Genomic DNA, 144,179 nt, shown 5'->3' on the forward strand with positions numbered 1-144,179 from the left:
TTAAATGGTAGAGGAACTGAAAATAAAAGACATTTGGAGAGAAAGAAATCAGGGCATAAACCAATGCACATAGTACTCAAATAGACACCAATCATTGTCCAGAATTGACCTGGTCTGGACATCAATAGAATTGCAATCAGGAAATTAAAATTGACACGAACCTCTGGCCGGACCATAACCCAATGATAATTAGTTTGATAGGGAAAAAAAGGATGACAAGATGGACATTGAAAAGATCAATTTTAAAAGATGAAGAATTTAAATTAATGATGGCTAAGCAACTACATCTCTTCTTTAAAGAAGACAAAAAAGAGGATACATCTCTAAAAAATTTATGGGATATGGCGAAGGCGTATATGAGGGGAGTTGCCATATTTTATATAGCGAAATAAAAGAAATTTAAAAAGCAAAGATGGAACTCTCTGGAAAAGGAATACAAAAGACTGGAGGAGAAACTACAAGATAAGCCACAAGAGAGAAATATAAAACAACAAATGGACTTAATTAAACATAAATTGAGTCTACTCGAAAAAAAGGACTTGGCACAACAGATAAAAAAGATTAACCAAAACACTTTTGAGAATGCTAATAAGGTGGGGAGATGGCTAGCATATAAACTGAAAAAAGAGACAGAGAAGAGATGGATCAACAAATTACAAGATGATATACACTATCGAAATGAGGAGAAGAAAAATATAGCCCAGGAATTTTATGAGGAATTATATAAAGAGACTGACTACCACGTAGAAGAGAAAATATTACAATGTCTTGAGAAAGTGGAATTGCCCAAAATCCCAGAAGAAATAAAAAATATGTTAAATGAAGAAATAAGGATGTTGGAATTAATACATGCAATCCAAAAACAACAACAAAAAAGACCCCAGGCCCTGACAGTTTACCAATAGAATTATATAAAGAATTGCAAGATAGTGTAGGACAAATTCTACTTGAAGTATATAATGCAGTGTTGGCAGAAGTGAAGATACTTTGTGCTCTGAACCAAAGTAATGCCGGTAGCAACCTACCCCTGTTATTATAAATCAAGTCCTATAAAAAGAGGGTATCTGAAAAGAATACAATTCCAGAATTGGAAATAACAGAATGGAAGTTAGCAGATCAATGTTGATGTCTTACATCCTGCAACAATACCTTAGCACATCATTAAACAATCTCTCCTATCTATCCCAAGTCCTTGGGAAGTACTCAACGGGGTGGATAAAAATGTTCAAACTCAGTACAAACATCTGGTTGATTGTGCAATGAACCATAATAATAAAGGCAACAAGGCACAAAGAACTGGAGCTATGTTTTAAAATCTTCTAATTGATGAAGTATCTCCCTCGAGCTTTCTGGCAAGGAGCTAAACCATAGACTGTCAGCTTTACATCTCGGATCCTATTCACTTAGATCCATATTCCAAATAAACTGAAGATTAGTTACCAACTTCAGCAAGGCAGGTCGCAGCCTGTTGCAAACCAGCTAAGCGGGAACATCCTTCTGCTGAAATCTGTTATTTCTTTTTCTGACTCAACCCATTAGACCTCTACTTCTAGCAATCCAGTTTCTTTCCCCCTAATTTGCTGAGCTTGCGCTGGACCGCTTAAAAAAACTGCAATTTCTTTCAGTTGACAGACCTAAGCAGCGAGAGAACGTGCACCGTGGACCTGAAAGGAAGCACGTAAAAATCCCGCCGGCTCTGCCTTCTCTCCAGCTCCCACTCCCCGGCCTTTCCAGTTGGAGGGCACGAAGGCCCGTCCTCATTTCGGCAGGAGCCTCCGAGTGAATAGGAGGGGGCGGAGGAGGAAAGCCCTGCCTTTGGAGAAGGCGCTACCCCAATTTCGACACAAGGAGCTGCTTTCACTTCCCCGATTTAGCGCGGTTTAGCCCGAAAAGGAAGGGAGGCGCCGCGAGTGGAAGGGGAGCACCGTTGTCTCCAGTTCAGCTGCCCGGTTTCCCAGAAGGAAGATGCGGCTCTTCATGGAAGTTGTTCCCGCTACCCGGAGGAGCTCTTGGCTGTTCCCCGTCCTCCCTTTCATTTGGGGCTTTGTGGTCGCTTCGTCGCTTGTTAACGCTGGGTAGGAAAAATAAAAGGGGGGTGGGTAGTGGACGAGAAGGGACCGAGAAGGGAAATTATGGAGGGAGGGGAGAAAATTGGGGAAGAGCATGTTTTGGGGGAATTATGTTCTCCACGGGAGGCCTAAGTTTGCATTTTGCTAATCTGGTGCTAAAATGCAGGCTATTAGGCACTGAGTTTAAATTGCCCAAACAACTACTTTCTGGATACAGATGATGCAGGCATGACTTGAAGCCTGGGGAAACTTCTTTAACGGAGGCATTATTTTTCTTTTAATTATAGGAGGAAAATTTCCTTCCTTATGGTTCTGTATCTTTATCTCAGTATATCTCAGAGATTCAGGTCTCTGTTGCTTAAGTTTTAATCATTTCCTAGTCTAGAACTATATAAGGATACAAACAAGTTTTTTTCCTATACATCTTCCTCTGCTTTCACACCCCCCCAAAAAAAAACACTTTAAGAATTTAAAATGGCATAAGAGATGAGAGCAAGACACAATTTTTGATGAGTTGCCTTAGTTCCCTCAAAGTTGTTGTAGTTCATATAGGCAGCAATAGTAACATAATATTACGCATTTTAATAACAATTATCAGTAAGCATCAAGACTATTTATTTTTGTGATTTATAGACCCACATACCTATTGGCAGTTCCTAAAATAATCCGACCTGGAGCAAATCTAACTATTGGAGTTGGGCTGTTGAAGGAAAGTCCCTCAAGCATTAGAATACAAGCGCAAGTACTCTTGACAAATATATCCGTATTACAAGGAGAAGCAGTCTTTCAAAGAGGTAAGATGGTTGCCTTGGCCTGTAATGAATGCAATGAGATCTATTTATTTAATTTATTTATTAAATTTACATGTCACCTATCTCACTATTCAAGGTGACTCAGTTTCTTTGTGTCAGTAATTAGCTTCTATGATTACAGTACAGTCCTAAACATATTCATTCAATTCTCACTGTATTCCAAGTGTTTTACTCATGCTTAGGATGGCAGACAAAGATGGCACTTGGATGGGGTCTTGTTGAAATAACTGGATATAAATTTGAGTTTGAAATGGTCCCAATTGCCCTAAGGTATGTGGTGTAATCTGTATGGGATTACAAATATAATTATTTGCTGAGGTACTAGCAGTTTATACATATTAGATCTTGAATTCCGAAGGAAGAAAAAACTATACATGATCTTCGCCTGCTTCCTTGACTTAGTTGAATAAGGAATCATTGCTATTAATATAACATCTACCTGTGATTCTTTGAGCCTAATACCACAAAACACCTAAAATAAAGTCAAAATATGTTTTTGATCGTTCAATAAGTCCCCATTCAAACTAATTTATATAGGGTCGTCATCTCTCCCGTGAGGTCAAGGCAGTGTGCCCACGGTTCAGTTTTTATCCTAATGAAAATTCCTCTTGCCCAACTGATTATTCTTAAAACAAGTCAAGAATAAATGTGCATATGTAGTTAAGTAGAGATGTATGAACACAGTTTCTTCTCTGTTGTTGCTGCTATCGACGTAATAAACGGCTAATGGTAGAAGTGGCTTTATATGTCCTTCCCTCCCTTCCTCTTCTCCCGCATGCATTTCAGTGAGAGCAGATCAGATATTATATTTTCTGATAATACCTCTTTTAAAAGAAATACGGCTTGATTAGTATGCAGTTGATACTTTCAAAGAATTAAATGGAGGAGTGAGTGTTATTAAAAATAAAGCTGTTCTTCTACTGATTGATTTACACAAAGGAAGAGTGCTAACTTTCAAAAGCATTGGCAGCAAAATCTTTTGCTAATAATCTGTGCCTCTTATATCAACATATTGCTTTTCACAAATTAAGTATGTGGGGGGTTGTATTGCATTTCCTCAATAGAAGAAGAAATGTAATGTTTTTACAACAAGAACACAACTTTAGAGGCAAGTTTTATGACTTCTTGGCAACAAATGAATAGCAGCTCTGTGAGCTATTTTCAAATAAGTCAGTCATTCAAACACATTTTGAAAATAGTATTAATAGCAGCTTCTTTTCCAAAACCATAGCAAAGATTGACAGCTTTACACATACTGTATGGGACTTTCCATATACAAAGGAAATTCCTTGGAACAGATCAAATTGAAAAAAAAAATTGTATATCCAATTGGGGTATAAAAATGGTCTTAGGGTCTTTCCTATTTGTTTCTAACACACCTTGGCAACTTCCTTTTTGTGTTGGGTCTCCCTTGTTAAAGATGAAGTTGTACTGTGTGCCTTTTGAGAAATTGAAATCTGACCTGACCAATGATTAGTGAAGGACATTTTATAATGAAAAGGAGTTTGGTTTAAAAACAATCACAGGTTGTTAATAACATTACAAGTTGTCCCCAATTAACAATGGAAATTGGGACTGGAATTTCGATCGGTATGCAATACGGTTATAAAGTGCAGCATCATATGATAGCATCACTAGTAATTGCAATTAAGAAGTCCCTGTTGCTGTCGTTGAGGTTCACAGGTCTTTAAGTGACGACTTCTGTACAATTTCTGATTTCCAATAAGTAAAGTCAGTGGGGAAGCCAGCAGGAAGTTGCATGTCCCAGGCAGCTCGCAAGTAGGCTAGTCAACAATAAGTGACTGCTGTCTGGTGCGGGAGGGTATGTGAAGGCGCATGAGTTGTTGGTGTGATGCAAGTGTACTGGCATTGAGGTGGCTGGTGTAGGGTTTAGGAGGGTGCATAAGGGGCTGGTGTAAATGTGGCAGGGTGTGTGCGTGACTGTTGAAGGGTGTGGAAGACTTATCAGTGACTTACAACTTTTCTTACTGTTCCTCATTGATTTTCCTTGTGCTGCAATTTTGAGAACTGGTCGTAAGTGGCCTTGAATGGTGGCTGAACAAGTAACCATTAATCTGTATAGAAATAGCCACTCTTTGCATGTAGCTACCTACACCCTGCAAAGAAGAGAGAGAACATGTACTGTGTGCAGCTTTACCTGGGAGAAAAGACAGAAGGAAATGAACTGAGATTAGCAATTTCCTAAACAAACACCAGGTAGAGTGATAGATAAAGAGGGGATACATTAAGTCGTTAATTCTTTATTGCACTCTACTCTCACTTTTGGTCTGTATGCAGTAATGTAGCTGAAGAATCAGTTAGCAGTATCCAGATGCAAATTATGCAAGAGGGGTGTGTTGTTACAGAAGTCCTGCACCTTTGCAGCCTGTTAACATCACATGCATTTAAAAAGGAATGGGGGCTTCAGTTCCCATCTTGCAAATTTTGAATCATTGCATGGAAGCATGGGCTATAGGTCCCCAAATTAACACTTTAAATATAAGTACTGAGAAGTAAGATAGTATTTGGAAGCTACTCAGGCAGGATCCTCTCTGATTCACTGACATATAAGGAGGAATAAAGTACAATCATCCTTGCAAGATTCTGTTATTACAGCCTATCTCAGTAGAGTTCTAGCCCTCCTTTGAAGTTGATATTTTGGGGCTGGTCTACTTAGTGGGCTAACATCTACCGGTAGCCACTGGGTTTTGTATCAGCAGTAGTCCAGCCAAGCAGTGATTAAGGCTATTACTATTTCCAGGGCACTCTGAAAGTAAGTATGGCTGTAATAGACACTAGTGCATCGGTCAAAATTGGGAAAAGACCTTTCTAGCTTACACAAAATTACCAGTGAATCCTGATTGGCCCTTTGCTGTTCTCCTCCAGGCTTGATTCTTGCTACAAGGGTGTTACAGGGAAAAAAAAGAGAAGATAATGTCTTGCATAGCACCTTGTGCTCATAGAGGAAAGACAAGATATAAATTTAATTAACAGTTATCATATTGTATATACAAGAAAGCCATGGATTCTTATTGAGCTATCAAATGGCAAATTAGATCTCATAGAATTTTCAGATGATAAAAGAGGATTAATATTTAAAAAAACATTTTTAATAAAACTCTATTTTTGCACAGCAAATAATTCAAGAGGAAAAAAACCCTATGATATAATTCTATTCCATTCCCTGTTGGCAATGCACTCAGTGATTGATTTATGGGTGCGTTATACATCCCAGATATATTAAATATGTTATTTATTTGAATCCTAAAACTGGTATGCAGGTGTTTATTAGTGAATTGCTAAACTATTTTGTCATTTCTCTTCACATAGGTTAAATTTCATTTCTCTTCATTTTTTAATGACTAGGATACAGCCTCAATTTTTTATATGGTTTGTTCTGCAACAATGAAAATTGGCTGCTACAGATATAATGGTTGGATTCATACACCACACTAAATCATAATCTCCTTAATAACAATCTTAGCTTATTAGTGACTAAATCACAATACAGTAAGAAGTGTCACAATCGGTAAACCAAAGTTAAGCAAAATATGGCCCAGCCAGGTATAAGAACCAGGTACTGGATGCATCAACTCATTTAGGAAGAAAAACATTTCTATATTCTGTAACACATTCAAAAAATGAAAGTAAATGTCAAGTGGTAAGAATGATTTGCATCATCCAACAAAGAAGGGATATAATTGCTTCTTGCCTCAGTGAAGGAAGAAATAATCATGCTGAACAAGGAAGTTAGGAAAAAATTCAAGCAAATCCCTAAAAAATTGAGACAAGCAATGATAATAAAATATTGGAAAAAATATCTGTGCAAGCTTGTTTGTGTAAGAATATAAAGTGGCTGAAACTGTACATCAGGTTAGAATTTGCTGATGAATGCTAAGTTATAAACGCAGTGCAGCAAAGATTATATTTAGTCATCTGAACCTCCAATTATAATATAAACATTGCTTTAAAACTCACTTGTTGTACCCTGCCAGATGACACATTAATTTCCAGGGCTGGTGCTACAAAAATTTAAAAACATCCTGGAAGAATGATTCTTGAGTAAAATTTTGCATTAGCTAATCAGTATAAATGAAACAGTTCCAATGCTTCTGTGTTGTTGATTAAAACAAAAGCTAACAAATAATGCACTTTCTCAAATCAAGTTTTGTAATACAGTCAAACAAATACTGGCATCCAATACACGAGCTCTTATTCACATTTCTCAGATTCAAACGGTATCATCCAGATAATAAAAGTTTTCTGATATATTGAACCCAATTTCTCCTTTAGATGACATAAGTGCAATGCCAATTTTTTTTTCCAAAAATTTTTATTGGTTTTTTAAACATAGGGAAAAGGGTAAATGGAATGGTGTACAAATTTTGGCAGTTGCAAGTGTGGCAGACGCCCCCTCCCTCCAGACTCATAAAATACATCTAAGTATAAAACATTAATACATAATCATATAAAATCAGCATGTTAATTCTAGGAAAATTTTCAATCAGTTTATATATTATAATATATAGTCTACATATAATTTCATTACTACTTTCGGTCTGTTTATAACAATGTGGTTTTCTTATTCATTTTTGTGATCTGAGCTTTCTTGGTATTGCCCCTTCTCCCCCCGCTGGCAGAGCTCCGGCCCCTCCCGTGTCCTGCATAGCCGTTGTAGAGTCTTCTGTTTTTTCTAGGTTTGCTTTGTTTTTTTCCATAAAGGCCTGTGCCTCTATGGGTGTATTGATTCTAATTCTTGTCTCCTCCCAGAATATCAGCATACCTTCAGGCATCAACCATCTAAACCACACCCCCTTCTGGTATAATTTATTCGCCAATTGCGAATAATTTTTCCTTTTTTCCCTAATTTTTTGGGGGATCTGCTTCAAGATGGTTATCTCCCTGTCGTGATATGTCAATGCTTGCCCCCTTTGTACACCCAGAATTTCGTCTCTTGTGCTTTTTCTAAGAAACTTGATATGGACCTCCCTAGGTACATTGTGTGTTCTGGCATAAGCTGAATTGACTCTGTAAACCAGATCTATCTCCCACTCCATCTGTTGTTTTTCTTTATGTATGTATTCAGCTAGAATGTTAGTCATGATGTCCCTTATATTTTCCCCATCTGCTTCTATAACATTTTGAAATCTAAGATAAAAGGACATTCTCTCAAATTCTGTTTTCATTTGCTGGATATCAAGTTCTTTGTTTCCCTTCTGCATTGCTTCTACCCCCCCTCTCACCTCCGCCACCCCACCCTCCACAAGGTCCAGTCTCTGTGAGTTCTTATAAATTTGGACTTGATTCTCTTTAATTTCTTCCTTCATTTCCTTTAATTGTTTCTTAATTTCTTCCTGGCCCTGTATGAGTTGCTGAAGCATTTGTTGTAAACCCATCTCAGTGCTCTTAGGTTGCATCAGTTCTGTGATCTTTGACTGTGTGGCAGGACTGGATGTTGCAGATGTCGGGGCAGAAGTAGCAAAGCCAGGTTTTCCAGGGGGTGGTCTTTTTGGAGACATAGTTTATAAAGTAGAGAAATCAGTCAGTATGGAGAATGAACAGCTGGAGAAGTAGGGCAGACAGATGAGTCCAGGAGGCAGAAAAACCAAGCAGAGGGGAGATTCTTTAGTCAGTCTGGCAATAGAGAGGAATTTTTCCCCCAGGGAGTTAAAAAAAAAATAGCAATCCACAAGAGATTCTTCTGGGTGACACGGAGACAAAGACCGGAAGCCTGAGTTTTAAAGGTGGAGTCAGGTTTCAGAGTTCATAAAGACAACGGAAGTGTGCCATCTTGCCCTGCCAGCTTAGAGCTCAGAGGCATATTAAAGTTTTAAAAGTTGTCAAAGTTCTCAGGTCATCAATAAGCTATGGAGTTAAGTCCAGTGAAAATCACTTTTACAGGGGTGAGGCATCATTGGTTGGCTCTCCCCCCTCCTCCTTCCCCTGAGGGCAAAAGCAGAATTTTTCCAAGCCGCTTGTCCAAGGGGGGGGGAAATCCCCCTCCCTCCAGCCGCACCTCCAAAGAAATCCGAGAGTTTAACGATTTAAATAGCTGAAAAGTCCATCAAGTCAAAAGAAAGGGAATGAAGAGAGGAAGCGCCTCACCACACCGCCGCTGCTTCCTTCCGTCGGCGGCTGACAGTGACGGGCAAGTCCTTTGCCCGCTCCCGCTCCCCTGTGGGCTTCCCCGCTTCTGGGGGGGCACAGGACGCCCCGGAGAGGCATCCTGCCGAAGGAGCGGCTTCGCGGAGGACCCTAGCATCGGCGGTGGCTGGTGGGGGTCTCTCCGCTTCGCTCCAGGCATCGGGGAGCAGTCTCGGAGGGCGCGCGTGCGTCTCGCTTAAGGCTGATCGGACAATGCAAATTGAAGGAAGCAATGCCAAATTTTGATTGTGAATTCAGTAGCATCTGACCAGTTTTGAGATTTAAATTGTATCATAGTCTCCTCAGTTAAGGACTTCATAGGCCAATTGTTGGGTTCAGATATTATCCAAACTCTAGAAGATGATAGAGTTGCAGTGATAGAATCTAGTTATCTAATGAGCTTCTGTGACTGACTTGGGTCTCTATCTCTATCTTGCCAGTCCAACATCTTAACTGCACCACTTTAGCTTCTATAAAATATGGAATAGGATGCTGTTGAGGGAATACATGGGGCAGGAATTTATTTTTACTACCAGAAACAGAGCTTTCACATAATTGGCATCCCCCCTCCCCAAACAGAAATCAGCTGAATTTCAAAAGCCCTTTTTTTCAGGGGAAAATATCTTCGTTGCTGTATTGTTGGTGTTTAGTCATCTGGACCAGGCGTATTAGTTCTTTTTCACACCATTAGTTAAAAAGAAAACCCAGAAGCACCTGATCAAGAGGCAAACCTCTAGTGACAGAAAATTGGCCATGTTTCAGGGTTTTTTCAGTCTCTCACAGAAACCCATTAAGTTCTTATGCAGCCCTAAAGTTTCATGGAACAGGGCTTACTCCTTAGGCTGACATACTGTAACTTGCACAAAGATCTATCAGTGAATCATGATTGACCCTTTGTTGACGTCTGATCCAAACTATTAAAAATGATTAAACACTTTGTCTAATTAATATAAGGTACCAGGAGTTTTTCAAAAACCTATGGTATGATTTTTTTTCATTCTGAAAACTCTGTAGTACTTTATATAATGATTTTATACAATAAACACATTAAAAATACAGTATGGATGTTTAAATGTATGTATGTCTGTATTTGAATATAATTACACTTCTGAGATCCATTTTGTAAAAAACAATTCAAGTTCATTAATTTGGCTTAATTTATTTCCCTTCTATTCCCTATTAATGTTAGTTAATACAATTCATGTATATTTTCATGTATAGTTATCTGATTGCCCTATTTTTTTAATTCCTTTTAAAAAAAAGGTGTGACATGCTGAAAAGTATTACTTATCAGAACGATTCTACTTCTCTCTGTGTAGCATTCATACACTTCTGTGTGTGCGCGATTAACCTCACCCAAACGTGGTTGCTTATTCATTGACATACATTTTGCTTTCGGATCTTTATTTATCTGATACTACCACAAATGGAACATGGTATTTTTAATTTTTCCTTTAGACTTGAATAATATTTTGTGAGTAGAACAAACACGTGAACATGAATTATTCTTTCAGTGTATGGTAGTAAGCTGAGACTAGCATAATTACATGATGTTAAGAAAGAACCAGAAACTTAGCACAACTTTCTTGTAATAGAAAGGACTCTAGTTATATGAGTAATGTCTAGGTAATCCCTTCCTGCAGGCTGAATAGAAAATTGCTTCCTTAGATTATTTTTTTCATGGTAGATCAAATAAGAGAGAGCCTGTTGTTAAAGTCTGTTCCCTTATTTTTTATAAGTGGTCCTTGACTTACGATTGAGCCTGGCAATTATGGTCATAAGTCATGGTGGTTGTAAAGCGAGTCACCACATGACCAGACCTATTTTTACTATCTTTTTTGAAGTGTTGTTAAGTGAATTCAGCAGTTGTAAATTGAATGCTGCGGTTGTTAAGCAAACACGACAGTTTTTAAGCGAGCCCACTATTAACTGGGTTAGATTTTTTTCCATAAACTAGAAGTAAACTCTGATTTTCAGCAGTGCCACCATGAATTGTACTCATGTGATCATGGGACACTGCAAACGGCCATATATGCAGGCTGGGTGCCAAGCACCCGTGACTGTGGGAGGGAGTGATATCAGAACTTTTGACAGTGGATTGTAAGTCTCTTGGGGGTCCTTTGTTAGTTGAAAATGGCTGGTGGCAATTAGTTGAAAGTTGAGAGGTATCCGTATCTTCCTGCTTTGTAAAACCTGTTAATTCCTCCCATCTTAAACAGTTCTATTGTCTGGATATCTCATTGTCCAATATTTTTTAAAAAGAATGTTGCTGAATAAGCAATATAAAGAAGTCATGCTTGAATAGGGAGAATATCTGGCATATGGATGAGTGAAATCTTTTAATTTTTTTCCTCTTCTTCTTCTTTTTTTCAAATATAGATTCCTTTGGGACACTAGTCCTTCCATCTGTAAGTATTCTTAAAATATTAGAAATATAAACCATATGTTTCCAGCTTGGATTTCATTTACTTTTTCATTTGACTAATTTGATTATATTTTATAGCTCCAAATTAGTGATCCGTATGTAGGAGTTATTTTGTTTCTTTAGATGAATAAATTTGAGTCCCCACTCAGAAGAACCTGGGATTTCAATCTGAATGTCTTAAATGCAAACTCATTTTTATGGGCAAACAGCAATATGTAAATGTAACACATGTGTGCAGCAGTGGAGGGATTCAATTTTTTTTACTACCGGTTCTGGGGTGTGGCTTGGTGGGCATGGCTTGGTGGGTGTGGCAGGGGAAGGATACTGTTAAATCACAATTTCCTCCCAATCAGCTGGGACTTGGGAGGCAGAGAATAGATGGGGGTGGGGCCAGTCAGAGGTGGTATTTATCAGTTCTCCAAACTACTCAAAATTTCTGCTACCGGATCTGGTCAGAACCTGCTGAATATCACCTCTGGTGTGCATTAATAAAATATGGGAAATATATGCAACAATTTTAAATTGTACTTATATCCAAAATATTTTATTTCCTCCTAGCCTGGATGATTAAAGTCTGTCTTCAGGCATTGCTCTTATTTAATCTCAAACTGCAGACAGTTCCTTGCCTGATCTACAAACATGGAGAAATTCACACAACCTGAAATCTATCTAGTGAAATATAGCCAGAACTTTGGTGTATTGTAAAGTAGCTTATTCGATCCATGAATCACAATCTGACATCACCAAAATATAAACTCTTTACATGTTAAAAACAGGGTACAACTTATGTTAATATGTTATATTAACATAACTTATATAACTTACATAAAAAATTATATTGATTGAGAACTCAAAATAGTAATCTTTTAGAACATCAAAAGATTTTTGGTTTCAGTAATACATTGAATCTACTAATAATTCATAATTCCTGTTGGCTTGGAATTGCAAATAGCAAGAGCTCCCTTCAGTGCCTTTTTTTCTTGGTCCTTGTTAAAATATTTCAGAAGTTACTAATGAAAGGAGATGCTTGAAAACTTGATAAAAAAAACAACTGGGAGGACAAGGACAATTAAAAGGGACTGAGATAAATTTTGGTTGTAGGTCATTAAGGTCATAATTTGAGTCAGTATATGAGTAGGCTTAATGTTATGAAAGCTTTTACAACAGTCTTTTAAGCAAGTCACCACAGTAGTTAAGCAAATCACATGATTGTTAAGTGAATCATATGGTCGTAAGTCTAAATCCAGTTAGTGTTTTTTGCCAGAAAATGGGCTGTATCATATATATCAGGCCATATTGGGATGTTTTTTGTCTTTGCGGAGCTGGGGGGTGCGGCCCACACGGGCCGTATCTGGCCTGTGGGCCACCAATTTGACAGGCCTGCTCTAGAACATTCTATCAACGTGTGAAATGACTCCAATATTGTGGTCCTTGGGGTAATGAACAAGTCCTCCTACAACTCTCATAACTATTAGAATTGACATCCCTGCCTTAAAGACTAATAACTTTATTATTGCGTAAGCTTTTGTGAATTATAATGCCTTTCCTCGGGCACTTCTTGTAAGAGGAATGCTATATGTTAGCTAGACTCAATTATTTGGGGGAATGGGGAAGGTTGTGAAAATTAGCGATAGTGGCAGTAAAGCACTGAGCAGCTAGTTAAGAAAATTTGGATATGTTCAATTCCCAAGAAATGATATTCAAACTTCAAATCAATTCTAACTCTTTGGTTTTGCAAAATGAGGGAAAATGAAGGAAAACACAAGAGGGAAATGTACTTCAAAAGCAGAGCAGACAAGCGGGACTTGAGGTTGATTGGAAGGTAAATAAGAAATTAATAGAGAGTGATTTCATTTCTTTCTGCCCTTCAGAAGAAAATGCCTCTTGGTTCTGATGCCAGGACAACTAGGCAGTGCTTTTAGAACCATAATGTTAATGTATATGATCTTTATGCATTTTGACTTCCAGTCATCTGTTTCCCCATGTCTCTAAGGACATGTAAGAATGACTAGAACCAGTTCTGCCTAATGGTTAAGATGCCTGGCTTAGGAACCAGGAGACTGTGAGTTCTAGTACCTCCCTAGGCTTGAAAGCCCGCTGGATGATTTTGGCCAGTCACTCTCTCAGCCCAACCTACATTCCAAGGTTGTTATTGTGGGAAAAATAGGAGAGGAAGGAGCATTAGGTAGGATTGCCATTATTTAAAAATAAGAATAAATCTGGGATTAAAAAGAAATCAAATAAATGCAACAGCAGCAATGGTAATGGTAATGAAATGAGTTTTCTTCCTCAGCTCCCATTGGGCAGTTCTGATGCCCATTATGAGTTATTATTGAATGGATATTCCAAAGAAAAACTGATGTTTTCTAATCGCACATCACTGCCATTTGCAAGCAAAAGTTTTTCAGTCTTCATCCAGACTGACAAGCCAATGTATAAACCAGGACAAGATGTGAAAATACGGGTTGTTACTCTGCTTTCTGACCTCAAGCCATATAATACTCCTGTAAATATATACATTCAGGTAAGCATAGATTTAAAATTATTGGGCAAAGAAGGGATTTCATGTGGAATATGTGAAAATTACTCTTGTGCCTTCACATCAAGGTACAGCAGAAGGAAGGTGATTTCTTGTAAAAGACACCCTAAATGAATATGTATTTGTACAGAGTATAGATCAGTATTGGCAAATCTTTTTGTCACCAAGTGCCGAAACGGGAGCACGGGCATGCCAGAAACTGGAAGAGCAGCCATCCAGCGCGCACATGCACACCTGGTGGCTGCTCATCCAGTTTTCTCAATTGTGAAGACCAACTGGCACGCTGGAAGAGCAACAGGCGACGGCTTGCGTGCCTGGAGGGATGGCTCTGTGTGGTGATGGCCATAGGTTTGCCATCACGGGTATAGATGTTCCCACAATGGTCCAAATTACATGTTCTTCCAAACTAAATTTATGTTTTAGAACACAATTGATGTAAATTCAGGGTAAAATTTATTGCTCTTTAGAAAAGAGCTATAGTAAGGGAATGATGAGCTAGAGATTCTTGGAAAGTGTTATATTTATTTAAAGCATTTACATGGCCACGCAATTCAAACAGAATGACTCTGGGTAACATAAAAGAATAATTCTAAAATTATTGACATTTTATTAGATATATTCATGTGTAGAAAATACTTTATCACCAGAAAATGTGCCTCAATGGCTTAATATGCAGTGTACAGCAAGCCATAATGTAGTTATTGGTTTCAGTCAGTTGTGGTTAAACAAACCATAGCTAAGTAAGACATGAGAGCTTGGTAACAACTGAGATTTTTCTGCAGGAATGAAGTCTGCCAAAAACAAACAATTGTATTGAGGGTCTGTAACAAATGATGAAATTCATTGTGATATAATGATAAAGTGAAAGCATTTCAGAAAATTGACTCCTGTTGCCACAGGAACTTCTAATCTTAACATCTGCAACCTTTTTGATAGTGCAATTGATGGTGAAGTTTTCTAGGTGAATATTTTCTGCTGAAGCATACTTTGTTTCCATGATCCTATTTTAGCAGTCATATATTGCACTTCTGAATTAACATATATTTTTGTAAGGATCCTCAGCGAAATTTGATTCAGCAGTGGTTGACACAGAATGGAAAAATGGGCAAGATTGCTAAGCAGTTCAAATTATCCAAATATCCTCTCTTGGGTGATTGGTCTATAGAGGTTCAAGTAAATGTGAGTATAATTAAGACATCTTTGTATTTAAGGTAGAAGTGGGCAACCTTTTGATGACAGCTTTAAGGAGGAGTAAAGGTTGTATAGTGGGTGGGGCTAGATTACACTTAGATTAAGCTCCAAGGACTCCAAAAGTTGATTCGTGGTCACTGACTACCTGTTTCTGATTTAATAAATGATGGTATGCCTTTCACATTTTAATAGTCTGAATGATTCATTGGATAGTAAATTTAAGGAACTTGGTTCTTGACTATTGAAAATGAGAATATCATGAAAAAAGTTTCATTTAAATATATATATATATATCTCAGCATGCATTTATTCTTAAATGGTTAAGATAAATTTGAACAAGGTTGTTGTGGTCCTCCAACAGCTGGCGGAGCTGGCAGCAGAGTCAGACAGGGAGGAGGGTGGGGAGGAACATGGGCCAGTCCTGGAGTCTGGGGAATGCTTGGATGAGGGTTCTGCGTCGGATGTAGAGAGGGGGCCAGGGCCATCTGGGAGTTATGTGCTGCCTCCAGAGCCTCCAGAGTCGGACAGCAGCAAGGCAGAGGAACAGGCTCCCCTTGTTCCCAGTGCACACATGCGCAGAGCTGCCAGAAGACAAGAACAGTTAAGACAGAAGGGACGACTTGGAAGTAAGACTTGGGGGTGATTGGCCCCTCCCATAGGACATAAAGGAGGAGCAAAGGCACATGAGCCTTTGCAGGAAGCAACTTGGTTCATGCTGGTCAGTTTACCTTCTGAAGCTCCGTTTGGACTCGTTGCTCTGTGTGGCTTTGCCATGCTTTTCTATTATATAACTTCTATTTTTGCTTGTGTTTCCATAGGATCAATCCTATTATCAATCATTTGCAGTAATGGAATATGGTAAGTGATAACCCTCTGCTCTTTAAAAATAGGTGCTTATAAATTTTTTTAAGGCAGAAGGTGAATAAATTTTACATTTAGGAAGGCAATGATTCTTCCACAAAACTGAAATCAAAAATATTACTTACCATTTAAAAAAAACATGGAAATTATAATACTCCGATTGCAAGACTGTTTAGCATAAAGTTTAATAACTTGAATCCTGATAGTAATTCTTAAACAAAGTGAAATCACTGGGTGGGACTTAAGTAATCATGATGAGCTTCTAGTATGAGCAAGGTCAGATCTAGCTTTGAGTATCCAGTTGTTTGTAATGTTAAATTTATCCTTTACAGCTTGCCAAACCAAAAATCATTCTGAGGTCTATCCATTCATTCAGTGAGGTCTTCCTTGAATTAAAAATATACAGTAGAAGAGCACTCAAGCTTAATCTTTTAGTTGCTTCAGTTTCTCCATTAGGTAACTTTAATTGTTAGCGCTTCTCAGCCTTTTGGCTAAGATCAAGTGTAATTGATGCTTTTGGGTTTTTTCAGTGGCACCAAAGTTTGAAGTTTCTTTAACAACACCTACGTATTATTCTATGCAAAGTAGGTTGAATGGCACTATCACAGCAAAGTAAGTAAAAAGTAAATATTATGGCATTGAGAGCTATATCTTAAGTTTCAGTATGTATGTATGTATGTGTATTGTATTTGTGCTGATAAATAAATAAAGAGAGACTAGTATAGATCTATTTCAAGCTATTTAGCTCTCATCAGGTAGCCATACCCTTACTGGGATTTGAACCTGGGCTGTATTACATATTAGGCAGATGTGTTAGCCACTAAGCCACAGGCTCTCCTCCTTTATAGCTGTGACACAATACTTATACACACACACACACACACACACACACACACACACATGCTGATGGTTTATTTAAATTAAATTGGAATATCAGTAAGGTTGCATGATCTCTGTGAAATAAACAAACAAACAAATAAACTCTTTCTTAATGGAATATGGGCAATAATATACTGGCTGACACAGTATCTTATAAAGATTCTGACTTGTGCACAATGGCATTGCCTGATGAGTATTATTCAGATTATGAAAAGAGAGAATCACCTATGACACAGGTATGATAACCTAGTTTATGCCTTCTGTATTTTACAACTGCAACTTATATAGATGATTGTGGTTGTACTGTAATAGGAATAAATGTTAAAGGGAATTAATGAACCAATTAATTAAAAATCGTTCTATATTTGTGAAACTAAGAGGAAGAAGAAAGGGAATAATGTAATACAGGTAATCTGAATGGAAATGAACTGATCGCATGGAGTGAAATTGATGAATTCGGGAAGGGAAGGTATGGGTTTAACAATGAATGAAAAGTATGTGTATATCAGAAATTACTATGTTTCAGTTTTTTACTACATATGAAAATAGGAATCCATATGTTGATGATGGTTTCATATTATTATTCAGTGAATCGAATGTTAGAAAAGCCAGACATTAAGGTTTTTTTGTGAAAAAATGATGTAATTCTCTGAATGAATGTCTCCAAGGGGAGAATATTATTCTGATAGACAATATGAATGGATGGCTAAGGCAAGATGAGTGAGTTACAGAAGATGTGATTGAGAAGCAAGAATGATGAGAATGGTGGCTGCTTGGTGATTATTATCTGCTTAATAGGTATGTAGGAATGTGCAGTGAAAAAAAATGTTTCATTTAACTATCACATTTATATAGCTATTCATCTCATAGTAAAGTCGCTCTAGGTTGCTTACAATGAAAACAATTATAACCTCAAAATATTGAAACAACTAAGTTAAAAATCATCAACAATATTAATAACAAGACAGTGGAGAAAATTTACGTTAAAAATAATGCAGCAATCTCATTAAACCTCCGCCTTGAAACCCCCAGATCTGCTGTCAGAGCTGTGTTTTAAGGGAATTCCGGAAGGATGTCATGGATGGGAGTCAGTCTTACCTCAGGGGGAACAATGTTCCACATGGCAGGTGGCTTTACAGAAAAGGCCGGTCTTCTGGATTCCTCCAGATGAATCCCTTTTGCAGATAGCACCTGCAACATACATCTTTTGCTGGACCTAATGGGAAAGGCAGATGTAATTGGGCAGAGGCGGTCCCTCAGGTATCCTAGCCCCATGTGATGTCTGTTAGGAAAATAGAGTGAATGATTGTAAGTTAACCATCAATGGCGAAAAATTAGAGCAGGTATTTCAAGCCGTGCATCTTTTAAGTTCAAATGCTAGCAGCAAGGTACTATGTTGTTTGGTAATATGTGGTCTATTTTGAGGGATTAATGTTTGTCAAAATAAGTGAAAACAGATGTACGTCCTCCTGTACAGATTTGGGTATGATAGGAAAAAAAATAAAAACTGACTGCTGTGAGAGGTCATAGTTAAAAAAATGAAAGGGCATAGTTTAAAAATGAAGCTGTTTGGTCATATGGAAAGGAAAGCGTGATAATCAAATTGCAAAACAAATATATAGGCAAAGACTGCATTGATTGAAAAGACGGTGATAAAAAGTTGTGATTGGATGCTAGTTGAAGAGATGTTCAGATGGAAACAGATGAGAGAGAAAAAAACTAAATCACTGTTTGCAAAATAAACTGTCCAGGTTAATAAGTACACGATGGTTTATCATATGTCTATTGAAACTAACAATTTCCAACTGATACTTTTTTGTGGTGCTTTGGGTATTCATTTCAGGTACGTATATGGAAAACCAATGAAAGGAACGGTCACTATTGAGTTCTTCTCATTGTTTCGGACACAGAACACAAAGATAATTAAAAAAATGGAGGTGAGCCATGCTCCGTTCTTGACAATATACTTACGTTTCAGGAAAATTGTGCATCATGGCCCACCCTCACTCAACATATTCTAGTTATTTCTCCTGTGGTCTTTCTATTTTCCTTGCTGTTTTCTGATCCAGAATAGATTTCTTTCTCTGCCTCATGCTACCATTTTAAACCCTTATCAGAACAACTTTTACAAAGCTTTTTGCATTGTTTACTATTTCTTGCATTTTTGTCTCAAAATTGACATATATCTAGATGCGGTGGCATGTCAAGAGTTTTGGAATGAAGTTGGGTCATAGGCCCTATGCGACAGCTTATTGGCAGGAAAAAGCTTATATGAAGGATTAGGATTCTCTTTTCTTTATCAATTTTAGAAATATGATATTTTATATTTATTTGCCTTGTGAAATCTGAGTACTTTTAAAACAAGATTTAAATTGTACTTGCTAAACCAAGTGCCTAGCCATTACTGCCATGGGTTAAGCAAGCCAGTTCAAAATCTCGAAGATTTCTTACCCACTTGAGCCCTCTTAAAACAAGTGTTAAAAGGAGATTATTCTCCCCCCCCCCCCCCAAGAGTAATGTCTGTAGTAAATGTGGAGATTAACTACAACAAAATATTATGACTGGGAAAAATTGAAGTATTTTCTTCCAAGTTAAATTCATCACTGAAAATAATCCCCTAATTTTAATTTTGTATCAGGTTTATAACATTTCAGCTATCGTGGCTATTCTTTCCACAAATATCTTGTAAAACTGTAGCTAAGCCAAAAGAGGAATGTAGTGTTTAATAGATCTCTGGGTCTTTTTTTTTTTTTGCCTTTTTCCACTTAGTTTTAGCGAGGAAGACTAGCAGTTAGATACATTGTGGTGCAGATATATCTCAGTTCATATAAATTTGTGTATGGAAAAAGTATTAAAAATAAAATGTAATATATCATTACATTTTAGACCATTTTAAAACATTTTTATATTCTATGGTCAAGAACAGATCTTGTAAATGTTTTGACTAATGAGAGAATCAGATCTGCCTGCCTGCCTGCCTGCCTGTCTGTCTATCTATTTATTTATCTCCATCCATCCATAGCTTTGGGATACCTCATCTTTATAATACATAAAAAGGAGAGCCGGAAACAACTAGCACGCATATGCAGGGGAACCTTTACCTTTTTAATAGTGCTTAGAATGCATTTCAACCTAAAATGTACCCAGGTTAAGATTCTGTGAAGTACTTGGTGGTCTCTGAGCTTGGTTGTTTGCTTGCGGACATTTTGTTACCAGTATCAAGGACTCCACAGTTCAGCCCTGAGCTACATGTATTCTCTTCTACTGAGACTCGGATTCAGATGTTGGCATGGTATTTTATTGCTTTGATTTCACAGTGAAGTGCAGTAACAAAAATATTATATCTTAATATTATTTCTGGTTATATTGCTTCCAATATAACATAGGATTAATCAATATTTTTTTTCCTGATCTCAGATTAATGGTTCTTTGAATTTTACACTGGAGAGTCCAGAGATAAAATATATAGCTGTCAGAGATGAGGATATATTGCACCCAGGACCTATAGAAATTATAGCTGTTGTTACAGAATCTCTTACAGGTATGTGGTTTAATGTGGCTTTTATAGAACATTGGAAGAGATCAAATCAAAGGTCTATTTAATCCAGCTGTATCTTTTTACAGTGGACAGTCATAATTCCACAAGCATACAATGAGTACAGTCACTAAATCACATTCATATTTCTTAGCAATTGATATTTGGAGGCATGGTGGTTCAAATGCAGGTACCATAGCTTATTGCTATAGACAGGGTCTTTTTGTTATTTGTTGGAGAAGGACATTTGATGGGCTTTGCAAAAGCTTATTCTACCTATTTTACTCAACAAATAAAAGTGAAACTCCATCACCTAAAACTGGTCATTTGAAGCTAAATTTCATAATTTAAAAGGTTCTGGAAACTGAGATAAAGACATACCATCTACTACTATGCAAAACTATAAACTATCTACAAAACACAAAGCTTAGGATATTACACTAAGACATTAAGTGACTTGTTTTTTTGTCTTAGTATGTTGTATGAATCTAATCATAGAGTGTTGTCACTTAGAATAATAAGTGCAAATTATTTTACTTCAATTAAAAACAAATAAATCTGTGTCTATCATTTTTAAAAAAACCTCTGATTGTTATCATAGGAATCTCCCAAAATGCAACTGCTACAGTATTTTCACAGCTACATGATTATGCATTAGACTTTTTTGAGTATCCAAGATATTTGAAGCCTTCTCTGAACTTCATTGCTATGGTGAGTAGTGTTGTGTAACTGTTTGCTTCTTTCAGTATCATTTCAGAAATTGACTGAATGAATGATGGATCAGAAAGATGGAATTACGTTCTTAAAAAGCTACAAGTCTTAAGGCATCCATTTTGTTTCTCAAAATCTTCAATTCCAAATCAAAACTAAAGGCCAAAAATCTACATCCCGATCAGACACGTTCACTTGGAGTCTATATGTATACTGTGGGCTATAATATATTTAGTATATTTAGTATTTTTATTAGATATCCACATATCCAAGGTTGCCCATAAATATTTCTTTATTTTGATAATTATTAGATTTATATCCTGCCTTTATTTTCCACAACTCAAGGTAGGAAGTTAGAGCAACATTGAAGACACCGGGTACACCAATTGTTCTCTGCTGCCAAAGTAGTATTACCATTTCAGATAAATGCTGTATATAACAGTTATTATTGTTTTAAAGAATTTTGTAACTAAATTTTAATTTGTTTTCAGCTGAAAGTAAGAAGAACTGATAATCATCCACTAACGTCTGTTGAACAAAAGAATAATGTCACAATCATGGTCACACAGTCAAAAAATTCTTATCACATACATGAGTATGAAAATGAATTACAGACAAACAACACAGATTATGAGCTAAATTATCCTGTTCCAGAAGATGGGATTATTCAGATTGAGCTTCCAGTTGAAGCTAATACAAGAGTTTTGCGTATTAAGGTATATTCCTTTCCTGTCATTTTGTCTAAAGGAAAACTTTAACTGGCCAGTGAAAATAATTTCAATATGGAAACTTGTTTAATGCCTGTCTTCTTCCTCAAATGTATCTTGCTACTTATCAGATATGTATGTTTTGTAATAATTGCAATGGAATATAAGAAAGAAAGAAGGAAAGTTTTTTCTATTGCTGTTGTTACGAAACCCGTTTCCCGTTAGATAAAAACTCTTTAAGAATTGTGGTTTGGGTTTGGACTTTCCCAAAGTTGATGAGGCAAATATGTGGGGAGGGGAGTGCCATGGTTTGCTATGGCTCATTTGTAATCTAAACTGCATTAAAGACTACCTCAATTTACAAGTCCATTTAGTGACCATTCAAAGTTACAACAGCACCGAAAAAAGTGACTTATAACCATTTTTTGCACTTAACGGCTGTTGCAATCACCTTTTGCGACCTTCTGACAAGCAAAGTCAGTGGGGAAACCAGATTCACTTAACCGTGTTACTAACTTAACTGTGCTGGTTCACTTAACAACTGTGGCAAGAAAGGTCATAAAATGGAGCAAAACTCTCTTAACAAATGTCTCACTGAACAACAGAAATTTTGAGCTCAATTGTGGTCGTAAGTCGAGGACTACATATAATTTGAACAGGGCAAAGGCTTGTACTCTAGGTATGCTGTTAGCGAAATCCATCTCCTTTTTTTGCCTTTCTTTCTTTCTTTTTTTTAATAGGCTGAATTTCTGGAGAGTCAGACTTCCATAAAGATACACGATGTGTTCTACTCACCCAGTTTGTCTTACCTTCAGATTAGAAAAACAAGCAAGGATTTAAAAGTAATTGCTTCTATCAATAGTTTTTAAAGTAGACAACTCTTGTTACATTATGATTGGTGTTTTCACTCAGGGCCTCTTTATTTCTCCTAGGTTGGGATACCTTTGGAACTCAGTGTTCAGAGCAGCATACCATTGAATGAGATCAACTATATGGTAGATCCTAATTATTTTTTATTTTTGCAAAATATTTCAGAGCGTATCCTTCCTTAGCTGAGGACCATGTTCTTTTTTGCTTGGTGTGTAGATAAGGTATAGTCGAGGAGAAAAATGGGGCAAAGGAATAAATAGGTAAACAAAGGCAAAAAAGCGCTAAGCTGTTCTTCGAAGGGACTGATTTTCAGCTGCCCTTGTGCCCTCTAATAATTGAACCACATCATTAGACTTCAGTTACCTTAGAACCATGATGGCGAACCTAATGGAGCCATGTCGCCTGGCATGTGCGGCATCACCCGTTCTCTTCTGGGTTTCTGGTGTGCATGCACACGTGACGATCAGCTGGCCTTCATGCATGCGGCAATGTTGAAAACTAAGAGCTGGTCTTCCATGTTCCAGTGTGAACATGTACGCTGGCACCCTGATTGTCGCAAGCGCATGCACACGAGAAACCAGAAGACTAGCTGGCTGGCACATATGTGCGCGCTAGAAACCGGAAGTTCATTTTCCGGTGCGCACGTGTCCCCTGAGAAGCTCCTCTTCTGCGTTGCCTTAGAATATCTTAGAACACTGCCTTAAAACACTGCCTTAGAACATCACTTCGCCGCCATTGCCTTAGAACAACAAGGAAAGGCTAAAGTAGAAGAGCTGAATGTCTACTTTTTCTCAAAAGAGCAGAAAAATTAAGTAAAGAATTATAGCTGCAACCTGTGTTGTTATTTGGATTGTTGATATAATGATCATCGGTTTACTCGCACAAATACTTTTAGGGAGATTGGGAATTGAGAAATTGGCATACAGAGGATGTGTTTGAAAGAGTAGAATAGTCTAGAAATCTTTACAAAATTGATTACCTGTCAATATCCAATGTAAAAATAGCAATAATTAAATAAAGAATTAAAAATAAAGAATTTTTGTAACTAATGTTAAAAAAGGGAACTTTAAAATAAAATATTGATTGTTCAATTTTTTACATATTATCATTCAACTAGGGATGATTTTTATTTATTTATTCATTCATTCGTTCTTTCATTCATTCATTCATTCATTTGAAGCCCATCTTGCCAAAGAGTAGTCAAATAATAGTAATTATGCTGCAGTTAAAGACTTAGATTAATTCATCTGACATAGTTAACAAATACATACAAAATACATTTTGTGAAAGTATAGTTATTTTCTTTGGAAAAAATATGATTGTTTCAGATCAGTTTTAGATCCTGAAACTTAGATTGCATATTTATGCTTTTTACTTCTCAACAATTCTGCTTAGGCCTTCATTGTTAATACCTGAATGTAATCGACTAGTAGATACATTTTATAACCTTTTAATATAATTTAAAGAATTGGTAAATAGATTAATGCAGTACTTACAGCTAGGAATAGAATGATCCATTGTTAAACATACAGTTCTTTACAATCAGAAGTTGATCTGATTAGGTGGAAAATATAGTTCTAATATATAAAAACTATACATTAAAACTTTTTTTTAAAAAAAATAAAATATTTAATACTCCCTTGTATCTCTGATTAAAGATACTTCCTTAAACTAAACTTGTATCACTGATTAAAGAAACATTTTGGACTATAATTTTGTATAGTTTGAGAAAAAGTTTCATAAACTCAAGTTTATATCAGAGTTGACATTATTAACCAATGAAAGCTTTAATTTCAAATTAAATATTATATCTGATCCTGTCCTTTCCCAGACAGAGTAACCTTGTATATATTTCTTTTTTAAAAGTGATGTTTGGATTAGAAACCATTAGGTGCCTATTCACATTATTTTATAAGGTTTTCATATGTTTTAGGTGTGGTAATTTTATTTTAACTCATAGGTGATGTCCAGAGGTCAAATTGTGGATGCAGGGAAAAAGAAGATCACAAAATTACGTTTAATTCCAGAAAATTCTTGGGCTCCTATGGCTTGCATAATTGTCTTCTATGTGCATGATAACGGGGAAATAATAAATGATGTTCTACATATTCCTGTTCAACTGACCTTAAAAAACCAGGTAAATGTACCAGCCTTCCTTTCATAATAAATGGAGAGGTGGAATTTTACAAACCAGCTGTTTTAATAGACCATAGGGTTATATCAGTGCTCCAGAGATGGACTTCGGTATCTTACAAGATGCATACCAGTAGAAAAGCACAGAAGGAGGGTAGTTAGATTAAGACAATACTGAAAGCTATTTCCCTTGTTAAAAAAAGTATTTTCTTCTAAATCTGTAGCTAGCATAAACCTTTAAACCAAGTTCCCCTGACATAATAGATAATTAACTAAGTGCCTGAACAACTAGACGTCGTCTCCTTGATAGTGTTTCCCATCAGTTTAGTTACATTTCCTTTGGGAATTATAGCCTATATCAGCGATGGCGAACCTTTTTTGGCTCGCGTGCCACAAGTGGGGGGAGCGCAGGGGGGTCGTGTGCAGATGTGCCGCACCCATAATGCAATGCGTGACCCGCCGTGTGCATGCGCGCACAACAGGCGCGACCCCCTCATTTTTACATGCTTTTTTCATCCTCCCCAGGCTCCAGAGGCTTTATAGGAGCCTGGGGAGGGCGAAAAGAGCCTCCCCCGCCCCCCCGGAGGCCCTCCAGAGGCTTCAGGGACCATCCGGAGGCTTCCCTGAAGCCTTCGGAGCGTTTAAAACGACCCTCCGAGCAAACCAGAGACTTCCGGTTTGCTCGGAGGGTCATTTTAAACGCTCCGAAGACTTCAGGGAAGCCTCCGGACTGTCCCTGAAGCCTTCGGAACGCTTAAAACGACCCTCTGAGCAAACCGGAATTCGGAGGGTCATTTTAAGCGTTCCGAAGGCTTCAGGGACGGGCTCTGGATGGGTGCCCTCCCCAGGCTCCTATAAAGCCTCTGGAGCCTGGGGAGGGAGAAAAAAAGGCTTTTAAAAACAGTGAACTCAGCTGACAGGGCAGTGCCTCGCGTGCCCTCACAAATGGCTCCGTGTGCCACCTGTGGCACGCGTGCCATAGGTTCGCCATCACTGGCCTATATGTTTATTTTGAAAAACCAAAGGGAAAAAAGGAAAGAAAAGGAAGGTATTATCATATAAATTGTGCATGTTGCATTTCATAATTGCATCTTACTATATGCAGCACTTTCTAAGAAAGTGAAATAACACATATTAAAATTATATTTTATTAAAATGAAGGTTAGAACATGTAGACAATATAGCTATAAAATAAAGTATCTTTAAAAACCAAACAAAAGAAAAAAAAATAATAGCAATATTATTGCCTTGTTAGTACTATTTTTCCAATTTCAATCCCACTGTTGTGGTATAGAATTATTACAAAAACAATAATTACAGCCACAAGGAGGAAAAAGTAAAAATTAATTGTAAACCACAGAGTACTACTGTGTTTCTCTGAAAACACAGTAGGGTCTTACTTTCTTTTGACACCCCCCCCCCCGAAATACGCACTTGGCCTTATTTTCGCGGAGGTCTTATTATTTTTGAGGTGCAGGAGGTAGCAAGCATGGTCGCCTCATGGCTGCTTCTGTGTTGCAATATTTATGGGGAGGGCTTATTTTCGGGGGAGGGCTTATTTTAGCGCATGTGCTCAAAATACTGATTGGGCTTATTATCCAGGGGATCTTGTTTTTGGGGAAACAGCGTAGTATCTGAGGGAGTACCTGATAATCATAAAAAGTATATAAAGATTGGTATATGGGAGAAGGCTAGTCGTATAAAATCTTGTAAGTGACAGCAACTTCAAGAAGTACTTTAACCAGTGAACTTAAAACATTGATAAGGATAGATGGAAAGATCTAGTCCTTCACGTACAGTCTTAGCAAACCACCCAACCTTTGTAAAGCTGGTAGTTTGAATGGACTGAGATCTACTGCATTCAGAGTTAGGACTGTAATATTCAAACAGCCACCAGATGGCAGCAAACACATGGCATTTCCTGTGTCTTTGTGGCTGTTCAACTGTCGTCCAACTTTTTGTAGCCCAGAACTTGTAACCACACAGTGTGCTTACAAGTTTGTGAATCTGTTTGTATTTCCAATATTTATGCATAAATATGCCCTAAAACCTAATCTGTTCTCTGTGTAATTCCTAAAACTAGATAAAGAGAACTCAATTAAGCAGATGATTCAAAAGTATACAGTTCATGTTCATTTACTTACTGGAAAAAATGATTGAAAGTTACACCATAATTGCTTTACGTATTGCAAACCTGTGCATAATACAATGAAATTTATTCCAGCTTTATAAGAACTGATTTACCAAATTCAGCTTCCCCATATGCAGCAAAGTATTGTATTCTTTCCTCCCCGACTTACGACCGGGGAATTCCCCCTGTTGTCAGCCAGCAACAGCCATGCTGCGCCTTAGCCAATCAGGCGCGGCATGGCTGAAGGCGGGCTGATCTGATCTACTGATTGGTTCCTCGGCCTGACAGCTCTCCCTTAAATAGCTGTCAGGCTAAGGAACGGGCGATTCTCTCCTGTATGACTCCTTGCTGTTATTACAAATAAAATAGTGTTGGACGTTCCTCAGTTTGTCAAGCCTCATCTTTCCCCACACTTCTTCACTGGCGACGAAGGTGGGATCCTCCTGAGGCGACGACCCTGACGGAACCCGACCTCTTTACACAGCCGCTTGAGTTTAGCTCCCCGAGCCGCACAACTTCAAGCCGCAATGTCTTCGCTTCCCCCGTTCGCTCCCTTCGGAACCGAGGGAGAGGGATGGACGGGATTTTTGGAGCGATTTGAGTGCTTCCTACGAGCCAACGGGAAACGGGGTATCCCGATGGAGGAGAAGTGCAGCTTCTTCCTCAGTAGCTGCGGAACCCCGATGTTCAACGCCGCCCGGGCGTTGGCAGCCCCAGTGCCAGTCCACGACCTCGACTGGGACACGCTGATGGCCAAGCTGAAGGGGCATTACGCCCCGACCCCATCGAAAATCACCAGGCGGTACGCTTTCCGCCAGTGCGTTCAGAAGCCGCACGAAGACGTCAGCCAGTTCCTCCAGTCCTTGCGGACCACAGCCATACCCTGCGAGTTCCCAGACTTGGAGGACAACCTGGTGGAACAATTCGTGAGCGGCATCAGGGACCGCCGGCTGAGGAGGCGTCTCCTGGCTCGGCCAGAAATCACCCTGTCAGAGGCGGTCGCTGAGGCACGGGCGGCGGAGTTGTCGGAGCAATCCGTCGCTGAGATGGACCGCCACCCGTTTCAATCTTCCCCAGCGCAGACCTGCCTCATTGATCAGCTGGTGCCCATTCCGAGCCCGGCTGAGGAAGAGGAAGAACTCGTGGCTCGCCTGGCAGAGCTGCGGAGCCGCCGCAATCCGCGACCTCCACGCCAGACTGTGACAGCCTGCCTTGGCTGCGGAGGCAGCCACGACCGGTCCGCCTGCCCATTCCGGGCATCCATCTGCCGCCGGTGTTCGAAGAAAGGGCACCTGGCCCAAGTTTGCCGAGCTGTGCTACCACCACCGCCATCCCAGGGAGCCACAGGCCAGCAGATGACAGCCGGACCGCAGCAGCAGCCCCGTCGCCAGCCGCGATCGAAAGCCAGCTGTTACACCGTGGAGCCAGGCCCAGCAGCCGCCTCTGCTGAGGCGATCTACCAGGCCTCCGCAGGTGCGGACAGAATCAAGGCGTCAGTCCTCATTGAGGGCGCGCCTTGCGTAATGGAGGTGGACTCCGGCTCGTCCCGCTCCTTGATTGCCTGGGCAGACTTTCAGAAACTTTGCCCTGGCGTCCTTAAGCGCCAGTTGTCTGCTAGCCCCGTGGCTTTAAGAGACTATCAGGGGTCACTTATCCCAACCCTGGGCTGTCACACAGTCAGGGTTGAATACGGGGGGTTTTCGGGGTGCCTGCCAATCCTAGTGGTTGAGAAGTCCCTCCCCGCATTACTGGGGCTAGATTGGTTCCCCGCCCTTGGTCTCTCCGTGCAGGGGGTGCACTCCATCTCAGACACGCCCCCTGACGTAGCTGCTGTCATCTCCGCCTACGCGGACGTCTTTGACGGCCAGCTGGGACTATACAAGGGCACCCCCATCTCTCTTAATTTAGATCCCCAGGTTGCTCCCATTAGGCTGAAGGCCCGCAGGGTGCCTTTTGCCTTAAGGGCCAAAGTTGATGAGGAGATTGACCGCTTGTTGGCGCAGGGCGTATTGGAGCCTGTTGACTACTCGCGTTGGGAGACCCCAATAGTGGTCCCTGTGAAGGCCGACGGTTCCATACGCCTCTGCGCCGATTTTAAGTCAACCATCAATTTGGCCCTTCAGGCAAACCCCTATCCAGTCCCTGTCGTACAGCACCTGCTCCACTCCCTGGGGCAGGGCTGTATTTTTGCGAAACTGGATATGGCGCAGGCCTACCAGCAGCTCCCGGTGGATGACGAAGCGGCGGCTGCACAGACTATCGTCACCCACCGTGGGGCTTTCCGTTGCCGCCGCCTCCAATTTGGCGTTTCCGTGGCCCCGGGGATCTTCCAGAGCCTCATGGAGCGTTTGCTCCATGGGCTCCCTGGCGTTGTACCCTATTTCGACGATGTCCTGATCGCTGCATCCAGCCGCTCAGGACTCCTCGAGGTACTGGGGAAGGTCCTCGACCGTTTTAGGGGCGCGGGTCTCAAATTAAAGCGCAGCAAATGTTCATTTGCTGTGCCTAAAGTGGATTTCCTCGGCTTCTCCATTGATGCCCACGGAATCCACCCCACCCCTACTAAAGTCGCAGCCATCAAGAACGCCCCCACCCCGCCTCTAAGGCGGAGCTGCAGTCGTTCTTGGGGCTTTTAAATTTCTACGCGCCATTTTTGCCGCACAAGGCGTCACTAGCCGAGCCGCTGCATCGGTTGCTCGACCGATCGGCAGCCTGGCGCTGGGGCAGCCGCGAAGCGCATGCGTTCGCGGCTGTCAAAGACATGCTGACGTCAGAGGCAGTCCTAGTCCAATATAGTGACAGGATGCCCCTGACTCTGGCGTGTGACGCCTCCCCCGTGGGTTTGGGGGCGGTCCTGAGCCACGTCCTCCCCAACGGCTCGGAAGCCCCCATAGCTTTTTATTCCCGGACACTCTCCCCAGCGGAGAGAAACTACAGCCAGATCGACAAGGAGGCTCTGGCTGCCGTGTCCGGGGTTAAAAAGTTCCACGAATACCTCTACGGACGGCATTTCACGCTCTTCACTGACCACAAGCCGCTCCTTGGGCTTCTGGCCGGTGACCGTCCGACCCCTCCCATTCTGTCACCCCGGATGACACGCTGGGTAGAGTTCCTAGCGGCATACTCGTATGCCCTAGTCTACCGCCCTGGCAAGCAGCTGGGGCACGCTGATGCCCTCAGCCGCTGCCCCTTGCCCGTCTCCGACCCTCAGACAGTGCCTTGCCTGTCTGTTTTGGCCATTGCAGACCTGGCCTTGCCGCTCTCTGCGGGCGATGTGGCAGCAGCGTCTCTGGCCGACCCCACCCTCTCCCAGGTGATGACCTGGGTTCTGCGGGGGTGGCCTGGGGGGCCGGTGCCCGACGGCCACCGCCCCTACAAGGCCAGGCAGTTAGAGCTGTCCCTTCACAGTGGGTGCCTCCTGTGGGGGGACAGGGTGATCATTCCACCCACTCTGCGTGACCAGGTGCTGTCTCGCCTCCATGAGGGCCACCCTGGCATAGCGCGCATGAAGGCATTGGCGCGCAGCTATGTCTGGTGGCCCCGTCTGGACGACGAGATAGCTACCTGGGTTGCCAGGTGCTCGACCTGCCAGGTCTCCCGTCCAGCGCCTCCGGCGGCCCCGCCGCGGGAGTGGGAGATTCCCCGCGGCCCGTGGTCACGCCTCCACCTGGATTTCGCCGGGCCTTTCCGAGGTCAGGTTTTCCTGGTTGTGGTGGACGCTTACTCGCGCTGGGTGGAGCTCGTCCTCATGACCTCCACCACAGCCGAGGCCACTGTCCGAGCACTAACGCGCCTGTTTGCCACCCACGGCTTGCCGGACGTCGTTGTGTCGGACAATGGTCCTCAGTTTGCGTCCACCGTGTTCCAGGGTTTCCTGGCCACCCAAGGCATCAGGCATGCCCTCGTCGCTCCCTATCATCCGGCCAGCAATGGCCGGGCGGAACGCGCTGTCCGCTCGGCCAAAGACGCCCTTGGCCGAATGGACAAGGGCGACTGGCCCACGAGGGTGGCTGCTTACCTCCTGGTTCAGCATTCCACCCCGTGTCCCTTGTCCGGAAAAACCCCAGCTGAGCTGCTGATGGGCCGGCGCCTGCGGACCACCTTAGATAGGTTGCACCCAACCTATTCTGAGGCACAGCCGAGCAACCTGGGACCCCCTCCTCGTTCCTTCCGTGAGGGCGATCCAGTATGGGCAAGGGCTTTCTCCGGGGATTTTAAGTGGGTGCCTGCCACCGTCACTTTTGTAACCGGCCCCTGCTCTTACAGGGTCCGGACCGCCGACGGTGCAGACTGGCGCCGCCACGTGGATCAATTAAGGCGCCGCGAACCTTTGGATCCACACAACAACCCCGCAGGGTCGGCCTCGCCAATTCCACCCGAGGCCCTGGGGTTGGCGCCGCACCCGATTCCCCAGCCGTGGCAGTTGCCCAGGCCGCAAGAAGTTTCGCCAGAGACTGTTCCAGGCGCCTTCCGCCTTCCACAGCCCTCCATCGTTTCAGCCCCCGTTGGGCTACCAGCTCCGCCATTGCAACCGACTTTGGCCTTCCCTCAATCAGGCCAACCTGTCCCTCGCCACAATTCGAACTTCCCTGACTCAAACCCGCCAGCGGCCGCGCCACCCCGGCCCTGCCTACCTGCTCCTGAGTCTCCGCCTCCTCCTCCGGCTGGGGTAGGCCTTCAAGATGGCGCCCGGAGCTCCACTCCCTTCAGGGAGGAGCTCCCACGGACACCACCTCCTTCTCCGACGGTCTGCCCAGTTCTGAGGCGTTCTGGGCGTGTCCGTCGCCGCCCAGCCTACCTAAGCGACTACGCATGCTCCACGGCTACGCATGCGTCCTCGCTAGGGGGGAAGGAGTATTGTATTCTTTCCTCCCCGACTTACGACCGGGGAATTCCCCCTGTTGTCAGCCAGCAACAGCCATGCTGCGCCTTAGCCAATCAGGCGCGGCATGGCTGAAGGCGGGCTGATCTGATCTACTGATTGGTTCCTCGGCCTGACAGCTCTCCCTTAAATAGCTGTCAGGCTAAGGAACGGGCGATTCTCTCCTGTATGACTCCTTGCTGTTATTACAAATAAAATAGTGTTGGACGTTCCTCAGTTTGTCAAGCCTCATCTTTCCCCACACTTCTTCACAAAGCTTATTTATACAGCTGTACTTAAAGACTTCAACCACAGTTTCAGTTATTATCCAAGTAGCTATTCTTTTGCCCCATTAAAAGTCCATTTTGGACAGTCAGTGAAGAGAATTTTTTTTACTTCTCTTTAGCTAGAACATGTTTTCTGAATACATCCTGGCATATACAGGTAGTCCTTGATTTAAAACCACTCAAAGTTATAACGATACTGAAAAAAATGATTTACGAGTCTTTAAAACATTAGTTTGAGGATAGCTTTTCTTTATGGTGTGATACAGTCTAATTAACATTTGTAGTATATCAGGAGCAGCACAGCATCCAAAAACACGTGGATATTTACAACTACATACAATCAATACACCAACAATGTATATTCTTTGTATATACTTATCCATAAATAAACAGCAGGAAGTTAAAAATCTTGACTGTACATCCCTTGTCCAACATAAAGCCATACTGTATTTCTCAAATGTTGCTTGCTGTCACCTTGTATTGCTTTTCATTCAGAATTCTGCCAATCTAGGCAGAATCTATTTAAGAAATGGATTTTCCTGCAGTTTTTATATTCATTGTTGCTGCCTTTTTCATACTATTCTTCCAGGTGTCAGGCACACTCACACAACCATTCAGTAAGCAAGACACACCCGTATTTTAACATTCCTCCTATTGTACTATTTCTGCAAGCTTTCTGTTTTTCAACATTCTCGGAGCATTTATGATTTCCCTTTTCTAAGGCATCAACTTTTACACCATTTGTTTCAATTCTACTCGTAGATGTTCCACTCTTATTCCTATACGTATATTTAAACCATTCACTCCAGTTTTGTTTTAGTTCATGTAATCATCTTTATTTTTAATTCCTTTCAATCTAATGGAGACTTCCTGATCAGTTCCCCTGTACACTGGATGGGAGGTGGTCTGTTATTACTTTTATTGACTATTTCTTTTTCCTGGGAAGTTTAAAATTGCCTCAAAAATAAATCCTTCAGCAGGAAGTTACTTTGCATTTTAAATATTTCTCTTGAAATTGTTACTGGTTTTCTGGGCCATGGTTTTTGGAACAATATAATAAAGGGCAAGGGAAAAAAACCCAAAACGATGTAACATTTCAGTGTGTCCAAAAAACTTTCATACAGAGGATTGTAAAACAAAAAAACAAAAGCTCACTGCTGATTAATTACAATGCTTGCTCAGTGAAACAATACAAGGTGCAATTAATCTTAAATACATGTAATGCTAACAAACCAACTTCAATATGTATTTTAAGAAAGTGACTTATTTTTACTTGCTATAAATTAAAATAGAAACTGAGACTTCTGAACTGGTTCTGTCAGGAGAGAAAAAGAAATACACAAGACCCTGAGGCTACTTTGAGCTTATTCTTGTAATCTAAGCTGTTGTTTAAGCACAGCCAAAGTGAAGTGCAAGATGCTTGTTGCCCTATGGCAGCGATGGCGAACCTTTTTTGGCTCGCGTGCCACAAGTGGGGGGAGCGCAGGGGGGTCGTGTGCAGACGTGCCGCACCCATAATGCAATGCGTGACCCGCCGTGTGCATGCGCGCACAACAGGCGCGACCCCCCCAATTTTACATGCTTTTTTCATCCTCCCCAGGCTCCAGAGGCTTTATAGGAGCCTGGGGAGGGCGAAAAGAGCCTCCCCCGCCCCCCCGGAGGCCCTCCAGAGGCTTCAGGGACCATCCGGAGGCTTCCCTGAAGCCTTCGGAGCGTTTAAAACGACAAACCAGAGACTTCCGGTTTGCTCGGAGGGTCATTTTAAGCGCTCCGAAGGCTTCAGGGAAGCCTCCGGACTGTCCCTGAAGCCTTCGGAACGCTTAAAACGACCCTCTGAGCAAACCAGAATTCGGAGGGTCATTTTAAGCGTTCCGAAGGCTTCAGGGACGGGCTCTGGATGGGTGGGGGAGGCTCTTTTTGCCCTCCCCAGGCTCCTATAAAGCCTCTGGAGCCTGGGGAGGGAGAAAAAATGGCTTTTAAAAACAGTGAACTCAGCTGACAGGGCAGTGCCTCGCGTGCCCTTACAAATGGCTCCGTGTGCCACCTGTGGCACGCGTGCCATAGGTTCGCCATCACTGCCCTATGGTATCAAGTGGCCGGTTGACTGCTGGAACAAATTTCTTTGTCTTGTCCTCCATCTGTTCTTCTCCTTTTCTTTTCCTAGTTTTAACATGTGACCTCCAGTCCCTTACATTCCTTGTCTGCTCTCTTGTTATTGTTCTCTTTCTTTAGGTGTCCTATTTTATGTTCAAAATAGTCAATTTTTAAAAACCCTCTCTACTCTTCAACAATCCAGATTATCATTCTGAGCTATATTTGTCCCCCATGAGAAAGTATTCAGAAGCTGTGTGTGTGAGTGAAAGGATTTTAGGGAGAATAATACACTTAGACATAATATTATGCTTTCTCTAACACACAGGCCTCAAATCTTTTTAATTTATACTTCTATTTATCAGAAAAAAAGTATTATCTTCCACTCAGAAGTAGAACCACTGAGTTCCAGAGATCTTTCTCAGGAAGTATATATAGTATTATTATCCCATTTCTGCATCTGGTTTGGCTCTTTTACAATTTTGGGACTTGTTCAATTGCATCATAGGTAAATCTATTTCAAATATATAATATTTGATCTTCCCCAGATTAACATGCATTGGAGTAAAAATAAAGCTGGACCTGCTGAGGATATCACCCTCAAAATCAAAGTGACAGAACCCCAAACCTCAGTTGGACTTTTAGTTATTGACAAAAGTATAAATTTGTTGGGAAAAAGAAATGATATCACAGAGGATGCTGTAAGTTACTTTTTCTTTTTTTCTTTTGCAAGAGTGCATTGGTTTAGAACAGAAGTGTTACATTTCAGAGTGCTTAGATGTGGCTTGCGGGGGCTGTCCTGGAAACAGCAAAGGTGTTGCCTGTAGTGCCTCTGCCAGCGAAAACAGAGCTTGGGAGGGATGCGTGTGGCTTTCCCGAGCTCTGTTTTTGCTGGCAGAGGGTTGTAGGATGCCATCGCAGGTGAAAATGGAACTCGTGAGGTCCACGGGTGGTACTCCCAAGGTCTTTTTCCCTGGCAGAAAGTTGCAGGAGGACCCCACAGCCAAAACGGAGTTCGGGAGCCCGTTTTTGCTGGCAGAGTACTTGGACCATCACAGGTGTCCCCGACATGAGTGATGTTGAGCTGGCCAAGACCACCCTGGCCATGGCCCCTCCTCCCAAGGTCAAACACAACCCTGGAGCGGCCGTCAATAAAATCGATTTTGACACCCTTGGTTTAGAAGTGCTTTATTGTGACTTGTTTCCTTAAAATGTTGAAACAAATTGAAATTATAAAAAAGTTAAATGCATTAATGTTAATCTATTTAGTAGCAAACTTTGTTCTCTGATAATCTGAGTAACATTATATTCTATATCAAACATGTTTGTGTTTATTTACTTCATTTTCTGATAAGCATGCAGTTAAGAAGGAATTTAGTAGGATATGTAATTCTCAGTTTTGTTAAAGTAGAATATTCCTAGCAAAAGAAATAATAGAGACTAAAAACAAATGCAATGAGTTCACATGCATTTACAAATTATCAGTGAACTCTTAATGAATGATGAAAAAGAAATAAAATGTCTTTAGACATTTTCAAGAAGTTGCATGCTGATGGTAAAACTAATGGCCAATTATAGCTCAATCTTTGGTGGCATTCTTCACTGCCCTGGTTCAAAATTTTAATTAGTAAATTACTTCCTTGTGCAGCAAGGAAGCTGCACAAGCAACTAGCAACTCAATTACTAGGCTTCCATCAAACAACTCTCTTCAGAGAAAGGTCATAATGAATTAATTGTGTCCTGAAGATTTCTTTCATATGCTTTCCACATTGACATATTAAAATATCATACAGTAATTATTTTATTTTATTCAGTTCCTGGGATTGGAAAACGTGTGTGGCCCACTAACATAGATACTAATATCACTGGTTAAATTTTCCTTGAAAAGATGTAAATATTTTTTTCAAAAAAGTTGGCTAACTGTTTTACATTTGGTTTATTTCTACTTTTTAAAAATAGATACACCATGAGCTAAATTTATATGAAACAAAACAATATTATGTGGAAGGTGGAAGTGCTTTCAGCATCTTTCAGGTACAGTTGCATATTATATAGCTGTTAATTTTCATGTTCTCCGATGTGTTTGGTTCCTGAAGGAATATGAAAGTCTCCATCTTTCTCTATTTCACACATACACATGCACACATAAAGAGCTTCCCCATAAGGTAGTATCATAGAAACATAGAAAAGAGACCTTTGGGGGGGGTCTTTTAGTCCACCCTACCCCCCCCCCCAAAAAAAAGCCAGGAGACCTTATTCTATCCGAGACAAATGGCAGTCCAATCTTTTCTTGAAAACCTCCAGTGATGGAGCATCCATTCCAGGAGGGAAGCTGTTCCATTGATTAATTGCTTCCACTATCCGGAACTTTCTCCTTCGTTCCAGGTAGGGTCTCGCTTTAATGACCTTTCACCCATTGCTTCTTGTCCTGCCCTCAGGTGCTTTTGAGAATAAGTCAATCCCCTTCTCTCTGTGATTGCCCCTCAAGTACTGGAAGACAGCTATCATGTCACTTCCAATTCTGTGTATACATATACAGGTTTTTTTTCTGTGTGCTCTAAAATACATTTTGAAAAATAATTTAAAAATGTATATATTTATTTATTACATTTATGTGCTGTCCATCTCATGGTCTGAAGCGACTCTGGGCAGCATAATATGTTGCATGTCATTAAACTGAAAAATCTTTTATGTACTGCATTCAGAATAACAATCTCTGGATATGGACTGATGCCAACCTTTCACACCATGAGGATTATGAATATTGTAAGTAAAGACATCAAGAAATGAATCCAGCATTTCTTGGGTAGATGCCTACTTAACTTTCAAACCTCCACTTCTTTATCTGCCTCAGAAAAAAGGCCTTTCTTTTATTCTGTTTAATTACTCCCCTGTCATATACTTTTTGATCTCAAAGGAGATCAAAATTTATCTTTTCTAATATCAATTACTCCTTAGTCCATACAGTAGTGAAGATGAGAGAATCAAAGACAGATTGAATATTCAGCTAAGGATAACTTTATTTGAAATAAAATTTGGTGTAGTAGGTAAGCCAGTTTGATTTAGTGGTTGAAGCATCAGACTAGAAACCTCAGGTAGTTCTGCCTGAGACATGAAAGTGCACTGGGTGAATTTGGGCTAGCCACTCTCTGTCTCTACCCAACCCATCTCATAGGGCTGTTGTGGGAAACATAGGAAGAGGAAGGAGTATTCTGTATGTTCACACTTTCAGTTCCTTATAAAATAACAAAGGTGGGATAGAACAATTCTAATAAATAAAAAATATAGTCACAAAATTAGATTAAGTTCATATATTCTTATTTACATATTATGTTGAAAGAGAGGAAAAGAAAGAGTAGAACGGATTCCTTATCTACCGTGCAAATCTCTTCTCCCTTCTAACCATCAGTGGAGGTTTTTTAGCACATTAAGGTCTCCAGCCATTTTTTCCTAACCTTTCCGGTGTGTAGCCATACAAAGCCGATGAATATTGGATTCATCCAAGTTTCTTCTAAAGCAGCTTTATTTCCTCACAGAAAAAAATGTGCAGTCATAGTACTCCTTTTATGTTACTCAAGGTTTTCCTCTATTATTTCTTCAAGATCTTCCTTCAGCTCACTACTGAATTTTTTTTGCTGATCTCTGCAAATCTGATTTTAGGGCTATGATTTCAGTTCGTTCAAAGTGCCCTCCGTCTCTCAATTTCTTCTGGTTTTCTTCTAATGGTGTACTACCCTCTCTTTGTGTTTGCTGCTGCTTATGTTCTGTTGCCCTCCAAAGCAAATCTTAACAGTGGATAAGTATGCTAGTTCTTTAGTTGTTTGTAGATTTTTAATGTAAAAAATATAGAAAAGAATCAAACAATGGGATGGGAAGAAGATGAGATTGTGCTTTCCAAAATACACGAGATTGCCAATTTTTAAAAAACTAGGCATTCTACAGTTTGACAGCCCTTTTAAGAATGGAGACTTTGGCCTGGTTATGTAATCATATAAATTTGGCAAAAGTTATAAAAATATGAGAGACTCCTCAGCTTGGGTGCAAGTTTCAGAAAATAAGAGTTTGTACAGAAGATTTTTCCTGGGAAAAGATTAATGCTAGTCTGTCATTGTTCTAGATGAACAATGAATCTGTTGAATTGAACTGCGAATCACACAGCAAGATGCACATCTTTTCCAAATGCTGTAAATAGATAAGGCAGGCAGGCAGTCAAAGAAACTTTTAATCTCATCTTTTGAGATTAAAATTGAGCCGAGGTGGTGCAGTGGTTAGAGTGCAGTACTGCAGGTTACTTCTGCTGCCTGCTGGATGCCTGCAATTTGGCAGTTCAAATCTCACCAAGCTCAAGGTTGACTCAGCCTTCCATCCTTCCCAGGTAGGTAAAATGAGGACCCAGATTGTTGGGGGCAATATGCTGACTGCTTAGAGAGGGTTGTAAAGAACTGTGAAGCGGTATATAAGTTTAAGTGCTATTGCTATACTACATTTGATTTGTCAAATAGCTTTTCATTTAGCTATTTACTGGTTCTCACCCTGCTTATTTTCTTAAGAGACTAGTAGTCATCAGTTTATATTTTCTAGTACATATTCTGGCCAGCTAATGCAGGGGTGTCAAACTCAATTTCATTGAGGGTCACATCAGGGTTGTGTTTGACCTCGGGAGCCGGGGTAGGTGTGAACAGCTTGACGTCAGTCATGTTGGTGGCCTGGAGTGGCCTGAGCGCTCTGCCAGCGAAAATGGCCCCCAAGCTCCATTTTCAGCTACGACGTTCTCCTGCCACCTTCTGCCAGAGAAAATGGAGCTTGCGGGGCTGCATGTGATGCCGCTGAGCTCTGTTTTCCCTGGCAGAGGGCGGCAAGAGGCCGTCACAGCCAAAAACGAAGCTGGGAGGGCCACATGCGGCCCTCCCGAGCTCCGTTTTCACTGGAAGAGGCACCAGAGGCCAGTCCTTTGCTGGCTCTAGGGTAGCCCTGCGGGCTGGATCCAGCCCCCAGGACTTGAGTTTGGTACCCCTGAGCTAATGAAGTAGACACAGTATAGTGAAAGTTCTTTGCATAAAACGTGGCAAAGGAAATTTTGGTTAAATTAAGTTTTAAAAGTTTGCTCTCCAACTCTTTGTATTGTTTTAATTATTAGAGTACTTTTCAGAACAATGTGAAACATGTTGCTGGGTGGGTGTGGGAACAGGAAAAAGGGGAAAATTGAGAAAACCCATGCCCCTTTAATCAGTGGTATCTCTTTATACATCTGGGGAGGTTGGGTTGGAACAAGCCATTCTTGTGAGAGAAATTAAACTATCTGACCCAATTTATGCTGCTCTTTTGCATCCAAAACCCTCACTCTATTCTTTTCTTGTTAGTACCGTTCGTGGAGTATGATGTTTCTTATGACATGGAGGAGCTACCTGTAGCCCATGGTTATAATCCAGCATTGCATGACGGTGATCTCCATGTGAGGAAGAATTTTCCAGAGACTTGGCTTTGGCAGGAAATAATGACAAGGTATAAACTTGTGTGAAGATGGATTTCTTCATTTTCCCTTACAGATAATCATAAATGTTTTTGGGACTTCCAGGGAAGAAATTGTGAATTAAGGACAGTTCTGCTAAAAGTGGATTGAAGACCTGGCAAATAGAAAAGTTCTTAATTTTGTAACTTTATAGTGAAGGTATCAGTTTCTGAAGAGCAAAAAGTGATTATGTTGCCTTCTATTCCCTTCTCACTTACAAAGTGACCTCAGGGCCCATTTGTCTGCTTCTTCTCTGACACCCACTTCTATCCTTTGCCACCTTAAGTGGTCCTATTTATTTTGGCTTGAGTGCTTTAGTTGGTTGCAAACTAACCTCATCAGCTTATTGGTTATTTTGCTGATGAAGGAATGGCTTTTCATTTGAGTTCTGACTTTGTTTTAATACTTGCATTAAGTGAACAGAATTAAATACATTTTATTAAAGAGTTTAAAAATACAGGTAGTTGAATCTTGATTTTATCATTCAGCAACTGTTTGAAATTATGATGGCACTGATTGAAGGGTGATTACAACTGGTCCTCAGTTCTAGCTGTCCCAGCAAACCCCATGGTCACATGATCACGATGTGAGCACTTGACAACCAGGTTGCACTTATGATTGGTTGCAGTGACCCACAATCATGTGACTGCCATTTGTGACTTTTCCTGAGGGCTTTTCCAGAAAGTCAATACGAAAGCTAGAAGGGAAGATCACAAGCTATTGAGGTAAGTCTCTTTTCCACAAATGCAACCTCTCCCAGGACCACCATCCTGCAGTCTCCTTATGAGAAGCAATCATTTGGAGCCCAGATGGAAAATCTCCTTCTTTAATTATCTGAATAGGTTCTGTGGGATCAGCTTGTTGACTGTTGGTCTTAGCCATGTCTTCATTCCTCTGGAGTTTTAGCTTGCCATTGCCTCATCCCAAGGAAAATGAAATCTTACATACCCAAGGAAGTTGAAATCTCCAAGGAAAATGAAATCGTACATATCCAAGTTTTATTTATTTATAGTTGATATCGGAGGTTATTTCCCCCCGTGAAAAATGGACTGTTTATTGAAAAACAGCTAATCAAATGGCCGTTTTCCCCCAATCACCTAGCTCCCTGAACTGGAGTTGAACTAAGCTGAAACCAATGGCTATTTTGTTTCATATTTCTCCAAATGTATATATATTTCTTTGGACCAGTGTATTGTAGGAGCCAGTTTGGTGTAACGGTTAAGGCACCAGGCTAGAAACCAGGAGACCAAGAATTCTAGTCCCACCTGAGGCAAGAAGCCAGCTAGATGATTTTGGGCAAGTCAGACCAGTCAGTCTCCCTCAGCCCTATGTAGAAGGTAATGGCGAACCTCTTCCGAAAAAACCTTGCTAAGAAAACTTCAGGGAGTTTTCCAGATAGTTGCAAGGAATCAAAGCTATCTTGAAAGCCATCATACAGAGTGTATTGTGGTAAACTATAAAGTGTGTAAGAAAAAATGTCTAAATATGTAACAGATGCCTGCTGGAACTTATACCCCAAAAGAGATTCTTAGATTACAATATGTTTAGAATCAAGTGTTTCTATGTCTTGTAATGTTTTCAACTCTCCAAAACATATATATGTGACAGTTACTTTCATACTGGGAGACATGAATGGATTTTTGGGTCTACCATGAGCGTAGTGCAAATTCTTTACTATTCCTGTAAAAAAGTAACTTAATTAAACAAAACAAGATTCCTATACCAGGAAAGTCAGTCTAGATTTGTTGTTCCTTTTATTCTGTTTTTTCTTATCTTTAGATCTACTGAAGCAACAATAAATGTTACTGTTCCTGATACCATTACATCCTGGGTAGCCAGCGCATTTATAATATCTGAAAATCTTGGATTGGGTGTGATGAAAATACCTATTGAGGTAATAAATCATTAAGCTGATTCTGCTCATTTGTTGTGAAAATAAGAATTAACAAACACTTAATGAAGTTCATATTTAGTAGCATAGCTTCTGTTCAGTAGTTTTTTGAAGTCCCTTAGTCATTCTTTTTTTTAAATAAATATTTCTAAACAACTTATCAACATTTTATATCAGGATAGTTTATTTTAATGCCATAAAAATCAAACCCAAGTGAAACTGAAAATACAATTTTTGTTATCTATGAACATAGCAGCCTTAAAATAAGATAATTTTCAGATGTTATATTTTAGCATAAGATATGTAGAAGCTGGGACCTTTTTAGCATCTTTCCAATAATTCAAAGATTAATTTGCATGTGCCAATGATACATGGAGGACAGAATCATGATAGAGAAAATTCACTTAAGTAAAACTCAATCATATTGAAATAGTGAGAGCTCCAGTCATATATTAATGGTATCAGATAGTTGGGCACAACAACTTTTCTGCTTTTTATAGATTAGAAACTTTGACCAAAGAGTGAAAAGATGCTAGCTAATTTAATGTAACGTTGTTTTCAGTGCATTGGTGGATCTATTTTGGTGGATTTTTCAAACCCATTTCCATAGGAATCTGTCCCAGCATACTGTAGCTCAGCAAACTCTGTCAATCTCTACTGAAATTGTAGAGATGGTCAAACCAGAGGAGGGGAAGACAGCAAATTGTTGAGAAGAGCTTTTGGTATGTTGTGTCTAGAAAAATCTAGAAGTCTAGAAGAGCAAAACTAGTAAAACAATTAGAACACTGCAAGAGATGAACAGACTGTAGAGGGCAGTCCAATATAAGAAAAAAGCGTTGGTGAGTAAACAACCAAAGCATTTTCACAGTAAAGTTGACATTTTGTTGCCTTAAAATTAGAGAAGGCTTCCTGTTCTCTATAAGATCTGCAATATTCTATAATCTTGGCTCCTCCTTCAGGGTTTCTCTGATGACATGGAAATAGTATGGGCTTGGCGCTATGAGGCTCTCACCTTGATTCTTTTAAGATAAGAATTTTAGTTTAAAAATATGGAATTAATATAATAAACAACATTCAGTGTGAAGTCTTAGATTTTACTAAAGCAAAAAGTTTGTTGAGGTCCAAATTTTGAGTTTGCACCTACACTCACACATGTAATAAAAAAAAAATATTTAGAGGCATCCTCTCATTCAATGTTTTGGATTCAGATCTTAAAGTTTGTTTTAGGATTAGATGCAAAATACTGTTAATATTTATTTAACTTATTTTGGTAGATTTGTTTCAATGAGGCACTTTCAGGCTTTATTTTCAAAGGACATGCTTGGCTGCACATGCTTACAGTTGAATACCTTTTATACATTCAAAACCACAGTTTCACTCCGGTTTTCTCGGTGACTGATTTCATCACTGTACATTCTTGGCTTGCTTAGTTCCTATTCAGAGATTTCCATATGGTTACATCATGTTACATATTAATGTGCCTGAAAAATATTTGTATAGAAACTGAGTGTTTCACAGGCTTTATGTGTAAAGCGTTCAGTTTTAACTTGGGTAAATTATTAACAGAAATTACTTTTGTGTGGTTTAATTTTGCTTTGCTATAATCTAGTCCATCCCATTTATTTTCCTGCTAAGTTTCCTTGCAGATCTTTCTCTCTCAAAATCTGAGAGAGTTTGGTAGCAACTTTTAATCAGATGCACTGCCGTACCTGATAGAGGATTAAAATATATAAAGATAGGGCAGGAGAAAGAAAGTGTAATGCAGATGAAGACTACACTGTGAATATAGTGTGAGTCATAAGTTTTACTCAAGAGTTACATATACAGATGGGCTTCCCTCTTTGAAAGTCATCTCCCTTTACATTCATCACTCTCTGCTAACCCCTTGACTATCTGCTTCATGAATACATAGCGAGTCCAAATGTTAATTGGAACTTTGGAAATATGTGGGAAATCATTCTTTAATTTCAGTTCATGACTGAGATCTTATAGATCAGATTATTGTTTCATATTTTGGCATGAGGAAAAAATGTGTGATACATTCATCTTGAAGAGGTGAGTTGTAAGCACCATGACCTCACTTAGAGTACAAGTAGTGCTGAAGAGCTGCTGAACTTTAAGGAATGTAGCACTTATCTTTGCTTTTTTAGAGGAAAAGTCAATGCCATCAGTATTGAGATGAGGTAAGGAAGCTTGTGTATTTTGTACTTTGACTTCTTGTGCTTCAAACAGATATAGAAAGCACTACTTTTCAGAAAAGAAGTTGAGAAACATGGGAAATATTTTTGTAACATGGAGCACCAACTAATTCTAATCATTACCAGCTGTTTCTGCTTCACTTGATTCTTCCCATTTTTGATGTCTGAAAAATGAGAATTTGAAGCAAGTTTATCTATCTCTTAACTAATTTATTGGACATGCATATGTCAAAGCATGCCAAATATATTTAATCTCTTTGTCTTTTTAGGTACAATGTAAAGCTAGGAAATATTTTATAATCCTTTTCTCAGAATTTTCCATTTTTTCAGGGAAAACTCTTCAAAAACAGGGTAGTGTTCTCCTCTCTTAATTATTAATTAACAAATAGTACCCCACAATGGTTTAATAATGTATAACTTTTGTTTTTCAGTTAGAAGTCTTCCAGCCTTTTTTTGTTTCCTTAAACCTTCCTCCTAGTGTCATAAGAGGAGAACAATTTATATTGGAAGTAAATATCTTCAATTATTTGAAAAAAAGCACTGAGGTAAACATATTGAAACTTTATGTGCGTGCATACATACATATATTGCTTTTTATTGCATTTTCTTTGCTATTACCACTCCAGGTTAATTTCAGTCTGATTGATTTTTTTAATACTTACTAAGTATAAAGTAAGTATTATTAAGTATTGTTATCCCCTAGTTTAAAAGAAAATACGAACATAGTTATATTTATGCATATATTAGGAGTTTTGCATCAATCCGAGTTTGGAGGCAGATATGGAAAACAGCTTGGTTTGACTCATAGGCCACGCAGTTCAAGTATTCCTCCTCATCAGATCCTTGACTTGAGAAGTTGGGAGTAGAGATCCAATTGGGTGGGTTGATAAAAAAAGGTCAGTTTTGCTTCTGCTCTTCTGAAAGAGCTCAGTAAAGCACTTCAAAATCCTTCTAAGATAAGCAGAACTGAAGATGAGCAAAGGGATGTGAACGAAGGAAGTTTCCCTTCCCCACTATATTGCCGCTTGAGAGTTAAACCAGATAAACTGCTCCTTTGTAATTATTAGTCATTCCAATCCCCACTCTACTATTCATTCTGTCATTTTGCCGTAAGTTCTATCTTACCTCAAAAATATTGAATTACAACTGAAGTGTTAGTGAGGCTCAAATTGTGTTGGCCACTTCATGCTGCAATGTTGTGGCCAAGCTCTCGTGATTCTGTGCATATCCTTTATCAGTGTTTTGGTAGGAACATTTTTATGTTCTGCCAAGTTTAGGAACTTCCAGTTGTAATTCTGTATATATTTTTTTGTTTCCAGAGGGAGTTTTCATCTGATACCTTGTTTTCTTTCTCTCTTTTCAAAATATGGTTTCACTCTTCTATTCATTCCCCCAGTTCCAATACTGTAGTTATAGTGTTAACTATTAGTGCTAGTAGAATAAAACATTAACTAACCATTTCTGTTTTGTAGGTGACAGTTACCCTTGATACAAGTGATAGCTTTGAAATTTTTGTTCTTTCTAATGATATAAATGCCATTGGAAACCAACATACTGTTTGGATACCAAGTGAAGATGGGAAGACTATCTTCTTTCCGATTATGCCAAAGCAGATTGGAGAAATTCCCATCAGAGTGACCGCAATATCATCCATTGCTTCTGATGCTATTCTCCAGAGACTATTAGTGAAGGTAATTTAAAGGAGCCATATTTCAAGAATCTTTTTCTGGGATAGATGAGAAGTTTTTACCCAAGTCCCATTTTGATCATTTTTAAAAGCATCTATGTATCATTCAAAAAGAAGTAAGAAAATCTCATAATAAAATACTGAAGAAAATGAGGTTGGAGTTGTCTTGAACCTGAAGGGGTGGGGTAGGGCCCGGTTTGAAGTAAGGTCTAATAAATCAGCTTCACAGTTTTTAGATACATTTCCTATAGGCTTTATTAAGGCAGGATTTCTGGTTTGCCAAGTGAGGTTATGGCAGACATATTGAAATCTATTTTCCAGTTCTTGATACAGACCATGAGTGACTGGACAAAGTCACACTTATATATAAGATTCAGTTGTGATGAAATCTTTCAAGCTTCTGAAACAGGAGCATATGAAAAAGATGCTTACTTTTGCAATATTTTTCATTTGCTCTGTAAGATGAAAAATCTTGAATGTGATTCTTAGCACTCCTTCAGAAATTGTTGAATTGTACCTTTTAATAGACATAATTAAAAGGGATAAACGAATTGATACTATTAAATTACAGGAACTTTAATTTGTGTGTTGGCTCGCTGTGTTTGGAATATATTCCCTCTTCCCCACAGTCACTCAAAAACTCTATGAACTGTATGAAATTTTGTGCTGATTACCAGGCTTCAGGAAGGGCCTGGAGGAATTCATAGAAGAATGAGGATCAATGGCTAATATAGGTGGTCCTTGACAAACAATCATTTGTTTAGTGACCATTTGAAGTTACAGTGGCACTGAAAAAAGTGACTTACAACCTGTCCTAGGATCTACAACTCTTGTAGCAGCCCAATGGAGACATGATCAAAATTCAGATGCTTGGAACTGGTGTGTATTTACACAAAACAATTATTGTTTACATGTGTAATACTTGTTTATTTTTAATAGGCTGAAGGATTAGAACAAACTTACTCAGAGACAGTTCTTTTGGACTTATCCAAAAGAACTAATCTTACGGAAATTTTGAATTTCAATTTCCCCTCTGATGTAGTTCCTGGCAGTGAAAGAGTGCAAGTTACAGTTACTGGTAAGCATAACTGTATTTCCTCAAATACAGTTTTAGACATATCTAATTGCTGGGTGAATTATCATGTTAGTTATTTAATTACATATTTAGTTATTAGTGTTATTTTGCTTGTGTGTGTGTGTGTGCATTATGGATGGAAAAGAGATAATTCTTGAGGTACTTTTATATATCAATTTATGTAACTGGTTTATTGCATTATCTTTTTTTTACTAACACTAACATGCTCTGTTTCCCTGAAAGTAAGTCCTCCCCGAAAATATTGCAACACAGCAGCAGCCATGAGGTGACCATGCTCGCTGCTTCCTTCACCTCAAAAATAATAAGACCTCCCCGAAAATAAGGCCAAGTGCTTATTTTGGGAGTCAAAATAAAATAAGAACCTGTCTTATTTTCGGGGAAACACAGTAATTGTCTTGCTTAAATTAACATGTCATTCTTTATCTGCTACATATGTGAATATCTTTTTTTATTGATATTGATTTTGTTTGCAGATTTGAAAAAAAAAAAGAATTATTATGCTGATGTTATCTAATCTTGGTCTAAACTTCCATGGTTGAATGTCAGTACCATAATGGAGGATTTCTATATTATCCTAGCCTTACCGAATTGACATATAAATTTCGCAATTCACACAATTCTCAGTAACAGCCACATGTTAGTGAAAATTGAAGTCTATACATTAAGAGACTAGTTCATTTGGGTATGCTTATAATTACAATATGTTTTCATGGTAATACTTACATTGATTTTGACCCTAAAAGCAAGCTAGCTGGTTAAGAGAATTGATTAAAAAGTTTGTTATAGAATATTTTCATTCTCCCCCCCCCCCCACTTTGGTCTTTGTTTACATGTTTACTTGTTGTTAGTATTGCCCCTTCCATCACTGACTTGCAAATTTTATCTTTCAGGTGACAAACTTAGTTCGTCTATTAGTGGTTTGGAGTCACTGGTCAAGATGCCTTATGGTTGTGGGGAACAAAACATGATTAACTTCGCACCTAATATTTATATTCTGGATTATTTGAGTAAAACAGGCAACCTCCAAACCCAATTTAAATCAAAAATTGTGTCGTATATGAGAGAAGGTATGTTTGGGTAACAAGCATGCAATTCAGTGTGCATTTCTTTGAAAGCATTTAGACCAGCTGTTCATTCTTGAAGGAGGTTTTGTTTGAGAGAAGCTGTAACACTACTGTAGCATACATATTAGAGACTTTAAAAACTTAGGAAGCTGGTTCCATATAGTTTTTTCATTTTTGCATTGTTATGAAGTTACAGTCCATATGATTTGCAGATGTCCCTAGACTACATAATTGCCTTTCGAATACAACTGGCCCATTTTAAATTTAAGTTTAAATTAGTTTAAATTTGGTAATATCATACTAGGAATAACTATATTTAGACTGACATCCCAGATCAGTCTCCCACAAAGATAGGACAAAAGCTACCAACCACAGAAACAGTTTTGTTTGCTTTGTTTAACTCCATGGGTTACATTTCGCCTGACATTTGAACTTTGGCTACTCCAAAGTTGCACAGTTACTTTAAAAATGATGAACATCTGTTTTTCAAAAAACCTCTTTGAAGTCTGCAAGCAGTCTGTCGCTCCCTGTAGATTGATTTATTTTGCCATGGTTTGTTAAGATTCTCCAAACATTAGTTTTATTAAAGTTATTTAAAATGAGTCATAATAGTATGCTAAATTGAAATTTAGTAATTATTGTTTCACTTAAACATTACCTGGTTTGGGGTTTAATATTCTTTGAGAATATTCAAATATTTCATGTTCTTTGAATTCTTTTCTAGACAAAACAGAAACTGTCTTTAATTTTAAAAACACGTATTCATCTTTGCATTGTTGGCTGATAATAGTAATGGTTATTTTGTTATTATTGGTACAGTATAATGGTGGGATTCAAATTTTTTTACTACAGGTTCTGTGGGCGTGGCTTGGTGGGAGTGGCAGGGGAAGGATATGTAAAATATCCATTTCCTCCCCACTCCAGTGGAAGGTTATTGCGAAATCCTCATTTCCTCTCGATCAACTGGGACTCGGGAGGCAGAGAATAGATGGGGCAGGGCCAGTCAGATGTGGTATTTGCCAGTTCTCCGAACTATTCAAAATTTCCGCTACTGGTTCTCCAGAACTGGTCAGAACCTGCTGAATACCACCTCTGGTACAGTAGTAGTATTTAATTTCTTTCTAATTCTCATTTTAAGGCTGATACTTAATTGTGAATTATGTATATAAAATACAATAGTAGACAACCAATATAGCTTAAATTTTATATTATACCCACATTCCTGAAAAGGTTTTGCTAGATAATAATTTAAACTTTATTATCTAACTCTTTATAAAAAAGTCCTTTAATCTGTTCACCAGCTTTTTTTTACAAATTTGGCTTTATGTTTCCTCATGGGCCTATTCATTCTCCTATTACTTGTGGGTTGCCAGCCATCTTTCAGTATCTTACCTGTAGACTTTTCATTGTTTGAAATGGTGCCGTTGATATTCTCTGGCAAAATGACCACTTTGGGATAGCATTGCTTCACATTACTTTCAGGTTTTATGAAGTTAATAGAGGAAATAGTAGGTCTTTACTTCCCAAAGCCTCTCTGTTCCCATTCTCACCCTTAATCCCTTAAACGCTGTGACGAGCCCTTTCTGGTGATATTACATTCAGAAGGTTGGGAGCTGAATTTTAGTCTCCGGCTCTCAGAAGTTGCCTGTCTCTGTATTATGTTGTTTATACTTCATAATGTGAACATATGAACAGTGTTTGAGTAAATTGAATCCTTGTGGATTTTAACAGATTAGGTTATTAGCTTCAGTGAGGGATAAATCTTTCAGAACTGCATCTCCTGACAATGCAAGCTGCTTAGTTTTTTCAATACGCTTCTCATATTTCATTGGTTCAGGTTATCAAAGAGAGCTTCTCTATAAAAGATCTGATGGCTCTTTCAGTGCCTTTGGAAACAGTGATCCCTCTGGGAGTACATGGTGAGTATCTATATTGTTGCACAGTACCCAATATGTAGTTTTCATAATTGTTTCATTATAGGTAAAGGTAAAGGTTCCCTTTGCACATATGTGCTAGTCATTCCCGACTCTAGGGGGCGGTGCGCATCTCCATTTCAAAGCCGAAGAGCCAGCACTGTCCGGAGACGTTCTCCGTGGTCATGTGGCCGGCATGACGAAATGCCAAAGACATTGAAGCACTGTTATCTTCCCACCAAAGTGGTCCCTATTTTTTACCTGCTTTCAAACTGCTAGGTTGGCAGAAGCTGTAACAAATAATGGGAGCTAACTTCATTACATGGCGCTAGGGATTCGAACCGCCAACCTTTCTGATCGACAAGCTTGGCATCTTAACCACTGAGCCACCGCATCCCTTTTTTTAAATTATAACTTATTACAAATTCAAATCATAAAATGGGCCTTTGAGCTCTATTTTCTTCAAATGAAAAGCCTTGCTGGCTGGGGAATTCTGGGCCCAGGTTGAGAAACACTGATCTAAATCAATCGTTTAATAGAAAGAATTAGTTTGGGCAAATATGTTTAATCGTATACTTTTATTATACTTTCATTCTAGGTTATCAGCCTTTGTATTAAGAAGTTTCATTCAAGCACAACCATACATTGATATTGATCCATATATCCCGAAGAGAACAGCTGCTTGGATCCTCGGTCATCAGAAATTGAGTGGAGAATTTGAGGAGCCTGGACGAGTTCTACAAACCGAGCTTCAAGGAGGCACTAGCGATTCTGTTTCACGGACAGCTTATATCTTGACTGCTCTATTAGAGTATCAGTTCAATGAGGTAGTAATGATAGTGATCTTAATGTATTTGAAACAAATTACCGTCAAGCTGTTTACAATATAGGCTAGTGCTTTAAATCAGGATAATGCCAAAGAATGCATTTGAAGTTGCAGTATTCTCAGTCAGGCAACCAATCCTTTTTTTCACAATCCGATTTCTTCCAGATGTGTTGGATTACACATCTGATTAGTTTTATGGAAATACGGGTGTATAAGAACATCTGCTCAGTAGAGGAAGGGTAATCTATATTGATTGCCAAAAGCTCACGGATTTAGTCAGGAGTTATTCCCAGTTCTACTTCAAAAAGGCCGGGAATTGAATCTGGGACCTCTTATGCTAGCATATTATGTCTTGCTCTTCTCAAATGAGGCTTTATCTTTGCAGAACAGTATTCTGTTTGATTAATGGTGAGATTAATTAACAGTTGTGCAGAAATGGGGAGCTTTTTATTTGGGTGGGGGACTTTATCTTTTACAAAGTGGAATAGGGCAGGAAAGTTTTTTGCAACATGAATTGACTTTTGTTTCCTAAAGAGTCACACTCCTAGTAGGTAAATACCTTTTCAAAAGATTTAGTAATGAAGGAGAACCTGGGCATTGATTGTTGTGCTTGCATGACATAATGGCTATAGATTCATATTTACATTTCCGAAATAATTTCTCTTTTCTTTTGTGTGGAATTAAACAACTTGGCTTGGTCCAAGATAAATATAGGTAGATGCCAGAAATAGCTAGAAGCCATAGTATTGCTATACGCATTCTAATAAGAACAAGGTTAGTTCAAAATCCTCCAGCATCATCTCATTCTAAGTCAATAGTTATGTGCCTCATAATAGTTATATGAACTATTGGAACATAAGATTGTTATTACTAAGGCAGTTTTTATTCTTTAGTGCAAATCAATTTCGATGGGATTATAATGCAAAGAAACATATAAACTGCATATGGCTTGCAGTTATCACCCCCACGATAAGTAATAGTGATGTTTTTGTTAGACCCCAAATTAAGGCAGGCAGCGAAAATGGAATTTTGAAAACCACAATATATGGTCTGTTCATAACGACACTACGTTTCCTTGCTAGCTGTCTTCTGCCTTTTAAGGTTTCAATGCAGGTAGTCCTTGACTTGCGTCTGTAATTGAGCCCACAATTTCGGTTGCAAATTGAGATGGTTATAAAACGGGTCATCACATAACAGTGCCTGATTTTATGATTTTTTTGCAGTAGTCATTAATTGAACACTGTAGCCGTTAAAGCAAACACATTTTTTGGGGGGGGGGGGAAACTGGAAGTAACGTGTTTGTGGGATGCTGCAATGGCCGAAAATGTGGGACAGCTGCCTAGCAACCACTTGACTATGGGGGGGATGGGAGGGTACAGATGGACATTGGATTGTCAGTTCCTTTTTTGAGCTTGGTCACAACTTCAAACTTTCTATAGTCCACTCCTCCCAAGCATATTTAGAGGGTTACAATTAGTACTGTCTTGCTCAATTGCAGTTTGCTCGGATGTTTTGCAGCTCATCCCCCATTTTAGCATTATATATATATTTTATCTTGAATATAAAATTGCAATGTAACAGTTTGCCATAAAGACGACTACTAGTCATTCTGGTTAACTGTAAACTATTTCTTAAGGTGCTACTTTTCTTTTTTCCAGAATGAAAAACCTATAAAGCAAGCGCTGGGCTTTCTTGAATTTCAATTGAATAACATCGTATCGGATAATCATACGCTGGCTCTTGTGACCTATGCATTATCACTTGCCAAAAGTCCAGCAGCAAAGGGAGCTCTCGACAAACTGAATGAGAGATCAGAACAACAAGGTAGCGTGAAATAGTCTTTATGTCTGGGTGAGTCATCTGACATTCCAGTTACCTTTAAGGCAACATATGCCAGTGGAATAAAAGAAAGGAAACATAAAATGGCTTGATGTAATCTAAAAGTTATTTATGGTCATGTTTAAAATGCGTAGTGTTATAATCCAATCTCAGGATGCCTTCTGGTATTGAATTCAATTCAGTTCCATAGTGTTAATGACTCTATTTAAATTAAAAATATGCAGGTCGCAATTACTAATTGCAAGTGAACTGTTACCTAATCTGTACTTTTTCTGCTGCTGTAAAAAAAAGGCAAATCGTATTCATTGTGCCTATAATCTGTACATTCAGTTGGCCACTTATTAAAGTTTAGTAAGACAGAACTGAGTAAACAATTGGATCTGATAACCTAAATGACACATTCCAACAGTAAGACTCTATACTTTGTATGTTCTTTTCGATGTAGAATATTTGTCATAAAATGCAGGTTTTACTAACTCATAATCTGAAAGAACAGCAAACCTCCAAGCTCACCTGTTTTGCCACATTCTTAAGTAGGATACTTAAGCAGGATTTCTGCAAGTGAATCATATTCTCATTAAGGTATTTGTTACCCATCCTGATATTTGCACTTCTCATTGGGCTATTTTTGGCTGCCTTCATTAAATGATGTCTCTTTTTCTTTAGGGACTTCTGTTAAACCCGAGTCTTTCTCCACAGCTGCTGATATCACTGTGGATATTTTTGGAGCAATCAACTCTTAGAGAATATATTTCCAATTAGCATATACATGTGGGATGCATAGCTGTGGGAAGGGAAAAATGTCTAATAAGCAAACGTTTCTGCATTTAGAGGCCACTTTGGCAACAGCAAGTGTTAACTAGAAAGCCGGCCTTGACTGTGAAAAGTAGGCTTGAAAAGTGGGAATGGGTTTTGTTTGATTATGGGCTGATTGGCTCGTTCTGCTTGCCCCAATGTGAGAATGGATGACCTGTTTGGGGAAGATTGGAACAGATGATATTGTCCTCAGCCGATCCCTTGTCTCCTGAAAAGGCAACGCCCACCTGAGATTTCAAAATTGCATCAAAATTACTGGTTTTCTTTTCCACTCTTTTTCTTGTACAAGCAGGCCTGCCTGTTGGGCCTCATTCTGTCTTATACAAATACCTCTCTTCTAAATGGCTGAAGTGTATTACAGGATGGGTTACATCCATGTCCTAAGACTCCATTTTTTCCTTCGATTGCCATTTTGTATTCTGTCTGCTTGCTTGTTTGTTTGAACTGACAAATATTCTGCCAAGTTTCTTCTAGCTCAAGGGAAGAGAAACTATAGTTGTGGTGTTGTTGTTTATTATAATCTTATTGAAAGTTTGAAAAACAATTGTAAAACTTTTAATGCAAAGTAAAATAGTGTAAAAAGAGAGGTAGCATTTTCTCTAATCACACAGGCCAATTTGACCATCTCAGCAAGTTTGACTACTTTCAGCAACATTACTCTGTCCTGGTTGTTGTTGTTGTTTAAAGTTCAGCAGATGTTTGTGAAATGCTGGCCATTTATTTTCTTTATTTTTAACTGGGTGAAAATGACAAGAGTTTTACCACATTTCTTGTTCTAGACCAAATGAAACTATTAAGTGCAACTTAAAGATGGAAGGAAAAATAACTGGTGTTTGCTTTCCTGCCATGGTTGAGAATAGAAAAGCAACAAAATTCACCAGTTGGTGAACCATGTTATACACTGAATTGAACATCTAGTCATCATTGTGGCCAAAATAAAGGAGAAGGTTGTAATTCAGAAATGGATTTCTTCAGCCAGTTTTACTTCTAGCCAAACAGAAAGTTACAGTACAGAAAAACTTTACCTGTAGTAGAACAAATTCTAGTTTGTTAATTTGATAAATGTGAAATTGATTTTGGGGCACAGATAGAATAGAATAGAATAGAATAGAATAGAATAGAATAGAATTCTTTATTTGCCAAGTGTGATTCGACACACAAGGAATTTGTCTTTGGTGCATATGTTCTCAGGGTACATAAAAAGACAAGATACATTCAATAATCATAAGGTACAACACTCAATGGTAGTCATAGGGTACAAATAAGCAATCAGGAAACTATCAATAGCAATATAAATCGTAAGGATGCAAGCAACAAAGTTAGTCCTGCAGTCATAAATGGGAGGAGATGTGCGATAGGAACGATGAGAAGAAAATAGTAATAGTAATGCAGCCTTAGTGAATGGTTTGACAGTCATGAGGGAATTATTTATCAAGTCTGATCACATAATTTTGTAGTGGAGCATGGATATTCAGCTAGTCTTTAAATATGAGAAACTATAGGATTAAGAAGTAATTGATTTCACTCTGGTAAAAAAAAAACTTTAAATGGATAAACTCTTCAACCTTACAGAGTTGTATTCTTTTCTTATGAGGTGAAGGCTTCTTTCTGTTTTTCTTCTTCCCAGGAGAACTAAGGTTTTGGACATCACCATCTTCTGGACTCTCTAGTTCCTGGCAGCCACGTTCTGCAGATATTGAAGTTGCAGGTTATGCTCTCTTGTCTCATTTTATTCAACAAAGACTGTTAGAAGGGATTCCTATTATGAAATGGCTAAGCAAGCAAAGAAATCACCTGGGAGGTTATTCTTCTACACAGGTTAGAAATTATCTTTTTTTAAAAACTTAGTTATCAGGCATTTATGGAATTAATCATTACATTTTTATGCAGCCCCAGGGATATATTATTTTCATTTGAAATTTTGAACCAGGAATCTGTCAAACGCTCTGTGAAATTTGATTGATGATCTTTTCACTTAGGGCCTTCTGCATTGCCAGAAATTTATATATATCCATGATTCAAAAAAAACAATTAGAAAACATTTCGATTCTCTAAGGAAAGCCAGCCAGAATATTCTACTCTGTGTGCGTTCCAAAGACTCAGTTAATTTTCTACATGGGCCAAAGGCATGGTTGCATTTGATTCATCAATCCTATTTTAAAATGTCAGAAATCGAATTCAGACTTGGGAAGACCTAAGTTCATATCTTTACACCAAGGCAATGTTATGAGTTATTATGCAATGGTTATACACATGGCTAAGATAAGCTTTTTTAAATGTGCTTTATTAGACAAGCAAGAGAGGCCTGATTCTGATATGATGATAAAGGCCCACTGATTGGGCCTAACCAAATCAAATTATGATAAATTAAATTTAAATTTACCGGCGCCCCGCTTTAGCCAATGTGTTCCATCTCTGGCCATCGGGGGGGAACAACTGCCCCCGGTGGATAGGGCACGCAATTTGGGCGTCCTCCTAGATTCCCGGCTGTCGCTAGATGATCATGTGACGGCCGTGGCTAGGGGGGCGTTCCACCAGGTTCGCCTGGTGCGCCAATTGCGCCCCTTACTAGAGCGGGATGCCCTTTGCACAGTCACTCATGCCCTAGTGACTTCCCGTCTTGATTACTGTAACGCTCTCTACATGGGGCTCCCCTTGAGATGCACCCGAAGGCTCCAGCTGGTTCAGAATGCAGCCGCGCGGGTTATTATGGGGAGTACTAGGTACTCCCATGTAACACCTTTCCACTGGCTGCCTGTGGCTTTTCGGGTGCGTTTCAAGGTGTTGATTGTCATCTTCAAAGCGTTCCATGGCTCGGGACTTAGTTACCTGCGGGATCGCATTCTACCCCATACATCCCTGCGACCAATCCGCTCTCACAGAGAGGGTCTCCTCCGCGTACCTTCCGCTAAACAGTGCGGGCGGGCGATGCCTAGGAATAGGGCCTTCTCTGTGATGGGCCCAACCCTCTGGAACGACCTCCCCCCCGATATTAGAACCACCTCGGATCTCCGCTCCTTCCGCAAGAAACTCAAGACCCACCTGTTTCGATTAGCCGGCCTGGCCTAATTGTAATTGTAATTGTATTTACAGGGAACATCTATTACTAACCTTCCTGGATGGCTTTTTAAATTTTAAATTGGGGTTTTAAACGGTTTTTAAAATTGTTTTAATTATTTAAATTGGTTTTGGGTTTTATACACAGACGGTATGTGTGCGTTGTTTTGTTTGATGTCCTATGTTATGTTTTGTTGTCTTGAACATGAACTGTCTGTACACCGCCCCGAGTCCCTACGGGGAGAGGGGGCGGTCTATAAATTCAATAAACCTTAAACCTTAAACCTTAAATCTCTCCTACTTCTGTAAGAGTTACTGAGTGAGCAAATGTGTGCCTTGCAAGATAAAACTATAGTTGCTGTCATGAATGACTGACTATATGCTGACTTTGCCCTTTTTAATAATAAAACACAATACTTAAATGAGCATTTGGAGTGAATATGTGAATATGCAATGCAACCTATTGTTCCAGGATTTCCAAATGACTTCCCCTCTAAGTACTAGCCAGATCTGTACCTGCTTAGCTTCTGAAATCAGCCAGGCCTGGTTGATCTACTTACTTCATCCAATTCATATTAACAAAGACTGTTCTTTCTTCTCTGAGTAGGACACCATAGTGGCTCTGCAGGCCTTGAGTACCTTTGCGACACTTACAGCTGATTCTGTGACAGAAATAGATGTGACAGTGAGTGGATCCATGGAAGAAAATCCAACGTTTTTCCGAATTGATCATGAAAACCGTTTTGTTCTCAAGACCAAGGAGGTACTGAATTTTTTTTAAAAAAAGAGTTCAATTTCAGGAAATTCATCTAATTTGGAATGCTTTTCTGACCATAATAAAATCTGCCATTTCTTTCAGTTTCCAGCTGCACAGCCTGTTAGAGTTACAATTTCTGCAAACGGCCGTGGTTTTGCTATTTTTCAGGTAGGCAGATGTAGTCATTTTTTTTCTTTTTTTCTTTCTCTTAAGGATTTTGGTTTGAATTAGATACTCCGTTTGGTTGGATCATATTTGAATGATCAAGGATGGAATCAATATTATATTAAGTACAAACTAGATTCAGAATCAAGTCACAGCTGTCCTTAGGACTTTATTACTTTAGATTATTTTCTCCATATGTTCTTCTTTTGTTTGGTCTTTTTAAAACTGCTTTGATTTACCGTAATATCATATTAATATAGCAATTCTATACTAATAGAATGTTATTAATTAATTATAGTAATTGTGTAATATTCCCAACGTGCCTATCATATTGGAAAGTATGGTTTTGATTCTAATTACTGTGTATGAACGTCTCATTGAAAGAGATTTTGCTTTCTCCTTTCCTGCTAAGTTCCTAGTGTTTTCCTTGAAGGTAATTGTAATAGCATTGGGATGGTGTTAAATGTCACTTTAAGGTTATTATTCTATGTCCAGGATGGATCCTCTAAATCAGCACCAACACTTCTTGATGTGAACAGTTTTATTCTGAACTGCAGTACAGCTTGCAGCATAACAAACTTTATTTTGGATCTACAGTGGCTTTCAGGAAATTCTGAACATCACTTCTATCCGTATTGAAGTGTTGTCCTTTATAAAAATGCGACCCAGTCCACAATTCAATATAATAATAATGGGATCCTTGTAAGTAGTGCGGAATGTGGTAGCTATAATTTTCATGCAATTCCTTATTTGCGGCAGTGTCTTACTCCCCTTCTTCAGCCTTTGTGCCCAGTCCACTGTGTTTAAAAATAGTCACTTGATTTTCCAGAAAAGGTCTTCTGCTTCCTTTCTCTCTTCCCTGCCACAAAAATTGTTGCTTAGATATTTCAGTGTTCATTATATATCTTTCTTTTTTAACTGTGGCAAAATGCGTACACGTCATTCTATTGTCGGCCAGTAGCATATTGCTCTTTTGTCCAATTCTCACACGCTACCCGACATAGCAAATCAAATGCTGTCTTCCCCAGGGGAAGATGAGAAGGAGAATGAAAACAACTTACAAAAGTATCTTGGCATGTGGAGACCTGTCTCCATATTTGGACTCCTGTCAAAGGAAATGGTGTTCTCTGTGGATCAAAAAGATATTAGGGACACAGAATCCAGTTAGCATAGAAACCCCAGGCCTGTTTTACATCTTTTTATCTTTAATCCTTGTAAAACGATTGGATTACATGAGCCAAATTCCGTGTTGATTAGAATCCAGTACAAATAAACAGTAGAATATGTGACATTAGCAATGCAAGACCACAAAAAGAATTTGAAGAATAGGTTATGTATAAAATTTTAGAGAGGGCTGGGCTTGTTATAAAATGCCATTATTTGGGTATATGGATTTTCAGAAATCATATTTATTTTTATCAAAAAAACATACATTTGAAAATAGGTTCAGGTCCATTAATGAAGGCCAACATTTGAAAATATCACAGCAGGCAATAAATTGCTCATCCATCATATCTGACAGTGGTGGACTCAGCTGGAATTGTTTTTAACAGCAGTCAAATTGCTACAAGTATACTAGCTTATTTTAAAACAACAATCAAAATTGATGTGCAATCAAGTTATCAACAACTTAAAATACTTTTAAGAAAAATCTAAATAAATATTAGATGCCAAATGCATAGACTCAAAGATATATAGATTTGAAAAACTTAATACTTATCCTGTGTTTGTAATTAACACATGGAATGAGAGAGTCTTTTACTTAACTGTCCATAGGCATATGATATTATATCAGTATATTTATCTATTTTTAAGTAGCATTGAAAAGACAGCTTGTAGGATTTGATGACAATATCAGAAATGCCAATGTGTGGTTAAAGAAGGGAAAATTCTGTTTGATTCCAATATGAAACCACATAGAAGTGTCATTCTCAAGTTGAGAGCCAGAAACCACCAATATGCTGATAATATTTAACTTTCCTTTCCTTTCTTACAGACTTAAGGTCTAAAGTTTCTAGGGGCTCTGAATGTCTCCAGATGACCCTAGGTTTAGATGTGAAGGAATAAAATAAGACATAGCAATTTATAACGCTGGGAGTTGGATGTTAGGATTTGGGACATGCAGGTGGTCCTTGACTTATGCCCACAATTGAACCTCAAATTTCTGTTGCTAAGTGAGACAGTTGTTAAGTGAATTTACTGCATTTTACAACCTTTCTTGCTACAATTGGTAAATGAATCACTGCAGTTGTTAAGTTAGTAACATGGTTGTTAAGTGAATCTGGCTACTCTATTGACTTTGATTGTCAGAAGGTTGCAAAAGTTGATCTCATGATCCCGGGACACTTCAACCATCATAAATATGAGTCAGTTGCCAAGTGTCTGAATTTTGATCATGTAACCATGGGGATGCTGTAGTGGTCGTAAGTCATAAGTCACTTGTTCCATTGCTGTTGTAATCTTGAATGGTCACTAAATGAACTGTTGCAAGTCGAGAACTGCCTGTAATACTTGTTTTAGAAGGAAACTCTCTTAAGGATCAATTTTGTAATCTAGTGGGTCTTCTGGACTCAGCATTAACATTAGACAGCCATAGCAGCTTTAGCTGACAAACTAAGAATCCTAAAATCCATGCAATGATAACCTCAAGGCTAATTTATTGCCATGCATTTTTTTTTTAGCAGCAGCTCTTGAGAATGAAAATTGCAGAAAAATGATATACTTAGTGAGTGGTGTCTCCTGGAGATCACTTATTACCCTTGGCTGAAACAATTTCACTGATTGTCGGTTGCTTTCCAGACTCAGTTCAGAGTGGTCATAATGAAATTTAAAGTCTCATCAGCTGAGGAAATCACCTTTTGAGAGGTGGCCTCGGAGTGCATTTAGTCAACTGTTTTTTGAGGCTCTAAATCAGGGGTGTCCAAACTTGGCAACTTTAAGACTTGTGGACTTCAACTCCCAGAATTCCCCAGCCAGCAGAGCTTCAATTCTGGGAGTTGAAGTCCACAAGTCTTAAAGTTGCCAAGTTTGGACACCCCTGTTCTAAATGTTTTTGAGGTAGATTTAATATTTTTAATTGTTACGGATAGCCCTTGACTTACGACCACAACTGACGCCAAAATTTCTGTTGCTAAGTGAGTCAGTTGTTAAGTTAGTTTTTATGACCTTTCTTGCCAGAGTTGTTAAGAGAATCGCCGCAATTGCTAAATTAGTAACATGGTTGTTAAGTGAAGCTGTCTTTTCCATTCACTTTGCTTGTCAGGAGATTGCAAAAGCTGATCACATGACCCGGGACCCTGCAAGCGTCATAAATATGAACCAGTTGCTAAGCATCTGAATTTCTATCATGTAGCCTTGGGGGTGCTGCAACAGTCGTAAGTGTGAAAACCAGTCATAAGTACCTTTTTTCAGTGCCATTGTCACGTTGAACAATCACTAAATGAATGGTTGTAAGTCAAGGACCTCCTGAATTTCTTTTGATAACCTCCATAAAAAGAAAGGACAGCATATGCATAGTTTAACTAAATAAGCAAATGGGGAAACAATAGATTCCCTTTTATTCTGGAGCTGTAAGGACAATGGGCCGTTGTAGAAACTTTTCAAGCTAAGGGCAGTGATTATTATCCAAGTAATTATTTTTTCTGCTTTAGCTCAATAAGTAAATAAGACAAGTGAAACAGAATTTCTAATCCTAATCCAAAGAGCCATTTCTGCATAATCACAGCTCATAATCCATGGCACCTGGAGTTGAAAATGGTTAGTCTTCACATTTAGATACAGTAATCTAAATTCTACCATAACTCTTATTAAGAGACTACTTGGCCAGTGTTCTTTAATTTTGACACAGTTGTTATGTACAAAGGCTTGAATTACTCTTAACAAAAGTAGATAGATAAATTAATGATACCACTTACAACTGATTTAAAGTCAAACCAAGCAACCTAACCTTTTCTAGTAAAGTACTCTAACATTAGAATTGATATTAATATGCCAAGTGTATATTAATAGATTCATTTGCCAAAAAAAATACAATAAAAAACTTTAAGCAAATGATACATGAAATTCCCATTTTAAAAAATCTGTACTAATACAGAATGCAATAATGGCTGGTAATAACAGCAATTAACATTGCATGACTTATCATCTGCTATGAATTACATGTTAGCAGCCTATAAAGGATGATCACATTTGGAATTTCTGAGTAGATGAACTGAAGACATGATAATATTTTACCATCATTACATCATGTACAAAGAGGAACCTGTCCCTTCATTTAGAGTTAGCAATGACAATGCTACCAGTTGTAATTCAAGTCAATAGCAATCCTTCAGCCATGTCTAGCTATTCATTATAAGCACATTAGACTTCCTGATTTATGCCTATACAGGATTGGGCAAAAAACCAAGGGGGAGAGAGAAGCTTTTTAAACATCTGGGGAGAATGAATCATATCATCTTAGAACTCCATTTCACTTTTTGAATCTCTTCTGGATAATATATTATATTACATAGCAAAGTCTAATGACCATCCACTTCCAAGGAAGATGCCAGTTCTTGGTACATTTTTCCATAAAACTGATTTTTCAAAGAATCATATATATTTTTCCTGTAAATTTTTTCATTATTTTGCATCTGTTTGATCCGTAAATAATTGCATTGAGTTGAATGTATTCAAAATTCAATTTGCATTCAAAAATTCAAATGGATGCTCAAATGGCCTGAATAAGAGAATAGTTGTAGCTCAGGGTTGAAATGAGAAGTCCTTGTTATTCTCTGAGCTTAGTTATTTTCTTGCATATATTTCACTTCCCAAACTAGGTAACATCTAGCACTCCTCACCATTATCTTGGATGAAACAGAATTATGCTTTTTATGTGTCTTGGATGAAACAGAATTATGCTTTTTATGTGTCTACTGTTGACATACAGACTGCTGTCCAAGATGTAAGAAAAACAACAATTTATTCAACTTAAAAAAAAATAAAGATGGTCCTGTGTCTGGTTTGAGTCTTTCTGACTGCATCCAGATATTTCTCAGCTTTCATCTAGTGAGCAGCCCTGATTTTTCAATTCTATATATGCCAATAAAGTGAAAAAAATGTGGCCCAATGAGATACTAACATGGTCTCTCTCTCTCTCTCTCTCTCTCTCTCTCTCTCTCTCTCTCCCTCTCCCTCTCCCTCTCCCTCTCCCTCTCCCTCTCCCTCTCCCTCTCCCTCTCCCTCTCCCTCTCCCTCCCTCCCTCTCTCTCTCTCTCCCTCTCTCCCTCCCTCCCTCCCTCCCTCCCTCTCTCTCTCTCTCTCTCTCTCTCTCTCTGTGTCTGTGTAAGGAGGCGGGTTTCATTCCTGAAGCAAGTGAATACATTCACATTAGTTTTAATTTTGACATTAGGGTTTTAATCTCTTTTATCAAGTCCAAAAAAGATATACCTGAAGGCTCTCAATAGGTCAGAATTGTGTGAATCTTCCCACCCATTCTCACACCTGCTGAAGTTCATTTGTTTTAAAATGCAAGCTCATTAGCATTCTGTTTTCTTTCTCAAAGCTTAATTCAGCAGCCAAAGAAAATGCTGCCAAAAATTTCTTCCTGAAAATAACCCTTTAACCATAAACCCTCATCCAGACATCTGTTTAAGATCCAACCATAAGGATAAACACGAGAGAGCAAAGATTCCTGGACTGACAGGCAGTTTTCCAAAGTTTTGGTATTTTTTTAGCTGGAATATTGTGAAGGTTGCTGCTAAAAGGATTTCAATGCTTTCACAAGGAAGCTCCTGGTTTTCAATAATTGTTGAAGCAAAGTAGTTCCAGAAATGTACAGTCTTGCAGTTTCATAAATGTGAAGGATACCATCTTCCTGCCATTTAGCTTGGAAAAACATTGGAGATTCTTTCCATTCAAGAACTGGCAAAACTAAGGCCAAATTAATGCATTATGGTAAGCCAAATGTTAATTTTAACCTTTGTTTAAGCCACAGTGACTACATTTACATATATGGCTTGGCCATAACCATAGTATACGAACTAGAATAACTAGGTTTACATACCACACTAAACCAAAATCAACATATATTGTGGTTTAATGTGTATGTTAAACATTATGTGTGTTAAATATTCTACTTCAAGCATCTTTCATGAAGACTAAACTACCTCCTATTCACTTAGGTAAAATTTTCTATATGCAATAAGCAAGAATTGTAGGAAGATGAGAAAGATGAATATTAAAATGGTATGCGTTTTTTGAAAATGAATCTGGACATGACATGCTAAGGAGAATACTCACTTTCTGATTTACTTAAATTTGCTCAAACTTCCAAGTTTGCAATGGTTTACCTGACCATGAAGGAATTTTACTACAGAAATCAAAATGTATACATTTATAATATGCAAAATATTTCTACACAGGCATAAATTTAGCATTTGTGGTCAAATTGCATGTTTGAGTGACACACTAAATGAACAAAACTAAACTTTCTGCAAACGTGAATGCATAATTACTACTTATTATACAGAACTTTTAAAATATAAATTAATGTCATGCTTCTTACAACTGCATAGAGAGGCCTGTGCAGTTTTCTTGACAAGATTTTTTTGAGTGGTTTCCCTTTAATCAGTAAATCAAACTGTTCTCATGTAGCTGTCAATATATTCAGAATAAGAAAATAGTGACTATGGCAGGTGCAGAACTTTATAACAAGTACAATGGAATGCAGATTATATAGAATTGTATTCAATTGTGTAGAATGTGTGTTTTCATTTTATTTTTTACGCATAATGTACACTGAAGATGGCATTTAATTTCATTGTACGAGGTGCAATGACAATAAAGTAAAGTTTAAAAAAATAGCACTTTGGCAGAAAAAATAATTTCCAGATAATTCTTATAAGCTAACAATCTTCCTATTCTTGGTTTTAGATCCCTCCTTTCCCTTGCAGATAGCTGTTATAACAGCTATTTGCCTCTCCCCAAGAGTGTTTAATCACAACATAAAACCAATACAAAAACTGATGCAAAATGTGTACTATACTGTTATTGTTTAACTAAATGTTTAACTAAATGACTATGCCATTCAGAAAAATATAATTGGCTTATTTTTCTAGTTTTGGAGCAGAAATCATTTTGTAAAAAAGAAAAGAAAAAAAAAAGATAGTATTACAAAATGACATAATCGGTTTAGTTGGGTCAGAACCTTTTAAAATCGAAAAAGGAACAAGACAGGGATGTCCTCTGTCTCCATTATTGTTTATTTTAACTTTGGAATTATTGCTGAATAGAATACGTGATTCAGATGATGTACAGGGAATTAAGATTAGGCACTATGAATACAGAGTACGAGCATTTGCGGATGACTTGGTCGTAACTCTAACCCAACCGGGGAAATCGGCTATAGGTCTAATGAACATAATTAATCAATATGGTCAAGTATCTGGGTTTAAAATAAACTTAGAGAAAACAAAGATGATAGTTAAAAATATGAATATAAATCAAAAAGAAGAATTGGAAAGAGTAACAGGATGTGAGCTAGTAAAAAAAGGTTAAATATCTAGGAGTTTATATCACAACCTCAAATGGGAAATTATATAAGTATAATTATGAATCATTATGGTACAAAATACAGACAGAGATGAATAAATGGAAAAAATTACAATTGTCTTTACTGGGGAGGATAGCAGCAGTAAAAATGAACGTTTTGCCTAAGTTTTTATTTCTTTTTCAAATGATACCAATACTTTAAAAAGATGCAAATTTGGAAGAATGGCAGAAAAGTATTAATAACTTTGTTTGGGCAGGGAAGAAACCGAGAATAAAACTTAAAATAATGCAAGATATACGTGAAAAAGGAGGTCTGAAAATGCCCAACTTAAAATTATATTATGAAGCAGTAGTTTTATCAACAGTTAGTGATTGGATTAACTTAACAGAGGATAGAATATTGAATATCGAGGGATATGATTTGGTATACGGTTGGCATGCTTATTTAATATATGACAAGAAGGTGGGCAAGATTTTTAAAAGCCACATAGTAAGGAATGCTCTACTGCGTGTCTGGAAAAAATATCAATACAAGTTAAATGAAAAGATACCTATGTGGGCAGTACCCAGACATGCGATAGAGAATATAAGTATAGAACAAAAACAGGACATAATTACATATAAAGATCTTCTCAACATAAAAGAGGTGTACTACAGCTAAAACCCTTGAATGTATTAAGAGAGGAAAGGGTAGTTCAAACCTGGTTTCAGTATGGACAGTTACAGGCTAGATGGCAAAAAGACCAGAAAATTGGTATCATACAAAATGAGGATAATTTGGTAAAACAAATTAGGGACCAGAGTCAAATGCATATAAAAAGGTTGTATAATATACTGATAGAAATAGACTCGGAAACAGAGTTAGTTAAAGATTGCATGATAAAATTGGCACGAAACTTTGAAGAACCAATATTGATGGAAACATGGGAAAAGATTTGGGTAAGAAATGTAAAATTTACGCAAGCTCAAAACTTGAGAGAGAATTTTTATAAGATGTTCTATAGTTGGCATTTAGATCCCAAAAAGTTAGCTTGTATGTATCCGAATTTACAATCTAAATGTTGGAGATGTGATTGTGTTGATGCTACGTATTATCATGTATGGTGGACTTGTAAAAAAGTTAAAGCATTTTGGATAAAAATATGGTGGATTATTCAAAATATTCTTAAAAAGAGGATAAAGTTCACTCCCCAGCTGTTTTTGTTAGGTATAATTACAGATTGTACAGTTATAGAGACTAATTTGACTTTGAACTTAATAACGGCAGCAGTACTGGAAGAAGGAAGAACTGCCTACTATTCAAGAATTGACGTTAAAAGTAGTAAATTTAGCAGAGATGCCCAAAATCTCAGCATATTTGAAGGGTTATTCAGATGAGAAATACAAGCGGGAATGGAGAAGATTGACTACATTCAAAATAAATATCGGACTCAGAAATTCCAATTAGCTTATGAATGAACAAGGAATGTTACAATTTATCTAAAGTTAGTTTAATAAAAGGGGAGTTAAAGTACAAGAGGAGGTAGGAAGCTATAGTTAGTTAACTTACGTTAGCGTATGATTGTTAAATGTTTATACCCTGTATTTTGCTCTGGGAGGTTGCAGGAAGGAAGGGTAGGAGGAGAGGTAGGGTTGGGGTGGAGGGAGGGAAGGGGGAAATATTTGTAAAAACTATTAAATTCTTTAATAAAAAAAATAAGGAAAAAAATAAAAATAAAAAATGACATAATCGGTTTAGTTGAGTCCTTGACCCAGATGTGAGAGACTCACACAATTTTTTGTTGTTGTTATACATATACACACTTTATGCAAAGTTTGGCAGTAATGAAATCTTCACATTTACACACCAAAATGTCATTTTTACAGCATAAGGAAATTATATGAATTATATAGCCACATTTGCAAATAATTTAGGATCATTATTTGAATGATCCCAAATTAAAACCCAAGAGCCTTGCTTCCCTTCACGCTGTTACTTTCAGTTTTTTAAAAAAATAATTTTTATTGAATGTTTTAATCTTTAAAAACAGTGAAGAAAACATAACAAGGAAAAAAAATAAAACAAAGCAAAACACAGAATATACGTAACAATATACAGTAATTTTACAGCTTTCTATATCGGCTTTCCTTCTTAGCTTTTATAATTCTCCCTTCTGCATTACCTTCCTATCACAATAACCTTGTCCTATAATGTAACAAACATAATATTAACACTTATAATAATATTCATTATTTGTATCTCCATATATTTGTATTCTCTATTTTCTGTTTTTGGCTTCTGATTTCTAGCCACTTGTACATTTTATTCCAGACTCACACAATCTTCTTCACAATCCATCATAGAAGCAGTGGTTGCATAGCCTAGAGAAATCAGTAATTCCATAACAGAAGTGAATCTTTGAGGAAAGATGTGTGGTTTGACACAGGAATAGGCAAATGTATATGAATTGTGTCAAAGGTGCCAGACGTCTTGAATGATGTTTTGCAGTTTCCAGAAATTACATATTGACAGCTATGAGTATAAGCCAGGATGTCAGTCATTATGAGTGCATCAGCTAATGAATATATGGTAATATGTTGCATATATATCTACCACCACCACTCGTCTAAATTGTCACATCAAACTACCTTTTAAAATGGTAAAATTCTTTCGGCCTATGACAGTCTATCTTGCTTTGCCCTGTTTGCAGCAGGCCAGGCTGGGTAAGAAAACTGAGTTGATGTTGCAACCAGCTGAAAGCATGCTTGATCATTCTTTTGTAGGCTTTTCTTTGTTCGTGAATTTATCTTTGTTTGGGGCCAAAAAGGAATGAAAAATTGAACATAAAATTCCTTCCAGTAAAACAGTTGTTTAAGAGGCTATCCTGTATGTTGATCCAGGTGTTCCTGAATTGCCAGTAAATTCTTACCATTTTGCTTTTCTTGGCAAACACTGAAACAATAGCATTTTGGGTGATGACAACATTTTGATTTATTTCCAAGTTGATTTGATCAAGTTCACAGCAGGTCCAATAAGAAGAAAGCATGTTTGATTTGTTATTTTGAGGTGCCTTTGATAGATTTCTTTTAAGAAGTTGAAACTGAAAGTTTTATTTCAGAAAAGGATGCAAAATGTCCCACGTTTATTTTTGGATTGTATAATTACAGTATTGCATATATGAATTTAATGTGATGAACTATGAAATAGCTATTATTATTTTCTATAAATCGCTGCTATCACTGAATAACATTTTGTATTTTTGCTTCTCTATAGCTCAATGTTGTATACAATGTGAAAAATTCACATACCACCAAAAGGCGTAGATCTGCAGAAAATCAAGAAGCATTTGACTTAGATGTTTATGTAAAGGATGACAAAGAAGACATAAATAGCTTAACTTTAAATGTGTGTACCAGGTCAGTACATTTATTAAGCTATTTGTTCTCTTTTATTTACAATTTTTAAAAATGACTTTTTTGATGAATCTCTTTAACAAAGTATCTTTATAAGGTTTCAGAGAAATCAAAGTTTGGGCATACCACTCCATCATATTTTGCCAGGTTTTCTAAATGAATGAAAGAATGTATATATGCATGAATTTATGTGATTAAGATAGGCAGACGTATAAACTTGCAGCATAAAGAATAAATAAAAATATTTCTTCTCCAGTAAAACCTTGGCATTCCGCCGAACACAATGTAGGCCAGTTACTTCGTTGGTTTTTCTTTTTCATATTGGTTTGATATAAAATGATTATAACTATTTAAGAATTCCCCAAGGATAACTGTTTTTCTTCTACAATTATAAAAGGGTTTAATTAAATTTATGTTTGGTTATTTGCTTTCTAAGGGGCTGGTGATTCACCCACAGGTGGTTTTATCTTTTTAGTCTCAGGAACCAACTTCAAACAACAGTACTTCCTGTCATGTATTGTTAAACTTTGGAAGTCACTGTCACATGACATAATGTTGGCTGCCCATTTGGGTTGCCTTAAAGATGACTAAAATTAAGGGAAGATAAAGGTATCAGGAACCATTAATCCCCTTAGCTATATATTATCAAAAGAAGTATATTGCTCATTGTCGGGGGAGGGGAGGGGGAGAAGAAAGATGCTGCTGTTTACTTATCATTGGACCTTCTCAAAGGCATGTTGAAGTTGGCACCTTTGCTTTGATGTTACGTGATTGTTCTGCCTTAGAGTGTACTGAATTCCCAAATATGATCTGTGTTTAGTGAATCAATCTTCCAGGCTCAAGAGCCTTGCTTAGACAAGTGAGTTGTTTTGTAAATTTCCCCCGTATGGGTAAGTCCTTGTTTTAACTATTCATTTAGCAACTGAAGTTACAACAGCACTGTATTTATGATGGTTGCAGCATCCCAAGATCATGTGATTGCCATTTGCGATGTTCCCAGGTTGGCTTCTGATAAGCAATGGGGGAAAGTCGGAATCATTCAAGGACCACATGATTCACATACCAATGGCAGTGATTCACTTTAAAACTGGCAAAAAGTTGGTAAAATCAGTTATTTAAAAAAACAAGTTGCTTAGTAACTGAAAAACTGGTCTCAGTTGTGTTTCTAAGTCAAGGACTTCCTGATAACAAGAAATATTGTTTTACTCAGTTCCCCAGCACTTAGAGCACAAACCTGAGAGATGCTCTGTTGAAAAATTATAGCAATTTTTTTTTGTTGCTAAATGGGTGTGTCGTTAAAGAACTTTTGTCATTGCTGTTTGATGCTTTCACTTTGCTTATCTTATCAGTAGTTCCTGTCATAATGTTATACATGGAAATCAAAGTTTGCTCTTGATTTAGATCAGTGGTGGGTTGCCAATTTTTTTTACTACCGGTTTGTGTGCACTCCCGCCCACGCGCGATGCTTCTGCGCATGCTCAGAAGCTTCCAGTGGGTGGGCGGATCCTCCCGTCGCTGCTACTACTGGTTTTCTCGATCCGGGCCGAAAAGGGAGCAACCCACCTCTGATTTAGATATCTGGCTCCTTTGAAATGGATGGGGGAAGAGATATTTATTTTTAAAATTTGTTGTATTGCCCATATTACTACAAGATAACTCTGGACGGAATACAATATTATATACTGAAACACTATAAACAAAATTGTGGTTACATGCAATCATTTGTGCTCTTCTTTACTTTTATTTTCCTCCAGTACAAATGGAGGGGCTTTTCAAGGTCTGTATTTAAACTAAGAATTAATAATATTGCATCCTTGTATTTGCATATATGCATGCACAGTTATTTCTATGTAAATTGTTCTTTTTATATATATATACAGATATCTGGGTACTGGCTCATCTTCAAGGACTGGCATGGCTCTCATAGAGATTGGATTGCTGAGTGGCTTCTCTCTGTCGCCCAGTTTTGTGTCATTAGATGACCCAGTTAAAAAGATGGAAGAAGAGGAAGGCAAAATCCATTTATATCTGGACTCTGTAAGTCAAAATAACGACATACTAGTCAGAATGATATTGAAGCCTTGATTCAAAAACTAAAACTTTGATTTTTTTTTTAAATTTATCATTTAAAATAACCACTACGTTTGGGAAACTCTATAGACAAAATTTAGAGGTAATTTAATTTGAATCCTCCAGTTCATTCAGGAGAGGCCATATTTTATGATGTACATTTGCATAAGTTTGACTAAGCCTTGTAAGAATATGCAGACAGATGTTTAAGAGTCAAAAAGACCAAATTAAAATTATCAAGCTATAGGCTCTGATAGGAAGCCTGTACTTGTAAACTTTTTATCTTCATAGTTAAAGAAAAGAGAAACAGGAATAAAGGAGCGCTCTAGCCACCTTGTTCTCCCTGGTTTTTCTGCTTGACAGGTTTGATAGTGCAAGCATCTGTATGTTTACTCAGGATAAAGAATAAAATATAAAATAGATGTATAAAGTGGATTCACATGGTACAGGTAGTCTTCGCATACTGACCACTTGTTCAGTGACCATTTGAAGCTGCGATGGTGCTAAAAAGCAAGACAACCCGTCCACAAAGTTGCATGTTTTGCATTTCTGGAAACAAATAGTAAAAAAATCATATAGATAAAAACTGTCAGTCACATAATCATGATTTGGGTGCTTGGCAACCAGTGCTCATTTATGCAGACTCATGGTCACGTGATTTCCATTTGCAACCTTCATAGCCTATTTCCAACAAGCAAAGTCAATGGGAATCCTGCAGAAAGTTGCAAGTCATGCTCACATGATGTTCTTCTTAAAGACATTGCTGCTTAGCAACAGGGTTGTTGGTGACAGCTGCAGCCAATAAGTATAATGTAACTGGTTTAGCCCTCATTCAGCAACCACATTGGGACTGGCAACTCAGTCACTAAGTGGAAAATCATGTGACTATGACGGTGCTTATGATTTTACTTCAGGTTTTCTTTTCTTTACAGTACCACAAGAATATGAAACCTAAACAGAAAGATGAGCCCAATAGGTGGGGAAGGTTTCCAGAACTTGACTCGCAAGCAAGTCTGGTAAAAGGGCAAATTTTATAGCCCTTTTTTCCTAATCCCCACCCTTTGGAGTGCTCATCCCAGTGCTGTGATAATTATCAAGAGGAAAGTTGATGTTTGTCTTGAGAGGAAGGGATTACAAGACAATAAGTGGATACACAATAGAGAATGTACATTGAAAGGAATGTGCTAGTGTTGGTTGTTTGCTTAGCGGTTCTGGGTTGGGCGCTCCAGAGCTTAGAAGGCAAACAAAAGCCAAAAGTGTGAAACTGCTCAAAGTCTTGTCAGTTACAGGCAGCAGCTGCAAGTTGGTTAATGAAGGTCACAGAGCTGAGTTTGTTAAACTGTAGTTAGCACATTTGGGGGGATTGCTGTGCTGCAGGAAAAGCAATTCAGGAAATGATAGCTTGTTTAAGCAATTATTCCAGGCCCGGGGCTGTGGGGAATAAAAGGGGTCAGGCACAGGACAATATATACTAATGTATTGGTGAACATGTAAGACAGAGAGAGAGAGGGAGAGACACTGTGAAGTATAAGTATGGAGATTGGTCATAAAGTTACTTTTTCATTACCATTATAACTTCAAATAGTTGCTGTCCAAGGCAGTTGATCTGCCTGTATTTACTTTCAAAACAAGTAGGGAAATATGAATACATTTTGGTAAGCATGTTTCTGTGTAACAGATATGGACTGTTGCATTTATGTGTGTGAATCAACTGTTTGTGATTTTACACTTGCGCAATAAGTCTACTCTTATTGGCAAACTATAAGATTATCAGAAAGGAGGGCTATTTGTAAATAGTAAATATATAGCTATATCTACTGTTCTGGGTAGTGCAGTTAAAGATGGATACATAGGAAGTTTCTTTTTTTACAATATTAAAAATCTAGTTTTTCATAAGCATTCCTTATGGGAGCATATAAACCGTTCTGAAATTATCTTTTTCTTTTTTGTAGTTAAACGAAACACAGATTTGTGTGGACATTCCAGCTGTGAGAGACTTCAAAGTGGCAAATACCCAGGATGCTTCAGTGACTGTGATGGATTATTATGAGCCCAGTATGTGTCAATCACTTTTATGCAATCAATGCTCAAGTATGCAGTTTAGGTGGGAAAAGGAAGGATGAACTGTATGTTGTATGTTAAGGAAGGACCAGATTCAATTAGTTGCAGTAAAGATGCACATGAGAAATAAGCATGACTGGAAACCACAGGAATTTAAATAATGTTAATTCTCTTTAACCTTGAAGAAGGGGGAGGTGGTGAGGAGAGGGCAGTGTTCGGTGGAACATAAAGTCCATTAAATTTACGTTCTCTGAAAGACTCATAATTTTAGGATATAATTCTTCTTCAATCAAGAATGATTTTGTTACTTAGAGCATTCCTCGTTTCAACAAATTTAGCAATAGTTCGGATTCAAGGATATATAGTAAAAAATGACTTTCATTCATTCATTGAAATCAGGGCATCATACCAAACAGCAATAGCAATAGCACTTAGAGTTATATGTCGCCCTTATAGTGCTTTGAAGTCCACTCCAGGCGGTTTACAATGTCAGCATGCTGCCCCCAATAATCAGAGAAAGTGGTGAAGTTATGGGATAGTTTTGCTTCTGTTATTGTTTCACAGCAGCATGTCAATACTATCAAATAATAATTTGTTTGAAATATTGGGCCTTAACACCTTTTCTTTGCTTTTCAATTGCTCACAATAGGGAGAAGAACAGTGAAAAGCTACAACTCCAGAGTGATGCAGAGTTTGTCATCTTGTACTTTCTGTGAAGACGATGAATGTAGTTTTTGTAAAACAGATGGCTCTTTATCCCTTTCTCTCTCTTCGGAATTGTTAATACTGCTAGTGCTGTCAATTTTCTATGTTGTGGTCTGATTTAATAACTGGATGACTGACGCTTATTGCACTGCTGAGAGTACCATTGATTGTATTTTCCTGGATAAAGAGTGTCTGGACCCTGTGAAAAATGACTTATGGGTCTAAACTCTGTGCAAGAATTTGCATGTCAAATTGAGTTAAGGGTAAATTACTCGGAATGGAAAACTTTTCACATTTGTACCATTTTTATTTTCATTGGCATCTTCTATACTGGTGTTTCTCACCCTTGGCGTGAGACGTGTGGGCTTTAAAGCCCAGAATTCCCCAGACAGCAAATCCACACAGTATAAAATTGCCAAGATTGAGAAACACTGTTCTTTATTAAATGCTTAGGGACTTGCTGCAAAATCTTATATACTGCATATGTTTGCCTAGTAATAAGTCTGAAGTGCTCTTACTTTTAATAAGTGTATATAAGATTGCAACCTAAACTATTTTCTCCAGTGAAATAGGGGAGGATCCAGACTCTAACCTTTGCTCTGAATTAGATAATGTTAAATTAAAATTAAATTGCTTTGTCTAAAACTTTAATCATCTTTTAATTTAAATCATGTCTGAATGAGGCCAAACTGATATTTAGGAAAAAAACTGAAATGGAGTATATATTTTGTACTAGTTTCTTATTTTTATAGTAAATTTGACAGTTTTTTTAAAGGAATATTTTTAGTTTTAGTACTTATACAATATATTATTTAAGTCTTGCATCCCTAATTTATGGGATTTAGTTTATGGTACATTGCAGGCTAACACTTAATTTATAAGTGTTATTGACTGTACTGGCATAGGACTGAGGCTGTCCTTCAAAGCAGTACTTTGGGCCAGATTAACATTAATTGCAATAATTACTGATTTCCTCAGTTATGTTCTAAAAATCTAAATTACTCTTATATGTAATGATTGTACAATGTGCACATAAGGAGAGAGACATACTAAATTACAGCTACAAAAAAAACCCAACTTCAAGCAGCTGGCCATAATTGATACTTGAATAGTCACATTATGAAAAATGCTTAAACTCTGCTGAAAACAAAATATGCCTCATTATGGTTGGAGTGCATGACTTTTGTATGTGTGTTAAAGGTTAAATATAAGAAAGCAACAGATTTATATTATGATAAAGGCTTCTTTTTAATCAGAAATTTTGTATTTTCTTTTACAGTATGACATTTATTACTTGCCCTAATTATTGCTTGAGAGTAAGATAAAGCAGTTTAGTAGCTTGCTTCAAACTGAACTCATCTTGTCCTGCCAATACTATGGACAAAAAACCAGAAGTTGTTATTAAACTAGAAGACTAGCCCAATAGGAACTCTACCTCTGAGGAATTTTAATGTGGTACAAACTTAATGATAAGTTACTCAGATATAGAACAAGAACCTTACAGAACAAGAAAGACTAGCAGTATACAATAGATAGTCCTCAACTTAAAATCATTCATTTAGTGACTATTACAACCACTTTGAAAAAAGTGAATGACTTATGACCATTACAACATCCCTGTAGTCAAATGATCAAAATTTGGAGGCTTGGCAACTGGCATGTACTTATGATGGCTGCAAGTGACCTGGGGTCATATGATCACTTTTTATGACCTTCTGACAAGCAAAGACAATGTGGAAGCCTGATTCGCTTAACATGTTACTTAAGCAAGAAAGGTTATAAAATGGGGCAAAAGTCACTTAACAATTATCTTTCTTAGCAATAGAAATGTTGGGCTCAATTATGGTTGAAAGTCAAAGACTATCTCTATAGGAATAAACAAAATACTAATATTGAGATGGCTGGAATTATGTCTCGGTCAATCTAAATAGAACACTAAGAAGAGCTCAATCTGAAGTAAAGACAGCAGTGTTTTTGTCATTGAAATCAGATCGAAATCTGCTTCCATCTTCCTTAAAAGTAAGGTTCAATAAATGAATGAAAAGAAAACTTGAACCAGTGGAGAGTTAAGCTGCATCCATGTTCACAAATGCCAGTAGTTTTAGGCTGCCAGTGATGCAGAACTATCAAATATCAACTATATATATTGCAACAGTCAAATTCACTTAGATAGGAAGTGAAGCACTGGATTAAAATAATGATGTGGTCAGGCACAGGTTTAAATATTTAGAAAGGAAACTATGAACAAATGTAGACAAATATGTGGTGAATATTGAGATTCATATAAAACTTTAAGCAACTTTAGCTGCATTACGTCTTAAGTGCATAAAATCAATTCTCAAGGGATTTGGCATAACTGCCTATTTTATTTGGCACAAAATGCTTTAATTTGAATATTATATTGAATAGGCCTGAGGAAAAAGTGCGCAGAATAAACACACACACACACACACACACACACACAAATAAAAGTTTCTCTATTCACCTATGTATACATCTGCCTAACATTGAATAAAGAAATGTGTGTTGTGCTGCAAGAAAATACATGTTTAAGATTTCAGGATTTTGCACATGTTGAGAGAAGAGGAGTACATCCATTGGAAAGTTGCAGGTAATAGGCCTAGGAGTGAGCTTGCAAACCTCACTGAATCAAAGTTTTAAACTAACATATTTGGAAAATGTACCAGACATATTTCTAGCGTGCTGACCTTTGTGCTGCATTTTTTGCAAAGTATGTACTTGTATGGAAAAATTTAGAGCAGGAAGAATGAGACGGTGGGAAATGAGGAACTAAAAGTAACAAGTGTCTGGGAGCTTCAAATGTACACAGATGTTTACAGAGAGTGACAGACAGTAAGAAAGTAAAAGAACAGGGGAGGGGAAACTATGGAATGCGTATGTCAGTAAAAAAGAAGGTATAAGAAATGTAACTTGAGATGAGAATGGTTTCCTTTGCCCAATAGCAGTCCTTGTAGGACCTGCTATCGGTCATTGGACCCCATTACAATGGTTTGACAATGTGAGTTTTCTGTTGTTGTTATATCTTTTGCTTCTTTCATTTGTTCCAAATTATTAGAAACAATAAAACTCTGATCTTAAAGTAAGATTTATTGCTTGTGGTTTGCCTGTATTCCACTTTATTGGGATATTTTTGTGACAATGTATATGAGAATGGGTCTTTAATTATATTGTAAATACCATATATATATATAATGCTGAAAATTTAAATATGCATTTTTACCAAATCAAGGAATCCCCCCCACTTCACATAGTTTAATAAATGTATCTATAGAACTGGCCCCATATTGAAATAAACACAATGTTTTTTTGAGTCAACCCTGTATATGTTCTTCAAAACAAAGCATTTTATGACTGTTCCATTGGTAAGTAAGCCCTACTTGTAGGTAGGATTATCAGATTACTGATGTTAAGTGGGGAATCTACAGAGTACAGAAGACAGGATCTTGGATCCTTGGCATTTAGGAGAAATTTTTTAAAATGACTTCATTATATGCTGGGAGAACAGAAAGATGGAGTCGGTTGTAGGGGAATCAGAAACTGAGGAGACGGAATAAAGGACAGAATACACGAGTAAGTTGTTACTGTAGCTATGCACACGGTTATCTTAGTTTCTGATAACAGTAATTTTAAAATGTCTTACCACATTATGTTCACTAGCCTTTTTCTATCACTAGATGATCACCTATTTTGTAGCTTGAAAGGCTTTCTCTTTGAATTATTTAGCTTCCCAGATGAAAAAGAAGAATGTGAGATTATTTTGCATTACCACATAATTACAACAGAATAGCCATACTATACTATTCACCACATCACCATATGGTTTTGGTCCCCCTGTAGAATATTTGATGGTTATATGTCAATTAGCCACATAAAAGCAAAACGAAACCCCCAGGCAAGGAAAATGCCACAGTCTGTTTTCTAAAAGTATTCTCCCCACAGCCATTGCAAGATATTTAGCAATTCAGTAATATTTTTATGCAAATTGCAAACACAAGTCAAACTGATAATAGTTAACTTGGTGGGATTCAAATTTTTTACTACCGATTCTGTGGGTGAGGCTTTATGGGAGCAGCAGGGGAAGAATACTGCAAAATCCTCATTCTCTCTCCACTCCTGGGGGAAGGTTCATGCAAAATTCCCATTCCCTCCCCGCCCCACTAACCTGCTTTCCAGCTCCATTCTCCTGTTCAGGGCAACAAAAATCAGCTGGGAGGCAGCGGGGGCCAGCCTATTTTCCGGTTCTCTGAAGTAGTCAAAATTTCCGCTACCGGTTCTCCAGAACTGGCTGAATACCACCTCTGAACCCACTGGAAGATTATGTTGTCCCCTAATGAAACAAAGAGCCAAGTACTTCCCCACTTACATAGTGGCGGGAAAAACCAAAAGGTCATGTAATCCATCTTCCCCAAATAATTCAGTCAAGTAGGTAATTCAGGTCTATGCTTCTCTTTTGGATCATCCCCAAAATAAATAAAAAAACAATTGCTCTGCCTCTTGAAAGAAACCCCATTATTTGGCACAACTTGCCACTTTAAAAATTAATGATAAGGAGGAGGAGCCAATGTCGCAACGAGATGACATACGATCTCATTGCTCTGAGATCACCATTGATACTTTTGCCGTTGGATGGTCCAAACGGACCTAAACTGTCCCGCAGAGACAGTGAACAGGAAGCATACATCTTGCTGATCTCATGGACATCGCAAAGTCCCTGATCGATCCAAGATAATTTCTTCAAGCCAGCAACAAAAAATCCAACCATTAGGCTGATGAAGTCGGGGCAGCTCCAAAATGGAAGGATACGGAAAGAGAAAGTGTTTCCAGCTGGTGAGGGATTTTTACCATTTTAAAAGAGATTGCCTATAAAAAACGTAAAGTTAATTTGAATTGGAGAATAGAAAAAATAAGCGGCGGAATTAAATTTGGAATGGTTTTGGACAGTGGGTTATCTTACTTTTTAAATGCTATCTTCATGGATGGAATTTATGCAAGCCTTTTAAAACGAATGGATTAAATTTTCTTCTATTTTTTTCTTTTATTATTCTTTGTAACTAAAATTCTCCTCTTTCATTAATGTGGGTGTACTTCTAACTCATTAAAGAATTGGACTTTTTTTTAAAACTTGAAATACAAAAAAGATACAAAAAGAAACAAAGAAAATTGCAACAATAACACTGCTACTCGGAGGCTGGAGGTTTGTGTATTGGAAACGAAACACTCTTACTTTTCTCACTGATTATCCTGGCTTAGCACTCCAAGGTCTCACTGCTTGTTTATAGAGAGTGATAAGAAGAAAAGCATACAGATGTTCCTTTGAAGTATATCATTAACCAGAGAAAGGTGAAAATAAAACGTTATTGTGAATCTATGCTTAATCTTGTTAAAACCTTCCAAGCTAGAGCAGCAGTGTTGTTAGCTGGAGATAATGGCACAATTTCAACAGCAGAAATAAATTTTAAGTCTGCAAAAGATATTCTCAGAAATACAGAAATTGTCAAACACATATGAGAGGATAGAGAAGAAGTTGGAAGACTTAGAGCATCTAACAGCAAAATATGATGAAGAAGTTGGAGATGTTTATCAAGTGGAAAAAGTGGTGGTTAAAATCCTAAAAATTGAAGAGGAAAATGAATATAAAGAAATTAAAATTGCTAATATTTATGGTAATTGGTTTGTCTCTGAAAATGGAAAGAGTGGAATACTGAAAGAGGAATTAAATGGAGGGGAAATCTACCCCAGATGGCAAGATATAGAAGAAGAAAAAACAAAAGAATTTATGGATTTAAAGAGAGAAATTTTATTAGCAATATCATTGATAACACTACCGACAATCAAAGATAAGCTGATTAAGGAAACAGAAGAGGGGCATCAAAATTACATGAGAGATTTTATAAGCGAGTTGCTAAGAGGAGTCCATACAAAGTTGATTAAGGAGATGATTAGAGGATTGATACCACAAATGGCAGAGGATATGAGACTGTTTTTTTATTGGAAAGATACAGGTTGATAGATGGAAGAATATAATTTAAAACTAGTTAAACTTAGTGAAATTTAGTGACAATAGATATAGCTAAATAAATAATTGATAGATAATAATGTATACAATGTGTAGTGTTATGATAAGTAATAATTGGATATGAATATTGAATGGTACCCATGAAAGGAAGTTTAGAAATATTTAAAGGTTAATAAAAAGAACCAAGTTAGATAGAGTTAAGTCTTGATTATTAGGGGGAAAATGTTATGATGCAGGATATAGTTAAATAAAGGAGTGATAATGATAACAACATATATACAGGTATGGGTACAACATAAGGAAACTGGATGTAAATTGTAAACAGTGATTTGGAAAGGAGGATTAGAAAACTTTGTTATTAAATATTATGGATGTTTAGCTAGAATAGGACATAAGGATTCAGTGTTATTGGAGGATATTAGAAATAGTAAATGAAATGCCAGTATGTGGTTTGTATTAAATGTTGGTATATTTTATGATGAAGGACGTTTAAACAATTATAGTCAAATGAAAATGGAGGTATGATGATGGTAACATGTATAAATATCTGAGTTAAAATACTTGAGTTAATATGAATTATGTTTGTTGACTGTGGAAGAGATGCCCGAAAGCCTTTTTGTAACCAACTGATACACTTTCTACAGTATGTAAAGAAGGATGTGTTGTGTTTGTTTGAAAATAATTTTTTTTTAAAAAAATGATAAGATCCACACCTTGCTCAAATGCTAGCATTTTATATTGAAAAAGTTCCGAAGAAAGAACATTGAAAAGAGGGTGTTAAATGTCTATTTTAGCTTCTGTGTTGTTGCAGAGTACAGGAGGGAAGCACACCAGTGGTGGGATTCAATTTTTTTTACTACTGGTTCTGTGGGTGTGGCTTTGTGGGTGTGGCTTTGTGGGAGTGGCAGGGGAAGAATACTGCAAAATCCCCATTCCCTCCCCACTCCACTAACCTGCTTTTCAGCTCTGTTCTTCTGTTCAGGGCAACAAAAGAAGATCATCTGGGAGGCTAAGAGGCAGTGGGGGCAGGGCCAGCCTATTTGCCGGATCTCCAAACTACTCAAAATTTCCACTACCAGTTCTCCAGAACCTGTCAGAATTGGCTGAATATCATCCCTGAAGCACGCCCAGGAAATGGCTATGGGTTTCAGAAATGACATTTGTACATTTGCAAAAGCAGATGGGTTAGCTGAGGATTTCTCTCGTATTTGGATTCCAAGCTAGACAATACAGGAAATTCAGGGCTCAGAGCATCCTCTTTTGAGGCCATTTGTTGGCATTTTCTGAGCCTGGACTAATGATCCAGGAGATGTTTGGTGGCATTCCTATTTATTTCTGCAGCAGCATCTTCTCTGAAATGTTCTAGAAGATAGAAAAAGATGGAAAAGAAGATTGCTTATCTACTCCATTGGCATGTAATTTAAGGGTCAAAGAAGACAAATATATAAGGAAGGAACATGAAAATACAAAAAGGTTAAAAAGTGGTGGAAGCTCTAGTGAAATTAAAATAAGTGCTGGGTTTTATTTAGTGTATTTGAAACATCTCACTAACAAGAGAAAGTATGTACTTGCTTTTAAAAATTCTAAAAAAGCTAACCAGAACAATCTCAATTCTAATTCAGCTAAGAAAGTTATGAATAAGGTGATCTTGTCTAGTTCTTTAGGCTATATTAGAATTAAATAAAGAGATTTCCCTTGATAAAGTGATGCATTTCAAAAGTATTGTACATGGGGAACAGAAAAACACAACTGGGTTCTGAGGCAAATCCTTCAGAAAATGACTTAATCCATAATTAGCATTTTAAAAAGGCAGTAATAGTTTATCATTAAAGCTCAAGGAGGACGAGATGAAGATGGGAAATATCCAGATCTCAGGTCTCAACATCTCAGTTTTTGCTTAGTTACTGATCCCTGACTTTTTGTGCTGATTGTCAAGGAGAATATTATTCCCCATTCCTGGCTATCAGGGTCAAGTAGCCACAAGGATGTTTAGATGATTGATGCATAGAGCTGACACTTCATTCCTCTTAAGACCCCTTAAGGAGGATTTAAATTACGGCCTTATAGCCTTGGGATGGCCTTCTGAGTTGTTCCAAAAGTTGCTACCAAGTTGTAATAAAATGAGACACAATAAGAAAACTGTTATATATAAGAAAAGTGATTGTATGAGTTATATTTAATTAACTAAATGTAAAATAGTTTGAAATTTAAAATATAGCTGAACCAATTTTTGTTCTAGCCTCACCACTCAAAAAACAAGTGTGGTTCACAAAAGGTCATATGCTCCCTGCCAGTCATAATATGCAAAGTATAATATGTGATGTAAATGATAACCCAAAAGAAATATTTCCATTTATAATGTATTTGTAGTCAAATATGTCACTAGTGGAATTCAGAAAACAATTACCGAGTCCCCCCAGGCATGCTTCAGTTCACATTTGGATTATAAATTACCAAGCCAAGTGAATAATTTTTATTGCCTTGAAGATAGATAGCAATTAACAAACTGTGCTTAGCACAACTATGTAAAATTAAAGCTGACAGATGTAGGACATAACTTTGTGCAAGTGCATTGCCTATCTCTCTGGGATTATATGTACGGTATTTGAAAAGGGTAGCACAAATTCAAGAACAAAACTTCCTTCATGTGTATTCTCTGTTGTTTTAAAGATGTAAATTTAGCACCATAACATGGATGGATGGATGGATGGATGGATGGATGGATGGATGGATGGATGGATGGATACATACATACATACATACATACATACATACATACATACATACATACAAATATATACATATGTATATACATATATACACATACATACATACATACATACATACATACATACATTCATACATACATTCATACATACATATGTTTGTGTTGTATTTGTGCTGAAAAATAAATAAAGGGAGACTAGTATAGATCTATTTCAAGCTACTTAGCTCTCATCAGCTAGCCATACCCTTCCTGGGATTCGAACCTGGTTAGGTGATGAGAGCTAAATAGCTTGAAATAGATATATACTAGTCTCCCTTTATTTATTTATCAGCACAAATACAACACAAATATAAAAAGGCAACATTAAAAATATGGTTTTCTGCCTGGATGGTCTCCTACAGTGAGCGGATAGACAGAAAGGGGGAGTAGTGAGTTCCCTCCCATATTTGGGCATACCAGGGGTTGTAACACAAATACACACACACACACACACACACACAGCTTTGCATCCTAAGAGATTAGAAGAAGTTCTATTGGAAAATAAGAAACAGGTTTGCTTGGCGTAAACCAGAGCAAGTTCTTTGCAGATTGGAGGGAATTAAACAGTGAGCTTTGGGAAGTCTTTGGATCATAGTCATGTTTGTTCTCATTCTATTGAATATATTACGTTCCTGACATTTGTAGATTGTGCTATGACAATCTGCTGTTTTAAGGGTGTTGATGTGACAAGTTGCAGAATAGGCTACATGTGTGGATCAGGCCTGGCTGCAAAACATGTGTCACACATATTGGAATCTATTTTCCTGTTCAAAGGTGTCAAGCTGAGCTTAATATTAAGGGCAATATTCCTGGAGATAAGGAATGCTGTGTTCCTTGCTCAAGGCCAAGTTTGTGGCTTGTGGAAATAGTGATAGCTAAATTTTATTATGGCTGATGGAATTCAGAGTTAAACACTAAATACAAGAATGTTGCTTGATTTGTACCAGTTGTCACTAAAGAGCATTCTGAAAATGTAAACACATCTTTTAGAAACAAATACGTGCCTGCCTTGGGTTTTACGCACAGCAGCTAGGCCAGAAGCAATATCACACATCACCATGAGAATACAAATTGATAGTCTTGGCTCATAACACAGCAGATTTAAATATGGTTGAAAAGAGTAAAGTGTAGATAATTAATGTGGCAATATCAGGGGTTAGCAGAGTAGAAGACAACTGGAGAGGATTACAAAGTGTCAATATTTGAAAATCAAAGTTGAAAGATTATGGCATAACTGACAATGATGGTTGCTGTGGTTATAGACCCATTGGGTGCCATACCCAAAAATCTTGGACGGTACCTACATAATGTGCACATTGACAAAATTGCCATCTATGAATTATAAAAGGCCACATTACTCAAATCTGCACATATACTCTGCTGATACATTACAGTAGGTGTGTCAAACTTGATTTCATTGACGGCCGCATCAGGGTTGTGTTTGATCTTGGAAGGTTGGGGGGGCATGACCTGGGGACCATGGCGGAGAGCATGGCCAGCTTGTTGTCACCCATCCAGGCCCCGTTTTTGGCCATGACAGCCTCCTGTAGTCCTCACCAGTGAAAATGAAGCTGGGGGGGGGGGGTTACATACGCAGCTCCCGGAGCTCCTTTTTCACTGGTGGAGGGCTGCAGGAGGCCATCATGGCTGAAAATGGAGCTCCATTTTTGTTGGCAGAGGCCCCATGGGCTGGTCCTTCGCTGTATCCAGGGCCAGATTTAAGTACCCCATGGGCTGGATCTGGCCCACGGGCCTTGAGTTTGACACCCCTGCATTACAGCATTCTACCATAGGTTCTTGGGAGGAACTTAATGCCTATGAAGACCAACAGCAGGTAAAGAACTGGCAGCTGTAATTTCACACTGTTGTTCTTCATATGGTTGATGCTGGATGAGGCTGAAACTGCCAATCACCATTCTTAGGATGCCACATGCTTACTTTGCTTGGATAGCAGTACCAAAACATGTTCTGGATGCACAATAAGAATGAGCTAGGGAAGCTTCGATTTTTATTTCCCTGATGGCTTTGGGAGTATAGAGAACAGCAGTTTCAACTTGTTACCAAAAGAAATACGTACATATTGGTTGTCTACTCTGCTGTCCATTGTGAATGCAAACCAAACCTTATTCCCACCAATATCTCTCCTGAATAAGAGGTTTCACGTGTCTAAAAGGGCTCTTTCTCCCTAATATTTGGTCCCTTTGGCAGCTGCAGTTTTGAATCCTTCTGTTCAGCCATATGGTCTGAAATATTTGATGGAAGCTAAGGGAGAAATATGCCTCAGTAGCATAACCCAGGCTGACTTCAGTGGATAGGCAAGAGGCACCCAAAGTAGATACAGGCCTCCAAAGGTATGAGAACTGCAGGCTTCCAGTAGAAAAGCCACATGGAAATTGTCGTTCTTGCTGATGCCATTACTGTCGTTCCCAAACCGCAAGCTTTTAAATTGGTAAAAAGTATAGGTCAATTTTCTCTTGTCCTTGAAATCTAATGGGGTGTTACGTAAATGTACCAAGAATATTATCCCAGATTACTGAATTCCACAAAATAATAATTTAATGTTTTTCATTTCCTCTTAAGGTCTTGCAGAATGAAACACGTCAAACTGAGTTATTGAGCCTCCTGTAAAACTGCTCAGAAATTAGAATTAATGCTAATGAAATGTATTAAATAAATTGATTCCAAATGTTTCAGCAGTGCAAAAGATTGTGCACACATTCCACACTGAAGAAGCTGGGCTAGTTACAAGGTTTCAGAGCTATGGAATTTCTTAGGTGAGCGACCCATTCCTTTGAGACAAGGTTTCCTAAGAACTGATCCCTTGAGCTGGAAAAAAATAAGAGAATGCACTGTAAACTGACCCGGTTGTTTATGTAAAATTTACACCCTGATCTTCAGTGCCAGATCAATCTTCTGAGAAGAGCAGGGTATGTTCTTTGGAATGTTCACCGTTATGCAGGATGGTAGATGGAGGAAAAGTTACCAAGTCAATGTAGCGGGTTTCCCAAACTGTGAAGTACATCTTGGGAAGGTGCAGGCAAAGTATAGAGTAGTGGTTCCCAACGTGGGGGGGGGGGATTTGATTTTCAATGGGGGCAATTTGAACCTTGTTTAAACCAGGTTAATGGCCTTTAGGCTTTCTCCACGTGAGTAGAGTTCACTTTTTGAGTAAAGTAAGAATTGTATGTCACGGGGGAGGGGGGGCATCAGGATTTTAGAGATGCTTAGGTAGGGCATGGCCAAAAAAAGGTTGGGAACCACTGGTCTGGAGGAATTGTACATTGTTACAATAAATGCACCTTTCCCCAAAGTTTCATTGTGTTGTTTTCATTATTCATTTGTGTGTGTTTTGGTGTTTTTTAGGGGACATTACATTAAGATTAGACTAGAGCAGGGTGTCAAACTCGCAGCCTACAGATGCGTTATGCGCTGGCCATGCCCATGCCCGTTTTAGCGAAAGGGGGAAAAGTCATGATACATCATGTGATGCCCTCATGATGACGTGAGTTTGACAACCCTGGACTAGAGGGAAGTATTCTCACCTAGGCTTCCTGATACAGTAAAAAGCACACACTTAGTTCCCAAAACCCTCTTTTTATTTCAAAGGCTGTGAATTATGTTCATTCACGTCCATAATGAATCCAAAATAGTTGTAAAGAGTCCTACAGTAGACTGCCAAAGTCTTTTGGGATAAGGCTGATAAGTACCCACCTTTATCTTCCTTGAAATGCTGCCAAAGACTTAATTGGCAATTAGCTTGGCAAGGCCACATGGAGCAAAGAATCAAAACAGAGCTTCAGAAGGTGAATTGACCAGCATGAACCAAGTTGCTTCCTGCAAAGGCTTACATCCCTTTGCTTCTCCTTTATGTCCCATGGGAGGGGCCAATCACCTCTCAGACTTACTCTCGACTTGTCCCTATTGTCTTACCTGTTCTTGCCTCTGGCAGCTCTGTGCATGAACGCACTGGGGGAGCCGGTTCCTCTGGCTGGCTGGTGTTTGACTCTAGAGGCTCCAGAGGCAGCACATAACTTCCAGATGGCCCTGGCCCCCTCTCTGCCTCTGATGCAGAGCCCTCGTCTGATCTTTCCCCAGACTCCAGGACTGGCCCATGATCCTCCCCAACCTCCTTGCTGTCTGCAGGCTGCTGGCGGACCGCAACAGGAAGTAGGATGGAAAAAGGTTTAGGAACCCCTGCAATATATTCAATAGCTGGGATTCTGGGGCTTGTAGTCCAATATATCTGGTAGGTATGAAGTTGGAATGTTTAACTAAGATGCCCCACCATGTTCTAAGCTTTGATCTGGAAACTTTTCTTGCCTCTATTGAGAAAAACAAAGATACAGAAACTAAATATTATGCTTTATCATTGCAAATATCTATCTTCTGCCGATGAGAGATGGAGATTCCTCTGTAGCAGTAATAAAACTTGCAGGGATGTCTGATTAAATATCAAATAAATACTTGCTTATTCTCACCATTGTTGCTTTTTAAAATGTGGTAATACACACAAACTTGATGTTTGTGAGATGGAGCTTCGAAGTACTCACATTTAGTTGGATTATATCTCATTATATAAAAAGCATATTAACTGATAAATGCTTTCTAATGGCAGGGAAAATGTAAAAATAAGTCCTCTGAACTTTTTATTTATTTTATATTCTTTTTTTTTAAAAAAAGGCTTATTTTGCCCATTCCCTGATTTTGAAATATATTGATTTCCTGGCCACTGAATAAGCACAAGGGAAGGTAGATAGAGCCAAATTGGCCTTCTGTGAGATGGGCTGTTAAGACTTTATAAACTTTAGTTCATCTTGCTTAAGGCATTTACCGCAGTGGAAAAACAGATATTGTGCAAGTGAATTTCTAGAGGGAAGAAGGAAGCACTGGGGAATTTTTCTTCCAGATAATAGACTCTTGCTTTTAAAAAATGGAGGTGCCCTCTCCTGCCTAGAGAAATCCATCAGAAGAAAATTATTGGACCTGCAGATCTAGGATTACCATTACAGAAAATTCACTTCTTGGCATATTGCATGTATATCAGATTGGACAAATTAAAATGTGTTCAATAGATACCTTCAGCTGGGCTCCCATCTTTACAGTGAGGCTTGGAAGAATTTAACTTTGAAGTTATTTGGATCAGTTAACTGAATTCTGCTAAAAAAAATAGGATTATAATCATTCATGTAAAATTGGAAGCACGTGATTATAGTTCAGTTGAACAGAACCAGAAAGTGGAATGGTCTTAAGACATTCTTTGAGCAATGCTTGAAACTATACATAAAAGCCATGAAATACAAATGTGAAATATCACAAGAAAAGAAAAGAAAAGAAAAAGAAAATACAGAATGGAAGTGTCTAGCAGACCAAATACTGTATTAGAATAAATTACAGATGGAATATGAATCAAGTCAAGCAAGTAGGTTGTTCTGAATCTGCCCAAATTAGAGTAGCCTATAACTCATAAATAAATAAATAAATAAATAAATAAATAAATAAATGAATGAATGAATGAATGAATGAATGAATGAATGAATAAATAAATAAATAAATAAATAAATAAAGGTATTAGCATTTTACTTTGGATTGCAATTATTTACTAGTGAAAAAAAATTATACTATACTCTTTAAAAAAAATCACCCGAACTATGAGGCATAATCCTCAATTGACATGAGTTGTGTACACAACTCATTTATGGGTATAATATGAATAAAAATATAATTTGTGAATTATGATGTCATGATCAGATCCAGAGACGACTTTTTGAGGAAATGGTGCAGAACCACCTCCTTATCAGATGGTAGGTCCACTCCTTCACTTAGAGAGGAATTAATCACCACTGGACCCAGCCAAATATCTCTCCTCTTTGGTAGCCTTCACCAATCAGTAGGGACATGGATTGAATGCAGAAGTACCTGAGCTAACACCCATGAGAATTCTGTCCATTTTCTCAGGCCCAACAGGATCAAACTCCCGCAAATGACCAAGTGGGCCCCAGACCCCATAGCCTCCAGATGACCTGCTACAAGGCCAAATACCAATTTAGAATGAGTCCATTTACCTTTATTTATCAAATTCATTGCATATTCTTCATCATAACCTTACAGAACGATACTTATATTAGGGCCTATTCTTATTTGTAACGTACATTATTTGGCAAAGCAGGAGATTTTGGGAGGAACGAATGAATGAGAATAAAGAAATTATTATCATTTATTTTTATAACCTCCGCAAGAGCAAAAAAAAAATTGTTGATGCACTTCTGATGTGGCTTTACACAACTGGTGTGTAAATTAGCTGAATGGAACAAGCCTCAGCTGCGTGCAGAACAGATTCTCAGAATGCAGATTCTCAAAATTCTTTTCACATGAACTTTTTGTTCAATGAAGGACCGAAAACGTCATGGACTTGGTTCTGGGCTGTGACAAGAAAGTCTGCAGAAAGTCTCCTGGATAAGATTGTCCAGCTTTCTACATTGCTTCCAGAAACAATGTCACGAATCCTTGATCTCTGTACTGGGTGGGAAAGAATAAGTAATTGTTATGGAAGATGTGCAGTGTAATCGCCCACAGTCTTTTTGGGTTCTAATGTGTCCGTAACATGTATCCTGTATCGCCATAGATTGAATCCACAATGTGAGAAAATGCTTAATATAATGACATTGTGGCACCCCTATTCTTCTGCAATTGGAAAAAGAGAGTTAGGCGTAGTAGACTGTCACTTATAATATTTGCCCTCTTTAAAAGAGGACCCTGTTAGCTTAAAATATACTTCCCACACAAGTACCAATCTATTCCAGAGTGATATCACGTCAGGCTGCAGGTAAGGACTCATTGTTCCACATCTCTGTTTTTAAGGTAACCTAAATAGCACCTCCTTCTTCCTAATGTGAGACAAACATTTAAATTTCCTATTGGAAACATCCTGACTACAGACAAGTTCGCGTAGGGAGAGAGAAAATATCTTTTCTAGAGGAGAGTTGCATAACCTTTCAATCTGAAAGTTCTGAACAAAATGCCATGAGGAATTTAGATATAGTCTTTTCCCCCCTTACATCTCTTATTATTTTGGTTTCTGATGCTTCTTGACATTCCACTCCAATCTTAGTCCTATTTAGAAAAAATAACTTTTGTCAAAAGTCAGTAAACTTTTAAAAGAACTTGAATCCTCCTAACTTCCAAACTTTTGATCAATGTTTTTGAATTCATGAAATTATGTAATTACAGTCATAACTTTAAGCAATAAAGTTATATCTTCCTAACAGGGAGAATGGGATTCAGTTCTAAGATAACTAGAACATAGATAATCTTAAGTATCAGCAATGCAAGTGACTCATTTACACTGTTTCTTTTTTTTTGTCTTACAGATGATAAAAAGAAGCTGAAAAGCTAGGATTTTTGTCAATACTATCCCTTTACCTTTGACCTTGCTTTGTAGTCTCTTTCACCTAAACTTATGTCTATACCTATCAGATGATATTTAAGGACTATTTTAAGCTTGTGCTTATTTAATGTCACAATATCTATGGAGATCTCTCAATGATCCAGGTCATGGTTGTTCCAAAAGTACTTTTCGAAAGGCAACTGAATTTCTTGGTTTTCCCCCCTTGAAAATGTTTCACTTCTCATCCAAGAAGCTTCTTCAGAATACCAGAATAATAACCCCTGCTCAGAACTGAAGAACCTTCTTGGTTGAGAAGTGAAACATTTTTTCAAGAAATAAAGAAAGCAAGAAAGTTCACTTGCCCTTTGAAAAGCACCTTTGGGATATTCAATGTTACCTTAAGACAAGGGTCTCCAAACTTGGCAACTTTAAAACTTGTGGACTTCAACTCCTGTGCTCGCTGAGGAATTCTGGGAGTTGAAGTCCACAAGTCTTAAAGTTGCCACATTTGAGGACCCCTGCCTTAAGCCAAATTTAAAGCACAAAAAGGGAAACCCAATATTACATTCCTTTTTTCATTGCTTAAATCAGATGTATGTATCCAACCATCTATATAAACAGCAGTGGACTGATGCCTAGATGCTAGGTAAAGCTGGATATGATGCCATTCCACCCCCACTTTACTGTTACCAGTTCAAGAATGTATGAAAAGATAAGGCAGGGTATTTGCTTTCTGTCGCAAGGGGCTAATAACTTATTCATTCAACTTTTGTTGACAAGAAGCCAATTTGTAATTTGATCTCATTAAAAAACAAACAGAAATTCAATTCCACTTTGACATCCTTACTGGATGATGTGGTCATCTGATTCTATGCACGACTTTCATTCTAAGCCTAAAAGGACATCTCATGTTAAACCTCTTCAAGGACTGGAGAATGTGTTTAAATGTTTTGTTTCAATCATCTTTTAATCTGTTCTGGGTTAAGAATTTTTAAAATGTTTATAGATACTGAATGTGTGCTATTGTAGTTTTAAAATCTGAATATTTTAAATATGGTTTTCCTTTGTTCATTATTTGTCAGTGTAATGGTATTGAGATTACGGTAATACGTTTTTGAAGGAATGTAACAGATAAGAGATGCTTTAACATCCCATTCAATCCTTATTAAGAAGACTAATGGATATTAATTAAATTAACTGGGGAAGAGCTACAACTTCTCCGCTGCTTTTAAAGACTCTAATTAAATAAAAACAGCTATTTCCTTCTGTTCTCCTCTTTGTCTGATAGCCATGCTAACTTTGGTTGGCAAAGTAGGAAGTGTTAGAGAAAGAGAACGATGCAACTGTCTCAACCTGACACTTTTTTTTCTTTTCTTACTTTTCTTTTTTTGCTTTTCATTTTTTTAGAACAAACACTTTGTATGTTATTCAAGAACAGAACAGCCCAGGCATTACTTGGATTTAACATAGGCTTTCCATTCAAAAACAAACAGAAACGATGAGACAACTATCAAAGAAGAGACAAAGAAGACACAGATTTCCTGGTTTAATAACATAGGAACATCTTGATCTACTCTGAGTCAAATTATTCCATATTTCCACCCTTAGTCTTGGGAATATAGTACTGGTATTACAGAAGTCCCACAGTGGGTGGATAGTTTACTTTTCAGCTAGCAAGTGGAAGATGTCAGAATATTGCATTTTTGATGATAGCATCTCTGTGACATTAGAAATGTGCTAGTGCCAGTTGTGTCATACCTTCAAAAAGAGCCAGCTCTTATATAAAGTTTTACATGTCATCATTGCATTTAGGTTGCTGCTATAATCTTTTGTCTTCTGCTCTCCTACTCTTTTTTTCTGGAAGGAAGAATTGCAACATCAGCTGGAGCAGAACACAGGCCACCCTAGTTGTTGCTTTAATACAATACAATAGTAGAGTTGGAAGGGACCTTGGAGGTCTTCTAGTCCAACCCTCTGCCTAGGCAGGAAACCCTATACTGTTTCAGACAAATGGCTATCCAACATCTTCTTAAAGACTTCCAGTGTTGGGGCATTCACAACTTCTGGAGGCAAGCTGTTCCACTGATTAATTGTTCTCACTGTCAGGAAATTTCTCCTCAGTTCTAAGTTGCTTCTCTCCTTGATTAGTTTCCACCCATTGCTTCTTGTTCTACCCTCAGGTGCCTTGGAGAATAGTTTGACTCCCTCTTCTTTGTGGCAACCCCTGAGATATTGGAACTGCTATCATGTCTCCCCTAGTCCTTCTTTCTCCTTCTTTCACCTGCCTACCTAGAAGGAGCCAGGAATCTAGGAGGACTCCCAAGCACAAATCTGCTCCTTTAGGAAAAAGAATACCCCACCTAGAGTCATTGAGGAAGCAGTAAGAGAGCCAGGTGGTTTCTGGACTAACAGTAATTTACGGTAGTCTGGATAGGATTCTAATTCAACTTGTTTCTTCCCATTTAGATCCCAGTTTCCAGAATGTACCAGGTCAGGACTTCACTCAGAGTGGAGATCTAGAACTCTCTCCCAACCTTCCCCAATGGCTTGATGATCAAGAATATGGGAGAAAGAAGTCAATCGTGTAGCATCCTGCGCAGTAGGTAAGCTGATCTCCTTTCTTCCCACTGACTGGAAACCCCATACAGGAAGAAGCAAAAAGACTGCCCAACCTCTATAGAGAGCCCAGGAGGTTCTAGGGTAAGTAGCATACCTAAAAGAGCCCTAAAAGGACCAGGAATGTCATACTCCAAGCCCTAATGTACTAGATCACAGGTGTCAAACTCGTAGTATAACATTGCGGTCACGTGATGTTTCATGACATTTTCCTGATTCGCGGACCTGGGGTGGGCGTGGCTTGCATGTGATGCATCTGGCCCACGGGCCCCCAATTTGACACCCCTGTATTAGATCATCTCCCAGCACCATCAATATAGTTTCTGTCCCATTCTTTGGTATGAAAACATAGGATGCTCTGCACTTAATATTAGTAAAGAAACGCCACAAACTGAGACCACCACCACCACCATCACGAAGGCCTTATATTTCTGTCCTTAAACTATTGAATTTGAACTAACAACTCAGCAGGGCTTAATTCTAAGATGGCCAAATTAAATGATTAGAATCTCCTTTATGTGACATTCATGTGCACCATACTCACCTGTAAGGGCAGATGAAAAGCACTGTTCTTTCTCCAGTTAATGATGTGTGAATGACCAGAGATATACAACATGCTTAACTAAAGCTAATCAAATCTATGGTTTATCTAATTGTACCGTATGAAATAAGCCATAGTTTGCATATCTGGGTTAGGACTCCTATTACTTTAACTGCCACAAAACAAATATATTTTCGATAATAAAGATGTTTTAGATCTGTCATGAGACAGACACAGGGATAGAAAATCATTCACAGAACTTCCTTAGTTAAAGAACTTTAAAGGTAGCTCAAATCAGTGTTAACAATTGGAAATATTTGTTAAACCCAAGAGTCATTTCTCAGTTGGGTAAGAGAAAATTTCTAACTGCAACCAGTTCTACAACTTTAATCAGGTCAACATAAAACATCTGCAGCTGGCACTGAGGTTCTGATGTATTTTGTACTATTTTAATGACTAAAACTTTGTCACAGGATAACTATATTATAAGAATAGTATATATCCTAAGAATAGTTTTCTTTCTATTTGATCCCTACATTTCTTATTCTTTCAAGCATTGTTTATGTATTATAGTTACTTCTAGATTTCTTTTGCGTGTGTTTAAGCTATGTTTCTCAGAGGCTTGAGGTAGCTTTTCCCAAATGTCAGATGCTGATGGAACTCAGTAGCAATACCAGTTACTAAAATATTGTCCTCTATCCAGTGGTGGGTTTCAAATTTTTTTAGAACCTCTTCTGTAGGTGTGACCTGCTTTGTGAGAGTGGCTTGCCAGCCATGTGACTGAGTGGGAGTGGCTTGGCAGTCATGTGACTGGGTGGGCGTGGCCAACATGTAAAATGTGGTAAAACATTAACAACGCTCTTGCTTAGCAACCAAAATGTTGGCTCAGAAACTCTGGCATTTGAAGCACGTAAGTTTTAAAGTTTTCAAGTTACAAGACCCTTGCACCCCTAACCCTTTAGGGAAAAAATACCCCAGGGGTGTTCAAACTTGACAGCTTTAAGACTTGTGGACTTCAACTCCCAGAATTTCTCCTCCAATCATGTTGGCTCAGGAACTCTGGCACTGAAGTGTGCAAGTCTTAAAGCTGTCAAGTTACAAGACCCTTGCACCCTAACCCTTTAGAAAAAAAATCCCAGGGGTGTTCAAACTTGACAGCTTTAAGACTTGTGGGCTTCAACTCCCAGAATTCCTCCTCTCACTCTTCAACTTGATGATGGGCAGGGGGCAGGGAGTTGGAACCGGTTCTAAACGGCACTGTAGATTTGTGGAACCTCTTCTATAGAAGAGGTTAGAACTGGCAGGAACCCACCCCTGCCTCTATCTAATATTGCTAGCAAGACTATTCTTGGAATGGGAAAGTTTCTTAATTTAAGATTTGATTAACAGAGACTTTGCAGTCCTCACAAAAACAGATGGTTCCAGTGGGACAGTGGATCTTGCCTTCTTAGAAAACTTATAGATGAGGTAAGGCTGCCCTCTTTCAGTCTTTCCAATTCTATTTTAGATTTGTCTTGGAGAGCTTAGAGAACTTTCTGGCTTAAAACTGGTTTGGCTGGTAGCCCTGTTGACTAGAAATGTATGCCTTTCTTATTATTGTAACTAGTTTCTCCTAATCTACTTTGTATGCAGTATGTTTGGAAGGGTTCTTATACAAGTGACACCTATGATCTTAGGCCCATATAATCTTAAATTCTTTCAGCCATTGTTGGTTATACACATTAGCTCTTCCCCCTTGTGTTGTTAACACACTCAAGCTTGACAGCTATTTTTTGTGTCTTTACAGTATGTGCTTTATATATGGCTGAACCTAATAAGGAAACAGTTTCTTCAGAGTAAGTGTTTAATCTTGCTTTTTCAATGGCTACTGAATTCAGTTTCCTTTCTTTTTATTGATCATTTCTTCAAAAGGTGTCACATCTATCTTCTTATGTACAGGTTGCCTGTTAAACATCACAATAATTTCCTAAGTTTCCATTTCCTCTTTCTTTACACAGAAGATTTTTCATCTATTCCTTCTTCTTTCTCCTCCTGGATGTAAGTATTTATTCTGGATCTCTTGGGCCTTTGGTGGCTGGACCAAAATATTTCATTGGAATTCCTTTAGCCAATTTCCCAGGATTGGTGATAATGGGAGACAACATTCCACATTCCTAAACTTCTTTTGGGGTTTGAAGTCTGGACTTTTTTTAAAAACAAAGAGTAGGACTTGGCCATTTTTCAGTGCAGCGTCCACAGTGGTAGCCAGCTTTAACAGCTTTGCCTCAGGCAAGATCTGCATCTGCCAGTAACTCAATTTCCATATTGTCTCCGTCACAAAGAAAACATTTTGTACCTTTTCTAGAATATTTTAGAATGTTTCACAATGGTATTTGTCTAGCGTATATAATAGTCTGACAAAATATTGTCCACCCTTATTTCCTGATTGTAGAATGTAGAAAGCTTGGTAACACTGCCACATATTGAGAAAGTTTACTGTTTGGCATATTCACATCTGAGATGCCAGCAGCTACTGGACCATGGCCCCTAGTCTCTAGACATAACACTGCCAGTCCCATTTCATAAATTCTTCAATGTGTGGGAGGGAAGGGAAGGAAAAAAGCATGGTTTCTATGTCCATCAAAAGCATGGAATGAGACTTAGCAGTGTGAAGTTCCTATAGTAAATATGTTGTTTGTTTGTTTTTATTACATTTGTAAGTATTTAAGTAGAGAAAAGCCTTTCTATTCTGCAAAGTTTTGTATACTGGGGGATGGAGGGATGGGGGTTAGATAAATAAATGCCTCCTTTTTTTAAGAATGGAAAAATGGTTGCATAATAAACTAAAAATAAAAGACTTGTAGCTGTGAATCACAGTAATTTATGGTGTTCTACTCTGAACCAACTGAAGAGCAAAATAATTTTGTAATTTTTTTTAACCTCAGAATCCATCCCGAAATATGGGCTACACAGCTGCCTTAATGTGTGCAAGACAGAAAGTATTCCTCCATTTTTTATTGTTAATATTTTATTCATTCTCTCCTTTTTTATCGCTTGCCTCCAGTCCAAACTATACCAGTTGCTACTTTGGTATCTGCTGAGACATGGCTACCTCTGTCCTTTCATTTATCATTTCTAGCAATGGAATTAATGTTTTTTCAAGCTTGCATTTAATCACTTTATTTACCTACTCAAAAGATTCCTACATATGGATTAGCAATAGATCTTTCTTAAATTAATAAAGCTCTGTGACAGGATTCACTGCTCCAATCAGATTAGAGAATGAGAATAGCAGCTCAAAAATATCCATATACACTTTTCTTGTTGCCCACTAAGCTTCCACTCCATCAGATTATATTTTTAAAATATTCTTTTATGAAAAATAAAGGAAAAGCTGGAATTCTGCAAAGCAAAATGCCAGCTAATAACATCACATTTATTAGCAGCAATGATTTAGGCCTCACATCAGCCATTAGGAGTAACAGAGGTTTCTCCACTACTGAATTAGAATGTTATCCACTTATCCCAAAGCAGTCAAAATCCCGTATCAGCTAATATTTGCTGATTGCTATTTACTTTTCTTGTCCTTGAGCCCAGTTGCTGCTAGTCCTTGATTTGTCCCTAAGATATGCTTGATAAAACCTGCCAAATTTCCAACACTATCCATGGAAAGTGTCAGAATAAGGAGAAGATGTTATTTTGACACCAATGTATCTAAGGACTACTAAAATCTGGCTCATTCACAGGCAGAGCATGAGATGAAGGTCACATCACAGGGATGGAGATGTTACCAGAGTTATGTTGTGGCTAGATGTAATTGAAAAAAAGAACTACTGGGAAAAGTCGTCAAAAGCTTTTTAAGAAAATTAAAATTGCCAGTTAGCCATTGCTTTATTTGGAAGGATGCATACCTACCCAGAAAAAGCAAGCTAAAATGGTAGGGTATCAGCCTGTACTCCAGTAAATAAATAAAAATGTGATCAGTGATTTTAAAAGCTTGTTTATCACCTCTTTAGAGATGATGGACAATATGTGTTTCAACTGCTTGCTTTCACTCAGAAAACAATTTTTCATTAAGAGACTGTAAGTTGAACTGCATGGAAAATAAGAGGAACTGTGTCACTATTACTGATCTTTGCAGATGTTTTCCTATCATATTACCAGTATCTTTGGTAAAGTTATGATATATATACTTATATGATATATAAAGCGCTCTATCTCTCTCTGTATGTGCACATACACACATATATTCCTACAGGTCCCTAGTGTACAATGTTAGTGGGTAAAATGTTCAAAATCATGGCTATAACTAAATAATTGAAGCCCCTCCCTATTAAAACAAAGGCTAGATTTCAACTGAGAAATTGCATCCTATCACATTGAATTTTGATCCCTGATTCCAAAAACTCCCTTGCCCCCTACCATTTAAATAAGGAATTTAGTCAGCTTCATAGAGGAATGGGATAAAAATCCCAGGTTTGCTAAGCTTTGTTTAATATTTCGGTTACTATTTCTTTATTCCTTTCTATTATTAGCAGGCAAGATTTACATGGCAATTCTTCGTAAGCAATGCCTCCAGTCCAACTTGTGCCAACTTGTAGCCATTTGGCTCTTCTTGGGCAAGTTTCATCACAAACTTTGGAAAAACCCAAAGGAGGAGGAACGGAGGAGAAGAGAGACACGGAGAGAGATGGAAGGAAAGGATGAAGAAGAAAATGGTGAGAGAGAAAATGATGAAATGGGAAAGGAACAGAAAAAAATAGGTGCACAAGCTGCCCAATCCTCTGTGAAACCTGAGTGGGAAAGATAAGCAGAAAGCAGAATGGCAGAATGGCAGAAAGCAAAAGGATGCACTGAAGAATAACTGAGGCACTTGTACGTCTGTAACACAGGGTAACATGCAGTAAGGGAGAAAGAACTTAACAGAATGACAGAATTAAGGACAATAAGCAGTGTTTGCCTTGGCCTCATTGCGTCTCACCTAAAATGAATATGGTACACAATTGAACAACCCTCAATTCAAATTGGTTCCTTATTCTTCTTCACTATGAAAGGTTTCTGTTAGTGTTCTTAAGTGTGAAGCTTTCCAGCAAGGGTACTATAGATCACAGCTTGCAGTACTTTTCAGAAACTTTAACTACTTTCTTTATGGGTGGTGAAGGGGATAATTAAAAACTGTTGACGTTAGCTACTTGGAGTTACATAATGTGATGTGGCAACTATTTTAGGCCTCCGGCTTGTTAAACGTTTAACAATATAATAAATTCTGCTCCTGGATGGAAGGCCTAAAGCAAGCCAACAGTAAAAAAAAAAAAAGGCGAAGTTTATTCTTTCTCAGCAGGGAAAATGGAGCCAAAAGGGTATCTTAACCCAACCTGCTTCTTCTCAGCTGGTTTTTAATTAGGCATTTGACAATAGTCAAAAATAATGTTTGTAGAAATAGTTAGGAAGTTCTGTTTTGTAGGTGCCTCAGCCAAGCATTCCAGACTTCGCAATAATATGACTCTCAAGGCTGTCACAGAAACATTCCACAACTAATAGGCATGAGTAGAAGGCCGGGTGCAGTGAGGTGGGCCAAAGTACTGAAATCTTTCCTAAGAATCTCTATTTTCAGAAAAAGTCAGAGCTGGAGTAATTGAAGAAGCTTTTGGCCCTGATCTTTTCTCTACAGCAGTCTTTCTCAACTTTGGCCATTTTAAAATATCTGGACTTCAACTCCCAGAATTCCCTAGCCAGTTGGCGGGGGAATTCTGGGAGTTGAAGTCCACACTTCTTAAAATGGCCAAGGTTGAGAAAGACTGCTCTACAACATGCCTTGATCTGCAGGAGACAAGATAGCCAAGGCATTTGATATTTTCTAAAGGGACTAGTATAGTATTTTTTTTAAAAAAAAGCCAATTTAATAAATCTCTCTGGTCTCTTTGCATGTGTTATTATTTTTCTTACATGCCGGATTGATTAATCACTAAAAATAAGATCCATATTTATTGGTTTTCATTTTACCAGTCTCACCAAATATCTTTACAAGCTTAAAATGTCGGGGTAGATAAACCTTTTACAGCTGAAGATTTTAATGATTGCTATTTTAGGGTCCCAAAAGGCACAGTGGTGATCCGAAGAGGCATTGCTGAGAGACTTTGTTGTTATTTTAGGGAGCCTGAAATCTCAAAGGGCTTGTAGATCGCAACAGTGGGGAATGGGACTACACGTAGAATAAAGGCTGCCCTGAGGAAAGTTATCATAGAAGGAGAAATGATGGGGAGAAAGCACTGGCTAAGTGTGAATATTTAATATTTTGTCAAATTCGCTTTCATCTCTTATTTAGTGTGCTTTATTGTATTGAATTATTTTAGTAACAGATTGATCCCATTAATGGTTATCTAACAAAAATCAGGCCTTACAGGAGATGATAAGTATATTGTGGTCGCTTCTTTACATGGTAAGCCAGAGACAGGGACTTTGTGGTGCTTCAAATATAATTTAACTAAAAACCCATCTTCCTTTTGTGGTTTAGAATAAGTGGGTATTGAATGTATGGAGACTACAGGTTCTCCATCTTCATTATAAACCTTTTACTCTTCTGAGGGCTGCAATTTGTTTCGACTAATGTAATTTTTCTCAACTTGTTATCTTAGTCTGAATCAAAATATTTAAAGCTTGACTTCTTGACTGTGATCATACACAAATTGTCCTCGACTTATAACCATTTGAAGTTACAATAACACTGAAAAAAATGACTTATGACTGGTACTCACACTAATGACCATTGCCGCATCCCCATGGTCAGATGATTATAATTTGGTTGCTTGGCAATTGGCATGGAATTACAAGGTCATCTATCACCATTTATGACTTTCTCAGACAGCTTTTGACAAGCAGTCAAAAGCCAGCTTTGCTTTGCATGATTCACTTAACAACTACAGTGATTCACTCAACAACTATGACAAAAAGGTCATAAAATTGGGTGCAACTCACAGAACAACTGCCTTGCTTAGCCAGGAAAATTCTTGGCCCATTTGTGGTCGTAAGTCCAGGACACTCTATAGGAGTATCCAATCTGTACAGAGTTTTATACTGGAGTTTTCTATCCTCTTATTATTTTTCTCAAGAAAGAATTTTCTCAAACTTTAAAGCAGGAAAAAAAAAACCCTCATGAATTATCCACTAATTAATTCAGCATGGAACTGAAATTACCAAAGTCCTGTCAGCTTTATTCTTGAATACCAGATTGAGGCCTAGCATTAAAAATAAACCAGAGTGGATGTTTCCCAATATCTAGATAGGGAGGTTGCAGCTGAGCCTAACACTGTTGAACAGATGTAGTAAATCAGACCCAGTGATGAAAATCTGTAGATCATAGAGGGAAGGGAAAAAAAAAGACTTTAACTGTGAATAGATATAAATCACAACTCAAAGGAGAAATAAAATGCCTAAGAATTAGCTGTAGAAACAAAAAAAAAAGGATAAAAATCGGGGGAGGGTGAAAGAATGGCATAAATGAAATACGGACAGCTAGCCAATATAAAATAGATTAATCTATCAGAATAGGAAGCTTGTTTACATAGGACGTGGCATTGCTTGGAGAAAATCTGACATTTCTCTCTGCCAAAACAGTGTAGCCAGTAGTAATGACAGCACTCTTGGTGATGAAGAGGCAGGCAGGGCATCTGCAGGCAATCTTGATCCACTGCTGGGGTGAGGAATCAGAAGAAGGAGAGAAACATCTCTTTGGAACTCTGTTTTAAGGACGCAGGTTGCTTTGCTCTCCAGCAAAATGTACGTCATTGGCCTGTTGCGGCTGTCAAGTGTATTTTTCTCTTTTGTTTAAAAGGGCATACAATTGTTGCTGCTTCTATTTTGAAGTAAAGGCAACTTTGGAGCTCAATCTGTTCAGCAGATCTTTTCAATTTTTGTTCCTCAATGACTGTTTGTTACACACAGCATACAGAGGGACCTCGGGTCACAAATGGCTCAGACCACAAACAATTTGGCTGCCGACCAAAAAAATCCACTAAATTTTTCACTCAGGTCACAAACACATCCTCAGGTGCTGATCAAACACAGCCATGGCGATTTTCCTTGCTGCGGCGATTTCCCCTTCTGTTCCATTTTTTGTGTGCGCGCGCATGTGCAGTCAGTCTTGCTTCTGATTACAACCAAACTGGGTGCCGACCAAAGTCCTGGAATGGATTAAGGTCGGCACCTGAGGTCCCACTGTACTGGGAGCAAATGAACATAAAATGGTTCTGTTTTGGTACAGTAAGTACTACACCTTGATCCTTATTATGAGGGAAGGAGGGAGGGAGGAAGGAAGGATGGATGGATTATCCCTTCCACTGTTTTTAGAACATAGAACAATATAGTTCTATGTTCAGGGGTTGCCACAAAGAAAAGGGAGTCAAACTATTCTCCAAGGCACCTGAGGGTAGAACAAGAAGCAATGGGTGGAAACTAACCAAGGAGAGAAGCAACTTAGAACTGAGGAGAAACTTCCTGACAGTTAGAACAATTAATCAGTGGAACAGCTTGCCTCCAGAAGTTGTGAATGCCCCAACACTGGAAGTCTTTAAGAAGATGTTGGATAGCCATTTGTCTGAAACGGTATAGGGTTTCCTGCCTAGGCAGGGGGTTGGACTAGAAGACCTCCAAGGTCCCTTCCAACTCTAGTATTGTATTGTATTGTATTGTATTGTATTGTATTGTATTGTATTGTATTGTATTGTATTGCATTGCATTGCATTGCATTGCATTGCATTGCATTGCATTGCATTGCATTGCATTGTATTGTATTGTATAGTTGAAAAGGACCTTTTAGGTCTTCTGCTCAAGAAGCTCTGCTCAAGCAGGAGACCCTATACCATTTCAGACAATGGTTGTCTAGTCTCTTTTTGAAAGCCTGTAATGATGGAGCACCCACAACTTCTGAAGACAAGCTATTCCATTGGTTGATTGTTCTCTTTGTTAGGAGTTTGCTTCTTTAAATCAGCCTTTTTCAGCATGGTGCCAGAATTTCCAGCCTGCATAACTTTAGTGTCTCAGCCAAATTCGTTGGGAATTTGGGATGTTGTGATGTCAATGTATCTGGAGAATTTCATATTGGGAAGTCTGTTTCTAAGTCTGAAGAAAAAAAAATGCCATGAGATTCAAGTGGAACATCCTACATCCCATTTACCTTAGGCCTAGGTGAGGAAGCCAAATAATTCACAGAGATGAGACACTTCAAAGAACATGAGAAAAATTCTTAAGACCTTATCTTTCAATCCAACAAATCCCTGTAAATATATTTCCATATATGCATGTGGATACAAAGAGTGTTTACTAGCAAAATTTATGGCACAGATATAAGACATGTTTGAAGGATATCTACATGGAGCATTAAAATATTTTAAACCATATGAAGACTAGCAAAAAGAAATAATCACTGCAGTTTGAACATTGCTTGATTACGTTATGTTAATCTGGCAGAGCTTTATAAAAAAGCTGTCATTGCTTTGGATGTTTTCTTTTACGCTATTTGTGTCATCGTTTTTCTTTCCCATGTCTCTCCAAATCTCATGTACAATAATCTTAATCCAACTTTTTCAGCCTGGCATTCACCAGAAATGTTAGGACGGCAACTCCCAAATTCCACTCAATAAAGTTCTGGACTAGATTGCTAGTTGCTCCATGATTCCTATTCGTACTTCGTATTCATACTTCCCACTTCAATCTCTTAAATGACATTTTACACATAGTGTAGCTGAATGCTTTAATACTTATGCATGTACATTAGAATGAGAGGTGAGACATCTATTTCCCATGCATTTCTTTTAGAGATCTAAATGGAGGGAATTTCCAGGAAAGAAATGGCCAATTGAAGACAGCCCTGCAAAAAGTAGAGTCAATGACTGGTAGAACGAAGAGCCAGCAAGTAGACCTGCTCTTCAATCTTTCTTCTTCAGACAAGGAGAGGACTTGACATTGTCCACATGAACCCTTGACAGATGCTTCTTGAAAGGAGGTTGCAAGACAGAAGACTAGACAGACAGACAGATAGATAGACAGACAGACAGGTACATATGCACACCACACCACACGCACACATACACACACTGTATTGTTAAGAAGTAGGTTTGTGTGTGTCTGTGTGTATGTGTGTATGTCTATACCTCATTCCATACATATAAGGAAAAGATAACAATTCCCCTCGCACATATGTGCTAGTCATTCCCGACTCTAGGGGGCAGTGCTCATCCCCGTTTCAAAGCCAAAGAACCAGCGCGGTCTGAAGACGTTCCATGGTCATGTGCCTGGCATGACTAAATGCTGAAGGCGCACAGAATGCTGTTACCTTCCCACCAAAGGTATTCCTATTTTTCTACTTGCATTTTTACATGTTTTCGAACTGCTAGATTGGCAGAAGCTGGGACAAGTAATGGGAGCTCACTCCATTACATGTTACCATACATATACATCAGTGGTGGGTTTCAAAATTTTTTAGAACCTCTTCTGTAGGTGTGGCCTGCTTTGTGGGTGTGGCTTGCAGGCCATGTGACCGGGTGGGTGTGGCCAACTTGTAAAATGTAGTGAAACTCACTTAACAACTCTCTTGCTTAGCAACCAAAATGTTGGCTCAGAAACTCTGGCATTTGAAGCACACAAGTCTTAAAGCTGTCAGGTTACAAGCCCCTTGCACCCTAACACTTTAGAAAAAAATCCCCCAGAGTGTTCAAACTTGACAGCTTTAAGACTTGTGGACTTCAACTCCCAGAATTCCTCCTCTCACTCTTCATCTTGATGATGTGCAGACGGGCTGGGGGAGGGAGCTGGAACCGGTTCTAAACGGCACTGTAGATTTGTGGAACCTCTTCTATAGAAGAGGTTAGAACTGGCAGGAACCCACCCCTGATATACATATACATATACACGCGCGCACACACACACACACACACACACACACACACACACCATTCCAGTTTACTCTAGTTGAAATTATGGACTTATTTATACACAAAACTGTTTTGAGGATCTCAATGTGTAATTTGAATCTTATTCTGTACAGTATTTCTGACTCTCCATATGTATTTCCCCCCTAGAAAAGTACATTGTGTATATGTACTCTGTCTCACACACACAGTATATAGCAGACGTTATTATAGAGATACTATTATAGAGAGTCAAGCATCACAGTTCTAAGACACTCACAAAAGGAAACCAAACCCACAAACTGTTTGTTGCTCCAGAGGAGTTCAAAACTCTGGACGCAATGCATGATTTGCTTGCTTTACATTTCTTTGTCTTGACCACTAGATGCCAGTATATTGTCACAGAACCTGATCAAATAACCAGATTTCTACATTATTTTTTTCCCCAGAATGGAGTACTTTCCACTGAATTGTCTTCAGTTCAAGATGTTGCCAATAGCTCCTTCTTTTCTATAAAAACCATACTTTAGTGCTTCTAGCGATTTTCAAAAATATTGCCAATACCTTCCATTAAACGTGCCAGCCAGATATTTTCCATTACCATAAATAACCTTAGACTGACCTCCTACAGTCTCATTACAAAATGTTAAATTAAGCAATGCCGTAATGGTCTTGAAAAGCGTTTATGTTCACAGTCTCATGATCATATTTATCCATTTAGTTCCATGTGAATTGGCAAAGGCAAAAGTATTACTTGCATGGAACAAGCTCTTGGGAAAGGGAACTCAGTGGTGCATCTTCTGATATACGTGATGTGTTTGGTAGAAATTAATAAGCAGGGAGAAAAATTATACCAGGGAGCCCAAGTGAAAAAAGCTTTGTTTACTTATACAAAGAGTGTAGAACTTCTTTGAGTGAAGAACTGAACCGGCATCAAACAAAAATGCCAAAGGTCACAAGGCAGCAGTCAGCAGAAAATCTCGCTTATGGGTATATAGGTTTTGGTGTCCTTGCACATGCAATCCTGAGCCCCCCATTACATTAAGCCATCTGCTAGGTAGGACTCCAGGCAGCTAACAAACAAAATGACATTAAATGTCTGCAATAATATTAATTGGGCATCCATAAATAATAACAACATTCCAACCAAAATCAAAATGAAGTCAGCAAAGAATAATCCAGATGGAAGCCTTCACAATTTAGCATAATGCATGACCAGTTTAATGTAGTAGTTCAGGTACCTGGCTGTTCTAGCCTCATCTTAGGTACAAAGCCAATTGGGTGAGCTTGAGCCAGTCATTCTTTCTCAGCCCAAGGAAGCAAGCAATGGCAAACCACTTCTGAAATACTGCCAAGAAAATTGTAAAGACTAGTCCATGCAGTCAACATTGAGTCAACATTGACTTGAACGCATACATACACACAGAGAGAATGAAAAAATGCTATATTCTCTCTCTCTCTCTTCCCTTCCCTCCCTCCCTCCCCCCTCTCTCCTCTCTCTCTTTCTCTCTTTCTCTCTCTCCTATACATATAAGACACACAAAGCAGAGAGAATGTTTCAGATTAAAAGTATTCCTTTTTGACAACCAGGGAAGATTGTTTAAAGCTTGATCACAGAGCAGGGAGGTGGGGAGGACCAATGTGAGATGATGAGACTATTTCTTCCCCAGAGTCTAAGAGCATTACCTAGTAGCTGTTGAGAAAAAAAAATTAACTCTTATAACTGTTATATTGGCAGAAAAATGCTTAGATGATTCTGGAAGATGCTATAGGTCACTGGGAAGCCCTTGCCTCCTGTCAGAAATGTTTTTCTTGTCCTCTCATTTGTTTATCTGCTCTTTCAATCATTAGACATGTGCATCCATTCCATCAAGCAAAGAGCTGGAAATGTTAGCATGCAGACTTTGGGGAACGACTTGCATCCAACCACCCAAAGTTTAGGTGGGATACCATGATTTCTACTACTAAAAGTACTATTAAGAATTGTAATATTAACCATATACCTATGTCAGCTACAAATTACTGCCAAGGTATCATTAGCAATTGAAATTCAGGTTATTATGAAGGAAGGGGCATTAAAAATAGCTAGCTGGAATGTTGCCTCTTCTTTTCTTAATCACGTTTTGCTTTACATATCAGGATCTGCTTCATAAGTGCAAAGGGATGCCAAACTGGAGTTGAAGAGAAATTAGATCCCTCTTCTCACTGAGACTGAACACTTATGGGCTTAGTGGAAGGTATGATGTGGCAGACATTTTTAGATCTCTTCTAATTTATTATTGGAAAACAAGTTGGTAGGTAGCTATGGTATTTTAATTTATTCTATCTTCAAGATTAATTGTAAAACAATCTGTCTGATTTGCCCATAAGTTTTTCTTTTTCCTGGCTGGTTTTGCAGTAAGCCCAGAAAGATTTCAAGAAAGTTCTGGGAAGGGATTCCACACCCTCAAAACTGCCAGGAATTTTCTTTTGCAGGAATCTTGTTTGCCTATTCTGCACACAAAGAATATATATTGTATACACACAGAGAGAAATATGTATACACACACACACACACACACACACACACACACACACACACACAGCAATGAGAGAGTGATAAATCCTGGCACTACCTGTTGCCCTGAGGGGAATCATATATAGTACACACACACACACAAACACACACACACACACACCAGTACATACATAACTTGCACCAAGAGGCTAAGTCTTCAATAAAACGGATTATTTTCCCCCGTGGAAACTTGGCGTAAGAAAATACTATGACATCTGGAAGGCAAGTTTCCTTTTAGGCAGCCAGGTTAGATCTTGAAAGCAAAGTCATCTGGGATCAGACTTTGCTGACTTAAGTGTAGAGGCTGCTCTTCCAGCCAAAATTACATTTCTACCATCTAAATCATTTTTAAAAGACTTGGCTCTTTAATTGAGAATTTGGGAGGTGGAGGCAGGAGGAAGCCAAAGACGATTCTGAAAAAGGTGTCAGAATTTTTTTTTCTCTGAACAGTTTCCTGTAGGCATAAAATTAAATTATAATCCAGATTTAAAGGTAATTGTATTAAGCACTTTTTCATTCTTACCCACTTTCCATATTTGCCTACTAAAAAGACTAATCACCATAGATTTCAAGTGATCAACCATATTAGAAGTAGTCTGGAGCTGTTATTCCCTATGTGGAGGTGCTTGAAATGTCTTTATTTCTTCTAAATGTGTTTTTTGGATCCAGGTATGGATCCAGAAAAGGAACTAGAGATGACACAGATATATTTAAATTTGGCACATACCAATTTAATGTTACAGCTGTACTCAGATATATAGTGTTATTAAATTAGATAGATAGCTCTCTTGAATTTGCCAGGACATTGTGCACAGGTTACTGCTGCATCAATCTAGTTACATTCTAGTTCAGGAGTATCCAACCTTGGCAACTTTAAGGCTTGTGGACTTCAACTCCTAGAATTCCTCAGCTAGCAAGGAAATTCCCATTTTGGGAATTGCAGTCCACTAATCTTAAAGTAGTAGGGACGTGGTGGCTCAGTGGCTGAGATGCTGAGCTTGTTGATTAGAAAGGTTGGCAGTTGGACGGTTCGAATCCCCAGTGCCGCGTAATGGAATGAGCTCCCGTTACTTGTCTGAGCTTCTGCCAACCTAGCAGTTTGAAAGCATGTAAAAATGCAAGTAGAAAAATAGGGACCCCCTTGGTGGGAAGGTAACAGTGTTCTGTGCGCTTTCGGTGTTTAGTCATGCCGGCCACATGACCACAGAGACATCTTCGGACAGCGTTGGCACTTTGGCTTTGAAATGGAGATGAGAAGTGCCCCCTAGAATTGGGAATGACTAGCACATATGTGCGAGGGGAACCTTTACCTTTAATCTTAAAATTGCCAAGGTTCTACATTCCTGCTCTAGCCCTTATTTATTGAGGGTTCTCTCCTTCTCTGATTCTTAATGGTGAACACAGAACTGAGAAGTCTGAGAAGTCATTCAAAGAGAGAATTAGGAGATGGAATCCTAAAATATATCAAATTTGAAATCTGAATCAAATAAAAATAATAGAGAGCTTCATGCAATCAGGTATACCTTGCATTAACAGGAATTCAGCCCCTTGAGAGTGTGCATTAGAATGGTAGAAGACCATTTGCAGAGGGGAAAAAGTGGCCTCCCAGAGCACTGGCAGCAGGAGAAAGCCAAGAGGGTTCTCACAAATATATATATATATATATATATATATCTTCTTCAAGGTTGATTTTTGTCTGATTTAGACATATGCACATGCGATCAGTCTTTCCATATAAAGTTAGGCAGGAAGCTGGGCCTTGAATTGTTTTTCTGATTTTAGTTGAATGAAAATACCAGCAATGTCCCAAGAGCACAAAGGTAAAAACTCCAGGAGGTTGGGGGTGGTGGTGGGATATATGATTGTAACCCTGCAGCATTCCTGGCATCAGTATGGAAGGCTCTTGCGGTTGCCTTCTTCCAAGCTATTCTGATGATGCATTTTACTTCCCAGTCTAGCCTACAGCTCTGGCTCTCCCTGGCAGTCTCTGATCCAAGTGCTATGGAGGCCTGGTCCTGCTTACTTTCCAAGGCCAGGCCAGGCCAGTCAGCACAGCTACCTAGTGCAATGTTCCAAGAACCTTTGCTTAAGCAATAGCAAAATGAGGATAGTGCCAAGACATACAATGGAGTCTTGCCTTAGTCAGTGGTGAGATCCTATTGCTGGAGAGATAGTCTCAAGCCTCATTTGCATCTTACAGTAATGACTATGTCAGAATAGTCTTTTGTTACTCCCTCTGAGCAACGTTTATAACACACTTGTAGACAATATTCCAAGTAACTAGCTGATAGCAACCCAAGAGACAACAAACATAGATTATAGATGGCTACTTTCCAACCTGCTGTCTTCAGCAATATTATTTTCACGGCCCTCTACGACAATTATGTTTGGGATTAAAACATTTGCCATAGAAGCCATAGAAAAATTGTGTGTTTTTCTCCATTCTTATTTGACTGCCTCCCTAGGAATAAAATGAAGCAAAGAAACATGTTCTGGAGAGGTCAGTGGGAATAGTAAACAAAGATCACATTTAAACTCAGCATATCCTCTCTTTTTCCTACCTCATATTCTAGTCTGTTTTTCATTTGTCCTCTATGACAAATAGATGTTTCCATGGAGTTGATCAGCAGAGCAAGAAGATAACTGCCTTCTCTTGATATTGCTCCCTAATGAGTAATGTGTAGTACAATAACTTCTGTACTTCTACATCTTCTATTTTTAAAGTATATTCCATATACCAAACTGTTATCATGGGAGACCAGACAGAAACTGCTGTTGCACAGCTCTAATGAGGTAATTATCCCATCCCAAGCATGTACCATAGTTATAATAATAATAATAATAATTTTGAATTTATTAGCCGCTCCCTTTCCAAGTAGGACTCGGGGCGGCGTACAATGGAGCATATAAAACATAGAAGATGTATTATATGCTCCAGTTCTTTTCTTTCTGTAGGCAACCCTAGGTTCACTGCAGTGCATCTCTCACTTGCGAGCAAAAATGAGCAGTGTACGTTTAGTCATAAATAATAGAGTAGCTGTTGCCCCATCTTCCCTGCTTCATTTGCTGAAAATGGTGGGACCTGTTGGAGAACCAAAGCAATGCGTTGAAAGAAGCATAATGTGTGACTCAGCAATGTTGGAAGACCAACGAAGCATGGCCCCAGGCCTAACAAAGACAATTAAATATGTCCATGTATTATTTTCATCCATATTCTGTTGTTCAGAAGGTGAAGACATCGCTACCTCCTCCCATTAGCCCCCTTCCCCAACAATAACCCAGTGAGGTTGGATTGGGGAGAGAGAGAGAGAAAATGACCCCAAACCACTCCATGAGATCCTGAATTGAGGATGGGCTTTCTAATTTAACTCCGTCATGAAGTACATCGTGGCGACCAGAACTGAATGCAGTATTCCAAGTGTGGCCTAACCAAACCACTTTATAATGCCTTGGTAAGGCCACACTTGGAATACTGCATTCAGTTCTGGTCGCCACGATGTAAAAAAGATGTGGAGACTCTAGAAAGAGTGCAGAGAAGAGCAACAAAGATGATTAGGGGACTGAAGACTAAAACATATGAAGAACGGTTGCAGGAACTGGGTATGTCTAGCTTAAGAGAAAGAAGGACTAGGGGAGACATGATAGCAGTGTTCCAATATCTCAGGGGTTGCCACAAAGAAGAAGGAGTCAGACTATTCTCCAAGGCACCTGAGGGTAGAACAAGAAGCAATGGGTGGAAACTAATCAAGGAGAGAAGCAACTTAGAACTGAGGAGAAACTTCCTGACAGTTAGAACAATTAATCAGTGGAACAGCTTGCCTCCAGAAGTTGTGAATGCCCCAACACTGGAAGTCTTTAAGAAGATGTTGGATAGCCATCTGTCTGAAACAGTATAGGGTTTCCTGCCTAGGCAGGGGGTTGGACTAGAAGACCTCCAAGGTCCCTTCCAACTCTACTATAGTATTGTATTGTATTATTGTAAGTCTTATAAGGATGGGATTGCCTTCAAATATTTAGCTTCATGACAGCTGAGTCATTTAGAATCAAGCCTCCACTTTGCTCTAACCAACTCTGGATAATTTATTAAAAGTGTGTTCTTTTCAGTCTAGGGTTCAACACTGCCTCTAATACCCCCTCCCATTTTGACACCAATAACAACATCATCATCATCATCTAGATTTCTTATAGCTGCCCTACTCTCAAAAGCATATTCCTGCTTTCATATATTGTAGATAGTATGACAGTGAAATTCCCCATTCTCTATCAGGTGATGACATATATTTTGTAATACACCCTATATTCTTTTACCAATGTCTCATTCTGTCTTCAATACATATGAGAATTGGTTGTCTTAGGTGTTTTCCCTCTATGCGGTAATTGTTTTTTTCTTCAGGCAGAAGACTAGACAAAATAAAACTGCAATTTCAGACCAAGATCAAATCACACATGATCATTTTTACTTGATCCCTAACTGGGCTGTAATTTAGTGTGGTACTTTATATGCACATTATTGGAGGGGAAAAAGTGTGCGTGAAGGAGATCTCTTGAAAAAAACTAGATGTAGAAACTGAGAAGGGCCAGAGAGCTATTTCTATGACTTCTCATCTGTGACATGATGAGAGATATAGAAGCTAGTCTTGGATTAAGGGGGAAGAAATCCAGTTTAAATAATCCATGATGAAGTGGGTGAACTTGGTCAAGCATTATTTCACAGCGAGAGCTACCTTAACAGTTTTTTTTAACTCCTGGAGGATAAAATGAAGAGATGAAGAATCAGGCTACCCCGTGCTGCTTTAAACATACACACGCGCACACACACACACACACACACACACACACACAAACACTTTCTGCAATTGGATAAATCCATGGGAAATATTTTCCATGCTGAAGATATTTCACAAGGTCCTACATGGGGGCCATTATGATGCATGGCCAAACCTACATTGGAACCAGAGAGATTTTTTTCCATAGTTAATGGAACATTTAAATTCATATTTCTTGATCTGTCAGCAGTTAGTTTCTTTTCATCTAGTTGTAATTAATTGCATATTCGTTTCAGGTCATACTTTCTCATATTATGTAAGAACTGTGACAAATTATGTACCACAATGAGGAAAAGGGAGATGTGGTGAAATATAAAAATTGTTATTTAAAGAACTCAAACTGGTAAAATACACTCTTCTCTCTCTAATTCCAGTTATGAAAAATGATGCAAAACTGCTGAATCAATGAGATTCCACCCCCCCAATAGCTGGACAATATATGTCAAAAAGTGTTTGATATATAGTACAGGACAGATGATAAAGCATTTAAAAAGTGCTGTATTGGCTTCTGGAGGATGAAATAATGAACTGCAGGTAGCTGTGCCAAAAGCTGATGACTATCATGAAGAATGAAGAATTGGTGAATAAACCAGCTCTTCAGAATCTTGACCTTTGGATGAGAGAATGGGCACTTGCTTCTTATGAGGATACCACAAGACAGAAATCTTTGGCAGATTATGAGCACTGGGAGGTGATGGAAATAACCATATTGTTTGCAGCTTTTTAAATGTGCTAAGTGTCTTTTCTAATCACATTTGGAAATTGCTTGTTAAATACTTCTGAACTGTTGGAAATCTTCAGATTAACAAGTCTGAAAGTGCCGGGTGGGTTTGCCTTCTCCCCTTAACAAAACAAATTTAATTATAAGCTTAAGAATTTAACCAATTTAAAAGAAACAGTAAAAAGCTAAATAAGATTTTGATCTTAAAAAGTTATAAATAGATAGATTGGAGAGCCCTAAGATGATATTTAATTATGCTTGGATGGGCAACAATATTACAAATGGAGGTCCATCTAAAAAAGAATCAACCAATATACCAATGTCCCTATTCACAAGTACAATTAAAATGGAGTTGTGATAGAGAAAATAATTGAAACATCAACAAAGCATGAAACAGTTTTGAAAACAAAATTCCGGGCTCAGAATCATTGGGAAAGGAACTGAGATTCAAACATCCAGGTTCATAATTCTGCACGGTATATAAATCGATGCCGTGTTGGAATGTTATGTAGAAATTTGAGCTTTTTTCGTAGCATAAAGGATATCACAATGTTAGAAGCCGGGAGGCAGTAGAACGGAATGAAAAAAACATTTGTCTGATGAAAAAAACATCAATTGTTAAAGACGTTTTATTAAAAGATGGGCAAAAGATGGGTGAAAGAGATGAATGAGTTATACAATTATGATAAGAAAAAATATTCCCTGCCCTAATAAATTATTTTGCAGGGGCAGGCAAAATAAGTTTTCGTGCAATCCATAATTAATTTATGGAATTCATAACTTGCCACAAAAGGTAATGATCACTAGCTTAGGTTACTTCAAAAGCAGTTAAGCAAATTCATTTTCTTAATATATGTTAGAACTAATGGAATATGACCTTTTTGTTCAGGGACAGAGTTTCTTTCTCTGAAAACAGAATGAAGAGAAGAAAATGTGGCTGCTCTCTGGACATAGGACTGTCCCCTGGGGAGGCCATTATCTAGGTGTCTTTTATGCCAATGTCAAATAATGTCTTGGCATTGTTCTGATTTTTAAGCATTTTTATTTATGCTTTTAATGTTTCAATGATAATTTGTTGATTTTTTTATTGCCCCATTGTTTTTCATCCTTTGATAGGATGCTCCTTGGTCTTTGCATAGCCTGCATGACTTCATAATATCCGGTCATACTATATCTTTTGATCAGATTTAGTCAAAACCATATATTGTAAAATTATCCATAAAACAAAAAGAGCACTTCGAATCATAAGGATTCCAGGGCAAGATAGCCCAAACTAATTTGCTGTGTTATAATAATATTAGATAGAAATGTCTTAAGAATAAACATATTGCTTTGATATGATTTGTTAAGACAACAGGCTAGAAACCAGGAGATTTTGAGTTCTACTCCTGCCTTAGTCTTGAAAGCTGCTTGGGTGACTCTGAATCAGTCATTCTCTCTCAGCCCAACTAACCTCACAGGGTTGTTGTTGTAGGGAAAATCTGCTTTTTTAAGAAAAAAATCATTTCTTTGTGGAGTTTGTGGAGCCTCCTAAAGCAAATATAGTACCACTTGCAGAATAGCATGTAGTTGCCATGAGGCAGACTCTATAGGAAAGTTGACCCTCATGTTGTATCAGCCCGAAGTCTCTGCAAAAATTAAAAAGGTAAGTTGGGTGCTGCTGGACCCTGGGGTTGGCTGAGGAGCAGGCCAAACCCTGCATGTTCCTTGGGTGGCTGGATGGGAAGTACTCAAGCTGTAACACACACACACACAATGCTAGTAGCTTCTGCTGCCCAGCTTTAAGCTCGGGGGGGTGGGTGGGTGGGCTGAATGACTAGTTGAGAAGCAGGCTGAGGTCGGCAGAGATCCTGAGGGACAGGATATGGAGCATGATGGGGTGCCTCAAGACGTGTGGGGGGGGGGAGGCCTGGGGCAGGTGGAACTGGATTTGTGCTAGGCCTCCCGGAGTCTCCCCTACTCAAGGCCACCACATGCTCTGCTTAATAAACCACATATTTGTTTAAGAGATACATGAGGGACAGCAGGGAGTGTGGGATATTAATTTAATGGCTGTCACAGCTTGTGACCAGTGGTGGGTTTCAGGTGGTACGCCCTAGTACGGGCGAACTGGTGCCTGCTGGCAGCAGCAGGCACTGTTCCAGTACGGTGCTTCAGAGAGCCCACCGGCCTATCCGCGTTCCTTAGTTGTATTTGACCCAACCGGGCCATTTGCGCATGCGCACACGGCGTATGGTGCCTGTGTGATGCTCTGCTGAGCAGCTGGAGCATTGCGGGTGGTGGGTCGCATGCGTGCACAGTGTGCGTGCATGTGGTGGACGCCCAGCCCTGTCACAGTGTACTGGTTGCGACGGGATCCGGAACCCAACACTGATTGTGACCATAATGGGCAGGCTTCATTATGGTCATATGTTGCCTACCTGTATATGCATGTGATATTGAACACTGACACAATGGGTAGGGCTTGAATTGCAAAGGCACAAGCACCATGTAACCTGTTTTGACTTAGCCTGATAAACATTCTTGTCTGACACATTTATTTTACATCCCTACCATACACTTTATTAAATTTATTTTGTATATGAAATAATATGTGATATTAAAATTCAGAGAGCATAATTTGTGGTTGTAGCCATGATGCCATCCTAGTGGTCAATAAATGATGAATATATCAAAATATATCAATAGTATTTGAAGTTACCAAAGGGTTCATTGACATTAATCTGTGATGTTGATGTGAACAGCAAATCAAATATATAGAAGTTCTAGCTGCTTCAGAGGAGCTCAGAGTTCACATTTTACATTAAATTTGCAAGAAAAGCAGCTGATGTATTAGCAAGAAAAATATCAACATAAAAATAAATTCTTCAGTTTCTGAATAGCTGTTGAGTAACCTATGTTTTGAAGATCAAAACTGTTAACATGTAAGTAAAATGTAAAAACAGTTCTTCAGATTGCGAATTAAAAAAATACAGCAGTAAACATTACATTTCTAAAAGATAGAATTGGGCTACTGTACTTAAGTGATAACCTTTATTTATTCTATGATTTTTTTTTTATAAATGTTTATTTATTTTTCTTTAAAAAGACAAGACAACACATAAGGTACAAGAGCAGGGAAGTAAAAAAAAACACATTTTCATCAAGCATGTCGTTTGGTTACAAGTTTTTGTGGGATGGTTTTTACAATTAAGGATGCGTTCACTAATTATCCATTAAATATAGTTAAATATTTCATTGAGCATTGCATGTTCAAGTTACCATAGTATTCTTTCTTTTATGACAACCCTTATTTCTTTATCTCTACAATTATGTACTAGGTAGCAATAGGTCTTTATAAAATTGTATCACCATTCTCTCAAAGATAAAAGTGGAGATTAAGTCAAAGAAAAAAAGAAACTCATTACTTCATATAAGACATTTCTATTTTCCATTAATCTTAAAGTTTCCAATCATCCTCAACTCCAAATTTAATTTCCCATTATTATTTGTCAATCCATGTAGTCATTAAATATTTTAATCTATATTCACATCCATTGTTCATTACATCATCATTATTCCATTTTATATTATAAAATAGTCACCAGCCATAATCATACCTAACAATTTAAATCATCTCACTCTTATATATTAAATACATTATTATTCTTATCTCGTATAAGTAAATGGTCTATTTCATAATAAAGGCTTAATATGTATAGAAAGAGAAAAAAAAAAAAAGAAAAAAGAGAGAGATTTTTTCAAAACATTAAGTATAACTTTCTATTATTATTACATATAAGATAGGGTAAAGAAAAAGAAAAGATTCACTTCCAAGTTTTTTTATCCAACCATTGATAAAACAAGTCCCATACTTTATAAAATTGCTCATCCTCTAATTCTCTAATTTCAAATGTAAGTTTACTCATTTCTGCACAGTTCATTATCTTCCGAACAATTTCCTCCTCTGTTGGTACTTTCTCATTTTTCCAGTATTTAGCAAATACAATTCTAGCAGCTGTTAAGACATTTATGATCAAATATTTCAAGTCTTTATTGTATGTTTCTGGTATTATTCCCAATAAGAAAAGTTCTGGTTTCAAGTCTATATGTTTATGTATCATTTTCTCCAACCACATGTGTATTTTAGTCCAGTATCTCTTAGCTTCAGGACAAGTCCACCACATGTGGTAATATGTGCCCGGTGTATGTTGACATTTCCAGCATTTTTCAGACTTATTCTTCGACATTCTTGCTATTCTCGATGGGGATAAATGCCACCTATAAAACATCTTATACAAATTTTCTTTATATGCAGTTGACATTGTCATTTTATAATTTTGAGTCCACAATTTTTGCCATTTTTCTAAATCAATCCCATGTCCAAAGTTTTTTCCCCAGGCTAACATAGTTCCTTTCACTTGTTCTTCATATAATTTCACCTCTAATAAATAATCATAAAATTTTTTAATTAATTTTTCATCGTTACCTGTTAAAATTTTATCTAATTCAGTCAGTTTATCATAAAAACCCTCATTTTTTCGATCTTCATTGTATCTAGAATGTATTTGCACATATGAGTACCAATTGAGTTCAATACCTTCTTGTTTCAATTCTTGTATAGATTTAAGTTCACCCTCTGCATTCAATAATTCAGCATATCTAACTGCTTCTTCCCTTTTAAATATTATTGGATATGAAAAGGCTTCAATAGTTGATATCCAGACTGGAATTTTCAAGTAGTGCGACCTCTTAACCTTCTGCCAGTTTAATAACAGAGCCTCTCTTATAGAATGGTCTCTAAAGTAACCATGTTTTTTAGTTCCTTTATACCATAAGTATGCATGCCATCCCAACAGCAAGTCATGACCTTCTAGATTCAAAAGCCTATCATTTCTTAGCATTATCCATTCCTTGATCCACATCAGACTAGCTGCTTGATAGTATAACTCCCAATCAGGTAAACCCCACCCTCCCCTTAATTTGGAATCTTGTAACAATTTACATTTTATTCTTGCTTTTTTCCCTTGCCATATAAATTTCAACACTATTTTATTTAATTCTTCAAAATATCCTTTCCCCAACTTAATTGGAATAGTCTGAAACAGGTATAACAGTCTAGGTAAGATATTCATTTTAATTGTTGCGATTCTACCAATCATTGATAATTGAAGATTCTTCCATTTCGCCAAGTCTGTTACAATTTGTTGCTTCAATTTAATATAATTATCTTCTTTGAGAGTGCTGCACTTGGCTGTTAGGTGAATCCCCAAATATTTAACTTTATTTGTGATTTGCATTTCCAAATTTTCCGCCAATTCTTCTTTTTGTTTTCGGGGTATATTTTTTGTTAAAATCTTTGTTTTGTCTTTGTTTATTTTTAAACCTGCAACTTTTCCATACGCCTCGATTTCTCCTATCAGTTTAGGTGCAGATTGAAATGGCTCCTCAAGGATGAAGACTAAGTCGTCAGCAAATGCTTGCAACTTGTATTCTTCCTTTTTAATGGTCATTCCCTTTATTTCTTCCTCTTCTCTAATCTTTCTATTTAGTACTTCTAATGTTAAAACAAAAAGCAGTGGTGACAGTGGACAGCCTTGTCTCGTACCTCTTTTAATTTCAATTGGATCCGTCAGCTCTCCATTTATCATTATCTTGGCTGTTTGCTTGTGATATATCGTTTGTATGGCTTGAATAAAATTCTTACCAAAATTCATTTGTTCCATTTGTTGAGTCATAAATGTCCAATTCACGTTATCAAAGGCTTTCTGCGCATCCAAGAAAATCAAAGCCATTTGCTTCTCAGAGTGGACCTGATAATATTCTAAGGTATTTAGGATTGTCCTTATGTTATCTCTAATTTGCCTCTTTGGTAAAAAACCATTTTGGTCCGGGTGGATAAACCCATTTAGGTATTTTTTCAGTCTCTCTGCCAGTATTGAGGCAAATAGTTTATAGTCTGAGTTCAACAAGGAGATAGGTCTATAGTTCTTAATTTGCGTATGGTCTGCCTCCTCTTTGGGTATTAATGTAATATATGCCTCCAACCATGAGTTAGGTATTTTACTTTCAATCATTACTTCATTCATGACTTCTAGTAATGGAACGGCCAAGGATTTTTCTAATGTTCTATAGAATTCCACAGGAAGGCCATCCGGTCCCGGGGCCTTCCCATTATTTTGTCTTTTAAGGGCCTCAGTTAATTCCATCATTGTTATTTTATCTTCAAATATAGTTCTAGTATCATTTGGTATTTGGGGGAGTTTGGCGTTTTGTAAATATTGTTTCACTTCTTTCTCTTCTATGTTCTCTTGTTCATACAGCTTGGCATAGTAATCTTGAATAATTTTCCTTTTTTCCATATTTCCATGATGCAATTGTCCTTGTTCATCTCTTAGTTGTAGTATTTTCTTGGTCTCTCTTTCTTTTCTCAGTTTATAAGCCAGCCATCTGCCTGGTTTATTTGCATTTTCAAAATAGTTCTGTTTGGCGCCTCTGATTTTTTGGGCCAGGTCCTCCTTTTCCAATAGGTCAAGTTTGTGTTTTATTGTGTCCATCTTTATTTTAATCTCTTTCTTTTGTGGAGATTTCTGTAGTTCTTTTTCCAATGTGCTGTAATCTTTTTCTAGATCCTTAGACACTTGTCTTTTCTTTAAGTTTCTCTTTCTTATATAGTCTATTATCAAACCTCTAGAAAAGGCCTTCATTGTATCCCAAAGATTCTGTAAAGACGTATCTTCTTTTTTGTTTTCTTTAAAGAAGAAAGTCAATTCTTTTTCCATTTTCTTTACAAATTCTTTCTCTTTCAATATCCTGTTATCTAGTGTCCATCTCGATCTTCTTCTTATTTATTCTATGATTGTGCACCATGATGCTTGTCCTTGCTTATGTAAATACCTTTTTGTCTATTCAATTTTCTCTATTGCTGTAATTCCCCATTATATATAAATCTGTAATTTCCAGAGAAGAAGATATTTACATAAACAAGGACAAGCATAATAACAGAATAAATATTTGGAGATACATGTTTGCATTGGAATATTGACTGATTTAACTAGAGAAAAACAATGAAGGGCCTCATTTGGAAAAAGGAATCTATTGTGTGGAAATGCCCACAGAGGTTTACTGTAGGAATTGTACAGATTGTTGTTGTTTTTTGTTTAGGACTATTAAAAAAAAGAATATTTCACTGAAGGTCTGTGCTGTGATTACAATAGAATTCATTCTATGAACTTGCATCCAAAGAACCATTTTCTGGCAATATGTTGTACTTTCCCAGCTGGAAGACATCTTGGACAGTGTTTGGTTATACAATGCTTTTAAATGACTAGTGGAAGACTTTAGGAATCATCGGCTGGTCTGCTGCTGATTTGCTTAGTCACCGAGCTCTTAACAGGTCAGAAGGAACAGAAGGAAAGTTCTGTACACACAGCGGAAATCTGCTAAACTTTGAGAAAATGACATTCCATGGCCTAAAGTCTTTTGTGTTCTGAAGCACACAGGATCAACAGCAGATTATCAGTGATATTAAGCATCTGGGCTTGTTATTTATAATGTATGCAGTCAACTCAATCACAAAAAGTAACTCAAAAACATCTATTCCACAGAAAGTATTATCCCCATTTTTTGAACATCACTTTGGCCTTTTAGATGTCTCTCTGTTTGTCTCATTGATTACATTTCTAGACACTCCTCATTTTAGACCTAGGGGAGGAAAACTTCCATTAAGTATGCTGGGCTTTCATGCTTTGAGATAATTCCAAAGTTTCTCATAAAATGTAGAAATATTAAAGGACAGTTTTCTTGGACTTTTGATTAAGTATTTTTATATTCTTAGTGTTAACATCAATGTTCAAAAATATGTTATTGGAAGATTTCTTGATTTCCATTTGGAATAAAAGCCATCACAGACTGATAGCTGAAAATGGATTCAGAGAACAATAACAACAAATGTAAATGGGCCTCAAAGGTTCTATAAATGCTTAAGATATAAGTCAGAAAGTCTCACTTGCATTAATTTTAGAACAATGTGAAAGTATTATGGTGCAATTTTGTCTCCAAAATAATCTTTGTGACCTGTCAGCCATTTTCTTTTTGTCGCTTTCTCCTTTTTCTTTGCATATCATGTAAATAGAAACCATCTGTTATAAAGCAATTAAAACATACAGTTGTGGCCAAAATTGTGGAAACCTTTTGGGAAAAGTGTACAGTATTTTTGAGGTTTGATGACTAATGACACCACTTTTTTGGAGTAGTACCATAAAAATTTATATCAATGGAAAGATAATTTAATCAAGAATGTAATGCAATAACTTTTGTGAAGGATTTGCTATTAGAATAGCAGTTATAAAGAAGAAACGGGAAGCACGTAGAAAAAACAAGATATACAAAATTTATCACCATGTCAGTTAATACTTAGTTGGGTAACCTTTAGCCTTACAACATCTTCCCATGGAGTGAACCAAGTCTTTTAGTTATGCAATTGTTATAATGTGAAACCAAGATTGAATGATTGCTTCTATTAACTGGGTTTTATTACTGGTTATATTTGGCTATAGCTTTTCATAGAATGCAGATAATTGAACAAACTTTGCTGCATTGTATTCTTGATTAAATTATTTTTCCATTGATATATAATTTTATGGTACTACTCCAAATACAAAGTGGTGTTATTAGCCATGAAACCTCAAAAACACATTTTTCCCAAAAGGTTTCCACAATTTTGGCCACTACTGTAGAGGATAAAGGACCACACAATGTGTCTTTCCCCCATCATTTGCAGTCCTACTATGCTGAGACAGAATGTGAATTAGGAAACACTAATTTTTGATGGGTTGCCAGAATCTGGTTATTTCAAATCCTATGAGAACATGACACAAACTCTTGATAATGCCAAACATTATGCATTCCAATAGCCTGTTCCCTAGCAACTACATGCCTTTGGAACGCTCACAAAAGGCACGGAGCAATAACGCCATCCCTCTTAGGTTCTCCAATAACTAATATTAACTAAGAGTCACCAATAGCTTAATTATCATAGATTTGATTTACCCAATTCTCCTGTAAAGCTAAATTGGAGGGCGTATATTCTACGTATGTAAGGAGATGGGCGGTTAAGGAATATGAAATATAAATAAATAAACACTCCTTTTTGTATACTCTAAATATTTTCTCAGCTTCTTTGCGCTAGGGTTTCATCTCTTTTGCTCTCTTTCTAAAAGTGCCTTGTATATTTAATTATTTGTATATCACCTTTATTATTTTTACAAATGAGACAGTGAACATATCCATCTTCCTCTTCCTCCTATTTTCCCCACAACAGCAACACTATGAGGTTGGGTGAGCTGAGAGAGAGTGACTGGCTCAAAGTCACTCAACTGGCTTTTATGGCTAAGGCAGAAACTGAACCGACAATCTCCTGCTTTCTAGCCTGACATCTTAACCACTAGACCAGGCATGTCGAAAGTCCGGCCAGGGGGCCAAATGTGGCCCATTTTCAAATTCCGAGCGGCTCGTAGCCTCTTCTCGTCACTGGCTCAGCCTGTCACTCATCCCCGTCAGCCAGCATTTTTTCTTTCACCACACAGCGGTTCCCGCAGCGGTCCCCTGCTGCCCATCCACAGCTGGTTGAGCACCGCCTCAAGGCTGGTGGTTATATTTCACCAGAAGATGGCAGTAGACCTGAGCCAGCACTCTCGTTGCATGACCCTTGTGACACAAGGCTTGTGCGCCCATTTCTAAATGGTGACTGTAACTAAAAAAAGGAAAGTTGACAGCAAGGGGCCCCACTTCCAGGACAAGTGGAAATTGGAGTATTTTCGCACCAACAGCTCCCTCTTGTCCACTTTTATCATCAGTTGGATAAAGACAGGTTCCAAGAGATTAGAACATTTGCTAAGACATATTTGTGTGAGAAGACATTCTGGGTTATGAACATTAACAAGAACCGAGTGAGGACGAGACTAAGTGACTTTCACCTGACATCTTGTGACATCTTGTGCATCAAAACCACTGTTTTTGAGCCAGACCTGGCCTATATAATGCAGTTGAGATCTCAGTATCACCCTTCATATTAGTGCAGTTAAGTTATTCGTTTAGTCTTTTATAAAATAGTTCATTCGCATTTAATGTTAAGGGTTCAACGAATGTCAGGCTGAATGGTCGGCCCCACACATTTTCACCTCACCAAATCTGGCCCTCCTTGCAAAAAGTTTGGACACCCCTGCACTAGACCAAACTATTTTCCCTTCATGCATCATTTTAGATAACTCTAAATTTTCTGTCCCCTCTTATTAGTCTGTATCTGTATTTGAAAAGTTTCACATGTTTATGAATCACCCCTTCATGTAATTATTCTATCCTTTGATAACTTTTCCTGTATTTCTTCAAAAACTACAATGCCTTTTCAAAAATATTACTTTTCTGCAGTATTGTATTGGGGGACCAAAAGTACTGGTCCTACAGTGTTGTTCAATATTCCTATCATAGTATGAATCACTTATTCAGTTACATTAATAAAAGTATGGTTTTATTTTCAGTTCAGTAAGTTTCATAAATATCATCACTAAGAAATTTACATATTTACAGTTTGGCCACATCTCTTTCCTGGGAATCACTGATGATTCAGATTCATTAGTAAAGATATAACTTAGTTACATCAGTATTTATCCAAATATTTGGCAACTTATTTTCTTCTCATTCATTTAACCCACATGGTATCTTCTAACTTTCATTTATGTTCTTCTCTGTTAAAATGCAATTAACTCTGTGGAGCAGGTGTCTTTTTCTTCCTTTTTTTTCTTCCATTCAGTCACTCCATAAGTATTGCGGATAGTAATCTTGTACCCTTGAAGGTATTAATTTAAATAAATAATATGCATAGCTATATGAATTTAAATCCACATTTCCAAGATTGTAAATTCAGGCTATTAGATCTCTGAAGCTTTTGCCATACAAAATTTCCAGATATAATTATATAAGGCTTTTTTTAAAAAAAATCAATCTATTATTATTTATATCAGTTTTGATAAACATTCTTTTGAAATAAATGATGAGTAATCAGTCAATTCATGCTTTGTGATGGTATCCCTAAAAACAAATATCTTGTTTCTCTCTTTTAAAACAAACATTAGCAAGAACGATTGTACCATGATTTTGGGTGCATGAAGAAACTTAAGGATTCCTGAAAAAACAATTTATTAAAAATAAAAGCAGATATCCTATTCTTACTTTATAGAAAATAGGCACTGTTTATAATAACCTTTCTATAGTTTCTGACTTTTGGATTTCTTTGCCTTTTATTCAATCCTGCTGGTTTTGATTCTGAGCACCAAAGCTATTCCAATGTTTCCCTTTGTCTTTTATAAATGATCATACTTTATCTGCACCTTGGGAGTATATGACTCTTTATCTTTCCCACTGGTGAAGATAAAAGTTATATTTGATTTCAGATGGCCAGATTTTAGAAAAGTGAAATATGTCAGAATTTATGTTGTAGAATTACTCTTACAGCTGTGAAGAACTTACTGGGCCTGTACATCCTATGATCCAATACATTGGAACAGTGTATTATTATGAGACAGATGATTAAACTACTCTTCTTACTTACAATTACAGGAAATAGAACTGTGCAAATCTTGAAAGGAGGGCTGGGTTTTGATGAAACTTTAAGCAAAGAAAGCTGTTTTGGGGTTGTTCAATATGCAAAAGAAGCATTCAGAACAATGCTATACAAAATGCAGTTAGTATGGGTGAGGTAATCCTGAGTACATTAAATATATACAATAATGTGGAAGAGCCTTTGAAGTTGCCACACTAATCTACCCAGAGGTGGTATTCAGCAGGTTCTGACCAGTTCTGGAGAGCTGGTAGCGGAAATTTTGAATGGTTCGTACAACTGGTAAATACCACCTCTGACTGGCCCCGCCCCATCTATTCTCTATCCCTCCGAGTCCCAGCTGATCAGGAAGGAATGGGGATTTTGCAGCAACCTTCCCTTGGAGTGAGGCGGGAATGGAGATTTTACAGTATCCTTCCCCTGCCACGCTCACCAAACCACACCACGCCCACCAAGCCATGCCCACAGAACTGGTAGTAATTTTTTTTGAATCCCACCACTGAACTTAACAGAGGCAATGGCTGGTTTAAGGCTTGAAGAAGAGTTGGTCTCATGTGTCACTGAATTTTGGGACGAATGCTTTGGCTACTTTCCCCAGGCCCAGTAAATATAAGTTTGGAAAAATAAGTAACAGGCTTGATAGAGAGCTCTGCTGAGTTACATGTCTTGAGATTGCATCTGACTTTTAGTTTGATTCCTGTTCTTCATAATAGCGCATGGGTAAGCCAGTTTTGTGGGAGCATAATTCCTATGGAACGCTCACAGGCTTTAAAAATGGTACTGTTTGTTCCAGGACACTTGTTTTGTGCCTGAGCTCATGGTTATAAATCAACTTTTCTGTTAAGCCTGTTTATGAGAGCCCAATATGTGTGTGTGTGTGTGTGTGTTAGATTAGTTACAGCACTAATCTAAGCTAAAAATGCCTGTTTTTTGTAAAACAGTACACTTTTCAAATGTCCTTTTGGCAATGAAGTGATCAAAGACATTTTGTGGAATTAGCATGCACTGGAGTAGTCTGGTGTGTAAAATTCTCTCAGCAAAATAAAATAAAAAAAATGCGCAAAATGAATTTGACTGTAATACTTCTAGTTATTTTCATAAGTTTCACCATCTGCGACAGGTGATCTGAATATCCAGGGGTAAACAAGCTTTACACAAGCACCCTGCACCAAACTCTTGCCAGACCCACCCTTTCAATTTCTGAATTTTTAAGTACGCGTGCACACACGTGCAGCATGCGTCTTATCTTCCAGCGATGCCTCCGCAAGCTTCCACAACGCTACAGCTGCTCAGTGGAGCATTGCGCAGGCAATGTATGTGCCATGCACATGCGTGGGAGCACCAAAGGCTTTAAAGACAGGTAAGGAGCGCGGGTGGGCAGGCGGGCCCTCTGGAGTACCATGCCAGAATGGTACCCGGTGCTCTGGGCAGGCTCCGGTACTCCTGTACTGGGGCGTACCACCTGCAACCCACCACTGGACCAAAGGAAACTTTTCTATAGCTTTTCTCCTCTCCCTCCCTCCCCCCCTCTCTCATGTCTCTTCCAAGTGAAAGAGTGGAAATAAGGAGGAGAAAGGGTTATTCTTTCCCACTCCTAGGCAGCAGAACCTCTTCTCTGTGCATGTCGTAGTAAGCCCTTTGAATTGATCCTGGATCAATTGCCTGGTTAGTTGCCAGTGCTGTGATTTCAGGAATTACTCTGCTATGGCAGCCTTGCTGCTGCATCCAAGACAAGTTGCACCTTTCAGGTCATCTCCAAAGGCTGCTGGATGTAGACCATGTTACAGTAATCCAGTTCAGTGGTGATCCAGGCATATGGTACTATCTCCAAAGAGTCTTGGCCCAGGTGCATCAACCAACACTGACAAAGGTGCTCCTGGCCATTGCTTCCACCTGCTCTTTAAGCAGTAATTATGAGTAGTTGAGAAGGTTCTCAGTCCATGAACAAAGTCATTCAAGAGCACGGGTGTCAAACTCAATCACGTCACGTTGCCATCACGTGACGTAGCATGACATTTTCCCCCTTCGCGGAGCTGGGGTGGGCGTGGCCTGTGCATGATGCATCTGGCCCACAGGCTGCCAGTTTAGCACCCCTATTCTAGAGGAGCACAACCTTATTTAGAGTAATTATTGTGATGACACTTGCAAATGTATAACAATTTGGTTTTGCGTGGATTTAATTAAAGTCAATTGGATTGAGATAGGCAGCTATAGAAATGAAATAAATAAGGAAATGAATCTGACTTTACATTGCCTGATCCAGAGCCTGAACAGACCGACAGCCTCTAGGTACCAATTTATGCTTTCTATGGTATGTCCAACAAAGCCTAGAGTTACAGTGTATAATTAACTTAGCTGAGTGTCCTCAATATACTGATAACAGCTCATTCCGGCCAATGGATATCTTCATTCAGTAACTTCATTTAGAAGCTAAGTAGCGAAAGAGGAAGCCCTGAATCATGTGTCATCCTGCACTGGAACAAGATCTTGAAAGCTGTTCCCCAGCAACTGTAAACTGAAACTGCCCACTCAGGCAGGAGCTGAATAACAGCAAAGCAGGGCCTCTCAGCTGATTACCATGGTACTTTGCAGGTATCCAACAGATCCAGATACCAGTAAAAGATATTGAACCAATGTTTCTTCCATTCCATGACTGGGAGAGATCGAGAAAACTGGATTCCCATAGGATTCTTTAATGCTTTGCTGCCACCAACTTCTCCACCATCATTACGTCCAAAAGTGTAAGGTTGATGAAATTGTCAAAAACTGCTGGATCCAAGGAAGGCTTCTTCAGGAAAGGATGCATGGACAACTACATCTTCTTAAATTGGCCATATTACTCCCTCCCAGAAAAATGAGTTGACCATTTCCCTCATTCAGTGACTCACACTGTATCAGGCTATCTGCTAAGAACCAGCAAGATCATTACTAAACTAAAAGAGGCAGAACCCCTAAGGCATAAGAATTTTATAGAAACCAGAGGTCCAATAAGCTCACAAGAATCTCAAATAAAATCAGAAGATCAAGCCTTACCACACTGAATTCTGTCCAATTAGCATCCCAATTCAGTTTATTAGATAGAATACCTGGGGACTGCATATATCTGAAGGAGGCCAGCTGTGGGAAGGCTGATCTCAAGGCTTCAGAACCCGACTCTGAAGTCCTAGTGATGCAACACTAATCACCTCTTGGCTGTGCTGGTAGTAGAAGTAGGAACCTGTTGTATCTTCAAACAGCATTTATAAAAGCAGGGGAAATGGATCTCCATTGTAGTTGGAATCTATCTATATATATAAGTGTGTGTGTGTGTGTGTGTGTGTGTATCTGTGTGTGTTCCAGCATAATTCTGTTCAAGCAATTTCAACCAAATTTGGTACACAGATGACTTACTCTCTGGAAAAAAATATTAGGGGGGGTAAGACACCCCTAAAACCCCTCGGGGTGTGTGTTCTGTTAAGGTACAGCCTGTTGTGCCTTAAAATGGCTTCTATCGTACTGCCGTAAAATGGCTTCTACTATACAGTGTAGTGGAGTTGCCATGGTAACGGCTTCACAGTACTCCACAAGGGGGCTCCTTCTGGTAAGGGGAAAAAATCCAACATTAGAAATTACATTTGGTCTGGACATTTTCAACAAAATCAGGGCTTTTCCTGTCTAATACAGGATTAGGATAAATAAATGCCTGGGCAATGCTGGGTTATCAGCTAGTGGTCATATAAAAACATCAATATGTCTTTAAAATATGAAGGTTAAGCTAACACACTGTTTTTATGGAGGAAAATCCCCCCCCCCATTATAGCAATAGGGAGCATTTATGAACAGATCAGTAATCTTGCAGACAGAGAAAATGCTTTATTTCAATATTACTAAGTGCCAGACTTGTGCTTAGCAACAGGCCATGTGCTTCGCAGAAGGAAGCTCCCAGGATCAAACCCTGGCTTCTTCAAAAAGAAGAAGAGGAAAAGATTTCTGTTTCAACTGGATTGATTCAGTTTGGATGTGATTGATTTATTAACCTCATTCAGTCTTTAACCTTTACTCAATCATATTAGTATGCGACACTGATGCAATATTGTTCATGTCCTGGTGTAAAGAGAATGAAATCATAAAAGACACACAGTAAAAGGCATACTGCGACTCATTTGGCATCCTGTGAAGGTCATGCTTCCAATGGAAAGCAACCCAAAATGAATGAAATCACAGTGGAGCCATAGCTCCATGGTGGAAAACATATGTTCCTTATGCAGACAGTGCTGGATTTGGTCTCCGGTATTTCCTGCTAAAAGGATCTAAAGGGTAGAGCTATGAAAAAGCCCTGGCTGAGATTCTGGGGGATTTGGGGAAATAGATATGTTTTCTAATTTTGTGTACAGCCATTTGAAGCAATAAGAATGTTTTTCAGGGACAATGAATGGGAGAAATCATTAACAGTATTTCTGCATATATGATAAGAAAAGTCGAGGTTTAGCTATGCTGATTATTTGCACATATGTGGATATGTGGCCATCCTGGGCCCAACATTTGGGAAGCCAGGCTCTGCCTGTCACAAGCCAGAACAAAGGGTGAGTGATGGAGGAGTAACACTCCTTAAAAAAACCTTGGTCCAGCTGACCCAGCTGGTAGCACCTCTTAAGGGCCCCTTTCCAGGGTTACAGGAGAAGATGGTCAACAGTTCTGAAAGCGGAAGAGGGCTCTACGCCCCAATGATAAAGCAGCAGAACCATCTTCTAGGAGAAGGGAAACTCTGATTACAAACCTCCACTGCTTTGTGGCTATATCCACTACTGGAAAAGGCTGCAGGAGTCAACCTCAAGGCAAAATCTGGAGCTGGAGTCCAGGAATCAGTTTGTGATTGTGTACAATCTCGTTCTGATAACTCCTGCGACGCAGCTGGAACCAATCGTATTGGCTCTGCTGTTCCATTGGACTATTTCAGCGATGTGGAGAGGGGGGATCTGCTGCTTGGGTAACAGTCTGTCCTCCATATTAATCTACCCAGGCCTCATGCTGGAGAGGAGACTCCAGCTTTGACCTCTTTCCAGCGCACATTACCATAGTCTTTTGAGACTGAAGAATGCCAATGAATGTAGATAAGCATTCAGGGAATTCAAGTTTGTTTTTTTTACTTTAAAGTGAGATAACAAGGCAAATATTCTAAGACAGGGGTGTCAAATTCAAGACCCTTGGCTGCAATGACTTCCTGCAACCCACTGCCAGCAAAAGCGGAGCTCCGTTTTCACTGGCAGAGTGCTTGGGCCATCACAGGTGCCCCCAACATGAGTGATATAAAGATGGCCATGCCCACCCTAGCAATGCCCACCTAGCCCCCTGAGGTCAAACATTGCCAACCTAGCCCCCTGAGGTCAAACACAACCATGATGCAGCCCTTAATGAAATTGAGTTTGACACCCCTGTTCTAAGATACAGAATGTTTAATAATAAAGGAGAATATTTGTAACTCAGAGTTGACGCGAGGGATCCTTGATGCTTTCTGAGCTTGCAGATGTTTCATTACCCAAACTAGGTAACATAATTACTAGCACTGATGATGTTACCTAGTTTGGGTAATGAAAAGTCAGCAAGAAAACAAGCAAGCTCAGAGAGTACCAAGTACCCCCTCAGAATGTTTAATTCATCAGAAAGACATACTGTACTATAGATGTGCTGGGTTTCAAGGAAATTCCTGTTGTGCTTTGGGATATAGATTGAGTAATTTCAAGGAAATTAGTTTTTTTTCTCCCAAAAAGCTCGGAGATTCACTACTGGGATCCCATGTTTAAAAATAAGATAAAGTGCCTTTTTTCTTATAGTTAATGGTTTGTGAGGTTATCTGTATTGCATACTTCTCTTAAAGTAAGTCAGGGTTTCTCAACCTGGTTATTTAAAGATGTGTGGCCTTCAACTCTTAGAATTTACAATCTTCATGTATCTTCTCTTAATTGTGGAGAATATTCCTATCCCTAGTTTTAACTTTGTTTTGTAAACTGTAAATCTTTGAAGAACTTTGGTAGACCGTGCAGCAATATACATGCATAATAATCCAACTTTATAGTGAACTATGGATATCTTTCAAACAGATTTGTTAAAGAGTCAAAACTATGATGAGTTAATGTACAGTAATGGAGTTATCCTATATCTTTAATATAAGGATGTCATTGCAAATATATGTTAACCCTAATCTATCATTGCTTCTCTTTTAGCTTCTCTTGAATTGCAGGCAAGAATTTGAATCAGTGTTCTGAAATTAGGTACTCTAGAATAGGAACATGGTGGCTCAGTGGCTAAGACGCTGAGCTTGTCGATCAGAAAAGTCAGCAGTTCAGCAATTCGAATCCCTAGCGCTGTGTAATGGAGTGAGCTCCCGTTACCTATCCCAGCTTCTGCCAATCTAGCAGTTCAAAAGCATGTAAAAATGCAAGTAGAAAAATAGGAATCACCTTTGGTGGAAGATAACAGCGTTCTGTGTGCCTTCGGTGTTTAGTCATGCCAGCAACATGACCACAGAAACATCTTTGGAGAGTCCTGGCTCTTTGGCTTTGAAACGGCCAGCCCCTAGAGTCGGGAACGACTAGACATGTGTATGAGGGGAACCATTACCTTTTCTCTAGAATAATCTCTGTGTTGTATTTATTGATTATAATCATGTTCATGCTTATTTGACAGCAGGTACTGGATTCAGTAGGACTTAATTTTTCGGAAGTTGCATAGCAGCTCCATGAGCTTCCCACATTTTAAATATTCAGAGAATTTCAAATGAGGAAGGAATCCTATTAAATGGTCTGGATTGTGGAGAATTACATCATTGAAATATGCATGAATCAGTTAGCAGTGGATTTTGCAATCAAGTTGGCAAAGCGTTATATTTACTTTCATCACCTATAAAAGATGCCTTCTAATCCCCAAAAGGTTTTACTTGAGGGACTTGGTATTTTTGATTCTTGTATTTTGGGACCAATATGGCTACAATAGAAAATTAAAAATTGTTCAGCTGGTACATTATGTAATGTATTAGGCTGTGCACTGTAATCAAGTTAATATTCCTAATGCATTTTTAATACACTGAGAATTTGGATAATGTTGTTTGTGTCTTGGATTTGGCCTTTTAAATAAAGCAATAAATCACAAGGCAGTTCAATTCTGACACTACTGTGGTGTTTATTATGCGTGATATTTACATGGGTTAATTATAAGAACAAATTCCATCCCTATAAATTAACAATGGAAAATTTATTACTTTATTTTTTTTATTTCTGTATTTTATAGCCCAGTATAAAAATATGACTCTTGGATAAATTTGTTTTCAGATTCTTGGTTTATGGGTTTAGTTTTCCAATTTAAATAATTTTGCACATGATTTGGTTCTAGAGAAAAATAAAGTGAATAAATCCAGTGTTGGCATTCTACATTAGTTATATTTTTCCTTTTAAAATCATATGATTGATAAAGCCTGGGCTAGAAGTGATAATAGCCACATGCAGTCTGGTATCTTCCAGATGTGTTTGAGCAGCCAAGATTTCCAGCACCAGAACCTTTAGACAGATTGACTGTGAATTATGGGACTTGTAACCCCAATCACTCATTGGGGAAGGGTGGGGGGGAATGGCTGTACCCGAGTTCAGAGCTGACCTTGGGGATGATGTCTAAAGAACCCTAAAAAGGTCTTGGACAAGAGATTATACAGTCCAAACACTGAAGGAAGCACAAAAAAGACACTCAAACTAATATTGACTTGATTTTGTTTAGTATGTGATCAAACAGAGATAAACGTAAACAGGCTTTCAAGATTCTGTTATTATATCCTACAATGATAAAGTAGCATTATTTGAATCACTGCGATATCTATTTCTTAATAAGGTCTACTTGAAACATCTGATGCATTTCCCATATAAATAAATCAGGCAATGAAAAAACAATAAATATGTGTTTTTAGGGAGAATGTGGCTCTTTTATAAATCATGTGGACAGATGAGTAACCCTGATTCCATTTTCTTCATGTCAGTTTACTGCCTTTATTCAATCATTCTTTAAGAACTCAATTATGTCAGGTGATTGTAATGATTAAAAATCCCCTCAAGGTTAAGAACCATTTTGAGTGAACAGATCTGAAGAGATTATAAGAATTTCTACTATACTATATATGCTTTCATTTTTTCTAGTTTTTGAAACTGGGGGTTGTCACTGTCAAGCCACAAATTAAGAGAACAAACAGACTCCCTCCTAACAACTCCTCACTCCAATTCTTTGTGGCCACTGATCCCACTCTTGTTTGAAACACCTTAAGGCATGATAAAAACATTACGCTACACTTCGTGTTAGCCAAAAGGCCAAGAAGTTCTAGGATAAGTACAATAACAACTGCACACCAAGACTACAGATCTCTTCAAGATATTAGCGAGATATCAAATAGTTTGTTTCTTAAGAATCAAAGTGAATGTGCCTCCAGGAAAAAAGGCAAATAAATATTCATAGGTATTTTGATAACTTCCTTTAAAGAACCTTGGACCACTTCAAAGCAATTAAACCTTGTGCATTTATATGTACAGTATATGCAGTGGTGGGATTCAAATAATTTAACAACCGGTTCTCTGCCCTAATGACCAGCTGGGTAGGCGTGGCCATGGTGGGCGTGGCCAGTGGGTGTGACAGGCAGCACTTAGCCTCCTACACCCCCCTGGGAGCCAAAACAGGCCACTGGGGGGGGCGCCGTACCCCCACACCACGTTTGGGAGCCAGGTAAGTACAGGGAATGTGTGGGGACTCCTGGAAGGGGCGAGGCAGGAAGGTGTGGGGCCAGCCAGCAATTTAACAACTGATTTGCCCGAATTGGCCTGAACTGGCTGAATCCCACTACTGAATATATGTATGTGTGTACCAAATTCTGGCTTTTAATCTGCATTGATTTTAATGTGAGAGGTTCAAACTTCTGCCTCACTTGTCCACTGAAACCATTGGTAATTATAAAGATTTATCTTTATCCTTGGTAACTTTGCCTTTTATCTTCATATTCTTCCTCTGCGTTTAAAACTCATTCATACCTGGAGTAGAGATGGAATTCTATTGGGACAAATTGGAGCAAACAAAGAAAAGTTGAAGGGCATTAGTTGAGTGAACTAGTGCAGGCTGGAGGAACAAACACAACAGTATTGACAGTAATAGCACTGGCAGGATGACAGTTGGGTAGTGATCCAAACATTTAATCCCAGATTGGAAGGGAATTTAAGTAATCTTAGATGAAAGCCCAAGCAGATGGTTATTTAGAATCCAAATAATTTTAAAACAGATAACTTCAAACAGTTTTGAAATAAAAAAAAAATAGGACAGTGCTTAATATTCATTTCTATTTCTTTGAATTAATATAAAATAAGAATATTTCTCATAAAGCGGTTTAAATCAGCAAATGTAGGCAGTCTGTTCCTACTTTTCAACCTAAGAAGAAAACAGTCTTTCTTCAAGTCTAAATTCTAAGAAGTGTGATCCTTACATAAAACTATTTCTTTGTGGTAATCGGGTTTAATATAGACGGTTGGTCATAAAAGAGCTTCCAAGCAAAACTTTAAAGTGTTTTTCTTGGGGAGCAGCATATTGGGCTATTAGAGTCAGAGCCAATCCCAGAACAAAACATTGCCCCATCCTTGTTTGATCAACTGTTGAATTCGGTCCCCAAAGTACTTTTTCAAAAGGCAACTGGACTTTGTTTTTCCTTGAAGACGTTTCACTTCTCATCAGTTCTGAACTAAAGAAACGTCTTGAATGAGAAGCAAAACATTTTCAGGGCAAAGTTCTCTTTTGAAAAAACACCTTTGGGACAACCATGACCTGGATGACTGAGAGTCTCCATAGACATGTTGAATTCAATAAGATTTAAATAAAATAAGGAGGCAAAGTATTTGGAACAATACTAGCCTGGACCATGCAAATAACCAATAGGGATAGAATGGCATGAACTTAGCCATGCTTTTAATTAAAAAAAAAAACTATTTCCAGTCATATAGTTTCCAGTCAATGATATGGTAAGCAATTAATTTAGGACTGTGGATACAGAGGGCCTCGTCAGGCATTCAGTTTTAAAGAAACTTAATCTGGTCATGTTCGTGTGAAGGTCAGTTTTTGCCATAAAGAAACCTAAGCATTTGACCAGTGGGAGGGTAAAGAGAAGCAAACTAAGGTGATTAGTGGAAGGCAATACTGAACAATACTGAAACTCTAACTCTTGGCTGCATCCAGATTTTTGCGTCCAGATTTTTGCAATCAAGGCATAATGACCTTCTTATTGCTGCAGCCGATGGCCCAATTCTGTCCAGGGGAGCATCTTGAGCCACCGTTGTTGCTGTTCCACCCCCAACAGCAGGTTGTATGTGCAAGACTCAGTGATCAGACCAGTGACGTGCAGTCAGATGAGGCAAGTGAGGGACAGCCTAACCTCTCATCATCAGGGCAGCGAGTCATTTGATGGGAAACTTGCCTTTTGAGAGGAATGGCCCAGCTTGGCTCCCACTTTCGATCTGCCACCCAATGAGAACCGAAGAGGCAGGAGAGACAAAGCAGAAGCCAAGCCGAGTCATTCCTTCCAAGAGGCAAGTTTCCTATCGAATGACTCGCTGCCCTAGACTCGAGGCTCCAGTCCAGCTTGCGGTGCTTGCAGCGCCCGCCAGCTCCTCCAGGGACTCCCAAGCTCGGCACCAGAGAGCCGCCACGAGAGAGGCCGGCCAGGTTGCCCGGGCGGCGGCAGAGGTTCCCTTTATTTTTGGGGGGCGGGAAGTGAGGGGAAGAGGCTTCCTCCGCTTCGTCCGCTCCCCATCTGCGCTGCCCTCGCCTGACAAGTGCGCCCCTGATTCCGCGCAGCTCTGGCAGGCGGTGCCGTGGCCAAATCCCAGGGCGGAGGATGGCAGGGCGCAACCGAGCATGCCTGACTGTGGAATTCTGGGAGTTGAAGTCCACAAGTCTAAAAAAATTGCTGCCTCACCAGCTATAAACCTCACCGCACGTCACTGGATCAGACAATACCTGCTCCCCTGAATGGAGGTTCCCCTGCCCCATTTTATTAGCTGATTCTGGGATTGCAGGAGACGAATCCCATTTGAGAGGTTTAACCTGTGGCCCATAGAGATCTACCATTGATCTTGTTTCTTTCCAAGCATTAACTAACTTTTGTACTAACCTTCCCTATCCTGCTTCTCTCATTTTGGCCAAGACTACCTAACATATATAAATACGAACGGCTGAATTACTTGTACCATCTAAGTCGCAGATCCCAAAGAGCAGAGTTCAGTACCAGGCTTTGATTCGAAAACAAAATTTATTAAGCAGATGTGTACTACTTCCCTGGGTCCTTAATAAACTGTCAAATGGGTGATCAATGTCCAGATGTGGATTTAATCACCAGTAGAGCATTTGTTGAATGGAACTGACATCACAATGTTTCCTGCAAATAATGAGAACAGGATGCAGTGTCATTGTGATGGAATCAGAGCTGCAAGTTTTGGAATACATATTTTTATTGCCAAGCTAGTTGTTGAATAGACAGCTTGCTACAGATACCTCCCCCTATCAGCATCACATATTTAATTCAAGGTTTTGCTTAGTATTTTTATAGTTACTAATGTAAGTATATCATCATCATTATCTATCTATCTATCTATCTATCTATCTATCTATCTATCTATCTATCTATCATCTATCTATCATCTATCTATCATCTATCTATCTATCTATCTATCTATCTATCTATCTATCTATCTATCTATCTATCTATCTATATCTATCCATCCATCCATCCATCATGGCTCTCTCTCTCTCTCTCTCTCTCTCTCTCTCTCTCTCTCTCTGTGTGTGTGTGTGTGTGTGTGTTCCAGCATAACTATAGAAAGCCTTGAGCAATTTCAACCAAACTTGGTACACAGAGGACTAACTCTTTGGAGAAAAATACTGTGGGGGTAAGACACCCCTTACACCCCTTCGGGGGGGGGGGTGTTCTGTAACATGTAGCCTGTTGTATCTTTAAATGACTTCTACTGTACTGCCGTATAATTGCTTCTACTGTGCAGCACAATGGAGTTGCCATGGTAACAGCTTCACAGTACTCCATAAGGGGGCTCCCTCTGGTAAGGGGGAAAATCCAACATTAGAAATTACATTTGGTCTGGACATTTCCCCCTATAAATAAATACCTGGGAAGCGCCGGGTTATCGGCTAGTCATAAATAAAAATATAAATACAGCAACATAATAAATTATAAGATATATGTCTGTAAAACTGGGAGGAATGTTTCTCTTAATTGCCATTTAAAACTATTCAATGACAATAATCAAACTATTCTGCTTTACCAATGAATCCATATAAACTACCTGTGGAGATGCCTTTTATTTCACTGAAATTGTGAAAGCGACAGAGCAAACCTTTGCTACCTTAACTATGGGGGGCTGGGGAAGAGGGAGAGAAAAAAAAAACTTACCAGGATTTGGTGGGAATAAACAACAAATTTACATTGCAACAAAAAAAAAAAAAGAATTTTTGGGGGGAAAGCTGTGACTGGTACATTTTGCCAGAAATAAACTTGACTGGTTTATTCTGCCAGGAATAAGATGAAGCCTTTATTTTTATTTTTCAAAATCTTTCTTGTGTCTGCAAATTTCTGACACTTGACTGATTCCTTTCTTGTCTCTCCGGAGTGTGATTGTGCAATATAGTCACTGGTGCATATTTCTGCTGCCAGGGTGGATTAAACTCTTTAAATAAACCAAATCAATTCTTCAGAGTAGTTCACTTGTTCTCAACAGGAAAGATTGCCCTGACTGCTCCATGTTGGATAAAAATAAATATATAAAATAAAATTGACAAACTACATTGGCCTTGAGGATTTAGGGGCGATGACTGTAGACATGTGGCTTTATAAAAACTGAAATGGGAAAAGACGCTATTCATTAAGCAAAGGCCAGAATAAATGAAATCTCACAATGACAATATGGCATGTCAACATGGATTAGAGGACGACATTATTTGTGAAGAGCCTGTGGATACATAGAACGCATTGCACAAGCATGTATAAATTCCATGACTGCTGTACAAGTGTGAAAATTATAAAGCCAGTTTGTGCTGGAAAATTATTGTAGATAATTTCTGGCTACATTGTATCAAGCACGCTTCTGTCAATCCTTATATTTAATTAAGAGCAAGCCACTCTTCAGCCCAGTTAGCAAATCAATCTATCATCTATCTATCTATCTATCTATCTATCTATCTATCTATCTATCTATCTATCTATCTATCTATCTATCTATCTATCTATCTATCTATCTATCTATCTATCTCTATCCATCCATCCATCCATCATGGCTCTCTCTCTCTCTCTCTGTGTGTGTGTGTGTGTGTGTGTGTGTGTGTGTGTGTTCCAGCATAACTATAGAAAGCCTTGAGCAATTTCAACCAAACTTGGTACACAGAGGACTAACTCTTTGGAGAAAAATACTGTGGGGGTAAGACACCCCTTACACCCCTTCGGGGGGGTGTTCTGTAACATGTAGCCTGTTGTATCTTTAAATGACTTCTACTGTAGAAGTCATTTAAAGAACATACATACATACATACATACATACATACATATATATATATATATATATATATATTCTTAATGTTTGTTTAATAAGCATGGGCAAATAGTTAATTGAAAACAAACCCATAAGATAAAAGCCAGGCAAAAAGTAGGATAAAAGAGAGACATAAATAAGAGAGACATAGGCAAGAGTCTACATTTTTAATATATCTCCAGGTATTTTATTTTTCTCATGTGCCCCTCAGTGGGAATGCTAATAAATTATGACTTAGTGTGGTAATTGATATGGTACTTACCAGTGGTGAAATTCCATTTTTAAAATACAGGTTCTGTGGGGGTGGCTTGGTGGGTGGTGGCAGGGGACGTTTACTGCAAAATCCCCATTTCCTCCCAATCAGCTGGGACTCGGGAGGCACATAATAGATGGGGGTGGGGCCAGCCAGAGGTGGTATTTGCCGGTTCTCCAAACTACTCAAAATTTCCACTACCGGTTCTCCAGAACCTGTCAGAACCTGCTGAATTTCACTCCTGGTACTTACTGTATATAATAAAATGTATTATACTGACTTCTTCAACTAATAGTGGAAAATTCCAAGGAACAGAACATTCAATACTTGGAATGCAAAACAAAATAAAGAAATAAGCCTGTATGAAAAATTATTGTGATCAAAATTTTTCAATAAGAGAACAGAATTTTTTTACACACCTGCGCATGCACATGCACATGCGCGCGCGTGCGCACACACACACACATATTATATAATTGTTGGTATATCTGCAATTCTATCATCTATACATCCATCCTTCCATCTATGTATCTATCCTGTCTAATTTGCCACCCATCTTGCTATTTTTACAGTAATGGCAGGGGTGAGTTTGGGCAGGCAATACTGCTGCTTTGCTCAGGGATGCACCGCGTGTGTGAATGCGCAGTACCACTAAAATTGCTCTGTGCATGCACAGAAGCAAAAAGCAAGATGGCGCTGCTGTAGGAGAACTGGTTTGGGTGTGGCAGGCCTGGGTTGCTGCCGGTTCCAGTGACCCAGGCCACCAAGTTACTACTTGTTCAGCCGAACCGGTAGGAACCCACCTCTGAGTAATAGTATGTCGGAATGACCTTGGGACACAGGAGTAAGAGCTGTAGATTAGAAATTTGTGAAATTATCTCAGTCCATAGAAGGAGAAAGGCTTGGGAAGCATTTCAGAAGGGAATCTCAATAATCAAAGGAGAGGAGGGGAGAAATACTTTCCTTCTGACAAGATTCTGTTAATATATCCTTACATTGGAGATTGAACTAGTATTGCAATTCTTGTCTGGACTACAGTGTTGTTTTGATAATTTTTACAAAAGCTGAATCTTGATGGTACTTTTAATAACTGAACAAGGTTGTGGAGCCAAGACTACTGCATCTTATATGTCATCTAGATTCCTGATCTCATATTGCAAAACTCAGTTCCCACAATTATTATCACAATATCTAGGACAATTATGTAATGTGCATTGTCTGCCCAACTTCCAGATGTTTTGGGCTATTGGCTAGGAGACTGAAATTTCTATCAAGTTGAAAGATATTGGCTTACATTTGAAGTTAAGGTCTAAATTTACTTACATGGTTAGCATCAGCCTTGGAATGATCTAGAGCTAAACAATAGAGAGGAAAATACAGAGACAAGAGAGAAGATCTCAAAGGATGGAGAAAAAGAAGTCAGAGGTTAAATCAAAACAACTCTTTGATGCTTCATAATTGTCATCATAGCCTTCTATGTTATCCCTCAGTATTAACCTATTGTCAGCTAAGTAGTGTCAAGCTGACATGCAGAATTACAGCAGGAATGTAGCAGAATTTGGGGATCCTATCACAAGGGAATACTTTTTGCTTTTAATTATAATTTTTCAAAATCATATTTATAATTTGGTTTAAAATCATAATCTATTTAATGTTCAACCTTGTTTTCAGTTATTTGCAATGATCTAATGCTGGTAACTTTAATTACAGAAATGCTTTTGAGATCTCAGTTGAAGAGACAGTGGTTTATGAAATAAAATCAGTTTATCTAAGTAAGCTTACAGTGTTAAAGCATGCTGGTGAAAAATCAATGGATGAAAAAAAAATCCATTTAAATGGACTTTTTATCTGAAACATGTAGGCTGGGGTTCATTTCCAGAAAATTATTATTTATCAGTGAGTAGATTCAAGCTTATTTCTCTATTTGTAACAGAACTTGCAGACCGTATCAATAGTCTTTCCAGTTTTCCAATGTTATTTTAATCTTTGGTATAACTGCTAGGTCAATAGTATGCTGATAAGATAACTGACTTCACAATATGTAACTGTAAATGAGATATTTATAAATTAGTTATTATAAAAAATGATCGAATGTAAATTATTTTCCTATACTGTTACTGCTGTTTTCAATCTCACTGTCTCTTTCTCTCTCTTCGTGTAACCACATTTCCTTCTTGAATTATGCTGAAGTTAATTGTCCCTCTTCTACCTGATATAAAGGTAGTGTTATTATTAAAACACACAATAGCAATAGCACTTAGACTTATATACTACTCCATAGTTCTTTACAGCACTCAGTGTCAGCTTATTGCCCCCAACAAGAAACAGTGAGAGTCAATTCGTTGTTGTTCAAATCTTTGGTGAAAATTTTCATCCTTGCTAAACTAAAATTAGTGTTCTCCACCGACTGCTAATAGGAAAAGAGCAAATGTTTTACAGCAAAGAATCCACATTGCATGCCAAATAGGGTTCCAGCTGTTGCTGTGGTTGTTTCACATCTTTAATCACTTCAAGTGGAATATTTAAACATTTGAAATAGTTGTCCAGTTTAGAAAAAACATCATGCATTTACTTGAAATACCGGCATATAATCATGGAACTTGCTGTCAAATAATAAACATGTCAATCATTGTTGGTTAAAGAAACATGATGGTAACTTTGGACACCTAAAGACACATCTCCATTAAATTCATTCGGACTTTAGTATTAAATATTGAAATTCTGGACAGCTTTTTCACTGAAGGATGGGCCAGTTCTGGAAACTTTGGCAACGGAGCTGAAGGAATTATATCTTACGCAATGAGTGGAGAGGTGAGCTGTCCTTTTTTTCTGATGAAGAATGAAGTCTAATTCAACAGGCATTTCATAATCATAGAGTATGCGAAGCAAATTCTTTGTCCTTTGTGCATCAAAGTCTGCTTCTTCTGTGGTATTTTAGGAACAAGAGGAGCAACTGTTTCAATTTGCATCTGGGCCCAATTCTGTTATATGTTACAGATGACAAATAGCAGACATTTGATGCAAATAGGATTAACAGAGTTAGATTTTTTGGTGGTGGTGGTGGGGAGGTAATCACATACAAGTTCTCTTGCACAATCAAGGACATATAACCTAATATAACCCATTCTAATGCATACCATCTGTTTTACTGTGACTCAACATGCAAAGGTATTAAAGTGTCTGCTAATAGGTGAATAATTGCTAATGTTTTCCTTGGCTCATAAACAACAGCCTTTTCTTTTAAAGCATTCATTAATGGATAATTTGAGGAACGATATTACGGTAACCATTAATGATAGATGCAGTGTGTACTTTTTCACTGAAGGAAAAACAACAAAAGTGCAATGCAAGTTTAATCAAGAGCACGGTTATCACATTCAATGAATCTTGCATGCTAAATTATCCACTTTGTTCTTTTGCTTTGGAATAAATATTAACACTATTCCACAGACAGGTACTGGATGAAGCCTCTAGCTTTACTAGAGATAGTGTTGCTCTGTGCCAGGCATGTCAAACTTTCGGCCCATGGTCCAGATGCACCATGCGCTGGCCAAACCCACCTCTGGTTTAGCGAAGGAGGACAAAATCACGATACGTCATATGATGCCATGATGCCACAAGTTTGACACCCCTGCTCTATGCCTTTCTTGAGCTGTACCAGATCAGCCTGAAGAACAGTTTTTGCTCTGCTTGTTCATATACCTTTTTATTGATAGTGATTTTTCTGATCAGACTGTTTTAACATATGCAACTTTAACATATGCGAATGCATATTCATTGGCCACATAATTAATATTAGGCAGGAGGAAAGACTGAAATTTGCTGGGACAATGAACTGAATTATCTTAGAAAAGGTTTGATAATGGACATCCTGAAAACTCCGTAATAGACCATTTGTGATTCATCTGTTTAGCAATGGCACCTTGGGCAAGTTGAAGGCACTCCATACTTCCAAATCCATTTATATAATGCCTGAATTGCACAAAAAAGATACCAGGGAAAGGGAAGAAAGAGTCTCAAGCAGTAATATGTTAATAGCTTTTAGAGAAACAAGAGGAGAACATAAGCATAATGTGTAGTTGCCAATATGTTAATATGGAGAAAACAAAAATGAGGGTTAATGTCAGTTCTGCATAAATATAATATTGTAAATTTGAATTGCACGTGTCTAACTTATTCATATATGTACACATTCCTACATATGCGAACCAGACGGGTACATTGTTGTCGCAGTTGTTACTATGATTAAGTTGTGAATGACCTTTTGAAAAGTCAGAGGAATTGTTTTTGAAGAAGTTCCACACCCTACAGTTCTTTGGAACATACTTTACCCTTTTGCACTTCTTAGGAAAGGATCGTTTGAGGATGAGACAGAGAGACATTATCCCAACTCAGTGTAAAAAGGGGCAGAGAGCAACTTTAGGCTTACTCTCTTTGCATCATGTGGCTGTGGTGATTGGTGATTTGGCCTAGGGATAAAACATAGACACAATCCAAGTTCATTCTTCCCCAGCTGCACAGTTCTTTATATCATGCAGCCTATTAAGGGATCTGAAGAATTTATGTTACCTCTCTAAAGTACAAGAAAAATGACCTGAGAGGATAATAGTTTGCCCGTCTTTTCATCAGGGGAGACATGATAGCAGTAAGCCAATATCTCAGAGGCTGCCACAGAGAAGAGGGAGTCAAGCTATTCTCCAAAGCACCTGAGGGTAAGACAAGAAGAAATGGGTGGAAACTAATCAAGGAGAGAAGCAACCTAGAACTAAGGAGAAATTTCCTGAATCAGAGCAGTTAATCAGTGGAACAGCTTGCCTCTAGAGGTTGTAAATGCTGCAACTCTGGAAGTTTTAAAGAAGAGATTGGATAACCATTAGTCTCAAAGGCTATAGGGCTTCCTGCCTAAGCAGGGGGGTGAACTAGATGACCTCCAATGTCCCTTCTGTTATGTATTGAATGTATATAGTTGTGTGAAGCCCTGCTAAAGTGAAGCTAACCTTTAGATGACCCTCACTGTTAGCTCCAACTGTTTTGGAGGGAAACTTTGAACATTCATATTTGGACCAGTTTTTCAAGCATTATGATTGGTTAAGACTCTGTGGGCCCAGAGTATAAATTACAGGCATTTGCCTGCTGCTCCTCAGTTCCCATTTTGAGTCAATAAATGCTGTTGTAGCTATGCTGGTCTGGTTCTTGCCTACTGAAGCCCTCTACACAATACCTTCCAACCAGGGGTGGGTTTCCAAACTTTTTACTACCTATTCTGTGGGCGTGGCCTATTTTGTGGGCATGGCTTGGCAGTCATGTGACTGGGTGGGTGTGGCCAACTTGATGTCATGGATTGGGTAAAATGTGGTGAAGTTCACTTGACAACACTCTTGCTTAGCAACCAAAATTTTGGGCTCAATTGTAGTCATACGTCAAGGACTATCTCTGCCTTCCTCTGCATGGCAGTCTTGTCCTAGCAAACTCTTTCTCCTTTCTGGCAAATTTCCTCTCTATTAGAGGCACAAAAATAATCCAGACAATGTAAGGTTTCCTGCTGCAGCAGGGGGTTGGACTAGAAGATGACCTCTGAGTAGCCTTCTAGCCCTAAATTGCTGTGCTGTTTTTCTTTCTTTCTTCTTTCTTTCTTTCTTTCTTTCTTTCTTTCTTTCTTTCTTTCTTTCTTTCTTTCTTTCTTTCTCCCTTCCCTCTGTGGGAAGCAACTCCCCCCTTCACAAATAACTGCTGAATGTCACTTTGCAAACTTCCTTCCAAGTAGTTTTTCAATTTAAAGCAGGAGTCCATAGTTTGCAGCTTTAAGACTTATGGACTTCAACTCCCATAATTCCACAGCCAGGCATGCTCAGTTTCGATTTAAAGTGACAACATTTGTTTTTCTCCTTTGCTGAATCTCCCAGCTGAAAGGTGAGTTTCCTTCTTTCTCTCTTTCTTTTTCTCCTTTGCTGAATCTCCCGGCTGAAAAGTGAGTTTCCTTCTTTCTCTCTTTCTTTTTCTCCTTTGCTGAATCTCCCAGCTAAAAAGTGAGTTTCCTTCTTTCTTTCTTTCTTTTTCTTTCTCTTTCTTTCTCCCTTTCCTCTCTCCCCCCCCTCTCTCTTACTTTTTAAAGCTTTGTTTCCCTTCCCTGAACCGGCAGGGGGAAAAAACGTTAAAAAAAAGCTTCTGCCGAAGCTTCTACCAGGAGAATAGGATTGGGGGCGTGGCCAAGCCACCATTACTACCAGTCCTATCTGGTACGCCAGATTTTCACTACCTCTTCTGGCGTACCATACTGGGAGGAACCCACTTCTGCTTCCAACTCTGTTATTCTATTCTGTTCTGTTCTGTTCTGTTCTGTTCTATTCTATTCTATTCTATTCTAATTCAACAGTGCTAAGGACAACAATCTTGGAAAAATGAGACCTTTTTGATACATTACAATGTGCAATATGCCTCACAAATAACCTGCACTTGCATAACTAACCTGTCTTAGTTTCCCTTCCCTTCCCCAGCTCACATCATCCCAATTTAAATCCTACATTGGTTAAACCACTCTATGTATTTGAAAAATGACTCGCAGCTCACAAAAGCTGATGCCTTTTAAAGAAATGTATTAGTGGAAAATGTATTACCAGGCTACCCCTGATACTTTTTCCTCCATGCTCTTAAATTGTATAACAGAAAAATATGGGTATTAATTAAGGTGACCAACTTTTTTACAATGAAAAGGAGGCCAAAACACGTTCTATTGTCCAAAATGCTAAGGTGACCAACTTTTTTACAATGAAAAGGAGGACAAATAAATTGGAAAAAATATATCGTAAATAAAAGAAATATTTTATTCATTGCAACAATAATACACTAAAATATGATATATGCATAATAAAAACATTTGCAACATTTTATATTAGCTTACATGCCTGTTAATTATTATTTAAATGAGTACTTTTCCATTGAATTAATATTTTTTGTCAATGTATCATCTTCTAACAATATATTGGAAATATCTGAACAAGAAATATCCTTCATATTGAATTTTACGGCAAGTGCTGCAGCTAGAGTATCAACATTCAATCTCGATTTCTCACTTGTCGAAAAATCATTGGCAATTCAAAAAAACTCTTTCAACTGCTGCATTAGTTCCAGGGCAGCACAATGTAAATTGAACAAGTATAAACAAATGTTCACATGGAATATGTTCATTTTTGAAATGGCTGAAAATATCCACTCATCTTTTATCAATTTCAACATGTTGATTTTCCCATTGTATTTTTTTTCAGAATTTAAATATACATTCAGTCTTCTAATTTCTTCAAAGAGACAATTGTCGTCTATTTTAATGTCTAGCATTTCTTTAGATAAAAATTCAACACAAGTTTCAATATCTGTTCAAAATACTTGCGATGAAGTAAAAAAAAACGCCATTAAAAACTGTTTAATAAAACGTGAATTGTACTTACCTCTGTATAATTGAATATTCACTGAGATAGAAATAATTACCGTGAGTCATTCAATTGAATGGCATTTGCCGTGAGTCTACTGTGTGCGTATGTGCCGTGTTGTGTTTCGGTAAGAAGTAAACAAAGCCACTTGCACGTGGCGCTCTCTCT

General features: G+C 38.3%; 1 protein-coding gene across 2 annotated transcripts; it reads left to right on the forward strand.

Moving 5' to 3' along the window:
* Positions 1-1,576: 1,576 nt before the first annotated feature.
* Positions 1,577-75,927, forward strand: CD109 (CD109 molecule). 2 transcript variants are annotated; one of them, XM_081940347.1, is made up of 33 exons: positions 1,577-2,075; positions 2,703-2,863; positions 11,405-11,433; positions 13,744-13,974; positions 15,043-15,168; positions 15,999-16,038; positions 16,572-16,653; positions 18,764-18,857; positions 20,338-20,461; positions 21,057-21,166; positions 21,658-21,882; positions 22,614-22,715; positions 22,806-22,868; positions 24,704-24,880; positions 34,795-34,947; positions 36,206-36,280; positions 36,952-37,012; positions 39,607-39,748; positions 41,535-41,649; positions 44,276-44,389; positions 45,317-45,535; positions 46,471-46,609; positions 47,518-47,694; positions 49,529-49,610; positions 50,203-50,431; positions 52,089-52,254; positions 54,713-54,903; positions 56,750-56,905; positions 57,002-57,067; positions 67,848-67,990; positions 69,868-70,024; positions 72,010-72,112; positions 72,768-75,927. In XM_081940347.1, exons 1-33 carry the CDS (start codon positions 1,966-1,968, stop codon positions 72,938-72,940), a joined length of 4,335 nt encoding a protein of 1,444 aa, XP_081796473.1. In that variant the 5' UTR covers positions 1,577-1,965; the 3' UTR covers positions 72,941-75,927. The 2 variants fall into 2 exon arrangements, with proteins under 2 accessions (XP_081796473.1, XP_081796474.1); XM_081940348.1 differs by lacking the exons at positions 1,577-2,075; positions 2,703-2,863; positions 11,405-11,433; positions 13,744-13,974; positions 15,043-15,168 and adding an exon at positions 15,275-15,349.
* Positions 75,928-144,179: the final 68,252 nt, after the last annotated feature.

The sequence above is a fragment of the Natrix helvetica genome, assembly GCF_964273705.1.
Source record: "Natrix helvetica genome assembly, chromosome: 2".
NCBI classification, from domain to species: domain Eukaryota; kingdom Metazoa; phylum Chordata; class Lepidosauria; order Squamata; family Natricidae; genus Natrix; species Natrix helvetica.

Bases quoted from the DNA above. Each gene is read 5' to 3' on its own strand.
- CD109 (XM_081940347.1), top strand. From the start codon at position 1,966: ATGCGGCTCTTCATGGAAGTTGTTCCCGCTACCCGGAGGAGCTCTTGG. The intron at 16,039-16,571 runs GTAAGTGATAAC...GGGTTTTTTCAG, and splicing joins ATTTGCAGTAATGGAATATG to TGGCACCAAAGTTTGAAGTT. The intron at 72,113-72,767 runs GTATGTGTCAAT...TGCTCACAATAG, and splicing joins GATGGATTATTATGAGCCCA to GGAGAAGAACAGTGAAAAGC.